The sequence below is a fragment of the Zalophus californianus genome, chromosome 1, assembly GCF_009762305.2.
Source record: "Zalophus californianus isolate mZalCal1 chromosome 1, mZalCal1.pri.v2, whole genome shotgun sequence".
Lineage (NCBI taxonomy): Eukaryota > Metazoa > Chordata > Mammalia > Carnivora > Otariidae > Zalophus > Zalophus californianus.
In genome coordinates, this window is record NC_045595.1 from 199,993,452 (window position 1) to 200,137,630 (window position 144,179).

Consider the following 144,179-nt stretch of genomic DNA (forward strand, 5'->3'; position numbering starts at 1 on the left):
AGCACTGATCATGACCAAGTAGTATGCATCCTAAGAATGCAAGAATGGTTCAACATTAGAAAATCTATTTATGTAATCCACCTCAAGGACAGAGGAAGGAAAAACAACTACTTGTCATTTAAATAGATGTAGAAAAAGCATTTGATAAAACTCATCATCCATTCAGGACTTTAAAATATAAGCAAAGAATAGAAAGATACTTCTTAATACAGAGTATTATGTACCCCACACCTATACATGTGTATCACATTTAGTACTTAAAACATTCCATCTTAAAGCTCAAGAAACAAGGAAGACTGTTTACTAAGAAGTCTTGCCAGACAGTAAGATGAGAAAAAAAGATGTGACATTCCATAGGCAATGTCCTCAGAACGACTGCCAAGCTGACCATGACAAATCTCCACATCATGTAGGCATGAGGAGGTATTGAATTAAGGAAAGTGCTTTCCCCAAAATGTAATTAATTGTAATTTTGTGAAAATTAACTACAAAACCGTTTCTAGTAAGACATGTCAAAATGTATATTCTTTTGTTGATAGAAAATGTAACCTTTTCATTTCCTAAAGGCTGTTGGTTTTGCTATTAGGGAAGCTCTGACAACAGGTATCTGTTTGATTTCTCTCTCTTTTCCAGCAATGCCTAGAATCCTAACCACAGAGCCTTTGGAAGATTGGACCCAAGCAGTAAAGCAGTTTCTTCAACATTTCTAGCACCATAACTTGACTAGCTCACCTAGAAGAGAGAGTGTGACATGCTATTCATGTCAGATTCTCTAGCACCAAATCTCAAGAAATATTTTTAAATCTCTATAAAACTATCAATAAAGATCTGTGTGGGTCTGGTATTAGAACCTGATAGCCCACCTTACACTTAGCATCTGCCAGAACAGTATCTTCAAACTTTATTGCTTGCATACCTCTAAATACATTTTGGGAAAATACGTACCACTTCACATTATTTTTAAATTGATAACTAACATTTACCATCATAAATTCAAATAAGTTTAAGATCATCTCCAGTCGCATATACTTACATTTTTAAAAACTGTTATATCATTCTTTTAAGTGTATCTAGTAGAATCTAAATACTATAGCAATTTGATTCTCACCATCATTGTATCGTCTGTGGTCTTAACCACCCTCAGCGTGACTGATCTTGTCGTGTACCATCATCAGTATAATAATACAAGAACAAACTTCAACAGACATTTAACATCATTCATTGGGTCAGTATTTTTATTCCACTTACCTCACAGAATTATAGCATATTTTAGTGCTTAAAATATTTTTATTTACCCCCATAATACTGTTCTGTAACAAAATATAAGTTGAAATTTTAAAAAATTAATTTCCTGTGACCAGGCTATAGGTATTAAAAATACATTTTTCTAAGTTATTAAATAACTACTTGAACACAAATGATAAGAACATAAAGAGAAGAAAGAATAAAACAACAACAACACAGAAAATCTAAGACACATATGGTTTATGGTGAAAATTGAGAACAGGAGAGAAGGAATGGAGCAAAAGTGCTATTTGTAGAGTTCATGCCTCAGAATTTTCCAAAAAATGACTAAAGACATCAAATCCCCAATTCAAGTAATTTTACAATCCCAAACAAACAACAAAAATCCACACCTAGAGACACCACAGTAAAACTGTTTAAAACCAAAAACAAAGAGAAAATCAAAGCAGCCGGGGGAGGGTGGGGTGAGGGATACATTCCTTACAAGGAGTAATAAAACGCCCCGATTCTTTGCAACAGACACAGTGGAATCCCAAAGATGCAAGACACTGTGCTGTGATGAAAGACAGGAACTGCCAAAGATGCAGGGAAGAGTGGTGATCAATACAAATCAATACAAAGAGGACATATGACAAATACAAACTAACATACAGGCTAATAAAGCAGTAATGTCTTGTGGGTTTTAAAATATAAAGAAATGCTTAAAAACAAAAGTACAAAAAAACAATAGTGTTGAAATTATTTTAAAGTCCTTGAATTGTCCTCCAGGAAGTGGTTAAAGTATTAATACATATGAGATATTAAGTCAAATGTGTATTGTTATAAACTCCAGGATAACCTTGAATAATAAACCATACACATTTATAATGTAAAGTTAAAGTAATAGAAGGATATAAGAATAAAAAATACTCATGAAGACTACGGGTGCCTGGAAAACAACCTCATGAGTCCAAAAGAAGAGAAAAAAGAACACAAAAGCAATGAGACAATTAGAAAACTATAAAACTTATCTATGATTATATTATGTAAATGAGCTAAATATTACTATTAAAAAACAAAGGTTGTTACACTGGATAGAGAACACTGACATTTTATTTTTTTATTTTTTTAATTTTTTTAAAGATTTATTTATTTGACAGAGAGAGACACAGCAAGAGGGGGAACACAAGCAGGGGGAGTGGGAGAGGGAGAAGCAGGCTTCCCACTGAGTGGGGAGCCCGATGCGGGGCTCGATCCCAGGACCCTGGGATCGTGACCTGCGCCGAAGGTAGACGCTTAACGACTGAGCCACCCAGGCGCCCCGAGAACACTGACATTTTAAAGGCATATGCAACTCTAGAAAATTATGGTCGTCCAGGTTTGCAAATATTGACTAATATTGGGAAAGACAAGAGCACTCACAAGTATCAAAACAGTTGTAAGAGACTCTGTTGGTTGTCCTTCCATATATCTGTTCTCCCCGCCTTCCTCAGGAACAGAACTCCTGACTTTGAGCTGGACATATGGCTATTAGGAATGAAGATATTCTCCAGCTGCTCTTGAAGCTCGAGATTGACAAGAGAAAAAATTCTTCCTGAAGGATGTGCGTGTTGTGTGTGACTTGTGAAGAGCATCCTCACAGCAAGCAAGCATGTTCCTCTTTCTTCCTTTGTGCTGACTGTAAAGTGCACAACAGCTGGGGCTTGCTTGAGCTGTCAGCTTGGGCGGTGAAGTGGAATCAAAATTTGAGAATAGTGAAGCAACAACTAAGAAACCTAGGTCCAGGTACATACGTAAGAAACCTCGGTCTGTCATGATTATGGAGTACAGCCCTCAACTGCTTACATCTGGACTTCATTTACAAAAGAGAAATTTCTTGTTTAAGAAATTTGCTTTGGATTGTTTGTCATTCAGAACCAAATCTAATTAATACTGAAGTCTCAAGAACTCCCCCTCAAATTAAAGAGCATTAACATGTAGATCTTGGGAGCACCTGGATGGCTCAGTCGGTTAAGCGGCTGCCTTCGGCTCAGGTCATGATCCCGAGGCCCTGGGATCGAGCCCCGCATCCGGCTTCCCTCTTCCACTCCCCCTGCTTGTGTTCCCTCTCTCGTTGTGTCTCTATCAAATAAATAAAATCTTTAAAAAAATAAATAAAAATAATCTTGGTCTAGTATCCAAAATATATATATTAATATATATTAATCAATATATACTATAATTATTTATATTAAATATATATATAGTAAAGTCTTACAACTCAACAACAAAAATTTTAAAATGAGCAGAGGATTTATATAGCTATTTCTCCAAAGAAGATACACAAAATGGTCAATGAACACATGAAAAGATGCACAACATCATTAATCATTAGAGAAATTCAAATCAAACCCACAATGAAATACCACTTCACATCCACTAGGATGGCTACAACTGGGGAAAAAACAAAATAATAAGTGTTGGCACGGATGGGAAGATTTTGGAGCCCTTGTACACTGCTGAGAATATAAATGTGGCAGCTACTATGGCAGTTTGGTGTTTCCTCAAAAAGTTAAAAATAGACCTACCAGCAATTCTGCTCCTATGTATATAACCCAAAGAATTGAAAACATGTACTCATAAAAATACTTGTACATGAATGTTCATAGACACATTGTCCACAGCAGCAAAAAAAAAAAAAAAAAAAAAAAAAACCATTCACATGTCCATCAAGAGATGAATGGATAAACAAACTGTGGTATACACATGCTGTGGAATATTATTCAGCCATAAAAAGGAATGACATACTGATACATGCCACCATGTGCATGAGCCTTGAAAACATGCCAAGTAAAAGAAAGCAGATACAAAAGGTCACATGTTGTATAGGTAAATCTACAGACCCAGAAAGTAGATTGGTGGTTACCAGGGGTAGGGTGGGAGATTAAGGAGTAACTGTTAAATTGTACTAAATGCCACTCAGCTGTCCGTTTAAAAATGGCTGTTATGTGAATTTCACTTCATTTTTTTAAAAAGTAAATCTAGCAAAAATTATGAACCAAGAAACCTATTAGGAATAAGTTTTATTATGAATAAAAGAGCCTAGGGAAAGTCCTAATAAAAGATTGTTCTATAGGCAGTAACAAGTAAATCTGAATCAGTTTTAAAACTTATTTGATCATCCAAACTTGCCTCAGTTTATCTTAAGTGATCAATGACAACTTGCCTCTGGAAGCCAATCATTCACTGACAGTCTCATACTTCAAAGGCCAACCAATCAACAATAAACTTATCAGTATAAATCTGCTCAAAGCCAGCTGGCCCCAGGTCTTGCCAGAATAACCATGTCTGTAAGACTGACTTCAATCCACTCGACCTCTGCAACCAACTGAACATCAAAACAATCCCTCTCAAAAACCTTATATAAAATTAGCAGTTGGGTTTATTCAAAATGATGGGCCTAACCAGCATAACTCCCTTTCCCAGCTCTTGTTTCAGTTATCAAGTGGTGATCTTCATCTCTTCCTTGGACAATTCCCACAAGAAGATTATTTAGAATACCTCACTTGATGGTATTCCAGTGGATCCTTGGACCAACAGGAAATATCAGTGCCTTCTTGAGCCCCACACTCCAGCAGGTCTCAGACCTGCTGCCAGGTGAGTTTCTCAAAAACAATCTGAACTTAGACCAGTTTCATTGAGTTCTTATTGCTGAATTTATTTTATCTAAGACTTCTAAACAAACAGATCTCCATATAAGTTTATTATACTTTGTCTTGTCTATATGATAACCCACTCTCTGATTTAGAGGTGAACCGTTTGGTAAATATTTTTGCCATTATCCTATTTTCCCACTGCTTCGTTTGTTTGTTCATCTATTTATACAAAATCTTGTTTTAAGTATTCCTGTTTTGTCCATTATTGTCTCGCGTATGTTGAATGTATAAGGAAGTACTTCATAGGGAAAAGAAGCAATAGGCTCCAAATCAGTATAAATTGGCCCTAAAGACTAATGGTCCATTAGACATACGACAATTGGCTGCTAGAATGATTGGTCAAATTTTGCTTTGGGTCCTCTATGAAATCTTCATGAGTATTCCTCAAGGCCTGGCAATTTGTAAAAGAAGTTCACTTTTAATGTTTAGTCTTTATTTCAGGATCATCAATGGCTGGGGTCATTGATCAGCAGCTCCTTCCACTCCTCTGCTTGGTTGGGGACCCTCATCTACTGCTAACAAATACACTTTGGACAAATGCACTGCCTTTTTCTTGTCATTGATTTGTCTATGTCAAAGGCACAACCTCCTCCCAACAGTTTTCACTACAATCCTAACCCTTGTGCTTAACTTGGTAAGTGGCAAAATTTTGCTAAAAAATGACTTAGAATTACGTATAGCCATTTTAAGGAACTTCTGATATGCCAAAATTAATACATTCAAAGGAGCTCTAGAAAAATCAGGGGGGGAAAAGCCTGAAGTATTCAATAGTCAACTTTTGATTGGTATGCTGAGATCTCAAACTGAAATACTGAAAACTCACTGCCATTCAAGCCTTCTGAAATCCACCTCCTCACACCTTTCCCTCTTGAGCTTTACCAAATTCCTTCTGTCTTTCTGCACCTTCTTTTACCTCGAGAAAAAAAAGTGATCTTTTGCTCAAAGTTTTTCTTAGGATAGAACAATTACATCATATCCTATCCCTTCAAAACTATTAGAGCAGAATGCAGATCTAAAGAAACTGATATTTTAATCTTGGTCTGGAGTCAAGTAGAGAGCTATAATCAAGGATTTTCTTAACCTTTGGAAAACAAATATGCTGTAGAATTCAGAATTTTGTTAGATATTTGTTGTCCTGGAATCTGTACCAACAAGTTCACTTAATTATTAGCCCCTCAGATGGGAACAAAATAGTTAAAAGCAGCAAAATCAATAACAACAAAGATCCAAAAACTAGGAGATGGTTTAAATAACCCAGTTTCCTCATAATTCAATGTATGACCCTGAAAGGGGAAGCAAATAGGAAATGTACTACATAAGGCCATTCCAGAAGCCTTTCCCTCAGATAGATTAGACAAAAATTCAAAAATTATAAACAAATAAGATGAGTAAGTAGCAGACTCTGAATTGTAGAGACCCTGACTCTAAATTGAAACAATATTCTGGGGTACCCTCAAGAGCTAATTTGGAAAGGCAGATGGGCTTGTCCTTTTTTTAAAAAAAATGAAAATAGGACTCAAAAATGCCAATTTAAGATGTCACTTAACATTTCAAAAAGCTAGAAATCAAAACAAATTTCTGACCCTCAAGATAAAACAACTGGTATCAAAAATAAGACTAAAAGGTTTTATGTTCTGTAAGAATTAGGCAGCTCTGGACAAGGATATCACAAGCAGAAGGGGCCTTAGGAAAACTCAATGCCCTATAATGGCTAAAAACAGGACAACTATCCAAAGTCTCTCTACTAATGCCACTCCAGGAGACATCAGTACTTAAAAATTCCCTGACCTTCTTCTCAACTAGGGAGACAGGTTTATAAAGAGAGATGGACAACAAAATATAGATATGGGTCACTTTATCCACTAATAATTCCACTACCACAGAATACCAGATCCCTCAGAGTACTAAAACCACTCAAATAGTGGAAATGTCTAAATCTTTAACTGTTATTCTGGGACCAATATCAGGATACAGTACTTTCTTTATGACACAACCATTTAATAAGGTTCTACTTAATATATGAAACTGCCAGGTAACACCGCAAGTTTTTTTTTTTTTAAAGCTCTGGAAAATTCTATGTATGATTAAAGCATAGCTGATTTGGACATATAACTACACTGTGTATGCAATTACAAAAATAATCAAGTGGTAAGCTATGATCCCAGAATTCTTTTTTTAAGATTTTACTTATTTGAGAAAGAGAGCACAGAAGGAGAGGGGGAGGGAGAAGCAGACTCCCCGCTGAGCAGAGAGCCCAATGCGAGGCTGCGAGGCTCGATCCCAGGACCCTAAGATCATGACCTGAGCTGAAGGCAGGTGCCTAACCAACTGAGCCTCCCAGGCACCCATAATCCCAGAATTCTTACAGGCAAAGACTCTCAAGACATAGGTGAAGTATTTGGAGCTGAATTTAACAACAGTCCAGACTGAATCTCCCTAGATTCTAATAAACCTTTCTTTCTGTCTGTACATGTAAAGTTAGGCCTGGACTGCAACTGTCCAATGCAACAGTCACTAGCCACAAGCGGCTAAATAGGCACTTGAAATATGCCAAGTGTGACTGAGGAACTAAATTTAAAATTTATTTAATTTTAATTAATTTAAATTCCAAAATGGACAGGAAAACTTTTAAGTATGTTTGGAAAAATTTAGGTATGTGAATTTACTTTCTTAACTGTAAATTTTCTGAAATCTAAATAAAGATCAAGTAATTCTGATGAAAATTTCCTATCTGAATTGAAATGTGTTGTAAATTTAAAATAACACACTGGATCTCAAAAATAATACAGAAAATGTAAAATATCTAATTTTTATATTGATTACCTATCAAAATAGTATTTTGGATACCAAGTTAAAATGTGTTATTAAAATTAATTTTACCTATTTATTCTTACATTTTTTAATGTGGCTACTTAGCAAAATTTAAAATAACATGTGGCTCACATTATATTTTTATTCAATAGGGCTTATTAGTCCTGCTCTAAGGCAATGGTTCTCTAGGGCCAATTTTACCGCCCAAGGGACATCTGGCAATGTCGGGAAATTGTTGGTTGTCACAAACGGGATGCTGCACTGGCATCTAGTAGATGGAGGCGAGGAATGCGCTAAACATCCTACAATACACAGGGCACTTCCCTAAACAAAGAATTATGCACCTTAAAATGCCAAAAGTACTGAGGTTGAGAAACTCTGCTCTAATAGTTTTTCTGCAGCATGGCATACATAAAAACTCCATTGTCTCTTACAAGCTTATCCTTTGATCCAATAGCTTATTTTCTCTTGCATCAGAGAAACTGCAGACTAGACTAATTATAATTAGTTGAAGCATCTTCACATTTGTACTAAGTTCACCTTTAAGTTTGATTACTATCAACCACGGCTAATATCACAACGCTGGAAGACTGAGAGTTTACTCCTTAAGATCAAGAACAAGACAAGCATATCTACTCTCAACACTTCTGTTCAACACTGGAGGTTCCAGCCAAGGCAATTAGGCAAGAAAAAGAAACAAAAGGAATCCAGACTGGAAAAGAAGTAAAACTCCTTATTTGCCATATCTTGTATATAATAGAAAATCCTAAGGAATTTACACACACACACCCCTATTAGAATAAATTAGTTCAGCAAGGTTGGAAGGTACAAGATCAATATGCAAATTAAATCTAATGGTACCACATAAAGTATATTATCACTTTCTCTTTCTCATTTTACCATCCACTGGTATAGCCTTCTCAAATCCATTAACTTTATTATCTTTTAGCTGATGAAGAATTCCATGATTATGGTTCTGCAGTTCAAGAAGTGTCTATGCCCAGAACAGACATTGTGAACACTGTACTACTAAATTCTTACAAATATTGTTTGTTAATGGGTTTCATATTAAAAAAATGAAAAGGAAGACTATTATCTGGATATACAATACACCAGAGTCTTTTAGAAAAATAGGCTCAAGTGGACAAACTTGTAGTCTTTTATAGGTTTCTTTTTAAGTCTTTTAAAGGACACATCACATTGCTAAACGGAGTAAACAGCCAGTACATTTTTGAAATAACATATCAATTTGGAATGCTACAGAAACAGAGGTTCCTTAACCTCCTAATAAAATCCGGATATGAAATATACAAGTTATTTGATGCTTTGGTGCCACCTAAAGAAGTTACTATCCTTAAAAAGAAATCCAGAGTACAAAAAAAAAAAAAGATATTATCAAAGTTGTTAGATTAGCAGACCCCCATGCTAAATACCTTGCAGAGCCCAAAGTCTTTTTGCAAGGAATTTTTATAAAACAAAAAGACAAAATCATGGAGACGTTCAAGCAATCCATCACAAATATACAAAATTTTTGTTTCCAATTTTGAAACAAACAGAATAACTGGACTGGAAGACCTTAAGCCAGAAGAGCCACCCAGTTGCACCAGATAAAACCTAACATGGGCATTTATCAAATTCTTTCCTAAAACAACGTAGTACAGTGAGGACAAACTAGCCATGATAATAAACAAGCAAGGGAAAGGGAATACTTGGATAGCAGAGGATCCGGCTATCCAAGGAAAGTCTTAGAACAACAAAAGTAGAGGACTACTTACCTCCTCTTCAAGATTAATTATAAAGCTATTTTTTAAATAAATAAAAAAATCTGTGAATTAACACAGATAAGTAGGCCAATGGAATAGAATACAGAGTCCAGAAACGAATTTGCACACGCAAGGAGATTTGGTAATATAAGAGAGGAGCCACTACAAAGTTTAATGGTGGAATGGGCGTATTATTTAATAAGAGATGTTATGAGAACTGGCTATCAATATATGGGGTAGGATTTCTACCTTACAACAATCACAAAATTTAATTTGAGGTGAATTAGGCATATTTTGAAATTTATAGCTTTTGAAGCAAAATAGAATTTTTCAGACTTCAGGGAAGGAATAAATTTTTAAAACCTAACACAAAAAGGGCTCAGTCAGGGCACCTGGGTGGCTCAGTTGGTTAAGCGACTGCCTTCGGCTCAGGTCATGATCCTGGAGTCCCGGGATCGAGTCCCGCATCGGGCTCCCTGCTCAGCGGGGAGTCTGCTTCTCCCTCTGACCCTCCCCCCTCTCATGTGCTCTCTCTCATTCTTTCTCTCAAATAAATAAAATCTTTAAAAAAAAAGGGCTCAGTCATAAAGGAAGATGATAAATTTGACTAAACTAATTAAGACGGCCACAGACCACCTTAAAGTCAACCCACACACTAAAGGCTGCCATGTAATAGGGAAAAGTAGGCATATAGATAATAAATTCACAATGACCAATAAGTATATGAAATGAAGCTAAGGTTCTTGGTGGCCAGGGAAATACGAATTAAAACAAAAAGCTACTATCTCACAGCTCTGACTAGAAAAATTTAAAAATCTGAGGCAAGAAAACCAGAATTCTCTTACCTTACTGTTGGCAGTGCAAACCTGCACACCACTTTGGAGAGCAACTTGACAAGATCTGAAGTCACAGAGTATACATATCACACAGTATACATATACATTTGGGGCATATGAGAGAATATCTAGGACATCTGTGTGAGAAAATGTTATCAAGGATGTACACCTGCAGAACTGTTCAAAATAGCAAAAAATAATAATTGAAATGACCATTATTGGGGGAATTGGCAAGTAAACTAATATACTATAAACAGCAGTTATGTTGAGTGAAAAAGCAAGTTACAAAAGATTACATACAATAGGCTATCTCAAATAAAAATATTTTTTAAACTGCTATATATTATTTATGGATACAAACACATGATAAAGTATAAAATCTTAAATAGGAAAGAATCACACCAACTTCAGAACAGTAGGTTAGCTCTAGGGAGAGAAAGAGGAGATGGCATCAGGGAGGAGTACAAAAGAGGAATATTTTATTTCTTTAAAAATCAGAAGCAAATATGGCAAAATAGTTTGTGAAGAGTACAAGGGCATTTATATTATTATTACTCTGTATATTTGAAATATTTTATAATTAAAAAGAATCTTAATGGGCACATATGGTATAACAATCAAATAAGAACATTAATCATTCATACCACCAAAACTTATCAAATAATAACATTAATTATTTAAGCCACAGAAACTTATGTACATACATTAGAGCATGTGATAAATAAGAGTTAAAAATAAATTCTAAAATTTGCAATTTACATTAGGGTTTTAAATTAATAATTTTGCTAATGGGCTTTGAATCTCATGCAATTTTTAATGTCCTTATGCTAGAATTTTAAGGGATGCTCTGCAGAGTTGTTAAAGCCATATAAATAAAACTTTAATCAATGATATTCTGAATTTCAGTCTTATTTTGGAAAGCTTTTTCTTTAGCATATAAACAGTAACAAGCTTTACATTTATATTTACAAGTCTCAAAGAAAAGTGTTAAGAGTCCTAAGTATGAAGAGTAGGTATTCCATTTAATTATAGTGTTTCACCAAGAACCTGATGCCCTAGATACTAACGTGGAAAAACAATGCTCCATTATTCCCTTTTCTGTTCTACTTGAGGTTTGGGTCAGAAGCCAAGAAGTACCAATATTGGAAAAGGTCTTATTATAAACAAGGTCTTATTATAAAACCATTTTTAAAGGAAAAGTGTGTAACTTTCACAGAGTAACACAATCCTTTGGGATTACTATGTCAGAGACAGACATAGAGAATATTTTAAGAAAGGGGTTAAGAAGAGGTAGAATTTTGCTATCTGTTCTTCATTGACTGACTCCTTGAGTCTCAAGGCTGTAAGATAATAAACACTAGGGAGAAAAATCCAAGAGACAGACAAAACTGGGTAGGATACTGCATCTACAAATTCAACTCAAGAGATCTGTAACTCATGCATAATACTTCACTCTTGACTACAATACTCTGACCACATTCATTCTGTTTCAATAATAACCATTTTACCCAGTTGATGGTAAGCAGTGATTTTATTTAACATGACTTGCTTTTGCCAATTAAACATTTGTAACAGAGATGATTAGCTGATCTTTCAAGTAAACTTGCTATTAGATATGCTAATATTTCCCATGTAATGGAAGACTGCAATAAAATTATTTCAAGTTCCAAACTTCCAAAATTTTATAACTTGGGCACAATTTTTTAAGGGTAACAGTGCTGTGGCAAATGGCAGGTATTACCTATTCCACTTCAGCCCATTATACTGAATTTTACTTAGTACTAAAATTATTAACTTGTACTTCTAAAGGCTGGAAAAAATAAGCTCCCCCAAATCTCTAATGAAGTGTAACTCTGGCCAGTAAGAATAGCAAAATTTGCTTACAAAATTGAAAGCCTCCTATGACATTTTAAAATTTTTGTTTTTTCCACCAATTTTAAGTTTCAGAAATATTTATTTCTTCCCTCTAAATAGAGGGATAACTACCACTCTGCTTCATGAATGAACTAATCTAATTGTTTTTCTCAAATTCATACCCTCTAGAGACTCACTCAAACTGAGTAGTAAGTTCACTGACAAGTCTGCAATTCAAATTTCACTAATACATGGAAATTCTTCCACAGCAAAAGGTCAGTGCCGTGAATTTAATTTTCTGAATTTCATAACCCTTGATTAATGGAGACACCTTGAAGTTCAGCTTACACTCTTTTATATAGGATTTCAGAGCATGCTTCAAATAGCTTATGATAAGCTATATTAATAGCTTAGCCTCATTTTTATCATTAAAATAATCTACAAATATCAGAATACTAATTAATTTTGTTGTCATAACTAATAAATAAGTCCTAAAATATCTGTAGATATAAATCAACTCTCAATTCATTTGCCTCACTTGGACTCTTCTAGAACATAGATCAACAAACTGAATGGGCTTTTTAGCATAATACAGTTGTACAGTGCTTTCACAAATTCCAATTCTGTAATTTAGAGTTTTTCCATATTTATTTTTAAATATACAAAAAGATTAAACTATTAATATAAATATTTTCTCTCAAATACGTAATATTCTTATGTAAAAGAAAAGGTTTCCAAACATTTACAAAGCAATCTAAAGATAAGTAAACCTGATTTTAGGATCATTACTTTAACCAAAATAATTTTCCAGAGAAGGTCCTATTTAAAGGAATGCTCACTGGCCTCCTCCCATCAACACTTTAAGATGGATCCAGATCCACAGTCTTTGCTTGATTTACTTCAGGAATCACTTCCAATGGAAGGAAAAAATTCAGAAAAAGGTCTCACGACAGAGTGGACAAGTGGATTTGTTGCTAGACGTAAACCATTTGTACTGAAAAAGAAAAGGTTTTAAATGTAAAGCTGTCATTTTACATATACACCCAAGGTAAGCTTAATAATGATTAAGTGGAAAAGGGAGAATACCAAAATTTTGCTTCCTCCATTCATCTCCAAAATGAACACAATTCACATTATTTCCAAAAGCTACAGTATGATTCTTTCTCCCTAGGTTCCCGCACCCAACCACTAAGACATGTCAGGAAGACCTCCCTATGAAGCAACTGTATCCTGGGTGGCTTTCTTTTCAGTATGATGTTTAAAAACAGTAAAGAGCTCTAACGCCAGATGGCCCCTGGTTCCAATTTTTTCAGTCTCCTTTATGGTCTAGATCTTACAGGACCATCTACTGTTTGAATGAGAGCTATAATAAAAACACTCATTTATTAAAGTGCTTTGATGCTACCAGTATCTGTGAATTACTAATTATCTTTTACGGATTTTGAAAAATCATTTTAATATGCCGCTCATTAACTACAATTAAGAGTTTAACATCATTTTCTAAAATTAGGTATCACACATATAAATATACATAAAATATAAGTAAGTTAATTTCTCTTTGGACTTACCAAGCAGGCTGAATGGAACTTTTTCTTGCATGTTCTACAGGCTTTTTTGGGAAGAGAATAGTTGAAACCATGAATGACTGAGAAACATATCATGCAATCTTCAACACCCTCAAAACGTTTGTCTACATTATTTTTCCATAAGGCTAGGCCTTCCATAATACTTCCATTCTGTTAACAAAAAGAAAAAAAATAGAGTAAATATACTCTGAAGACCACCGAAGTTATTTTTATTCAATTTCATAAATTTTAAAGTTGAACTTTAATTAGTTATTAATTTTTTTAAAAAATATTTTACTTATTTGAGAGGGAGGAGAATGAGCACGAGAAAGAGAGAGAGAGAGAGAGAGAGAGAGAGAGCACCAGTGGCAGGAGAGGTAGACTCCCCGCTGAGGAGGGAGCCTGAGATCACGAACTGAGCTGAAGGCAGACGCTTAACCGACTGAGCCACTCAGGCACCCCTGAATTTTAATTTAGAAAGAAAAGAATCTGCTTGGCTATATTCACATCTCCTAAGTTTTCTGAATGTTGGTTTTAAAATGACTTCGCAAGTTTTAGAAACCAGATATAATTTTTTCTCCATTAAAGACAGACCTGAAAGAGAGGTTTTGCATCAACACATCAAGTTTTATAGTCTCAATGTGCAAACAACTACAATTTGTTTAAAAGTCAAAGATCTTTGAGAGTACTAGGATTTCTCTAGTCACAGGAGAGTTGAAATGTTAGACTAAGAGTAGTTCCAAAGATATTCGTTGATCCGGTATCTTACAAAGATTCCCTCTCAAACAATTTCTTTAATACCATGTATTGTTCTGTGTCATCCACAATGTCAGTGGAGTAAAGTCAATTCCTCTCAAACACCAGAAAAAAAAAACTGCCGAACCTTAAAAAGGAAAACAGCTCAATAGGTAGGTTCAGGTCATTTAGGCATACATCTGTGTTGACCCAAGGAAACAGAGTACCTCTTTCAACCTCAAGCAGAAGTGATATATTTTAAGTCTTACTTACCTTTCAAAGAGGAGGTCAGTAGTACTATCTGGAAAGCTGAATATTCACAGAGAAACTTACCTGATGGGTGAGGTAAGTGCTTAACTGCAGCATCCAGTTCCGCCACTGCTGAACAGCCACACCTACTCTTTTCCCACTCTCCACGGTTATTGAACCCAGGGGGTAATTGGAAGGCAGCTGTATTATAAGTTCAATAACTATGTCCTCAATAGTGTAAGTAGCCATCACTTCTCGGGTAGTAGCTCGAGCTTTAACCTGCAACACAGGAAAGGTGATACCTTTTTGCAAATTTCTTTCTTTTCATTCAAAAAACATCTTGATAGGTTGACTATTGGCAGTCTTCATTCAAAGACAATACAGGTAAACATGTTGGTTTACTGGACAAGAGATATTTAATACATACATTTATATACCTGACGTATTTTATAGTGATTTTTATGAAATTCAAAGTTAGTTTCAAAAGAAATCTTTCTCATAAAAAAGTATGTTTTATGGTATTAGGGTTGCTGCATAAGTTTTGAACAGACCAGTGAGAGAATGAGTTCTTAATTATTGCTCTTCTTCCACACCCAGGGTATCAAATATCATTTATATTTAGAAGTCCCCTAAGTCTTTCTCTGACACAGAATTCTCTTTAGCTTTAAAGCCAACCATCAACCGTTAGAATTATTTCCACCTGGTTTTAGTTTTCATACTAGCATTGCAAACAACATAAAACACAAATTATCACGCTTGACCAATGTAGTCTTCTGACTGTCCGGTTTCCAAGCTAAAAACCATAGCATCATCTTAAATTTTTCCTTCTACCTCCTCCCAGATATTAACTAGCTACAAGTTTGGATAAATCACCACAAAATTTTTAACATTCCTCTCCTTTAATGGAACATTCCCACTGATACTGCCTCACTCAGGCCCTCCTTGTTATTCATAATGTTTACACCAGTGGGTCTCCGTGACTATGCTTCTGAACCCAAGCTCCATGCCAACAGCCTATACTATATATTGCAGTCAGAGCAATTTTACCGATTATAACACTGACGGTGTCACTTGCCTCAAAGGAAAATTTTCAGTGGCCAAATAGGACCAAATATTTTAAACTATCGTTTGAGGCCTTTCCCAGTATGGCTCTAATTCATCATGGAAGCAACTGGTTCTCTATTTACCTTCAGGAATCCTGCTCTGTATGAATGCTGGCTTGTTCATCATTTCTTAGGGCAATCACAGAAATTACATTCTCATCTCCAAGCTTTTTGCTTTTGCCATACTGCTTTCTCTATATTCAACACCTTTCTCCTCACTGCCCCTAAAACACAATCCTGCCCACTTCAAAGTCACCTTCCTCCATAAAGGTGCACCTAACCCCCTCAGTCAGATGAACCTTTCCCATGCTGATCACAGAGCACGCTTCCTCTTAATGTGCCACTTTCCAGTTTCCAACACAAAAAACATATCGGTATCACTCTTTTCCCTTCATTAGATTGTATGATATTACACAGTAGGAATCTGACCCTACTAAGCCGTTCATTTCCCAAGTGATTGACACAAAGTGCCTGGAATCTACAGGTGTTCCAATATATATTTTGAATGAACTAATGAATGTTCAAAAAACTCGGATGGGAGTAAATGAAATTATAACATTGTTTCAGTCTATACATTAATACTGAGACTTGATACCTAAGAATGAAGTAGAAAATATAGTAGACAATTTCTGTAAATTCTGAACCAATGGTTAATATTGTGATGATACTCACTACAAATGACAGACATAAACAATATTTAAACAACTTTTCTGGAAAAAATTCAAGATAATACTAACCGTCATGCCATTAAATAGTTGTGTACTTGTTTGCACAGAAGAAATTTCTTGAAAGGAAAGAACATTGCTGACATACTTGCTTGTAAATCTATCTACAATATTGAAAACACGCTTCTCACTACTATTCCACCACAGCCTAACCATGGCAGGCAAGTCTTTTAATGTCATATGATAGACTGAACAAGCCAAGTGTGGGATATGGTAGGGAAGAGTTGCTGTTTCTGAGGAAAAAACAAATTCTTAGTTAATAATATGTATTTCTTACATAGAATAACAGACTAGAAAATCATTTTCAATTCTTTAAAACTAGAGCTAGAGCTGAAAACACAAACATACTGAAGAAGCCAGAACTCTAGAGTATTAACTTTCTCTCACATTCAAAATGAATCACTGGAATGGCAAAAAGAAGTAAAAAGAAGAAAGATCCCAAATGACACTGAAAAATCTGCCTAGACATAGCATTCTGTATTTCACATGACAGATCACAAAAAAAGGGAACATACAAATTTTAAAAAGGACAACCCCAAGCCCCTACACTCAGGGAGTGGGGGAAAAAAAGTTAAATAAAAAGGAGGAAAAATTTAGGGGTGCCTAGCTGCTCGGTCGGTGGAGCACGATCTCCAGGTCATGAGTTTGAGCCCCACATTGGGTATAGAGATTATAAATAAATACACTCTTTAAAAAAAAGGAGGAAAAATTTAAAGATCGTCTTCTTATAAATTATGAAAAGGAGTCTGGTCCCTATACTTTCCCCAGAGCTCACTGTGAGATTATACAAAAATCCTAGAATATCCACCTCAGTACTCACAAGACATAGTACCCTCCTCACATCTCCAAGACATTTTAAGATGCACTTCAATCTTCTCATAGCCAGGACACACATTTGGGGTTATTATCCAAACTCTGAAGAGTACAGCATAATAAATACAACCTAATCTGGACCTAGTCTCCAAGAAAGAACACAAACACACATCTTACCTCTAATACTCAACTGGAGCTCTTCTGTAAAGAATGTTTTAGGGTCCTTATTTGAGAGCTCAATAGCTGTCTCTGCATAGGTCGGATTTTCTGGCATAAGTCTGAACAGGTGATAGAGCAATTTATTCAAACTTTTTGTTTTTCGAAGGTACATTGAGTACAGTGCCCGAAGCTGGTGGAGAGTAAAGAATTTTTGTTAGTAAACCCAATTAAACCAACTCAGTGAGAAGAACAAATCAAAGTAGAATAGACTGTACAAGAACACAATGAAAAAGGCATTAATTTGAAGACTTAGAATTACATGGAAGAGTCCTACAAAATACATGCCACATTCTTACTTTCCAAATGTGTCACTGATGGCACCCCTCCCTTTCTTCATAAACAAGCAGTTTTCACTATCCCCTCATTATTAGACAGATTCTAACATCTTTCTCAAACTATCTCGTTAATAAGTTCACCTCTGCTTTCTCTAAGAAAATCTACTCCTCACTCCCCAGATGATTTGCTCCCTCTCTTCCCAAGTCTTCCACATACCCCTTCCGCACCATAGTTCTTAATCGTACAAAAGTCCTACTTAAAACTAATCCCATTTTTATGGCTGACCTCACACCACAGCAAACACTCCAGCATCCCTTTAGAAAAAGAGAGCACAAACTAGTAGTCCAAAATGTCTTGGGGTCTTCTTGTTTTGTAAAGCAGGATTTCACTCAAAAATATGGATTTCTGGGGGCGCCTGGGCAGCTCAGTCGTGTAAGTGTCCGACTCTTGGTTCTGGCTCAGGTCATGATCTCATGGGTCAGGACTGAGCCCTGTGTCATGCTCCCACTCAGTGGGGAGTCTGTCTGAAGATTCTCTCCCTTTGCCCCTCTCCCCATTCCCATGAGCGTGCTCTCTCTCTCTCAAAATAAATAAATCTTCAAAAAATATATGGATTTCTGGTTCCTTTTTTAAAAATGGAAAATCTTGTAAAATAAGTCAGAGAAAGACAAATACCATATGATTTCACTCATATGTGGAATTTAAGAAACAAAACAAAGAAGAAAAAAACACAAACAACCAAAAAACAGACTCTTAACTATAGAGAACAAACTGATGGTTCCCAGAGGGGAGGTGGGTGGGGGGTGTGTGAAATAGGTGATGGGGATTAAGGAGGACACTTGTGATGAGCACTGGGTGATGTACAGAATTATATAATCGCTATATTGTACACCTGGAACTAATACAACACTGTATGTTAACTATACGGGGATTAAAATTTTAAGAAATAGGAAAATCTGGCCCCACTCAGTGCACTAAAGGCATCTGTGTGCTTCAGAACTCATTCCTCAATAACCCAGTTTTCGTATGTTCACATTTACTTTGCAACTCTTTGGTATATGTACCGGTTTTAAAATTATTCTTCCCACTAAAGCATATATCTCCTCTTGGTGCAAGACACCATTTTCTGAACATGTAGTTCATACAAGCATAAACTTGTTCATACAAGCTCACATACAAGTATCAAGCCATAGGATATGGAATTTTTTTTTAAATATGTTGATCAAAGTACCTAACAATGGAGAAATCTGGAGGACACTACCTTTCCAAGTAACCAAACTTAGTATCACCAATAAAGGACACATTGACATTCTGTGCTTCCTGAGGTGACACACTGAGGACACATCACCATGTCCAGTAAGTACTCTTGCTGAAAATTAACCAGAAACTCATCATGAGGAAACAATCAGACAAATTCAAATCCTAACAGAGTCTAAAAAATAACCAACCTGAATGACAATAAAGAAAAGACAGGTAGGGAAATTATGGGTTAAAGAAATATGACAAACACGATGCAAATATGATCCTTGATCAAATCCTCAAAGAGAAGGAATAAAACTATAAAGGACATTACAGGGACAACCAAAAATATTTGAATACAAATTAGATTATTGCATTAAAATTAAATCTGAGTATAATAACTATATCAATACATGTCCTTGTTCTTAGGAGATATATGTTTAAATACTTTTCGTAAAGCATCATGAATCTGCAACTTTCAAATAGACAAGCAGAGAAAAAGTAAATATAGAGAAAACACATACAAAGGTACCAACATTAGGGTGCCTGGGTTGCTCAGTTGGTTGGGCGTCCGACTTGGTTTTGGCTCAAGTCATGATCTCAGGGTCATGAGATTGAGTCCCACGTCAGGCTCCATGCTCAGTGGGGAGTCTGCATGAGATTCTCTCTTCCTCTCCCTCTCCCTGCTGTGCTCTCTCTCTCTCCAAAAAATAAATAAATCTTCAAAGGTAGCAACATTTAAAAATTTGTGACTCTAGGAAAAGGGTACATGACTTTTCATTGAATTACTCTTCTACCTCCTCTGTAAATCTGAATTTAAAAAAAAAAGTTGGAAGTAGAATTTTAAAAAGCTAATGATACATATCAATGGATTTTTTCTGATAAAGGTTAGTATCCAAAATATATAAAGAACTTATAAGAACACCCAAAAACCAAAAATAATCCAGTTAAAAAATAGAAGACATGAACAGACATTTTTCTAAAGACATTCAGATGGCCAACAGACACACAAAATGATTACCAACATCACTCATCATCAGGGAAATGCAAATCAAAACTGATGACATACCATCTCACACCTGTCAGAATGGCAAAAATCAAAAACATAAGAAACAAGTGTTGGCGAGGCTGTGCAAAAAAAGGAACGCTCTTGCACTGCTGGTGCGAATGCAACTGGTACAGCCACTCTGGAGAACAGTATGGAGGTTCCTCAAAAAAGTTAAATATAGAACTACCCTGGGATGACTGGCTGGCTCAGTCAGTAGAACCCACAATCCTTGATCTAAGGGTTGTGAGTTCAAGCCCCACATTGGGCATAGAGCCTACTAAAAAAAAATAACAACAACAAAAAATGTCAGGTAATCTTCACAGAAAAATAGATCTGGTGTGGGTGGCACAGATCAACTGATCTGTAGCACTGAAATAATTAAAGTACTGTTGCATTTCAATAAAAAAAAAAAAAGAACTACCCTACGATCCAGCACTACTGGTATTTACTCAAAAGATACAAAAATACACATTCGAAGGGGTATACACCATGATGCTTATAGCAGCATTATCAACAATAGCCAAATTATGGAAAAATCCCAAATGTCCATCGACTGATGAACGGATAAAGAAGACGTGGTATATATACAATGGAATATTACTCAGGCATCAAGAATGAAATCTTGCCATTTCCAACAACACAGATTAAGCTACAGAGTATAATGCTAAGCAAAATACATCAGAGAAAGACAAATACCATATGATCTCACTCAAATGTGGAATTTAAGAAAGAAAACTGATGAACATAGGGGAAAAAGAAAGAGAGGCAAACCATAAGAAACTTTTCTTAAATGGGAAACTGCAGAATTATTTTATTTTTTGTTGTTGTTTTTAAGATTTTTTATTTATTTATTTGAGACAGAACATGAGCAGGGCAGAGGGATATGGACGAGAAGACTCCCGGCTGAGCAGGGAGCTTGATGCAGGGCTCGATCCCAGGACTACATCCCAGGGGTTGATCCCAGACTCCAGGATCATGACCTGAGCAGAAGGCAGATGCTTAACTGACTGAGCCACCCAGGCACGCCAAAAAACTCTTAACTATAAAGTACAAACTGAGGGTTGTTAGAGGGGATGTGGGTAGGGTGATGGGCTAAATGGGTGATAAGTATTAAGGAGGGCACTTGTGATGAGCACTGGGTGTTGAACGTAAGTGATTAATCACTAAATTCTACTCCTGAAACTAATATTTAAATTCCAGTTAGTACGTTAACTAACTGGAATTTAAATAAAAACTTGAAAAAAAATCAATGGACTTTTAAAAACGCATGTATATTACCCAGAAATCCCACTCCTAGGTGTACAACACAAGAGAAATGAAAATATATGTCCACCCAAAAATTCATATACAATGTTCCCAGTAGCTTTACTCACAATAATCAAAAAGTGGAAACAACCTAAAAGTCCATCAATGGATAAATGAGTAAACAAATGTGGTATGCTCGTCACATGACGAAATATTATTCGGGCATAAAACGGAATGTAGTACAGATATATGGCATAACATGCATGAATTTGAAAACATTATGCTAAGTGAAATAAGCCAGACACAAAAGACTACATATGTGAAATGTCCAAGAAGAGGCAAATCCATAGAGTCAGAACACATAATAGTGGCTGCCGAGAGCTGGAGGGCTTGAGAGGAAATGGGAACTGACTGCAAATGGGTAAAGGTTTCCTTTTTCAGCTGTTGAAAATGCTCTAAAATTAGAAAGTGGTGATATTTACACAATTCTGTGAATACAGCAGAAACACCAAACTGTATACTTTAAGTAAATTTGATAGTATGTGAAAAACATATTAGTAAAGCTATGAAATACATAAGCTCATGGCTTTGTTCCAGTTCAATCTGATTCACTGGGAGTTGTTTTTCTTAAGAAAAAAGTTTTTTAAAAGATTTAGGATTTAGGACCAATTACAGTATTTTTTAAAAAAATTCTGTGCTTTAGGATTTATCTGATTAGGCTATTAACTGAGTTATTCTGGTTTAACTGTCACCATTCGGTTCAAGTTCCAGGCTCATTAATGCTGCTGTACAATTCTTTGTGCCCCTAACCCAATTCTGGTTTAATGAAAAAAAATGATGCATGGCCATTTTCAAAATTTCTGAATATAAGATGATAAGAACAAAACTCTTACACATGGAAGACTCACTTGCTGCAATTTTTTAAGAGATCAACAATATTTTAAGAAACAAATATAAAAACCCAACAAGGAGTTCTTGAAATACATCACCAGCAAATAAAACTAGCTCAAGTCACAAACACAAGTGGCCAGCCTACAGAAAAATAAAACAACTTAAACATCTAGATCATCGTTGCCTCTGTAATTTGATCTTCCCCTTAGATATACAAATGCAAAGATGCGTATGTTCATATATTTGTATCAAGGTATGAGTTATTAGCAACGACATAAATTATAACTTAGGAATTCGGAAAAATCACATTGGAAATGAATGCCATATTTAATCACACCTCAAATATGAGGTAAGAAATTAAGTGTTATTGTATTAACCTGTCAAAAAAGCCACTGTTTATATTTAAAAAGCCATCAGTTTATTAAACTGATTCAATCAACATTTAATTGGAACTTTTTAAGTGGGGATCAGCCTAAAGAATAAAAAGAAAAAGAAAGAAAAACTTGGAAATTTTTCCAGTTTTCTTCCTAGACAATGAGGTCTTTCTTCCTAAACATGAGACAACAGAGACATCTAGTGGCTGCTAGAATAATTTGGGCAAAATAATTATCTTAAGATATTTTTACCATTTTGAGATAACAGTTTGAATTACACAGTAACATTTCATAGATCTTGCTCTAAACACTGATTTTCAAATAAGGTAAATTCCCAATGATGTACTAATAAAATCTCCACAAGGGTCAGAAATTGACCAAAGGAAAAAAAAAAACAAAACAGCAAGATCTAAGTCCTTTGGAATTATTATTGTGGTAACACAAAATTAAATTATGTAAATCTTGTTTCCTGCAGTAAAAGGACTTCGTGGCTACATTCAGTAAGAAAAAAACTGATTCAAGCACATTCCAGAGATTACTTTTACAAAAAAAACAGTGTGCGTGTGGGGGGGGGGGGGGAAGGATAAGGAAGTTAAGGGACAGATATAAATTTAGCAGAATGTCTGAAGTTAGCCAGGAAAGATTAAAATGTGAGGCATTTCCCCTTTTTTCAAAAAGAGGGGAGGGGCGCCTGGGTGGCTCAGTTGGTTAAGCGACTGCCTTTGGCTCAGGTCATGATCCCGGAGTCCGGGGATCGAGTCCCGCATCGGGCTCCCGGCTCAGCGGGGAGCCTGCTTCTCCCTCTGACCTTCTCCCCTCTCATGCTGTTTCTCTCTCTCTCTCTCTCTCTCTCTCTCAAATAAATAAATAAAATCTTTAAAAAAAAAAAAAGAGGGGAAACAAAGGGTTTAGAACAGTAACAGAAACACACAGATGACAGAACTGTCAAAAGTTATCACCTATTTACCTGAGATGACGCAGCTTTGAAGAAAGTAAGTATTAATTTCCAGGTGAGGAGGTATCCCAGAACAAAGCAGAAGTCTTCACTCAGTGGCTTAATAGTTACTATCTGTCCAACAGGAATACACCCCAAAACATTTTCTAGCAAGTCCTCCTGAGTTCTAAGAAGAGACATCAATGCTGCTGGTGGTGACCTATGAATCAATGATTAAACACCACAATTTTCTTCATAACTTATCCCTTAAAAAATTGACAGCATGTATACACTTTAAGCATTTCAGAAAAATCTTTCTCTATTTTTCAAAAACCATTTTAAAAGTCCCCCTTTACAGATTCAGCTTTAACTGCTAATTTTAACTGCTAATTCTGTTAAATTAAATATATTTAATTACAAATACATTAACATATGTAAACATAAAACACATTTTATATTCATAAATATGTAAAATATTTTTCATATTTATATTACTTGAAATATTTATGAAAAATACTACAAAATATAAGCTCTAGTAGTTAGCGATACCAGGTCCTACCAGATCCTATAAAGGGTAAAAAACATAAGACTGTATGTCTTTTCAGGAAAGTAAATTCAATATTCACATTAATTTATGACAATGTAAATTAATTTTCTTCTTTACTGAACTACTACACTCATTAACACTTTCAGATGAACTTAGGAGATTCTCAAAAAGTGAAATACATGTGTATATCCTCTCAAACTCTCTCTGACATTGTAGCTCAGTTCTTTCCTTTCACCTGTGCAACATTTCTTTCCTTGTGGCTTCCTTTTCCCAGCCCATAAACACAGGTCTTCAAGCTTCTGCCCTTGGATTTTTACCTTCAGCACCACTATCCCATCTACCAACCCTTCTCTATTCCATACCAACAGTCACTGGATTTTACAAATACCAGCTCAGGTATCTCTCCATTTCCATGCTGCCCTCCATGCACTATTACTGTTTCTAGAATGGTCTCCATCTCTGTGTGCTTCTTTGTATAATTTATGATTCATGCTATAGCCAGAATCAGCTGGTACTTTTCCCATCTTCTATCAAATAATGCCCTAAATCCCAGAAAATGTAATTTTTAAGGCCCTTCATTATCTATACCTTCCCTACCTACTCTACATATATTCGTTCATTTATCATTTATCCTTTTATTAAAAATATAAGCAGGATTCATGAGTCTTGTGTTAGGCCAGGGACCATTCTGAATGCTATGAATATAGTTGGGAACAAGAGACAAAACTTCCTGACTTTACAGAGTTTCTATTCCAGTGGAGGAAGATACAGACAACAAAAAATAATGTTAAGTGGCAACTACTCAACACTCCCCAGCACATCCTGCACATTCATGCCTTTGCACATGGTATTCCCTTAATTGATATGGTCTTCCCTGCCCTGCTGAAGTGCTACCTAACTTGACAGATCCAGAATAAATGTCTCTTTCTCAAGAAAAAGTCTTCCCTTCTGGTGCAAGCAGCTGTGTTCCCCCAGCATGCTATCTGTCCTGCTCCACAGCACCTGCCACACACTGTCTTCTATTATAGAGTAGTATCGTCTATAGTGATTATAAGCTCCTTATGAATAAGAACAATTACTAAACACTATATTCTCCCCTAGACATTTATTACTTTGCACAAAGTGGGTGCTCAATAGATATTTAAATTGATACTCTTTCCACAGCTACCGTGTGGTCAAAGAAAGTTCTGCCAAATAGTAGCAAACTGAAAATATGATTTAGGAACAATTAAGGAGAGAAACTATCTTTTTTGGCTGGACTCTTTCATTTTTATCTTACAGATGATTTATAAAAGATCTATTGAATGAATATATACTCTAAATTTAGAGCTTTTGTGTTTATCCATCTTCTGAAGTTATTATAAGGGAAGTGGATTATGAGAATTAAATAATTATTAAAAAAACTTACAAGGCTGGTTCTTCTTCTTCATCTCCATATGACTTTAGATTATCCTGATCATATTGTGGTAATTCAGGCATCAATCTGCAAGTCAGAATATATATTATACTACATTAAACTGTTCATTGTTAAATCATGCTCAAGAGCAGAAAGACCAATACTTACTTTGTAATGAGTATATTTTTAAGTGATTGTTTTCTGAAATAATCACCTACGGCCAGGACTATCTAAATGTAAACTATGTATAGAGAACAGTGACCTGGTGATCCAAAATCTGGCATCCCTGTTATTAAAATGCATGGTTGAGTTTATTTCTTTTTTACTTTGACTTTTTTTTGATGACCAAGGGTTAAAACTAAATATATGTATAGATATCTATCTATCTATATATATATTTTTTTTGAACCACCACAACATTGATTCAATTGGAAGAATTCTTACTTGTATAGCATATGGTAAACAGCAATTTGCACAGGCCGAGCTCTGTAGAGGAGTAATGGGGCCAATGTATTTAACAAAGTCTGGAGATACTCTGGTAAGTTTGTTTTTTGGCCAGCAACCAATCTTGAAGGGAGTTTCTGACTCAACAGCTGGTCTTTCGGGATATACGTTAATGTTTCACACATGGGCTTCAGCATTGCATTCTGAAAGGATGTTTCAGATGTATCTTCACTTTCTTCTGATGACAAAAAGGAAAGAAACATGCACATCCCAAAATAAAGTGAGTAATAGAACTTGACTGATTCACGGTCAAACGTCATTTAAGAAAATGAAGTAAAAAATTGACAAAGTAGAGCAGTCCTCGCTAGAAACCGTTTAATGTAATCTTAAACAGTAATCATAACTTCTATTCTCTCATCCTTAAAAAAGAGAGAAGTTTGAGTTATAAATAATCTATTCAGGTTATCTGAATTACTATTATTTTAACTTGTAATAGTCTTTGGATACTTTGCCAGTTTTCAAATCTTGTCTATAAAGCAGAAGCATATGTGATGCTTCTGAGATGCCAAGTTTTCTCTCAGGTTCTTTTCTTCACTCTTCTGTACCGTTTGACTTAAGCAGCCAAAGTTTTTGTTTTGAATTTTTCAACTAGTCATGTGCAATGAATCCCACTATGATTCCCCTTTCACTTGCCTGTAACAGTCACCAAAAGAGGTAAAAGCAAACTGTGGATGCCTTGGGAAAAAAATTCTTTCCATTCACTGATTAGATTTACAGGGAGATTGCCAATGGTATCCAGAGTTGCAGAATCGAAAAAAGCACTGAGCTCACAGGCCAAACCACAGCTGACACAGGCAAACAGTTGTATAAGTGGAACAGAATACAATGCATGATTCTCACTTGTTGTCTGAAGAAACAAAAATGAAATAGGTTAGCAGACATCTACCAGAACACCACAAATCAAGGGATTAAAGAAAACTCTCTCAGTTCTCTAAATTTTAAAATAAAAAGCAGTTGAAGTGTAGTCTCAGAGACATTTATATATTTTACATCAAAATAACTTTTAAAAAAATTAAATACTAAGAATTAGAATCAATCCATTTATTCTGAAATGCTCTCTATTTCTAAAACTATAAAAGAAAATATCAATTACCATTTACCAAGTGAAATTATAAAAACATATTTATAATCTCCTCAGGAGCCCTACCAATTGGGCATTATTAAGTTATTTTTAAAAGAAGGACACTGGGGGCGCCGGGGTGGCTCAGTTGGTTGAATGTCCAACTCTTAACTTGGGCTCAGGTCAGGATCTCAGGGTCATGAGATTGAGCCCTGAGTCAGGCTCTGTGCTTAGCGGGGAGCCTGCCTGAGATTCTCACCCTCCTTCTCCCTTTGCCCCTCTCCCCAGCTCATAATCTCTCTAAAATAAATAAAATCTTTAAAAAATAAAAAAATAAAATAAGGACACCGAGGCTCAAGTAGGTCAAGTTTGAACACCCTAAGCCACACAGCTAACAGCAAACAAAGCAGAGATTCAGACCAATTCAACCCTAATGATTTGCTGCCATCAGAGCCCACAAATACTATACTTGCTTTGTGTCATAAAAAGAGCATGAATTCCCTCTGAATTTGCTTAATCTTTAACGTATTACTGACACAATACATTTTAATAATAATTTAATTAAGAGCCAAAAAGATGAAAAAACTGATCATGAAAGATAAAACCTCAAGGGCTGTGCTACAAATACTGTATGAAAATGAGCTAATGGAGAGAACACTTTAAGAGCAAGAGATTTGGTCACTGAATGATTCTGGCAGACATTAAACCTCTATCATTTCACTGTTCTATCAAACAGTAACTGGTGAGGAATACATCTATAAGGTGTTTAAATGTTTGCAAAAGAGCTAATTACAATCATTACTTAAAGAATAAGATTAGTAGATGGTTCTGGTATACAGATACGCATGAAGACTTAACAGTGGTGATGACACATCGGGTTAATTTACCTCCAACCAAGCCAACATGGAGCACATGATGAAGTCCCATTCACTCTCTGCCAAAGGAGATGAGCAGTATTTCAGAAACAGGGAAAGGAACCGGATTATTTCTATATTTACACCTAGTATCTCTGGACTTACTTCTGATAGATTACTGTGATAAAGATAAAAACAAAACAAAAAAACATGAAAGAATGATATGGACATTCAATTAAACTATTTTATTTTAAATCTGATATACTTATGAAAGGCTGACTTAAATGTTTACTATCCTATTACTGTACAAAATTGTGACTATAAGATACACAATCTGGATACACATTGTAATGGGGGAAGGAGACACAGTATAAAATATCACCTACCAACTGAAAAGAAAAATATCTTCATGATCTTTCTTCCAGGATATTAGAATTTTTAATATACCATGTAATAGCTCCCCATCATCTATGCTTCTGGTTTGCAGGCAAGAATTGAAAATGGCAAGATGTCCAAAACCTCCTAAAGTAAAATTCAAAATGAAAATTAAAATGCACACACATACACACCCACATCTATCCATATATACTGCCTTAAACCAAAGTCTTGTCTTACAGATGTAGAAATTATTGCTTTGTTTCTCTGAAAAAACTGGTTTTTGACAAAAAATAGGGATGATCATTCTCTTAGAACACGCTAATGTTAACACAGAAAAAGCATTCTTTTCTTTCTTCGGTATGAAACTTGAAATGAGGAAAAGCAATTCTAGTGCAAATCATGTAAGCACTATAATTACTATAAATGAGAAAATGCAAGGAAAATCAATCACTCTTTAGAATGGTAAACTACCAACTCATTCTTGTATCGTTAAATTGTGTGCAAGAGACCAAAAAAAAAAAAAAAGGAAGAAAGAAAGAAAATGAAAACTCAGAAAAAAAAACTGTATTGCTACTATAAAAAAAAAAAAAAGTCTATCTTGAGATAGGTCAAAAACCTTCTCCTAAATGTCCTGGTTAAGAATTCTAAAAAGGGCTTACATGAAAGAGTCAACAAATAAGTGTGTAAGCTCCACAGGGCAGGGACCCTTTCTCCATACCAAGCACCTAACACAGAACAGGGAGTGGGGATGGGGATGGAGGTACAGGTGGGGTGAGTAAATGATATTGTGCTGGGTTTTGTTTGTTTTTTATTCTGGGTTTCTTAAGTATAGGATTCACTCAGTATACCCACCTCTCAAATAAAAACAAACATACAAAAAACATAGTTAGAGTGTAAAGTTAAATAAAGATGGGAAACAGAAAACGTCGTTCCATAATTCATACATTCACTTCATAGGCATGTATTGTGGAATGTCTGGAAAGCGCTCACAGGCTCACCCCTCTTCAGAATCCCTGGTTCCTTCTTATCCTTCAACACTCAGCTTCAATATTGCCTCCACTCTGTGTAATTCCCACATATATGAAATACAGCCCTCTGCATTTCTCTGTTCTTAATTATCATGTGTTTGTTGCCTTTACAGCACTAAAGGTGCTGTTACTTTTTATTGTTATCTCCTCAACAGAAAGTAAGCTCCATGAAGGAACCTTGTCTGTTTTACTTATCACTGTATACTTCCTCCTAGGACAATGCCTGAGATACAGACATTTATTTTGACTGACTAAATGAAGATGAATAAATAATGAATATCAGGTGCCTTGTTAGATGCTGGGGAAAGATGAACAAAATCCAGTCCCTGAAGGGACTCATCCAGCAGTACTAGGAGACTTAAAAACAAATTACAATATAATGTGGACAAAGAATGGGAGCCTAGAAAAGGAAACAACTATCTCCATCTAGGTTGTGTCAGAAGAGGCTTCCCGGGGGCGCTTGGGTGGCTCAGTCGGTTGGGCATGTGACTCTTGGTTTTGGCTCAGGTCCTGAACTCATGGCTCATGGGATCAAGTCCTGAGTTGGGCTCCACCTTCAGCAGAAGTCTGCTTGGATATTCTCTCCCTCCGTCCCTTCCCCCACTCACTCACGCTCTGAAATAAATGAATCAATCGGAAGGAAGGAAGGGCTTCTTAAAGCTGGCATTTGAACCGGGATTTATCAAAAGATAAACAAGTCTGCAAGAGTAGCAAAGGGGCACTCTAGCTAAGGCACAAAGTGCTAAAAAAGTGTGGAATAGGAGAGACATCACCAAGACGGCGACATAGGTTGTTCTTAGCTTTGCTCCCTCTCACAAGAAAAACAACTAACAATTATTCAAGAACAAGACCTCACTGAGACTCCTACAGGGGTCAGGCTGAAACACCCCCTACATCACTGAGACCAAGACAGATGCATTAGGAAGGTAAGAAAAGCAGCTATCCACTGACTGCACTGTCCCTCCCCAGGACAGTGCAGCACCATGTGGAGAGGTCTCCCCGGAGACTCTGGTTCCTTCAGTAGGAAAAGAGAACCCAGGGGGGAAACCAGCACACACACACACCCATTATTGTGAGTCCCTTGGTGGGAGCTCCTACCCTGATCTCACAGCACTGGGATTGCTGGGAAATTTGCAGGGCTCAGCCACTGGGACTCTGACTTTGACAAAGAATGGATGAAGTGCTTGTAACAACCAGCACATGGATCTTGGCCGACCAAGTTCATACCTGCAGTGCCCAGCAGTAATCCCAACCAGTGGCTTTGCTTATCTGCAGAACCAAGCCAGGGGCACACTGACCAGTGAACATAGCAGGGTGCAGATCTGCCTGATTCTGATTCTTAAAGGAGTAGTTCTGACAGCCCTAAAGCCCAGTGGTATTACCCACTCCCAGGTTAAGGAGCTGAGCCACAGCCGCCCCCTCCCCACCCCTCCCCCAACACACACTGTGGAGCATCTTCCACCCCATCAGACCAGAAGGGCTGGAGACAATCCCTGAAAGCTGTGTGGCCCCATGGCACTCAAGCCAAGAGGTGGCTGAGTGGGACTGATCACCCCAGAGCAAAGCCATGCATTGGGGCTTCCCCTGCTCCACATGGGCAGAGTGATTAATTCACAGATAAAGCTGAGGGTCACTCCTGGCCCCTCCTCCTCCCACCCAGGCAAGGGAGCTGAGACATAGCCCCACACATTGTGGACAGTCTTCTAGCCCACCTGACCAAAAGGGCTAGCAAAAATTCCTGAAAGCTCTACAGCACAGTGGCACTAAAACCGAGGTGGGCAGGCAAAGCTGATAGTCTGCAGACAAAAACCAGTGGCCCTGTTCAGTCAAGGAACTTGGGATGCAGTTCTGCTTGAGTTTAGACAATATAGAGCTTCACTGGCTTTAGACCTCTTTCTGCCACTGTGCCCAGGCAGGGAATCTAATTTGTAGCCCCACTCATCATCGAATACAACCTTTTAGCTAGTCTGACCAGGGAACCTAAATAACCAGAGCACACAGGAAGCTCCACAGCCCATCCAAAAACCCTGTGTCCAGCGGCACTTGAATAGCGAGCACAACCCGTGGCTTCCCCCATCTGCAGAGAGAGCATCATCTGACAAGGGAATTCTGTGCACGCTCTTGCCAATTCAGGTCCCCAAACAATGAGCTGTATAGATTCTGGAATTTATCCTGTTGCCCTGGCAGGGCAGAGAAACTAATTCATAGCCCAAACCACTGATGAATATAGTACCCAGTTCCAACTACCTAGTGAGTCTGACCAGAGAATCCAGGCAACCGCAGCACCAAGCTAGCAGTCTTTTCCAAATGTTAGCCTCCCCCCGACCCCACCAGCCCTGCTTCCTCAGAGTTCAGCTTTGCCCAAAAACAGACTGTAATAGCAGGCCCTACTTGCACAAGGACATTACCAGCAGACACACCTAAAAACCCAAACTGAGCTGACTGGTAAAGAACTATTACTGCAAAACAAACCTATAAATTATTCATGTTTGGAAGAGGAGCACAATCGAATGTGCAGATACCAACGTAAGGAATAAAGGATCACAAATAATCAGATAAATATGACACCCAAAGGAAACTAGTAAAGCTCTAATAATTGATCCTAAAGACATGAAAATCTATAAACTGTCAAAGAATTCAGAATAATTCTCTTAAAGAAGTTTAGCAAACTCGAAGAAAAGAAGCTAAACAAAATTAGGAACAATGCATGAACAAAATGCAAAGTTTGATAAGAAAACTGCGACCATCAAAAAAAACAAACAGAAATTCTGGAGTTGTTAAAGTATTTAAGTACCAAGCTCTTTGTTATGCTATAACAACAAACTGACTTCTGGTTCCTCATATGGGTACAGCGAAATGCCTGTATTTGTAGTTCAGCCAGTGTTATTAGAACTACATGTCCCACCTAGCTTTTTTAAGTGCAAGAACTTTATACTTGTGTAAGCAGAACATGTTTCCCTTTGTTCATATTCTCTGAGAAATTGAAACTCTGGTTTCCCTTCCAAACAAAAGAAATTCTGGAGTTGAAAAATACAGTAACCGAACTGAATTCAACTGTTTCAAAAGTAGACTCAAAGACACAGAAGAATCAGAGACCTTGAGGATAGGACACTGGAGCAAAAAGAAAAAAGAAGAAAGCCTATGGGAATTATAAAAAAAAAATTCACATTATGGTAATTCCAGAAAGAGAAACGGACAGAAAGTATATTTAAAACAATAATGGCTGACAACTTCCCAAACCTGTAGAGAGAAATGGACATCCAGATCCATAAGGATAATTATTTGTGAATAAAGTGAATGTGAATAGGGCTACACTTGAGTCATAATTACATTGTCAAAAGTCAAAGACAAAGAAAGAATTTTAAGAGCAGTACAAGCAGTAAGTTACATCCATGGGAACCTCCATAAGAGTATCAGCGAATTTCTCAACAGAAACTTTTCAGGGCAGGAGAGAATGGGACAAAAACTTTCCTGGGCAAAACAAAAGCTAAGGGAGTTCATTACCACCAAATCCACCTTACAAAAAATGCTAAAGGGAGTTCTTTGAGTGGAAATAAAAGAATACTAGTTAGCTACATAAAAACATAAAAAGGTATTGTAAATCTCATTGGTAATGGTAAACATATAGTCATAGTTGGATTCTGGAATATGATAATAGTGGTACATAATTCACTTACAACTCTAGTTTAAAGTTTTTAAAAAATATAATAAAATTAGGGGCACCTGGGAGGCTCGGTCAGTTAAGCCTCTGACTCTTGATTTTGGCTCAGGTCATGACCTCAGGGTCATGAGATCAAGCCCCACATTGGGCTCTGTGCTGAGCATGGTGCCTCCTTTAAGATTCTCTCTCTCCCTTTCTCTCTGCCCCCTACCCTGCCGCTCATGGGCATGTGTGCATTCACTTTCTCTCTTTCCAAAAATAAATAAAAAATATATTTTCTTAATATAGTAAAAATACCGGGTGCCTGGGTGACTCAGTCGGTTTGGTGTCTGACTTTTGGTTTCAGCTTGAGTCATGGTCTCATGGGTAGTGGGACTGAGCCCTGCATCAAACTCTGAGCTCAGCAGGGAGTCTGCTTAGGATTCTCTCCCTCTGCCCCTCCCCCCATGTGTATGTTTACTCTAAAATTTAAAAATCTAAAAAAAAAAAATTAGTAAAAATAACCATAACTACAAAAATCTGCTATTGGTTATATAATGTTAAAAAAATGTAAACTGCAACAACCATGGTAAATGAGCAGTGACTCCAATTTAAAGTCACCGGCTGCATTAGCCCCTAACAAGAGAATCAGCTTGTTCTTTGAAGCCAGCCATTGACTTCTTCCTCTAGCTACAAATATCTTAAATGGCATCTTTCAGTAGAAGGCTGTTTCATCTACACTGAAAACTTGCCATTAGAGTAGCCACTTTAATTAATTACCTTAGCCAGATCTTCTGGATAACTTGCTATAGCTTCTGTGCAGCATTTACTGCTTCATCTTGCACTGTTACGTTATACAGAGGGCTTCTTTCCTTAAACCTCATGAGTCAACCTCTCCTAGCTTCAAATTTTTCCTCTGAAGCTTCTTTACCTCGTTTAGCCTTCTTAGAACTGAAGAAAGTTAGGACCTAAAGGGAATGTTGTAGCTGGTTTTATCTTCTATCCAAACCACTAAAACTTCTCCACATCAGCAGCACGGCTGTTTTTCTTTCTTATCATTTATGTGTTCAATGGAGAACACTTTTCATTTCCTCAAGAACTTTTCTTTTGCATTCACAACTTAGCTGTCTGGTGTGACAGGCCTAGCTTTCAAAACTATCTTCATTTTCAACATGACTTTCTCACTAAGCTTAATCATTTCTAGCCTTTGATTTAAAATGTGAGACATGTGACTCCTCCTTTCACTTGAAAACATAGAGGTCATTGTAGGATTATTAATTGGCCTGCACTAGGCAAGCCCAAGGAGAGGGAGACAGACAGGAGGATGGCCAGTTGGTAGAACAGTCAGAACACACCACAACTTATCATTTAAGTTAGCTATCTTACATGGGCATAGCCTATGGCACCCCAAAACAATTACAACAGCAATATCAAAGATCACTGCTCACACATCACCAGAAAAAAATAAAATAAAAATGAAAAAGTTTGCAAGAATTACCAAAATATAAAAACATGAAGTGCTGTTGGAAAAATGGCGCTGACAAACTTGCTTGATACAGAGTTGCCATAAATTTTCAATTTATTAAAAAGAAAAAAACACAGTATCTGCAAAATGCAACAAAGCAAAATGCAGTAAAACGAGGTGTGTCTTTACGTAGACAAAATAGACTTTAAAAATGGTAAAAAGAGACAAAGATGGTTATAATATAATGATAAAGGTTCAATATATCAAAAGATATTACAATTGTAAATATTTATACATCCAACATTGGAGCAAATATATATTTAAATATATATATATATATATATATATATATATATATAAAGCAAAAACTAACAGAGTTAAAAGAAGAAATAGTAATACAGTAATAGTTGGAGACTTTTAACTGCACTTTTAACAATGAAGATAGATTATTCAAAGAATCAATAAGTAACCAGTGGACTTAAACATACTATAGATCAAATGGACCTAACAGATATAAACAGAAGAAAACAGAACTAATATATATGTATTTACTTATAACAAAATTACATCTTATATTTCTATGTTGATAATATTTAGAACATTATGCTTCCATTCTATCCAACGACAGCATAATACACATTCTTTTCAAGCGCACAAAGACCACTTTCTAAGATAAACCATAGATTGGACCACAAAACAATCAGCAAATTCAAAAACACTGAAATTATATCAAATACTTTCTCTGACCACAATGGCATGAAACTGGAAATCAATAACAAGAGGAAAACTTAAAAATTCATATGGATATTAACACTCTCCTAAACAACCAATGGATCAAAGAAGAAATTAAAGGGGAACTAAAACTTTTTTGAGATAAACAAAAATGGAAACACAACACACCAGAACTTGTGGGATGCAGCAAATGTAGTTCTAACAGGGAAGTTCATAGCAATAAATGCCTAATTAAGAAGCAAAAAAAATCTCCAAATAAACTACCTACCTCTATGCCTTAAGGAACTAGCAAAAGAACAAAATTAGCCCAAAGTCAGAAGAAAGAAAAAAATAAAAGATTAGAGCAGAAATAAATGAAACAGTGAACAGAAAAATAATAAAAAAGATTAAACAAACTAAAAGCTGGTTTTTGAAGGAAAAAAACCAACAAACCCTTAGTTAGACTAACCAAAGGAATAAAATAAGAGAAAGGACTCATATCAACAAAATTGAAAATGAAAAAGGAGACATTACAACTGGTATCACAGTAATTCAAAGGATCATAAGAGGCTACTGTTGAAAAACTATATGCCAACAAACTGGACAACCTAAAAGAAGCAGAAAAACTCTTAGAAACATACAACTTACCAAGACTGAATCAGGAAGAAACAAAATCTGAATAGACCAATTACTAACAAGGAAACGGAATTACTAATGAAAAATCTCCTAATGAAAAAAAGCCCAGGGCCAGATGGCTTGACTGGTGAATTTCACCCAATATTTAAAGAAGAATCAACACTAATCTTTCTTAAACTCTTCCAAAAAATTGCAGAGGAGGAAACACTCCCGAACTGTTTTTACAAGGCCAGCATTATCCTGATACCAAAACCAGAAAAAGACAAAAAGACACTACTAGAAAAGAAAACTATAGGCAAATGGTCTGAAGAATATAGGTGAAAAATTCTCAATAAAATACTAGCAAACTGAATACAGCAGTACATTAAAAGGATCATTCACGATGACCAAGTGGGATTTATCCCTGGAATGCAAAGTGGCTCAAAAAACGCAAATCAATGTGATACATCACATTAATAAAATGAAAGAAAACAATCATATGATCATCTCAGTACACACAGAGAAAAGCATTTGACAAAATTCAACGTCCATTCATAATGAAAACTTTTAACAGATTAGGTGTAGAAATAACATACTGCACTATAATAAAGGCCATAAATGACAAACCCACAGCTAACATCATACTTAACGCGGAAAGGCTGAAAGCTTCTCCTCTAAGATTAGAACAAGACAACAATGGCTGCTCTCATCACTCCTGTTCAACACAGTACTAGAAGTCCTAGCTAAAACAACCAAGCAAGAAAAGAGAAATAAAAGGTACCAGAACTGGAAAGGAGGAAGTAAAATTGTCTCTTTACAGATGACATGATATAATATATAGAAAATCCTAAAGACTCAAACAAAAAAAGTATTAGATCAGTGAATTCAGTCGAGTTGCAGGATACAAAATTAACATACAAAATCAGTAACATTTCTATACAACAGCAACACATTTTCTGAAAAAAATTCCCTATCCCATTTACAATAGCATCAAAACCAAAATACTTAGGAATACACTTAAGAAAATGAAAGATCTTTACATTGAAAACTACAAGACATTAATGAAAGACATCAAAGACACAAATAAATAGAAAGGTATTCCATGTTCATGGACTGGAAGAATTAATATTGTTAAAATATCAATACTACCAAAAGCCATCCATAGATTCAATGCAATCCCTATTCAAGATTCCACTGGCATTTTTTAGAGAAGTAGAAAAAACACTCTTAAAACGTATACAGAACCACAAAAGACCCTGAGTAGCCAAAGAAATCCTGCGAAAGAAGAACAAAGCAGGAGGCATCACACTTCCTGATGTCATGCTATACAATAAAGCTATTATAGTCATCAAGATAGTATAATAGGTCATAAAAACAAACAGACCAATGAAACAGAATTGAGAGCCCAAAATATGATCAACTAATATTTGACAAGGTATTCAAGAATACTAAATCGAGAAAGACAGTCTCTTCAATAAATGGTGCTGGGATAATTGGTTATTCACGTGTAAAATAATAAAACTGGCCCCATATCTTACATCACTTGCAAAAATTAACTCAAAAGCAATTAAAGATTTAAATATATAAAACTATGAAATTCCTAGAGGAAAACATAGGAATGAAGCTCTTGACATACACCTTGGTAATTAATTTTTGGATATGACTCCTAAAGCACAAATAAAATAAAAAATAAACAAGTGGGACTGCATCAGACTAAAAAGTTTCTGCACAGCAAAATAAATCAACAAAGTGAAAAGACAACCTACAGAATGGGAAAAATATTTGCAAACCTTATATCCAATAAGGGATTAATATCCAAAATATATAAAGAACTCATACAACTTAATAGCAAAAAACCAAATAGCCCAATTTACAAAAAAGGGCCAAGGGCCTGAATACACATTTTTCCAAAGAAAATATTCCTAAGGCCAACAGATATATAAAATGATGCTCAACATCACTAGTCATTAGGGAAATGAAAATTAAAACTATAATGAGATATTATCTCACACTTAACAGAAGGGCCATCATAAAAAGATAAGAGATAACAAATTCTGGCATGGCTGTGAAGAAAATGGAACCCTAATGCCCTGTTGGTGGGGCTGTAAAATGGCACAGCCACTATGAGAAACAGTATGGATGCCCTCAAAAAATTAAAAATAGAACTACTGTATGATCCAGTAATTCCATTTCTGAGAATACAGTTAAACCTCAAATAATGTGGAGGTTAGGGGCACCAACCCCCGCAACCCATGCACTTGAAAATCTGCATATAACTTCTGACTTCCCAAAAACTTCACTACTAACAGCCTACTGTTGACTGGAAGCCTTACCAATTACACTGACAATTAACACATATGTATTAACTATATTCTTATAATAAAGTAAGCTAGAAAAAAGAAAATGTCAAGAAAATCATAAGGAAAATACATTTATAGTACTGTACTTATTGAAAAAAATCTGCATACAAGGGGACCCACACAATTCAAACCCATGTTGTTCAAAGGTCAATGTATATCCAAAGGAAACAAAAAGATTAACTCCAAAAGATATCTGCACCCCCATGTTCATAGCAATATTATTTATAATAGTCAAGACATGTAAACAACCCAAAGGTCCATTAATGAATGAAATGGAAAAGAAGTTGTGGTATATACATAGAATGGAATACTATTCACAGCCATAAAAGGATTTCCTACCATTTGTGACAACATGGATGGACATTGAAGATACTACGCTAAAGTGAAATAAGTCAAAGACAAATACTGTATAATCTCACTCATATGTGGAACCAAACCAAACCATACCAAATCAAACCCACACTCACAGAAAAAGAGATTAGACTGTGGTTACCAGAAGGGAGGATGGGGGAGGGCGGGGCTTGGAGGAAGGATTACAGTCACAAGCTTCCAGTTATAAGATAAATAAGTACTAGGGATGTAATGTACAACACGATGACTACGCTAACACTACTATATAATATATAGGAATGCTGGTAAAAGTTAATCCTGAGTTCTCATCAGGAGGAAATTTTTTTCCTTTTCCTTTTCTTGTTATCGCATCTACATGAGAATATGGATGTGAGCTGAACCTATAGTGGTAATCACCTCACAATATATATATAAATCAAACCATCGTGTTGTACACCTGAAACACAGTGATGTCAATAATTTTTCAATAAAACTGAAAAAAAAGTATATAATGTTCAAAAATCATGAAGATTTAGCATTGCCAGGTCCAGGATGGAAGCAAAAAGTAAAACTGGAGAGATCAGTTGCAATAAGATTGTAAAATGTCCAACAGGCCAAACTAAGGACTTGGGTTTTTATCCTTAGGTAAAAGGGAACTGAGGAATAAAGAAAAAAAATGTATAATGTATTTAACTGTCCTTTAAAGGCAGAGGAATAATTTTTTTTTAATCTTCCTGGCAAAATTGAATAGGCTGAGCTCAAGTGTAATCAGAAACAATAGATTTTCTAACAACTATATACTAAAAACTATTTGTTAGCTAATTCTATTTCATTACTTTGGTTGAAAGAGCAAAATTACTTGTCAAATCTCAAAAACATTCCTCCTCCTGTAGAGCCTCCACACAGCTAGGAACCCATGGTCTGTGTGACTGCACACAGCTGTGTGACACTGCAGCCTTGTCTCCTCCTGCCCCTTCTTTCCCTTGGCCATACTTCAGTTATAATGTTGCTTGGAGAAACCACCTGCACTCCCATTAGGTCCTCCTCTCCTCTATGCACAGCCAGTTCTACTGCATCCCCATTCCAGAACTGCAAATCCCTGCCTGATCCTACAATCTAACTCTGTCAGTGAACGAAACTATAAAGCTTAATGCCACAATAATTTATTTTTGACATCGGCTGGCTTTGGGTGCCATAGGGTAATTCTTCTTGACAAATGTTTGTTGATAGGTGTGTTCTTCTTCCACTACTTCAAACTTTCACTATCCTTCTTAAAATCTGCAATCCAGTTTCTACTCATTAAATGATCTGGCCCAAAGAGATGCAAAGCTTATTAGTAAGGAACACATCAAGTTCCCTACCCTCTTTGTTCACATCTGCATCCATCCTACATCTCTCCTAACTTCTCTCTGAAGAAAGTCACTCCACCTACATGAGGTTAGTATCTTCTAAGTAGATTCCATCCCTCTCATCACCTCAGTGGGAGCTATCATCAGTTTCTCTATCTCCTACTCCTCCTCCTCCTCCCCTGCAACACCAATTTTCCCTCTGACCTTAAATTCATCTCTGGCTTTCACCTTTCTACATCCCTTTTCACCGAACACTTAGAACAAATACCTGCCTCCATTTTCTCAACACTCTTCATTCCTGAATTTTATGTCAACTTCTGTGGTATTTAACACAGGGGTTGAATACTACCTAAAACTCCTCTGCTTTTATATTTAGTCCTTATTCTCAACTCTCCCCACCCACATACCCCTTGTATCTATGTATTGGCATTCCCTTGACGTTCTTCTCACTCTTCACTCTGCCTGGACAAGCTCATGCTCATTTACAGATTATACTACTACCTACATGACGCGGGCTTGGAAAGTAGTATTTCCATCCGATCGAGAGACAATCTCCATTTGAGTAATAACAATAGCCACCTTAATTTAACATTGGCTCCCTGTATACTCCTTGCCTACTTCCTCCTAACCTTCAAGTCTCCTTTAAAGGTTCTCTATAAGGCCTATTGGTATTTTCTTCTACCCAATTCAGAAATAGAATCACAGAGCCATACTAACTCTATTTCCATAATCTCTTTCATTTCCTACTTCTCTCTTCCGTCTATGCCTTGATTCAAGCTCTGTATATCTCTCATTAAGATTATTCCAGGGGCATTTGGGTGGCTCAGTCAATTAAGCATCCAACTCTTTGATTTCAGCTCAGGTCATGATCTCAGGGTTGGGAGACTGAGTACCGCCACCGGGCTCCATGTGGGGCATGGAGCCTGCTTAAGATTCTCTCTTCCTCTGACCCACCCCCTCAAAAATAAATAAAATAAAAATTTTAAAAAATAAAGACATTCCAATAGTTTCCTATCTGTCTTCTACCCCCAATCTCTCTTCCCTCATATCCATCCTTCACAGTTATCAAAATAATCTTTCTAATGAGACAGTCTTACAACTCTCCTACCTAATTTGAGCCAATAGCTCCTTACTGCCTAGCTCTTAAAGTCCAAATTCCTTAACCTACATAAGGCCTTTCCCCTACCCTTTCTCAAAATCCAGCTACTTGTGCATCTTACATCCTTTGTCCCCAACCTTCTACTTTAAATGCCAGCCAAACTGAACTCTCTACACTCTTTCATGTTGTCTGTCCCCAACTATATCCATATGCCCCTCCCCAACTATAGCCATATGGAAAAATATACTTCATCACCCCGTTAAATTTTTCTTTGTGAAATCACCACTGATGCCTCAAAGCAGAGTGGGGAAACTCCTTTTCTGCTGCTCTGACGCACAGGACATGTTTCTGATACATCGGTTATCACGATATAACTTTATGCCTGTCCTCTCTACCAAAGGAACTGCCAAAGAGCCAGGTTCAGTGTTTATTAAATTAATAAACAAATGAACTAATAAGAGTACAGAGTGTCCAAAAAGGTTTAAAATACAACAAAAATTATTCTGTTACCTCTAGATGTTCAGTCATTGGTTGACTAGGGAGAAATTAAGCATAGCTAAAAATGCTATGGATGGAAATAATGAAAGGACAGTTGAGGTTTTTATCTTCCCTTAAGGCTGTAGCATTTCTGTACTACAAAATGGTAACAGTCACTCTCCAATGACACTCATCCTATTGACTGCCAACTTGTTATGAAGCAAAAGTATAAACTAGGAATAAATCAGCTACAATTCAATTTATCTCTGCTAGATTTGGATTTAGATATTAAGAAACACTTCTTTTATCTCAAGCAATAATTAAAGTAAAGAAATATTTATTATCAAGCACTAACCATTAGTACTGCAAAGATCTTCCTTAGTCCAGGCCAAAAGGGGAGGTATACATTGAGCAATGAATTCTTTCTTGTCTTCTTTTGACAAAAACGGACAGAGACTTTGAATGGTATGCATATTACCTTCCGTTAGTGGGAAAAAACTGTTTAAAGAAAAGGAAAAGTATGAATTATATTTATCCTAAACATGCAGTGGTTTCAGAAAATTCCTTCAGAATATTCAAAAAGACTAATAATGCCACTACATAAAATAACTGTATAGAAAAAAAAGGAAACAATGAAAAGATTGAGAGTTGCTGGTTCTGGATGATGAAAGGCTTCTAGTTTTTAACATAAGTATATATAACTTCACCTCCATGTATAATTTTTAAAAATTATACAATATATGATTATGTTCTCTTTAAGAGTCAACTGATTCATTTAAACAGTACCAGTTGTGTCCCTTCTATGAATTGATATTCATAGATGTCATATATATACTTGAATTTTATGTTTATTTATGTTTTTATTTATTAATTAGTTTATGTGTTTATGTATTTACATAATGAGATCACTCTAAATATACTACTGTATTACTTGCCACTTACATTTTAGACCTTTCTATGTCAGAACATATAGATATAAATTACTTTCTATTTTAAAGCTCCATAACTAAATTAAGAACAAAAAGAAAAATATTCCATACTATCATAATTTAACTATTCCCCTATTAGTGGGCATTGAGGTTTTTTCCCAAATTTTGCTCTTACAAATAAAGTTGCAATAAATGTCTGTGAGCAAGGTATTATTCTGCGTATGTGCAAATATAATACTATTTAAGCTAGATTCCTAGAAGTAGAAATGCAAGAGCAAAGGATATGAATGTATTACATTTTGATAATTTCAAATTGCTTTCCTAAAAAGCACAATTTACACTTTCACCAAAAATGGACAAATATGACTGCACACTTGATGAATCTTAATTTCTAGAAAGATGGCAGATAAAATGTGCTTCTTTTAATTTGTATTTCTATCATTATTACTATGACAAATTCATTTTTCATTTTATAAATGAAATGACTACTGACCATTTCATCTATGAATTACCTGTTAAAGTCCTTGACAAATTTTTTAATTTGGATGGTTTTACTGATTAATAGAAGCCATTAGTATATTATGGATATTAAGTTTTTGTTAATTTGTAAAAGTTTTCTCCCATTTTGTCACTTGTCCTTTAACCATTATTTACTGCATTTTTGTCATACATAAGTTTTCTTTTTCTAAAAATTTTTAATTATGGGTAAAATACATATTAATTTAGCAAATTAAGTATTTTAAGTGTGCAGTTCAGTAGTGTTAAGTACATTCACACTGCTGTGTAAACCAATCTCTGGAAGTCTTTTCATTTCACAAAACTGGAACGCTATCCATTAAACAAGAATTCCCCATTTCCTCTCTCTTCGGGTCTTGGCAACCACCATTCCACCTTCTGTCTCTATGAATTTGACTACTCTAAGTATCTCATATAAGCGGAATCATATAATATTTGTCATTTATGCCTGGTTTATTCCACTTAGCATAATGTCCTCAAGGCTTATCCATGTATAACATGTGTCAGAATTTCCTTCCTTTTAAAGGCTGAATAATATTCCATTGTATGTGTGTACCACCATTTTTTGATTATCCATTCATTTATTGATGGGCACTTACATTGCTAGAAGTTTTCATTTTCACAAAATGAAATATCTATCATTTCTTTTACGGATTCTGAGTTTTTGTGCTTTGCTTAAGATCTTCCCCTAACAAGATTACATAGAGACTCTTATTTTCCCTTGATACTTTTATATAGATCTGTTTTACGTTTTACATTTACATTTAGCTTTCATCTGGACTTCATTCTGGTGTATAACGAAAGAGAGGGGCATCTTGCTATTTTTTTCAAACATATCTGGTTTTCCTAACATCATGTATTATTGACTCATGCCTCTAATTTGAAAGGCCACCTGCATCAAAAACTAAATCCTCAAATCTGTGTGGATTAGTTTCTGGATTCTATATCTTGATCCACTGATTTGTCTATTCACCAATTTAATACTCCTTAATTATTATATTGACAAGGCAAGTCCCTTTCACTTTTCTCTTTCAGAAATTTCCTACTGATTCTTTTTTTACCCCTACCAATTCTTGAGCATTTTTCCTTAAAAGGCAGTTTGTCAAGTTTTTCAAAAAACATTGCTGGAATTTTGAATGAGATTACACTGCAATTACAGATTGATACAACCATTTTTACAATTTATCTTCCCACCTTCTTTTGTAATCTTTACTAAAGTTTTATACTGTATTTTTTTTTTGTTAAATTTATTTCGAGGTATAGTTTTCTTGTCATTTTCCATAGAATCTCTTTTTTCCTATGCCATTTTTAATATTGTTTGTTTTTTTGTTTATTTGGCAGAGAGAGAGAGAAAGATAGCGAGAGCAGAAACACAAGCCGGGGGAGTGGGAAAGTGAGAAGCAGGCTTCTATTATTTATTTATTTGACAGAGAGAGACAGCGAGAGCAGGAACATAAGCAGGGGGAGTGGGAGAGGGAGAAGCAGGCTTCTATTATTTATTTATTTGACAGAGAGACAAGACAGCAAGAGCAGGAACACAAGCAGGGGGAGTGGGAGAGGGAGAGGGAGAAGCAGGCTTCCCGCCGAGCAGGAAGCCCAATGCGGGGCTCGATCTCAGGGATCATGACCTGAGTTGAAGGCAGACACCTAACGACTGAGCCACTCAGACGTCCTATGCCATTTTTAATTATTACCACTGAATAAAAAAGTTTTTGATTTTTCTGTCAAGTATAAATCCATCATTAGTAATTAGTTCTAATACTTCTCTAGTTAATTCCCTATTACTTTTATAATCAGAAAAAAATTAAACTATGCTAAATAAAAAAGCCAGTATCAAAAGATCATATGCTATATGATTTCATTTATATAACTTTCCTAAACGATAAAGAGAAGAACAGATTGCTTGTTGCTGGAGATGAAAATGGGAGGAAGAGAGGTGGCCCTGGTTATAAAAAGGTAACACAAGGGATCCTTACAATAAAGCTGTTCTGTCTCTTGGTCTGTGGTAGTGGTCAGACATGTGAATTACATAGAACACACACACAAACAAATGAGTACACGTAAACTTAGTCAATGGATGGTATCGATGCCATTTTCCTGGTTGTAAAATTGTATTAAAGTTATGCAAAATGGTACCACTGAGGGAAAATGAATGAAGGGTATATGGAATCTCCTTGTATCATTTCTTACAATTGCATGTAAATCTGTAACTATTTCAAAATAATAAATTTAAAACATTTCTAAATACGAAAAAATAGAAATTTAGTTTACAATTCTACTTACCAGAACATATGCATATCATTTCAGAATTCTTGGTAAATCAGAAAATTCAAAATGCCTCTTGGTAAATTTCAACTAAGTGTTTGAGTGTTCAGCTTCTCTAATATGACCAACTCTAGATCTCCAGTATGTCCAGCCCCATAATCTATTTCTTTGTCTTAAGAACACATTTATCACATTTCTATCGTATTTTTCAACAGGATGATCCTTATTAAAGAGAAGAGTAAGTAACTTTTCCTATCACTTCCAAATAACAAATAAAGTAATAGAAGAAGGATGTAAGGGAGGGGAAAAAGAAAGATTTCTACCAAAAAGATTTCTGGGGAAAAGAGAGCAGGTTAACAAAATGCTTTTTAAACCAAGTATAAAATTCCATAACAAAATATTATAAAGTTAAAAATACTTATAAAATAAGGTGTGTCCCAACCCTAAAACAACTGAAATTCTTTTAAAGTCTTTAATTCTCTCAGAGTGCCTCGGTGGCTCAGCTGTGGGGCGCCTGAGTGGCTCAGTTGGTTAAGCTTCTGCCTTCAGCTCAGGTCCTGGGATCAATCCCCATGTCAGGCCCCCTGCTCAGCAGGGAGTCTGCTTCTCCCTCTCCCTCTGTGTGTGCTCGCTCTCTCTCTCTCTCTCCCCCCTGCAAATAAATAAAATCTATAAAAAAAAGTCTTTAATTCTCATTTCCTTTAATTTCCTCATTTCTTAAACCTTGTTTCCTTGATTGATTAGATTATTCATTAGTTGGGGTTGCCAAAGTGACCAAATACAACAAATTACAAAGTACAAACATTTAAAATAAGAATACCCTTCTTTTCTCCTATAATGCCGTTTTACTTCATCAGATGAAACACTTCGGGAAAGGATCAACTTAGCAATAATGAGAGACCAAAGGGTGCCATTTTCCATGGATCTAAAAAAAGAAAAAGAAAAAAATCCATTTTCAAAATGTTTAAGATTTTTAAAGAGTGTTTGCCTGATTCCTTTTACAGAATTAAATAAATCACCTTGTGAGGGTATCAATTCACATAGGGCTTTTGCCCCCAAACAACTGCCATTACTGAATGGACTGGGAGGCTTAGGCTTCCAACACTCCTGGTACTGAGCTCTCATCCCCAAACCCTACAAATCCCAATAGGGGAGATTAGCCTTGAGGACCAGAGACTGCAGCTGGGAAAAGGACATATTCCACAGGACACCAAGGCTGGTTAATGCTGAAGAACCAAGGAGGTATTAATATCCGCCAGGGAAAGTTCTGAGTGTCGAGTATGTGGACTGAGATTGCAGAGAAAGATGTACTCAGCCTGGGGTTCCTGATACCACAGAGCATACTCAAAACACTATTGGCTAGTGAGAAAAAGAGAGAAGCAGTTTAACACAGTAATTTCAACAGGCTAAATACCTAACTGCTATAACCTGTGTGACTGTTGTCATACCTACTTTCCTCAACTAGGCGAGAGGGTTCTGTGGTTATAATCTTTTTTTAAAAAATATTTTATTTATTTATTTGAGAGAGACAGAGATAGTGAAAGCACGAGCAGGAAGGAGGGGGAGAAGCAGACTCCCCGCTGAGCAGGGAGCCTGATGTAGGGCTCCATCCCAGGACCCTGGGATCATGACCTGAGCTGAAGGCAGATGCTTAACCAACTAAGCCACCAAGGCGCCCCTGTGGTTATAATGTTAAGACACATCTGTAACAACATCCAAAGTAAAAGCTTAGATTTGAGAGTAGTGGAAGGATGGATCACAGATGACAAAACAACTTCTACAAGGTTTCTATTTCTTTCATTGTCATCTGTCCCATTCTTGAATGTATTTATGGATTTAAGAACGTAACCAAAGTTCAAATATCTCCCCAGATGAGTAAATCGAGTACTTAGAATCCACAAAGTATTTATCATTAAGAATTGGGTTTAATTTAGGGGCACCTAGGTGGCTCAGTTGGTGAAGCGCCTGTCTTCGTTGGGCTCTGGTCATGATCCTGGGATCCTGGGATCCATCCCGGAGTCCTGGGATCCATCCTGGAATCAGGCTTTCCGCTCAGTGGAGAGTCTGCTTCTCCCTCTCCCTCTGCCCCTCCCCCTGCTTGTGCTTTCTCACTCTGTCTCAAATAATACATATTAAAAAAAAAAGAAAAAGAATTGGGTTTAATTTAGACCAACCCTCTGACTGAAAGATTAGCACAACGTGAGCTTACATTTTACAGAAACAAAGCCAAAAATGAGTAAAACAATCATATAAAAATGGATGGTGAAAGGGATTCTTACCTGTTAAATAACAGCTGTAAAAGGCCAGAAGTATTACCAAGTCCACACAAGTTATCATATGTAATATTCATCTTTTGAAGCATTTCACAAAATCCAGTTAGGAAAATAGGTGGATTGTCTAATTCCTCATACCACTGCAGTGAATAGAGCAGTTCTGCAACTATAGAATGGACGACACATCATCAAGTGTATTCTGTGACGAGGCCTTTGATCACTTTCACTTCTCTGCCCCATTTTCTAATACTGCTACGCCCACCAGTCTCAAAATATCTATGAACTGATTTTCAAATCTGCTTTGAGATGTTCCATGATAATGAAACCTGAGAACATTTGATACAAAATGAGACTCTTCTCCCAAATCTTACTTGGTTCCTTTTCTGATTAGTGAAGAATGCGACTAGCCTAAGTTATCAGAAATACTGGAAGACTCTTCCTACTATTTTTGCCTCAAGTGGTAACAAGTTACTTACAGGACAAACAACTAATGGACCCAACACCTGAAATGAGAAGTTCAAGCCAATGTTAAGGAATGGGAAATACCATGATATAGTAAACAGGGCGTGGACCTCGGTGACAGACTGGTCTGGATTCAGATGAGCTGTACATATAGTTATCAATTAGAGTACAAAAATCTGCCTCAGGGAGAGCTGTGAGAATTCAAGGACCAGTACCTAGCACATCATAGTAGATTTTAATACATAATTAGTCACAACACTCTCTTAAAAAGCCATGTATGGATTTTGGAGTCAGAAGACATGAGACCTGGTTCAAAATCTAATCCTATCCCTTCCAAGCTAAGTAACTCTAATCAAGTCAAGATAAGAAAACAACAAGGTGAGGAAAACAATAATAATATCTGATAGGGTTGATAAAAAGATTAAAAACGTAATGTTGTCAGTTTGTAATTAGTAACACAATTAACAAAAACAAATATTACAAAGATCATTACTCCAATTTCCAGTTTTGTTTTTGGACAGATTTACTCTGTGGGCAATATAAACTGCAGACTAATCTCCTTGCCCTTAACTGCCTGTGGAGCTGCTAGTCAGAAGAGGTGTTCCAGCTTTCTTCCCCAGGGCATATGTTCCTTCTACTACAAACTATGCTACAGCTGAAGGCTTACAAACAAGACTGACAGAGAAATTATGCAAATCCTCTGTACCTTTAATACCATTTTATATAGGTCACACTGCTTCCTACAATTCTAGACCATTTCCTGGAATGGCGGATTTTTTTGTTTGAACCTCTACTTGCCAAGAAAAAAGTGTGTGTGTGTGTGTGTGTGTGTGTGTGTGTACATACATCCCTATGAACACAAAGGTATAGTGGTTCAAAAACTGAGAATTCAGAATCCTTGATGAAACGTTAGACTCACTTAACCATTTTCTTTAAGGATATATTCCATAGGATCTACCTGTATCAATGTCTTGCCAGCTTAAGTAACTGATCTTATACCAAATTCTGCTCTATTGCTAATAAGATTATAGCAAGTTTTCAGTATGTTTCCATCCAATGTGCAATTTACCATTCATCACTCAAGTAACCTCAAGTTTCTCATCACTAAAACAGCTAACAGGAATGGAAGATTCTTATCTAAATTGCAGGTTAATCAAAATTCTTTCAAAATTATAATTATTTCAAAACATTTCTATTATATCTGAATGCTCATATATACTTACTTATTTTCTCAAGCTCATTATTTTCTAGGACTATTTCCTTTTTCAGTGCAACTAATATCATTTTGCTCAATAAGGCTGAAGTACACAAATGGCTGGGAAGTTTCTTTGTATCTTGTTCTTTAAAATCTGTTTTGAAACACTCATAATTCAAACTCAATCTTCCTTCTAAAAGAGGTCTATGCAACCACTGTAAAAAGAATACATTAAATTATATACAAAATCATTAGATATTCTAAATTATTTACTACCTATGCAGTTAAGACAGGGAACAAAAATGAAATTATTAGAATATCTTCAAAATGTTATTAGAATAACTTCAAAAATGAAGTTATTACTAGTTTATTAGTAAAATCACAGAAGCCTAGAAGTTTGGGTTTTACTTCAAGAAATTACCAACATGTGTATTTAAGACTCCTTCAGGACAAAACTAGGTCTAATTCACCTTGTACCATGGCAACTGCCACTGTCTTACAAACAACAAACATACAATATATGAGCATTCAGAGACGTAAAGGCAAAGCAATATACTCATTTCAGAATACCCTTTTTTCTCCCCAGAAAAAAACAAAAGATAGTCATTTTGTTTACTTTTTCCTTCCCCAGAATAAAATAAAAATGTTTAAGCTTGCACGAAGTCCAAAGTTCAAAATAAGATAAGCACTATCCAATCTCAAACATACCTGCATAGGAAGAGACTGTCTCATCTTTTCCCATTCACTGTTGCTTGGCATTACACTTCCAATATACACTCCCAGAAGATTAGTATCATCACTTTCTAGAAGCGTATTTAGCAAGTCATCAACAGCAGACAAGAGGACTTGAAGACTGAAAATAATGCAAACCACATAAGTGTTATAGTTATGCTATGACTAACTTAACACCCTGGTACACATTAAATACCCTGTGGCAGGTTAACAGTTTACCTGAACAAAAAGACTAGTAAAAATGAAGCTAAGCAACTCCTCTACCCTATATCCAAAATACACACAGCCAAATTGTGGATTTAATCCAACATTTATGATCTGAAATTGAGTGCTGCTCAATTGAGTGCTGCTTCTATCTCAGAATGAATGCAACTTGACTTATTTCAGATCAGATATTTCTGAAATACAGCTACCTTACTGTATGAAAAAAACCATGACGTTCAGCAAAATATATGACCCAACCCTAACAGCCTCTGGATGCATTCTCTTGGTTTTCACTTTTACATATGGATTTAGGCATGAGGTGTGAAATATATTTGCAATTCAACACCTTTAAACAGTGGCTACCTGGTCCCCCAAAATAAACAATGAAGAACAGTCACTATGTGTGGTGGCCATGAGGGGTCATGGTTATAATCCACACCAGCCCACAAGACAGAGGATGGCACCACCATCACATCACTGAGCATAAATTAGGAGTCCAGCAGATATGCTAAGACAAATCACTCTTCATTTAATGGAATTTAAATGAATGATCATTAAAACAAATTCCTTCTGGAAAAATCTTTTTGTCTGGATCTTCTCTTAGAGTCCTATAGATTTCTTATATAACAAATCATTTTTCATAGTCATTCACACTAATCATGGGCTCTTATTTAAAGACAGTGATCAGGTATTAAAGAGAGAGCAAATGAGCATAAAAAACGTTACCTTTTGATATCCAAAGATGAAGACTGAACTTGGTTCTTCAGCCACAGGGCAGACAAACATAGGAAGGTACTCTGTTTATATGTATTGCCAGTTTGGTGGATCAATAAATTCACACCACAGAGCCAAGTATTTTTCAGTTTACAGATAAGAAAGTCTAAAATCAAGATGTCAACAGTAATTTGTAATCCCTATGAAGCAACTATAATCAGTACAAAATGTCTGAAATAATTCAATGTAGACTTGAGATTTTTAAGATACTGCTAAAAAAGGAGAACATAAAATTTTGCCGAAATAAAATAATCGTCATAAATGTGCAATAATACAAGCTAGCTCATGCCATGTAAATACAAACATGTTAAGATTTTTAAAGTTAGCTTTCTTCTGCTCTGAACTTATTTATAAGAGCACTGTCCTTTTGGGAGATGTGAAAAATATTATACCTTTTCCAAATAGAGAAGTTAGTATAAAAGAAAGGGTTTGGAAGGAAAGGTATCAATACTAGTATTTTTTAACATTCCTTTCATAATTAAGTCTCAATTAATACATAAGGCAATATAGTCTTTAAAAAGGCAATCTCAATTTCATTTTGATATATACCAACAATGAGGAAGAGAAGGAGATATTAATACCCCCTCTTAATGAATGTGGAGATTGAGGCATCAAGAAATTAAACAACTTGCCAAACCACAGCCACTGAGTGAAGGGGTTAAGATTCCAACTCATCTATCATGGCCCCTTCTAAAACTGTGTCTTTGGTATCAAGAAAGAATTTAGACATAATGTCTACAGACATCTTTAACCTGGTTTCTAAAGCTGAAAGTGTTTAAGATTTGTAGCCCTTTACTCAAAATGCCTTCAACTTTCAAGTACATTATGATTCAATTAATAAAGCCTGGGCATTTACACTATGAAGGTCAGAGCCGGAGATTCCCAACAAAACATTGAGCAGTAAGCTATTACCTGGCAAATGTGTTTTTTCTTTGCTCTGAGCACATAACTGAAAGAGAGTTAATAATAAGTCTTCAGATGATGGCATTAGCAAACATCCTTTTGCTGAGCTGAAATAGTTATAGGCCACATCACAGATAAAAGACACTGATGAGTCATTATTTTCAGCTTCTGACAATTCCTTTGCTTTGGATAAAGTTTCATGAAGTTTAACAATAATTCTTTCAACATATACTTCTCCAATCAAGTAATCTAGAGAAAAAAAGTTCACAGAGACAAAAAATTTTAAAAATATTAAGTGTGTTTTTTAATACCTTACTTTGGGTTAACAACCACTTAAATCTTTCTGTGTATTAAAAAAATGTAGACAAAAGAAAATTATATCAATAAATCAATCTGATCTCTCGCACATAAAAGCCCTAACGTAAAAAAACAATTTTAAAGGAAAAAAAGCAATGCTCTACAAAATTAGTGAAGAGCTTTGCTATTCAAAACCCTTTAGAATATAAAACTAAAAATATTACAATGTCTTCCAAGTTATGCTAAAAAGATTAATAGACATTTAGGGTGCTTATAAGATTAAAATATCTTAATGAAGTCTTGTTATTCTTAATCAATTACATGCAAACTTTGCAATATGGAATCTCCCCCAAAAGCGAAAGATTTATTCCCTACTAAAAAACAAAAGCCATATTTTTGCCTACCATTTTTAATGTGTTGGGATAATACCAAGCTTAGAAGAGCCCATCTTTCTGAGAAGTAAGATTCAGAAGATACTGAGGATTCCAAGTCCTTATTACAAAGATGATCTGCCAAGGTTACCAATTTCTCTCCAACGATTTCTCCTTTTAGCCAAGGAGTTACTAAAGCATGTTTATCTGAACTAGAACATGCCTAAAACCATAAAATCAAAGCAAAGATTAGAAGATGAAAAAGTTTATCTACCTAAAATATTACTTGTACCATATTACCTCCCTTCATCATCATGGCCCCAACACTACTCCCACGCCTCCTCAAGTTCTAAGAAGGCTGGTATTGTCCCTGTTCCCCACTAAGCCTTGCTTATGTACACTTTCATGCTTTACTCATGCTATCTTCCCAACCACAAATACTTCCCCTCTTCTTTACTTATCAAAATCCCATCCATTCTCTCAGAATTGTTACAAAGCCCACCTGCTTCACGAAATCTCCCCCATCCACTCCAGTCCATACTCATCACTGCTTTTCTCTGTATTTCTAAAGCACTTACTGGATTGTATTATTATTTATAATGTTTCATCTGTGTATGTCTTGTTTCCAATGGGATTGTAAGTTCCTTGAGAGTAGAGACTGTCTTAAACTTCTTTGATACCTGCTATCAACACTGCAGATATGTTCAATGAATAATGAATGGATGAACTTTGAAGACATTTTAAAATGCTCTATATTTTAAATTTTTGTTCATTAATTTTACTAAAATTAAGGAACAACCATTATTTAATAGTTGTAAGTTACTTCAATATGAACAATGGGCCTTATTATTTCCCCTAATTTTCTGCAATAGTAACTGAGGCCAGATATCTAACAGCAACTGGTTTATTTTCATGGAGTGGGGAAGCAAGGAAAAAAAAAAAACTGCAAATCCACCCCCAAAAGCATGCTGATCCATGTTTCCAGAGCTTCTTTTGCTTTAGGGCTGACAAGAAAGGAATTTGCAACTTGGTTCATTTCAAAGCAATCTGGAAAAAAAAAAAAAAATCCAAGTGCAGATTGGGTGGTGCCTAAAAAACTGTTTATCCTCTTATTTAAGAAACTGTAGGTAACCAGGACTTTTATTTTAGTCCAAGCTTTACCACTATTCTGGCTTTATGACCTTGGAGAAATCTCTTAACCGACCTGGGCCTCTTTCCTCATTTTAGAAATGAAGATTAACCTAGAAAATCTCAAAAGTCCTTTTCTGGTTACAAAATTCAGGTTTGTTTTTAAAGAAGCCGACTTTATAACTCTGATCATAAAGTATAAAGTTGCCTAAAAACAAGAAAAACTAGAGTCTATGTAGCTATATAATATTGACTTTCCTAATAGAGTTTACTAAATAAAACTGATCTATTTTAAAGAATCCAGGAAATAAACTTCTAAATGTCTCTCAAGTTAGCAAGACATGAAGTACAATACTTAATGTTTTAACCAATCTACAGAAAGAACCTGACCAGCTTTAAGGGGGGGTGAAGAGACCCGTTAGTCATGGAAGTATAGGAGGCAAACACTACCCATAACTTCTAAACTCTACCCAGGAAGAGGATAGTCTCCCAAATGGATATGAGTATTTGAGCTCCCTGGCAAGTACATTCCTAAGTTGAAAATGGGTATTAGTCTTCTCTTATCAAATTATTAACTCCTTTTGCTCTGATTCTAGACTTACCAAGTAGCTTTCTGATAATTTGGCTTTTCATGTACCCTGCCTATAGAAAGAGAAGGTAGTGGATAAACTAATGAAATGTTGATACATTATATTTCTCACTGAAAAACAGTAAATTAATATTCTGTATTTATTCTGTAAAAAGAAACTATTAGGGGACGTAGGGAGTTACTATTTAATGGGCATAGAGTTTCAGTTTTCCAAGATAAATTCTGGAGACTGGTTCACAATACTATGAATATCCTTAACAGTACTGAACTGTAAACTCAGAAATAGTTAAGACGGCAAATTTTGTTATGGGGTTTTTACCATAATTTAAAATAAAGGTACAAAAAAAACCTTATAAATTAAAAAGTTATCTGTGTAAAATTTAAAAATAATAAAAAATGCTAAAATAAAAAAAATTTTAGGTAACTAGTCTAAACATTTCTATGGTTGAAAAGTATTGCATCATTTACATCTTTATTAGGATAAAACACTTAAGCCATTTTTAAAACTTCTAAATTGCTTAGGTTCCTTGATTTCTTTTCATTATTTCTATCACAATTTTCTTATTTAGTCAAGTGGCAATCAGACAAAGCCTGGAAGATCTTAATTTGCCCGTACAGGATTCTGGAGTAGGACAAACTTAATTTCTTGAAGTGTTCTAGCCAAAGCTAAAACCACTCAATCCATTTCTATCGAAGGAAAGGTTACTAGGATAAGGGCAGAAACCTGTAGTCTTAATTTAAAGGTCATCAAATGTTTAACTCTCCTTTTGTTATCTGCCAGGGGAGAAACACTGTATTTTCCAGAGCCTAGTCCCTCCTTGCTGATATTCCTAACCAGAAAAATAATACTACAGAAAGGCAAACAACAAAAGCTTTCCCAATTATGGGAAGAAAGTTACGGTAAGAAGGAAGCTCTCTAACATAGACACCTGACCACATACCATCATGTGAATAGGATTGGTTTCAATTTTTCTATACCCATAAATATGAAAAAGAAAAAAAAATCCCTAAGATACCTTTTCAATGACCTGAAGAATAGAATTCCATTTCAGATCCCCCTGAAAGAGGAAAAAGAGTTAGAAATAATCTGCTAGAAGGAATGAAGTCACTATGTAATCACTACAAAACTAAAACTTTTTTAGCTACTCCAACTTTAAAAAGTATAGACTAAAAAACTTTGCGTTTTATTACCAAGCATTTGTCATCTTACCATACTTACTGAACACATACCCGTAAGTCTCATACACCTCCCCATCACAATCAATAATATATTGCTTGTGCTCGCTTTGACAGCACATATACTAAAACTGGAAAGAATATATTGCTCTTCTTTAAACAGATATTCACAGCCAAGAAACCACCCAAGAATAACCTCCATGCGGGTCTCATTCTACTTATCAATAATTAGTGTGGCAATGTAAACCATTATAGTTTAAAGAGATACACAACAATACCTCGATGAGATCATCCAAGACATATTTTCTTTCCATATTATTGTCACAGCAATGGAGGGCACTGTACAAAATGTCCACCAAGAAACCAGCTTCCTTCCTTGGATCTTCATTTAGCCAACCAATCAGTTTCTGGTATAAAAACCGCACTGCAGGATTTTTTTGTGCAAGTCTGGCTATTTCAAGAGGTTTAGCTTTGACAATACTCCATTTTTCATCACCTAACAGCATTTTAAATACCTGGGTTGAAGAGAAAGAGCTAAGCAGAGTAGAAAGGAACCTTAGATGTTGCTCCGACTTTTGCTCATTGACATAATTAAAACTCATCATTGCTAGTTTACAGACCAAGTCTTCCAAAGGTTTCTTCCTTAGCGGCGATATAAGGTCTGAACAATTATGAGTGAGAGAAGGTTCAGTCATTAATTCAGAGCCTTCACTGTTCTCGCCTTCTGAGGAGACACATTTTTCATTCTCTTTATTACTTTCTGGTAGCTCATCAGTAAATCTAACCTTACCAACTTTTTTTTTATTTGACTTCAGCGAGCTCTTTGGCTTCTGAAGGACCTGTAGCAGGTTAGATACACCTGACACGGATTTCACATCAGCTTCTGGCTCATTGATTTTCTCCACACAGATCTCTGAGAGTCTTTCCCAAAAATTCAGCAGCACTTTGTCCAAACTGTGAGCTGTTTTATCATCTTTCTCCACATTTGCTTTGGTTTCCCAGGAACTTAAAGTTTCTGCTAAATGGTTAAACAGCTGCCCATCTTGCAATCTTGGGTCTTTGAGAACTGCATCAATAAAAGGAATCAACTAAAAGAGAAGGTAGAAATAGAAAAGTTCAGTTTTCAGGAGCAATAAAATTTAAACAAGGTATTTGTAAAAAAAAAAAAATAAGTAAAATGAAATAAACAAGGGCGGGGCGGGGGGGGGGGGGGCGCCTGGGTGGCTCAGTCCTTAAGCAGTCCCTGACTCTTGATTTCGGCACAGGTCATGATCTCAAGGTCTTGAGATCAAGCCCTGAGTCAGGCTCCGAGCTGGGCATGGAGCCAGCTTAAGATTCTCTCTATACCTCTCCCTCTGCCCCTCTTCCCACTTGCTTGCTTGCTCTCTCTCAAAATTAAAAAAAAAAAAAGAAAGAAACAAGGTATTTGTAAAACATTATAAAATCCCATATTTAATAACTGAAAAACATTGATTTTTTTCCCCCTCAAAACTCTGAAGAGTTAACTTGAAGATCATTTTCATATCATACAAAGAGGTTAACGATTTTGCTGCATTCCCCCTCAATTACTTTTTATGATATAATTAATCAAGATTATTGGTCATTAACAAATAATATAGTTTTCTTTGCATTTTCTGAACTTACTCAAGGTTTTTACTTTTTTCTAAATCAATATGAAAGATATATGGACCCACAGAGTTCAGAACTTTTTCTTAAATTACAAAGAGAAGTTAACTGAGACATCAACCAGGATCTACACTTATATAATTTCTTTAATTTCCTAACATAAGGAACCATATTCCAGAACTTGCTCTCATCACTGGTTCTAAAAGCCAAGCACAATTGTTCACAAAAGGATAAATGTTGTTAAATATTTTAGAAGTAACAAATTATTGCATAATTTACACTTAATATAAAAGACCACAAATAGCAACTGTGAAATTATGTTTTGTGTTACAACTCTACAATAAACAGGGTTTGCACATCCAGAGACTAATTAGTACTCAAGAATTATGGTATTATTCCAGCAACAAACAATACAGAATTTTTATTTAGTTGGTCAGCAATACACATTACTCAATTTGTAAATAATAAAAAATGAAATCTATATGAAGGCTAATTAATAAAAATGTCAACAAGATGCAATGGGCTTGATTCTTTATAGTCAATGTGCAAAGGCACTGATGATTTTTACATTATAAGTACCTGGTCATTGACGAGCATCTCTTCAATTTCTTCCTCACCTAAGTTTTGTTGCATTATAAAACGTAAGCATTCAAAAAAAGCTGATATTACTGCTGAGCACTCTGAAAAGCTGGTTTTTATTCTTTCTGTTGATAGCCTAAGAAATAATAAATAACTATGGCTTACTCTTTCACAAAAAAGAAAATAAGCAACTCAGAAACACCTAAATAAAGACATGGGTAAGGCATCATACCAAAAGAAAAGAATTTTTTACAGTAAAATTCTTAAACTAAAAACTAAGAACAATAGGAACCTGAAGAAGTGTGAAAAAAGCATATTTTCAAATACGTCAACAAAAGAGAATACAAATCTATTTTCTATTCAGGAACAAATCCATCTGAAATTTTAAAGAGAGGACTTAAATAAAGATAATAATGTAGTAAAAAATAATTTTGTAATCATTAATAAAACAGTATCTTTTACTAAGTTCAACAATTACACTAAGAAATGATTTTTTTTAATTATGACTTTAAAAACAGCTATCATATTTAAGTTTATGGAACTTACAAACTCTTCAGTGGTTCATTTTTTCCATTTGGGCATTTGTATTTATCAGCATTCCAAAAAATAACATTTGAAAAATGGTCTATTTCCATCTAAGGCCTTACAATATTCATTGCACTTTCTATTGTGTATTACAACTGAAGCCTTGAAAGTACCCAAGAAAAGGATTCCAATTGTAATTCTCTGAAAACTTTAAAAGTGCTTAATGAACAGCAAAACAATTTGGAGAAATTTAAATAAGACAATAACGAGTATGTCATCCTACCCATATATGCAAACAAGAAAAATCTCTTGCGATCAAGAAATTTAAACTCCTTACCCTGCAACTACAGAGGTGAGGAAATTTTTGAAGAAATCCAACTTTGGATCTGTAATGGTCTGAGGGAGTTTGCTGATAAACGGCAAAAGATAAGGATATATGACAGTAGCCAGACCCCGACCACCTTCACGGATCACAGCTGACAGCTTCGGAAACACACTTTTTTTTGCATTTACATGAAGCCAACAGTCCTAACAAAGGAAAGATTATAGTAACAATTAGAGATCATAAAATACTTTTCCCAATTAAGAGACACATAAGCTCTCAAAAGTAGTAATCAGGCATTCTACCTAGAGAGGTTAAAATCTCTCATCACTAAAACTAAAACTAAATTTAAACTAAAACTCAGAGACTTTAATAAATTTATTACATATAGTAATCATACACCCCACGTGCTTCACACATAATTGATCAGAAATAATTAACTTAAAAGACTTCTATAAAAGCTGCTTTGTAAAACGGACAGCAATATTCAATCTTAAATAAAAGATTCAGATATACTGACTTCACTGGATCATATATGGTTTAAAGAATAATTGATACGGCTAAACTAAAAGTACAATAAAAACTCTATGCCATTTTATAGTCAGTTTAAGATTTATACCAAGTTTTGGATTAAGTATTTTATTTCTAAGAAAATATTTTTTTCCAGTAAGTTTTAGATAGTATAATCTGATAGGCTCTCTCTCACATCATATCTAAGGCTTCTAAAAAACAAACTAAGAAGACAAATATTCCCTGATGTACTGAATGTACCTCTCTTACACACCTCAATAGTTGTAAGTATATAAAGTACAGCTTCCCAGAGAGCTGGGCACACAATGGGGTCACTGTCATCAATGCTAAGTAGAACAGATGGGCTCACTTTGGATGCTTCCTCTTTCATCAACTGTGGAATACGCTCGCACAAAGCAGAAACTAACTCAAAATAAGCTGAGCGGATCTAAAACAAAAAAGGAAAAGCTGGATTAAATTAAAGCCTAGTAGAGCTACGATGAAATTTTTATTTAATAGCTTGATAGTTTATTCATACTCACCCTCCCATTAATAAAACTAAAAAGGCTAGAAAAAACATTTTAAAATCTTCCGTAGAGTATGTGGGCTGTAAGGACATTAGGAATTACCACATAAAAGTGAAGGCAGAAAGAATTCAACTTTCTATTTCTTTGGCTGAAGCCAGATCCTCTCTAATGGCTGAGGCCTTCAGCTGGGGCCTCAAATTATTCCTATTGATGCACTAGGCTACTAGGCTGCACAAAGTTAAATACAACCAAGCAAACAAAAACTAAGAAACCATCAGCCACGATCAACAGAAACAAAAGATGACACAGAGATCTGAGACTTTAAATCTTAGAATTATCAGTTACAAATTCCTTATCAACAATTCTTATTATATTTAAAGAAGCAAAGGTTTAAAGAAATCTGAAAGGAAAAGGATCTCAGAAAAAGCACAGCAGATGTGAAAAAGAGTAAAGCACAATTCCTAAACTAAAAATAAACAGTCAGAAAGACAGATACATGATAGATTAGAACTCAATTCACAGTTTAAGAACAGATCATGAGAAATAAAGAGTAAAAGAAATTATCCACCAAGTAGCATGGAAAGACAAAAAAGATGAAAAACACCAAGGACAACATAAAACACAGAGGATAAAGAAGGTTTAATATCTATTTAATCAGAATCCCAAAGGAAGAGGAAAGAATGAAGTAATGGAAATATCTGAAGAGGTTAATAGCTAAGCATTCTGTACAGCCAATGAAATACACCAATCTACAAACTCAAGAAATCCAACAAATCCCAAGCAGGATACATAAAAAGGAATCTACACCAACACACAAAACGGTGCAACTACAAAAAAAAACAAAAGCAAAAATAAACCAAAACAAAGAGTAAATCTTCAAAGTGGCCAGAGGAAAAAGACAAACTACCTTCAAAGGAAGGACAGTACGACTGACATCTAACTTCAATATCAACAATATAATCAACAAGAAAACAACTGCCAGTATTTAATCCTGTACCCAGTTAAAATCTATGTCAATGAGAATGAAGGGGTGCCTAGCTAGTTCAGTTGGTAGAGCATGAGACTCTTGATCTCGGGATTGTAGCTTTGAGCCCCACATTGGGTATAGAGATTACTTGAAAAAATAAAACCTTAAAAAAAAAAAAAAGAATCAAAGTGAAATAAAAACACCTTCTGATAGAGGAAAGAAAAAGACTTCATCTTTGGCAGACCAACACAAAAAGAAATCCAAAGGACATGTTCTACATACAAGGCAGATGATCTCAGATGGAAGGTAGATGAAAAAAGGAATAAAGAGCAAACAAAGCACCAAATGTGCAGGTAAATCTAAATGAAGATTCAAAGAGTATCACAGTAATATTTTCTGGGATAAAAAATACACATACACATATATTAAACTTCACAAAGTACTTTATTTCTGCATATTTTATATAAAATATTACCAAATCGATTTTAGCAGTGTATTTAAAAAGATAAATACACAGCATGACTAAGGTTATCTCTTAAATGCTAGGCTGGAAAATTATATGATCATTTAAACATATCAGAAAAAGCAATCAAGAAAATTTTATCATTAATTTATGACAAATACTCAGCAAATTAAGAATAAAAAGGAAACTTTAAACCTTATAAAATCTAGAGAAAGCATCATACTCAAAATATTTTTTTTAAATAAGGATTTTTTTTTTAAGATTTTATTTATTTGGCAGAGAGAGAGACAGCGAGAGAGGGAACACAAGCAGAGGGAGTGGGAGAGGGAGAAGCAGGCTTTCCACCGAGCAGGCAGCCCCATGTGGGGCTCGATCCCAGGACCCTGGGATCATCACCTGTGCCAAAGGCAGACGCTTAATGACTGAGCCACCGAGGCACCCCCATACTCAAAATATTAAGAGTCTAAAACTATTTCATTAAAGTCAGGAACAAGAAAAGGATGCCAGCTCTCACCACTTCACTCAACTGGAGGACCTAATTAATACTAAGAGACAAGGAAAAAAAAGAATTGGAAAGTAACCCAAGTAAGTAACTATCATCATAACAAAATAGCAGGCTATAAAAAATATTCAAAAAGATCTAAACACTCGCTATTAAAACTAACAAGAGTTTGAGAGAGTTGCTGAATATAAAATTAACATACAAAAGTATAGGATACCTATATCAGTACAAACAAAATAAAAAATGTAATAAAAAATGTAACAAAAAACAAAACCCATTTCACAACAGCACCAAAAATTATAAACATGTTCAGGATGAAACACACTATAAAATACTATTTTAGGATGAAAAGGGCCTAACATAGCCTAAAAATTTTTTAAAAAGAACAAAGCTGGAGGGTTTCCAAGTTTATTACAAAACAATAATAATCAAGGAGTGTGGTATTGGTGTAAGGATAAACATATAAATAAATGGAAAAGAATAATGAGTCTAAAATTAAAATCCAAGATATATGGTCAACTGAATTTTGACAAAGGTGCCAGAGTAAGGATAAGACAGTCTTTCAACTTTCAGGATACTTCTATGAAAAAAACTAATTTGGGGCACCTGGGTGGCTCAGTTGGCAACTCTGCCTTCGGCTCAGGTCATGATCCTGGGGTCATGGGATTGAGCCCTATGTCAGGCTCCCTACTCAGCAGGGAATTTGTTTCTCCCTCTCCCTCTCTTCCCCCACCCATGCTCTCTCTCTCTCTCAAATAAATAAAAAGAAATCTTTGCAGGGGCACCTCGGTGGCTCAGTCATTGAGCGTCTGTCTTCGGCTCGGATCATGATCCCAGCGTCCTGGGGTTGGGCCCCACATTGGGCTCCCTGCTCCACGAGAAGCCTGCTTCTCCCTCTCCCACTCCCCCTGCTTGTGTTTCCTCTCTCGCTGTGTCTCTCACTGTCAGATAAATAAATAAAATCTTAAAAAAAAAAAAAAAAAGAAATCCTTGCAGATTTGAAGGGATATGAATGAAGAGGTTCACTGCTGCCTGTTTGTGAAGGCAGGGAGTTGGAGGCAATCAGGGCGTCTACCACTAAGAGAATGCGGGGGGGGGGTGGTAAAATGGAAGGAATGCAATTCTGAGTACACACAGCAATTAGAAGGCACGGACCAAATATACATATAAGAACATGATAGATTTAAAGTATTTTAGTACTTTTGATTTCTTTCTTTTCAAAGAGAGAGAGAATCTTAAGCAGGCTCCATGCTTAGAGTGGAGCCCAATGAAGGCTCAATCTCACAACCCTGAGATCATGACCTGAGCCAAAATCAAGAGTTAAGACGCTTAACCAACTGAGCCACCCAGTACTTAAAAAGTCTAAGTAGGAAGAATGAAGGGGAGTAAGTCAGAGGGGGAGAGGAACCAGGAGAGATGATGGACTCTGAAAAACAAACTGAGGTTTCTAGAGGGGAGGAGGGTTGGGGGATGGGTTAGCCTGGTGATGGGTATTAAAGAGGGCACATTCTGCATGGAGCACTGGGTGTTATGAACAAACAATGAATCATGGAACACTACACCAAAACAAATGATGTAATATGTGGTGATTAACATAACAATAAAAAATTTAAAAAAAAGTCTAAGTAAAAAATAAATAGAACAAAATATAATACCATTTATGTGAATTAAAAATACATGCAAAAGGGCAATGATGTGCCTAACAGAGAAAATGCATATTAGATAAGCTTCATTCAGGCATGACTTCTAGTGTTATTGTCCAGGAGTTCAATGTTAATGAATCAGCAACATATATTAAGATGTCTTTAAACAAACATACATAAAACAAGGTTATATATTGACCAACTGAGAAAAATGTGACCAAAGACTCGCAGACACCCAATCTTGTATTTCCCCTAAGAGCAATGCTTCAGTATTCACTAATTCAATGTTTGCAGGTTTTTCATATAACCTAATTACCATGAATAACAAGCATCAACTTTACATACAAAACGACATACACTAAGCACATTTAGAATGGTTAGCTGGTAGAAGTGGAGGATGAAAAGGGAAGCAGAGACAAAAGAGAAAAAAATGCATTAAGTTAGAAGAGCCTCACACAAAGCAACAATTTTAAAGCACCATGAACAGAGGAGTGTGATAACGTAACTCTGAATTTGAGGTCTAAATAACTAAATAAAAAAGTGAAAATACAGTAACATTGCAGTAAAAGAGGAATTCAGCCCAACCACAAAGATGTGTTCACAAAGTTTTAAACATAAATAATAAGCATAAAGCAAAAATATAAAACTAACAATATCAGAGTGGAAAAAAGGAATCACAGAAATGTTTACAATAAAAGATTAAGATACCTGAGGTATACTGTGTTTTCCATACTTCCAAAACTTATTCTGTGATAAAAGAGACTTAAATTTCTCTTCCAGAGAATCAAGCTCATTATCAGGTAAGAGGCAAAGCAATTTTTTTAAGGCCAATAAGGAACAAGTTACAACCCGATAGAATTTAGCTTCTCTTTCTTCCTCTGCAACCGTTCTTGATGTGAAAAGAAAATAAATAATGTAAGGATTGAAAATAAGCCAAATTACATATTTGGCACTTCTATTTTAAATGTTTTATCATTAAGTATCTACTGAAGTTGCTTTATTTCTACAATCTACCTCCCTGTGCCAACCCTCCTCCCTTAAAATACAAACATACACAGAATTTTAATCACATATTTTTCAACTACTACAAGGTGAAAGTAGATGAAAAGCTGTGACTTGAAAAAAGTGTGCAAATATATTGCTCTCAGCAGCAAGATGATTCTAGGAAATGGGTATCAGTGCATCTAAGATTACTTTCCATTATGAACTTCTCATAGTTTTATTTGTACATAAAAGTAAATGGGACATTTTACTACTCTTTCAACAGAACTATTCATAGTTCTTCACTATTTCAACCAGACCTTAAAATGATTCTAGGACTATCAAAAGGTAAATGTGGGAAAAACATAAAAATATTTCTTTGTAAAAGAACAAAACACGTAACTCCCAGATAATTCAAATTAAATAGGACAACTTGCAAGTAAAAACACTTAAAACAGCACCTGGCATATAGCATTATATTAAGTATTTTCATTTCTACTTTTACAATCCCTTTTTAAAAAATGTAACCTTGAAGTGATTGTCTTATTACCTATGAGTGAAACAAATTCTTAACATGAGTTACATAGATAGAGCATCACTTACTGCGGGTCACTGAGTGTATCAGGTGTTTCTTTTATAAGATGATCCTGCAGCACCTATGGAGGGGGGGAATTCCATAACCTTGAGATTTTATTGGACTGTCAATGGTGAACAGTTAGAACATAAACCTTATCTGACCTAAAAGTTTTCACCCTTTCCCCAAAAAAGTAGCAAATTAAGCAGCAAAACTAAAAGGTCTGAATTTTACCTATTTTTCTTTCCCTATCAATCCCCAAGGTTGACTGCTTTTGGGGTAAAAAGGAGAGGGTACTTCTTCTGAACATCTCCAATACCTGTCAAGAGGAATTTTCCCTTAAATACTCCTGGTCTCTTGCTCCTCCATTCCTCTTGTACACAGCAGTGAAGTAGAATTCCCGATGAGTAAATTTGGAAGAGAAATTAGGTTGTTTTCCTCTCCCCTCTTTTTGAGCGCCTCCCAGCTCATAGAGGAGACCACACATTGTGCTCTGCTTCATCATGGAGAAATGTCTAAGGTTCCATTCAAAGTGGGTATGTCTGCCTACTTCCAGGGTGCAGACTAGGGAACCCACTGTTCTAGGACCCCTTTTATCAGCAATAGCAACAGGTAACATTTACTTAGCTTTTCCACATGCTAGGTATTGCTTTGAATACATTTCATCCATTAACTAAATTAATCCTCACAACTACTCAATAAAGTACAATTTCCACTTTAATAGATGAAGAAATGGATGCACAGAAACTTGCCCAAGGTCACATGCAAAACTAATGGCACAGTGGGACCAGAACCCACTGTGTGTATGACCTGGAGCCTATGTTCTTACAGACAGTATAATGTAATAACTATAAATCTGACATTTTGGTCTTCATTTGCCTAACTCCTCTCTACAAAATTGGTTTTGAACTTGGGAAAGTTCAAACTCAGTACCTGTAAGAACTGTGACATAACCAAGTAAAGGAAGAATAATGGAGGAAATAATCCACATATTCAATGATCAGTTATCCATCCATAACAAAGCCAAGAACAAAAAACCAACCAAATGAAAACCTGAATAGCCAAATTAGTTGTCTCAAAATCTATTTTCTAAAACTCCTAGTGTTCCAACTCATCACACTTCACACTTAATACTTGATATTTTAAATAAACCAATGATTCTTGGGTTAGACAACTCCCTTTGAGAATATGATTAAAGCTACAAACCCCATCCCTAGAAAAACAAACTTGGTAAACCTGAAAAATAAAGAATAGAAGAACCAAGAACTTAAATGGGGAACTAGAATGCATGTGTGTGTGTGTGTGTGTGTGTGTGTGTGTGTGTGTGTGTGTGTGTAGGAGAGGTGTTAGGTGGAAAGATCAGATAGGTAAGCCTATTTATATAGACTTCTGAAGGGCAATTTATCACCATCTACAAAAATTTTACAAATGTTCTTATCCTTTGACCCAACATATGGTTACTATAAATTCTACTATCACTCCACAGGGTATAAAGGGATCTATTCAAGAATGTTCACTGAAGCAGTGTTTGTTATAATAAAAAACTGAGGAAAAACCCCAAATGTTTATTAATATAAAAGGAGTTAAATAAACTGTTGTACATCCATATCAGAAAGTCAACAAAAAGAATGAAGTAGATCTGTATACATGTACTGATATGGAAATATGGGGAAAATAAACTTAAGATTTATTTTTTAGATGTATTCTTTCTTCAGATTTTGTAACATAAAGCATAAACCCAAATCTTTTAGGTACTATCACTAATATTTATAAATTAAAGATGAAAAATTTAAATAACTTAGATTCAATCCAAAATGTTATTTATGTTAAAAATCAAAAATGGTCAATTTTGTTAAACACCACTTTCTTATTCCTTCACAAGGCCAGGTAAAAGAGCTATCATTATAACATGCCTTATATCCCTTAAATACTTGAGGAAAAAAACAGAGAACAGTTCCAAGAACTTACACTTGTAATTTCATCCTTACAAAATGCTATGGCTTCAGGTTGCTTGCTTGGAGGGAAAGCTGCTTCAAAGGCATCTTTTGCTGCACATGCAGCTGGTGTGTAAGTATCACACTGAGCCATTAGCCAATAGCCCATTAAACTTTTTAAATAAGGAGCCAAGTGTTTCTTCACTTTAAGGATAAGTTTTTCAAAAGCCTGCTGTGTGGCTTCTCGAACCCGGCGATCATGATCCTAATAAAAATATAACATGGTTTAAAATAGCTCTAGCCCATAAAAATACAAATACAGACATTTCTGGATATGCTATGATGACCCATTAATAAGAATTCACCTATGGGCAGAGCTAAACTAAAATTATTAAATTTAAAAATTGTGAGAAATTTGATTAATTTTTCCTTTTCCCCTTCTTGCAATGAGATAAAAACTATTCAAGATAGACTCAAATTCACACTCACTCTTTTGCAGCAAACATGCAAAGAAATTAAACCGTCAAATTTTACTATGACTAGAAAGTATCTAGGTAATTCTCTAGTAATTACCTAATTTCTGAAAACAGACTCCCAATACACTTTATACAACTAACATGATCCAATCTGCATAATACTGACATAACATTTTATAATCCTCACCAAAAATGAATCATATAAATGTAACAGTCCCCATGACTTCAATCAAAAACTGTATAACAACAACAAAAAAAAACTAGTGTAAGTTTTTTAATACTTACAAGTGAAATTTTGCAGAAAATTCTTGGCCAGTATGGAAGGACTCCTTTTACAATTTCTGTGTCTCTCTCTGTACACATGGTTCCAAATTCCTGCATAGCCTAAAAATAAATTAGCAACATTACTAAGGATCAACAGCCACAATATTGTCTATTGATTATACTTATTCTGTTATAGAAGCTTGGTCTATTTAATATAACGGGAGAATACACTGCTTCTGTTTATGCCGTATGGGACTAATCTGAAGAGTTCCTTCACAACATACTATAATAGAAACTTTTCATTTTTTTTAATAAAATATATACAAACAAAAACTCCATTTAATGCTATAGGGTCAAAATCACATTCTCTAATGGGAAAAACCATACACCCAGAATTCCAAAGTGGTTCAAATAAGTGTAGAACAACAAACTAATTTATAGCCCAGAAAATAAAAGGTAAAAACTAAGCTTAAGTCTATGTGTCAGAAAAAAGTACAATTGTAAAAGAACTTATTAGTGATAAACGATTGCTCATTTTTCTTTACATAAAATATACCAATGACATTTTATTCTAACAAAAGGATTTTCTTGATCATTTTTATGAAAAACATAAAACTTGCTTTTAATTTTGTCGTGACATCTTTCTTAGAAAGTTTCCGCAGCACCATTCGGAAATCAGAATCTACAAGACTGTCAATCTCTTCAGCTCCTTGAATAGCAGGAACATAGCCTAGGTCACTCTGAGATGTTCCAAAACCAATAAATCCAGGCACCGTTCCCTGTTCTTTGGCAAGCAGTTCTGCAGCTCGGCCACTGTTTGAAGGCTGATAAGAAAGTTGAGAGAAAAAAAGTCAGAGTCCAGGAAGTGTTCAAAATTTAACTTTGAGTTCTTGTCCTTGACGATTCTCAGAGAGGAACAGGCTTTTTATTTGATAACTTTTTTTTTTAACGATTTTATTTATTTCAGAGAGTGAGACAGTGAGAGCACAAGCAGGAGGAGAGGCAGAAGGAGGGGGAGAAGCAGACTCCCCGCTGAGCAGGGAGCCTGACACAGGACTCGATCCCAGGACCCCGGGATCATGACCCCAGCCAAAGGCAAGATGCTTAACTGACTGAGGCACCCAGGCACCCTTATTTTAGAACTTTTTATTTCCTAGCCTAAGATTTCATCTCCTGTAATGTTCCCATCACCAAGAACCTATCAATAGTGATCCTAGTGCTATTTCCTGGTCTGCTAAACATCAGAACAATGTTGGTTAAATTGGATACAATCCATTAGTGGCTCATGATGATCAACTTAATGGGTAATGACAGCATTTCAAAAAATAGAATAAAACTTAAAACTCAGAATGCATCACATATGGTAAGAATAAGTACTATTTTATAAAAATTTTAATTTCCAAATTAGTATAAAGAGTATATATACACACATATGTGTACTATGTAATGATATAAAATTAATTCACACACGAGTTACATCTTTTCATTCATCCACTCAACAACCACCATGGGACAAGTCTAACGATGGCTCTTTCTAAGATTAGGAGTTCCTTGAGGGCAGACACACTCATTTCTACATACTCAAAGTTACCCTAACTTCTTTGAGCTATAATGGATACAAATTATATTACTATAGACATAAAATCAATACAATGGTCAGGATTTAAGATACACTCCTTTGAACCATAGTCAGTAGTTTGTTAAATGGATACTCAATATAGTAGCTACTTAATGCAAAAAGTTAAGGGGGCTGGTTGTGACCAAAAAAAAAAAAAATATATTTAAGCTGTTCAAAGAACGTAACGCATTCATTGTCATCTAATAGAAAAATACCTCTGGGATGCCTGGGTGGCTCAGTCCGTTAAGCCTCCGACTGTTGGTTTCGGCTCAGGTCATGATCTCAGGGTTGTGAAACGGGCCCTGTGCTGGACTCCATGCTCAGCGCTGAGTCGGCTTGAGATTCTCTTTCCCTCTCCCTCTATCCCTCCCCCTGCTCACGCGCACTCTATTTAAGATTTTAAGTAAATCTTAAAAAAAAGAAAGAAAGAAAATGCCTCAGTTCAATGTCCAGGATGACATTAGAATCCATTTAAATTCACCTGTTCCTTAAAAAATAAATAAACAAACAAACAAATAAATAAATAAATTCATCTGTTTCTGATTTCTTTCTAAGAATGGTTGAAAGAGCTACCCAAATGTATGATTTTATTTGCTCATACCTAGCAAAATTGTGTTTGGGAAACTCATTTGTCAAGAAATAATCTGGACTACTTTGTAAACTGAAATGAGTGACCAGAAATGAAAATGATAATGATAACCTGAATTACTTTTTGTTTCTCAAAACAGTAGCATTTAAGACTAATTTCAAAAATGGTTCTCTATTTTAGAACTTTCTTAAAATGAACTAACATTATTCAGTTCATCTTTCTCAATACTGGTACATGGATAAACAGCTACAATGGAAATTAGTGAATTATAATACAATTCTGAAAACTATGATAACATTAGGACATCAGAATTTTATCTATAACATCACTTATAAACAGTTTTATTATAAAATAGAATAATGAAATCGTATAAAAATTAATGCTAAAAGCTAAAGGAGTCAAGGGGTGCCTGGATGGCTCAGTAGGTCAAGCATCCCGCTCTTGATCTCAGCTCAGGTCTTGATCTCAGGGTTGTGAGTTCAAGCCCCACATTGTGCTCCATGCTGGGCGTGGAGTGTAATTTAAAAAAATAAAAGGGGGTGCCTGGGTGGCTCAGTCAGTTAAGCAACTGCCTTGGGCTCAGTCATGATCCCAGGGGCCTGGATGAAGCCTCGCATCAGGCTCCTTGCTCATCAGGGAGCCTGCTTCTCCCTCTACCTGGTACTCCACCTGCTTGTGGTCTCTCTGTCAAATAAATAAATAAAAACATCTTAAAAAAGCCAAAGCATTCAAGGCTGAATTCTGAACTGACCTGAAATATCCAAGCTGACAGTGATAACTACATACAGAATAAAAGATACCAGATTTCCAACTTCCAGTTTTAAAGTAACAAATTACTTCAAAAATATACTAATTGTATCTTTTATTCAATGTCTACCTTGAGTTTAAAATATAGTTACTTCTTCTTGTTACTTCCTCTACTGCATGTTAAATGCTTATACCCACAGTTCAAAAATAAGAACCTTGATTCTATTTCTGAAAGTTAATTTTCTTACACTACACCTACTTCATTCTTTTGTGCCTGTCTTCTAGAAGTAGTAGAGGTGGCAATCCTGAGTCTACAGTTTAAAGGCCAAACTCGGGAAGACTTACAAGGTCTTTCCCCATCTGGCCTTAGCTTTTCCCAGGCTTATCTCCTTACACTCTTTTCTTCCCCTGTCACAGTTCCTCCTCTCCTCTCCCAATTTTGCTACCACCACTTATGTTCCAGTCCCAAAGTGAATTCACAGTTCTCTGAATATGCTATGCCTTTCACAATCTGATCTTTGTGTAATCTTTTCTCTCCACCTGAAAACCTCTTCTTCCTTTTCATTGCCTGACAAACTCCTACTCATCCTTCAAAACACACTCTTGTTTTCAATGCTTGCCTCCCTCAGGTCAATTATCATTCTTTTTCTGTTCTCCCATTTTCTTTCTACTCATACCCATATCATAATTCTTTAATATATTATAATCATTTGCTTACTTATATGTTTATCATTAAATTAATAGTTCAAGAACAAGAAACATGTCTATGATCTTTGAGTACATGGCATTCAGTACTCAAAGTCTTCTGTTGGACGAAAGAATGCCATTCTTTTTTTTTTTTAATAGGGTTTTTTTTTAAGATTTTATTTATTTATTTGACAGAGACAGAGATAGGGAGAGCAGGAACACAAGCAAGGGGAGTGGGAGAGGGAGAAGCAGGCTTCCCACTGAGCAGGGAGCCCAATGTGGGACTTGATCCCAGGACCCTAAGATCATGACCTGAGCTGAAGGCAGATGCTTAACGACTGAGCCACCCAGGCACCCCTAGAATGCCATTCTTAAGTTCAAATCTCAACTATGCAACTTCCCCTTTCTCTAAGCCTCAGTACCACCATCTTTAAAATGAGAAAACAGTAAGTTACTAAGCCATTACTTGGGTTGTCAAAATTAAATGTAAATTTTAAACCATTTAAATTGATTCCAGCAAGATCATCAAAGGATGCTAAAATCATTAGGTGAAAGTTTGTGAGAAAACAGATTATTCCCAGTCTCAAAATACCACTCCCCATATTATTTGTTAATAGCCAACAGAAAGATACCTTTACAATGGACATCACCTTAACCAAGTGATTAAATAACACCAATAATGGGACAAACACGTACACTCTTGATGCACTGATGATGGTACATCATCTATGAAGCATTCCTATCAAAAACTGTTTAACCTGAATCTCACCATAAGGAACAGACAATTCTAAATTAAGCAAAACAACTGCCCTAGACTTTTCTAAATTGTCCCTGTTGTAAAAGAACTGCCCTCAAGAGAAAACGAAAAGAAAAAAACTCCAAAGGAAAACTACATAGAGCTAAAAGGTTAAATGAATGGAATCACTCCTTGATTGTATCTTAGATGTTTTTAAAAATGCTGTATCTAAAAACAAGTTATAGAGAACATTATTGAGATCTATACAGAAATCTGAATACAATGTTATCTATTATTAGATAGTAGTAGTATACTGAAGTTAAATTTTCTGCATGTTGTAGTTGTTCATGGTTATGAAGAAGAATGGCATTTGTTTCGAATATACATGCTGAAGTACTTAGGAGTTAAGTGTCATGATATGTGCAACTAGTTCTCATATGGTTCAGCAAAATACATATATTTAGAGAAAGAAAACAAATGTGACCAAATATTAACTGATGAATCTAGGTAAAAAACATATGGCTTGTCAGTCTAATATTTTTGCAACTTATCCTCATGTTTGGAATATTTTAAAAAATAAAAAAATTGTCCAAATAAAAAATTAAAATTAAATGAGAATGCAAATAAAGTGCTTAACACAGTACCAACACAAGGCAAGTTACTATTATTACAGTTGGTACTATCTGCCAAAAACAGATCAAGTGACAGATCTAAGAAAATGTACGGATATCACTAGAATTTGATCAGAAGCAGGAAAAATACACTCTCATAATATTGGACTGTGCCATAACAAGCCTAATACCATAAAAATATAATAACATCCCTAATAAGTTTAATTCACTTCTTTAAACAAGTATTTAGGGGCACCTGGGTGGCTCAGTCGTTAAGCATCTGCCTCCCGCTCAGGTCATGATCCCAGGGTCACGGATGGAGGCCCCAGTGGTGGGCTCCCTGCTCAGCGGGAGCCTGCCTCTCCCTCTCCCTCTGCTTGTGGCCTCTCTCTCTCTCGCAAATAAATAAAATCTTTAAAAAAAATATTTAGTGAGCTTCTACTATATGCTAGTCCTTGTTCTAGGCTCCTAGGACAACAGCCTTCATAAAAACACCTGCCTTCATAATACATCCCAATGAAGCAAGACAGTAAATGAAGAAAGTAAATCATATAGTATGTGAGAAGTCCTAAGTGCAGAGGAGTAAAATAAAGCAGGAAAGGAGCACACGGAGAGGGAGGCTACAATTTAAAATAGGGCGATCGTGACAGACCTCACTGGGGTGTCTCAACGAAATTTGTAGCCGCCTAAAAAAAAGAGCCTTAGGGAGCCTGCCAGGCAAGGTCAAGGTTCGGTGAGGAGGACAGTGTGGCTGGATGGAGCGAGAAAGGAGGAAGCTGAAGATGGTGCCAGAGAAAGAAAGGGGGCAGAGGCTGACCACACACCCTGTACACCATCGTAAGGAATTTGGCCTTTACCCCGAGGAATCTGGGGAGCCCCAGCAGGTTTTTGAGCAAAAGAACGACATGATCCGAGATGCCCTGCACACCAGGCTCACTTTAAATGCTTTCTACCCAATTCCCTTGTTCCTAGTGCCACCCGCCCCCACCCCCGCTAGCCCGTCCAGGTAACCTTCCAGTTGAAACGGATACTGAACCATTCCTTAATGGAAACTGTAGGATGTGTGCTCGGGTGGAGACAGCCCTGGCATGGAACATCTTTTCTCTCACAAATCCCCAATCTGCTCAGAGACAACCCACCCCGTTCGGGGGGACGCACACACATCAGAGAGGTCACACTCGACACGCAAACACACGCCTCCTTCCAGCCGCGCTCCACACGCCCTCCGGACGCGCGCGTGGTAGAACCAGCTGCTGCGAGATGAGGACTCCCCGGCCGGCCGAGTCCCTCCACACTCACCCTCAGGTTCCCCTTGGTCCGCTGCTTGTTCTTCCCGCCCATGGTCGCGGTCTCAGCCGCACTCTCAGCCAGCAGCCCCCTAGTTGACACGGCCAGGCCACAACTTCCGGCCCCTCACGCCGGAAAAGGGCGGACTAGAGCGACTTTCCCGGCCCTCCCCTTCCGCCACCCACCCCGCCCTCCTGCCCCCCCACTTCCGCTCCCGCCTCCCGCCGCGTCCTTCACCATCCGCCGCCGGAAACGTCACAACTAGAGCCACGCCTGTCTGAGTGACGTCATCCATGTCTCCTAAGAGGCCAAGCTTGAGCCCCGAGGCTTCAAATCTTGTCTTTTTTCCCGCTTTCTGGGAGCGGGATTTGTTCCCCTCTTAGCGGGTAGGCAATTGGGATGATCCGTAATAAGGGCATTTTCACATAAAGGTAGCAGAAGAATGACATGGTAGTGGCTGTGAAAACAGGGAAATGGTTGACCTAAAATGCAATCATTCACATCACCTGGGCGTTTATTAGAAATGCAGAGGGGCCCCTGGGTGGCGCAGTTGGTTAAGCCACCCGCTCTTGATTTCAGCTGGGGTCCTGATCTGGGCGTCATGGAATTGAGCCCCGCCTCTGGCTCTGTGCTCAGCTCGAGTGGACTTCATATTCTCTCACTCTCTCCCTCAACCCCTCCTGCTTGTGTCTCTCTCTCAAATAGATAAATAAATCTTTAAAAAAAAAAAATGCAGACTGTCGGGACCACCTTAGGACTATTGAATCAGATTCTGCATGTTTTAAAAAGTAGGCTCCATGCCCAGCGTGGAGCCCAAGGGGGAGGGGAGAGCAAGACCTGAGCTGAGATCAAGAGTCAAAAGCTTAACCAACTGAGCCACCCAGGCGCCCCCGATTCTGCATTTTTAACAAGATTCCTCGGTGTTGTTAAAATTTGAGAAGTAGTGCTCTAGGCAATAGTCTCTAAATCCCCCCTTTTTCGTATCAAAATTGTTAAGTGTGATTTTTAGAAAAGTCTAATAAAATTTGAAGTGTACAGATCTTGTACTAAGTGATTTTGATTCTCAGTGACACTAGGGAAACATAAGCACACATTGCTACTTACTGTCTCTCATGTCCACATACCACTTTATACTCAATTCCATGATACTGAGACTCTGCAGACTATTTCTCCTTTATTCAACAGCTCCGTGTTAGGTTCCATCCACAGTGGGGACTAGAATGAGAGTGAGACAAGAAGGAGAAGTGACTTGCTCCATTCCCTTAGCACCATCCCAGCAGTGGTGCTTTGCCCTGGCAGCATCAATTCGTTTAGGTGGCAGTCGGTTTCACTCTGCATCTTTTTTTCAACAATCAGTCACCCTTATTGTGCACCTCAGGGGTACCAGTAACTGAGCAGCCAGGCAGGAACATCCCCCTCGGAGGGCTGATTCCTAGCCCCATGGGACACTTCCTCTGAGCTCTAGACTTCTCTGAATATAGCTTATACTGGAGACTGGAATTCAGAATCAAGTAAATATTTCACATGATTTTAGCAATAAAAATAAATTCTCTCCCTAAAACTCTCCCTAAAAAAGAAAAGCAAAATGACATTGGGGAGGGTATGTGCTATGGTGAGCGCTGTGAATTGTGCAAGACTGTTGAATCACAGACCTGTACCTCTGAAACAAATAATACAATATATGTTAAAAAAAAAAAAAGCAGCAGCAGCAGCTAGCAGGAGGGGTAGAGTGAAAGGGGGGAATCGGAGGGGGAGACGAACCAGGAGAGACGATGGACTCTGAAAAACAAACTGAGGGTTCTGGAGGGGAGGGGGGTGGGAGGATGGGTTAGCCTGATGATGGGTATTAAAGAGGACACGTTCTGCGTGGAGCACTGGGTGTTATGCACAAACAATGAATCATGGAACACTACATCCAAAATGAATGATGTAATGTATGGTGATTAACATAACAATAAAAATTTTTTAAAAAAGAAAGAAAAGCAAAATGAACAAATACACCTATACATCAGTAAAGTTGATGGCTTTGTAACACAAAGAGGAATTATTTCAGTGAACTCTAGGGCACATTCATTTGGACTGTATATCTGTGTGGAATATACCTTACAAATGAACTGCAAAAAATTCTTAAGCTATTTTCAATAATTATAATAGCATAATAATACCAGTACTATTATTCTGAAATCAAATCAAATATGTAATTATTATAAAGGTACACAGAATTTGGGGGGGGTGATGAAAATATTCTGTATCTTGATTGAGGTAATGGTTACAACTATAAGCATTTGTCAAAACTCATAGAAGTCTACATGAAAAAAGATGAGTTTTTACCTAAATTCATATTTGATTTGAAAAGCAAATATGTAATTATGTTAATGCCATTAAAGACTAAGAAAAGAGATATAAAATCAAAAAGGTTTAAGATAGGGGTGCCTGGCTTGCTCAGTTGGTAGAGCATGACACTCTTGATCTTAGGGTTGTGAGCTCAAGCCCCATGTTAGGTGTAGAGCTTACTTTAAGAAAAAAGGTTTAAAATAAAATTTATAAATTTGAAATAAAAAAATAGTATGAACTCATATATGCATGTGTATACATATGTTTTTTAATAGTATTTTCCATCTTTGTCTCCTGAAAAGGTCTAGAAACAATGGCAAACCTAGTAGTAATGAGTTCTATTAAAGAACAGTGACAATCAACAAAATCTAGAATTTGGGAAAGTCTACAAGACAAGCAATCAGTTTTATAAATATGTTGAAGGACAAGCAGGAGGAGAGGGAAGAGAAGGAAGAGAAAGGGGACTGATTGAAAGAGACTAAAGAGACATATCAACCAAATGCAAGTGTGGCTCTTGCTTTTATCATGATTCAAACAAACTGTTAAAAAAAATTCTGAGATAATTGGGGAAATGTGACATTAAAGAATGGTTGTTAATACTTTTGGGGGTGTGACAAAGGTATTTTGGCTATGTTAAAAAAAGAGTCTTTTGTCTTTTAAAGATACACATTGAACCTTGTACACAAAAAGATAACAATGTCTGAGATTTGCTTCAAAAAATCCAGTGGAGTAAGGGGTAGGGGCAGAAATTTGAATGTACCTATAAAATACTCTCTACGCTACTCTGATACCATACTTTCAGACTGTTCCTCCTAATTTTCCTTTCTTTGGTTTTCTTTGGTGACTCATTTGCTTCTCTGGAGTTTTCAAATATTGAATATTGGAGTCCATTATTCGGCAGGATTCGAAGTTCAGGCCATTTGATCTCTTCATCCATAGTTTCTGCCTATGCAATTTCATTCATATTCATAGCTTTTTGCCTAAATTTATATGCAGTCCACACCTTTTTACAATAAAGACCTATGTAGACAATTTCTATTAGAAAGTTAATTTGAATGTATTTTGGGCACTCAAATTCAAATTCATCAAAATGGAATTATTTTATCCCCAAACTTGGTTGTCTTATGTTGTCTATCTTGGTAAAATACACCACAATAAATTCACCTCCACAAGCCACACTTCTGAGACAAAACCTTCCTATCACTCTCTCCTTTGTACCTCTATTCAATAAATTCTCAAATCCTAACAACTTAACCTCCTAAATATCTTCCAAATGTATCCACATTTCTTTCTTAAAAAAAGATTTATTTATTCATTTCTGAGAGAGAGAGAGAGTAGGGGAAGGGCAGAAGGAGAGAATCCTCAGGCAGACTCCCCACTGAGCACAGAACCCGATGCCCAGAGATCATGAGATCCATGAGATCACGACCCATGAGATCATGACCTGAGTAGAAACCAAAAGTGGGACACCCAATCAACTGAGCCACCCAGGCACCACCAAATGTATCCACATTTCAATCTCTGTCTCCATCTCCATCTCCACCGTCTAAGCCAAGAATCATTCCTTGGCAATAACCTCCTCACTGATTTGCAAATAGGCATTCCAGCTTCAATCTAGGATACATGCTGCAGCCAGAGGAGTATTTAATTTAAAAATGGCCTATAAGGTCATATATTACATGGCCCCAGTCCACCCCTCCAAGTTGTCACGCCATTCTGTTCATTACTTGCCAAACATGAGCCACTTTTAAAAAAAAAAGATTTCTATTTATTTATTTATTTATATATTTATTTATTTATTTATTTATTTGAAAGAGAGACAGAGAGCATAAGCAGGGGCAACAGCAGAGGGAGAGGGAGAAGCAGGCTCCCCACTGAGCAGGGAGCCCGATGCAGGGCTCAATGTGGGGCTCGATCCCAGGATCCTGGGATCATGACCTGAGCTGAATGCGGATGTTTAACCACTGACTGAGCCACCCAGGCACCCCAAATGTGTCACAGGCTCTCCAGCTTCAGGATCTGCACTAAGGCTATTCTTTTGGGGTGAAAATTTCTTTGCCACTCCCTCTCTCCAAACCCCCTGCTCTTCCCAAGTTCAGCTGGGTCAGATTCTGCTGTATGCATTCTCATAGATTGTTCTACTTACAAAAATTGAAAATAAATAGCAGTCTCAATGGTTGTCAAATGTCTTTCTTTCCAACCAGAATCAAAATTTGATGAGGACTGCATCCACTTTTATCCATTCCAGAGTGGGTAAACAGTTATTGAATAAATAATAAGTATTAGCAATAAATTTAGGGGAAAAAACAGCATTCACTTACCGGCATTCTTGATCTTGTTCTGTAGTTCCAACTACTACAAAAATATATCAAAAACAAATAAGTAATGCAAATATTGGAAAGTAGGCCACTGGAGTATTATTGGCATACTGTGATTGTCTACTTGAAAAACACAAGAGTATTAATAAAAGAAATATTTAAAAGAGTAAAATACTTCACAAAGGTAGTCAGATATTAAATAAATATCAAATATAAAGGTATTGATTTGACTAACAATAACAGAAAATATAATGAAAAAAGATGATATTCTAAGTAGCAATAAAATATATATCAACAAGAATAAAATAATAAAATTTATATCCTATATGAAAAAAACAAAAAAATGTACTGAGGAGCATAAGAGATATATGGAAAGATATCTTTTGTTTCTGGACAGAAAAGTGAAATAATGGGAAAATGACAAGGGACTATATGTTAGCTGTTCAGAAGACACGTTCTGGGTTCATGCTGACTTTCTAGTCTAGCTCCTCTACTTACTAACTGCAAATTTGTAAATTTTACTTAACCACTCTGATCCTCAGTTTTATTGTGTGTAAAGTATATTTATCAAAAGGATTGCTGTAAAGAGATTGTCCTTGGAAAGGATTTTGCACAAAGCCTGATAAGCATTTAATACATATTAGCTATTAGTATTATGTCCATTCTAATCAAAATACATATAATTTTAATGCAACCAAAAGTCTTAATGAACTTCAAAAATATGATTTAAAAGTATGTCTGAGAGAGTAAAGGAAGAATCAAACGATGTTTTTAGTAAATAATGCTGAGAGGAATTTGTTCAATCAGGCAGTAATATCAATTTTGAAGTTATAAGAAATGAGTTCTAAAATAAAAGACCTAACTGAAGATAATTATTAAATCCAAAATACTTTAGGGGCGCCTGGGTGGCTCAGTTGTTAAACGTCTGCCTTCGGCTCAGGTCATGATCCCAGGCTCCTGGGATCGAGCCCCGTATCGGGCTCCCTGCTCAGTGGGAAGCCTGCTTCTCCCTCTCCCACTCCCCCTGCTTTGTGTTCCCTCTCTTGCTGTGTCTCTCTCTGTCAAATAAATAAATAAAATATTTAAAAAAATGAAAAATAAATAAATAAATCCAAAATACTTTAAAAATTTAAGAATAGTATATAAGAGCAGTACCAAGAGGAAAAAGGCTACAAAAATTTAATCAGAGTCATAAATAGATGATAAAAAAATCACAAAAGTTAAAAGGTGTCAACCTCAAAAACTATGCATGTAAATCTAATGTATTCCCAATCAAATTCCTGGTAAGATTTTTTTTAAAGATTTTATTTATTTGAGAAAGAATGAGAGAGCATGAGTGGGGAGGGGCAGAGGGAGAGGGAGAAGCAGGCTGGCTCCAAACGCAGGGCTTGGTCCCAGGACTCCAGGACCATGCCCTGAGCCAAAGGCAGAGGCTTAACTGACTGAGCCACCCAGGTGCCCCAAGATTTTGTTTTTAAGTATCACAAAACTATCTCAAAAGCTCATTTGAAAGGATACACATGAAGAATACCTACAAATATTTTGAAAAGCAAACAGAAAAAAATGATTCATCTAACAAACTTTAAAATGTGAGATATTGCCATAACAATCCAAACAGCGTTGTTTAGGAATAAATAGTGAAATAGAAAGGCACATCCAGAAGCCCACCTTCAGGCTCTGATAAGAGTAGCATCTCAAACGTCTGAAGAACATGGATTGTCCAACAAATATCATTGGAACAACTGGTTACTTTTTGAGAAAATAATTTAAATGCCTATTTCATGCAGCACTCAAATGAATTGCTGATGACTGAACATTAAAAATGAAGCCATAAGATGTTGCATAGAGATAGACACATAAAAGTACAAAGAAATTTATAGGAATGATAAATACTTTCAGGGTAGGGGTTAATCTGCCAAGGATTGTTGTAATAAACAAAAGTACTCAAGCAGAGTTCAACTATACTGGTAAAGTTTTATTTCTCTAACAGAGTTGCAAGATTATGACTGTTAATTGTTTTATTCTTTTTACCTTTTTGTACAAGGTAAATATTCATAGATAAATAGGATGAATGTTGCATATCATTTTCACAAGATTTTTTAAAAGTAATCTCTACACCCAACATGCGGCTTGAACTCACAACCCCAAGATCAACCCGGATGTTCTACTGACTGAGCCAGCCAGGCACTCCTTTCACAAGATTTTTAAGACAAATGAAATTACAAGGTTATATAAATAAATATATTTTACAATTATCCTGGAGTTCGGAAAGTGTTGGGGAAGGTCATGGAAAAGAACTGCTGGTCGACCCATGAGCTGGACCCAGGTAGTGGGGGGGCTCCTCACCACCCCTCTGCCCCCCTCCCTTGAAATGTGGGTTCCATTTGCCTTTCTTGCTCCCAGAGACTGATTCAGCCTTGAGGTAATGATGTGGTGTTAAGAACACCTGAACAGTATATGTGACTGAACCTAGTTAAAACCTCTTTATATAAACTTTTAAGATTTGGTGGGCCGGTGTGGGGATTCATTCATCTTGCTGCCACCCAAGAAAGCCTCCTATGTAAGTTCCCTTTGTTTATTAAAAGTGCCACCTACCAGGGGTCAACATCTCAAGCTATAAGGTAATTAGTATGTCACAATACCTGGTATGGAAGTAAGATAGGGCTAATAGGAGAAAGCTGCATGTCTTCTAAGACTGTTTATAATACTAAAAGGCCTAACACTGGATGAATATTTGAAAAAAATTGCTAAAATCTAGAAAGAAGATAAAACCCTGGGTGTATTTCTACTAAGCCTAAGTAAATGCATTAAAAAGTTAAGAATATGATATTTTGGTATTGTATATCCCAATTATTTGTTTATCTAGGTCAGATTTATTAAACATTCTGATCATACAATTAATGAATTTTAGATAGTAGACTTTCTTGATTATTGGTCTTTGATCTTACGTTTTGTAACACTGAAATAGTGGATTTATTCTGCTTGCATTATCTTCATGGTCAACACACACAGAATAAAAATCATACTAAATCAATTTTAAAAAATGTTTATTTATTTGACAGAGAGAGAGAGAGAGAGAGAGCACAATCAGGGGGAGTGGCAGCCAGAGGGAGAGGGAGAAGCAGGTTCCCCGCTGAGCAAGGAGCCTGATTCAGGGCTCGACCCCAGGACCCTGAGATCATGACTCAAGCTGAAGGCAGATGCCTAACCGACTGAGCCACCCAGGTGCCCCAGCATCTTCTTTTTGTACTCACTTGATTGTTCCTTTAAAAAATAAAGCTTATTTTTTCTGTTATTCTGCTTAAAATATATTATCATTCTTTAATAGAAAGTTGTTGAAAATGTATTCCAAATTACCATAATATAGTTTAAAAAGGCAACAAAGAAATATGACTACCTCCTTGAAGCAACAAAAATTCAAGTTTTGAGATCAAAAGGCAAATAGTCAAAAAGATTAGCGTATTCTTAAGTTTCACAATAAACAAATTTCCACCAAAGATGACTCCCTCTAGTTTTGCCACTCAATGGGCAAATTTTGTTCAGGTATACACCTATACTCATGATTCTAGAAGAGAGAAACTCATTTTTAGTTTCAGGACAAAGTATCCAATCAGTCCAAAACACAGAAGTTGGAAGTCAACTTGGTCCATGGATGGGTAAGTGACCTAGGTTGGCAAATTGGACTGAACAGAAGGACCTTTATAAGATTTTAGGAGGAAAGGATTTCTTCTTTTCTTACTTCAGAACAACAGACTCCTGGCATATTTCAACTGTAAGGGGAAACAGCTTAAGGCTAAGGCTAAAAACACCTTGTTTCAAAATCATCTTTATTTTCCCCTATGAGTCTCCTGTAAAAGAAAACGAAAGAAAACAAACAAAAACCACATGCCACCTAGTACTCCGGAGTGGCATGCCTCTTCCTTCCCTCCTTGCCCTCCCAGTAGAGGGGGGAGGTGTGGCCTCTCAGATTATACCTGGGAAGCTTCCAAGGTTTTGAACCAACAGAAAGCCTTCCCAGTTGATACTCCAAAAAAAAAAAAAAAAAAGAAAGAAAACTATTGATGGATTTAAATACATTAAATTAAAATGTTTTTTTTCCCTATGTCAGAAAAAACAAATAGACAAACAGGAAAATCTGCAGCATTACCTAGGGGTTAATGTGCTTGTTGTTAAAAAAATGCTTACAAATAAATATTTTAAGGCTGCCCATTTAAGTAAAAATAAGTAAAGCATAAATAGGCATTTACCACAAAGGAAATATAATTGACCCACTCTAAAAGTCAAATGAAGATAACATAAAATGTAGATTTTTCATCTAAAAAAAAGACAAAATAATAATAATGATTAAAATCCAGAGAAAAGGAATTTTCAGAATTGTAATATTCATTTCTTAACCCTTCATAAGTGCAATTTGACAAGAGAAATCCAGGGGTCAAGAGTGACTTTCCACTTTTGGAAATCTAACATGAGGACATAATGGATGCTCATAGTAGCTTTGATGATTGGAAAACAAAACCGAAAACAGAACAGAACAAAAACCAAAAAAGGTTACGATCTCTTTGATTAGGGAGCAAAAGGCAAGTTGAGGGCAAAGCATAAGACTGCAGCACAAAAATTGCAACCCCCCCTCCCCCCACCCCGGGGCATATGTGTGACATTCCTCAGGCACTACTGGCTGCCTAAGAACAAAGGAAAGGAAAAAACAAGTGGTTAACTGATAGAGATCACAGTCATGTAGGACATGAGTCTCCATTAGTTTGCAACTGTCTTAATGATTTACAAGAAGAAAAGCAATCTCCAGGAACCTATAGACCCAATTGCCTGGAGCCCTAACATCACCCTCACCCTCCATAGGATAGAAAATCTTATATAATCCGTCACCCCTCACAACTCCAGGCAGCAGCTCTTTCTGCCCACGGGTCCTGTCCCTGTGCTTTAAGCCACCATTTTGCACCAAAGGTGTCTCAAGAATTCTTTCTTGACCGTGGGCTCTGAACCCCACCACTCCGAACCACATCATTTTGGTGCCTAGTGTGGGGCTGAATCTTCTCATCTAGACTCTGAACTGCAGTGCAAACTTGGTTTCAGCCATCATTTCAACCTGTCTTTTCATCTGTCCAAGTGGATGAGCTTTAAGACCAAGAGACCTCTTTCTTTGCCCTCTGGACTCTCATCTGCCTCCAGCCTTCCTGGTAGCACCTCACCTCTTCTGCCTTCCCCTCCCCCTCCTCCTGTTTCTGCACCACCTTCGATGCAGCCTGCATCACTGTCTCCTATACCATCCTCGGTGCCTCTGGCACCATTGACTCCTCCTATCCTCGCTGTCAAGGAGCAAAGAGCACCCTGTTAGACCTAACCCTGCCCACTTCAGATTTCCACACTGGTGCCCCAGATAAAAATTAACGATGGGAAACAAATTGATTGACTCTTAAGTGGACCCACATGGAACATAAATTGGTATTTAAACTAATTTAAGTTTGTTGGTTTAATTAAGATAGACATGTGAGTTCTCAGCATTAAATATGAAACTTTTTATTCTACCAAGGTTTACTCAAGGTCAAATAAGCTTGTGTTATCTCTGTTGCAATTTGTCAGCAAAAAGATGACTTAAAATAATGGTTAATTTTGTTCGTCTCAAGGTTTTCATGGGTAATTGCTAAGATAGTCTTTGGTAGCCTAAAACTTTAAAATTTTGCTTGGATGATGTTTGGGATTGAACTCATTGGGTATCTAGGTCTTTTCTAAATAGAAAGGAGTGCTAAAGCATTGATTAGTGAATGTAGGTTTGTTGGCTTCTTATTGCAGAGAAATTGAGGATATTTGAGTTTGTTGGTAAGCATGCTTTGTGCTTAATTGATTCATAAATTTGCCATTGAAAGAATTCTGGTGTAACGGTTCACAATTGGTTACTACTTAGTTTTCATTGGAGGCTTAGTTTTCTAAGAGTTAAAATTCTGCTAAATGTAATTAAAACTGATGAAAATAAGGGAAGCAACTCTACGTGTGGGAAGTAGGAGATATATAAGAAAGATATAAGGGGGTGCCTGGGTGGCTCGGTCAATCAAGTGTCTGCTTTCAGCTTAGGTCATGATCTCAGGGTCTTGGGATTGAACTCCACATCAGGCTCCCTGATCAGCGGGGAGTCTGCTTCTCCCTATCCCTCTACCTCTCTCCCCACTCATGCTCTCTCTTTCTCTCTCTCTCTCTCTAGTAAATAAATAAATAAAATCAATCTTAATAAAAGATATAATGAATGGAAATACATTTTTGTTGAAGGTAAAAGAAAGAAATTTTGTCTTAAAATGATACCAGTTGTTTGGTGAAAAGTGGCTTGAGACAAAATCTGAATGCAAAAGAAAGTTGTAGAAGGTTTGTGAAAGGAAATCTTTGTAAAGGAATTTTATATGCCATCAGGGTGGACTAAAGCTGAAATGAATGGATTTTATGTATGTATGTATGTATTATGTATTTATTTATTTAAAAGATTTTATTTATTTATTTGACACAGAGAGAAAGAGAGAGAGAGAGCACAAGCAGGGGGAGTGGCAGGCAGGCAGAGGGAAAGGGAGAAGCAGGCTCTCTGCTGAGCAAGGGGCCAGATGCAGGGCTCGATTCCAGGACCCTGGGATCACGACCTGAGCCGAAGGCAGTCGCTTAACCAACTGAGCCACCCAGGTGCCCCCAAATGAGTGGATTTTAGAAGTACACTTGTATAAGATTGAAATCGTGCTTTCTTTCTCTTAAAAACACTAAATTTTCTTAGATTGTTGGTCTGCTCTTGGTAAGAAAAATGTAAACAAAGGGTTTTTTTCTTTTGTCTGCCTGTAAAACCAGTGTCTATGTTTTGTCTTTATCAGGTCTTTAACGATCTATAATCCTATTTAGGCCAGTGCTTTAAAACTTTCTAAGGTTTTAACAAACTTCACCAAGATTTAAATCATAAATGAAGTCTCTTTGACCAATTAGGCATGTTTATTTGGTATGTTACCTTCTGGTATAAGGTCATCACTCAATATTCTGATTATTGAGGTGTTGTGTGTCAGAGAAATAACCAGATTTCCTTGTCAGCTACATTATAATGAACTCTCATCAGATCTTTAATCATGTCATGTCTATTTTTGAGTCTTTTGTCATTTATAGTTTTGTTCCTCTTGTGAACAGTGTTTAATCTTCAAGGAGATTCATAAAAAGGACTCTTAGGACAAATACAGGTACTTGATATCTTTAATAACAAAACTGAAATGAGTAAGAATTTCCAGAACTAACTATAATGCTGCATTCGTTCAACTGAATATCACATATCACTTAATATCACATATACCCATAAGTAAAAATAATATACTAGAAAATAAAACGTAAAACCAAAATTTAATATTATCTTCTTAGGGGTGGATTTGTGGGTGGGTTTTAAATCCAGTTAGTTCTACATTTCCTATAATAATCATCTTTTCTAATAAAAATGTATTACATACATATGGGGGTGGGTGGAGAAAGAAGAGATTCACAAAATCCAAAACGCCAAATGCCCCGGGAAGGAAAAAATAAGCCTCCATTTAGATAACTCCCTGGTTAAAATCTGGAGACACGCGGTCCTGGACTGCACCCCCAGAACTTCAGGGAGCAGAATTCCACCAATTCTCCCGCTATAGCAGCATCTGGGAAATCCCAGAAGAATGCACATCGAGGCCTTTTCCCCAGAAGATAATGAGCGGTTAAAAAAAAAAAAAAAAAAAGAAAAAGGCCATCCGGCAGCACAGCCACACCCGTCCAGCTGAGAGATCCCTGCTTGAAGGGCAAGTCCGCAGTCTAGGGCTAGAGCCCCGGGTCAAAAGCCTCTGCCCACCTGCTCCCATATTCACAACGCCCCCAACCCGGGCTAGTAGTTCCAGGGCTAGTCGGTGGCTACCTGCGCTAAGCCTCGTTAGGTCCCTCGCAGCTGCGCCCGGTGGGAGCCCTAGCGTGCGCTCAAGCTGCGGGGGCTGGGGAAGGCCAAAGCGTCAGTCAAAGCTCCGGAGCACTTGAAAGCTTCTGGGGAGCTGGTGTCAGCAGGTAGCCGGTCACTCCCCTTTCATGCTGAGCCGAAATCTTCCCTATCGCTGCTCTGCTCCTTGAAGGGTTCTGCCTTTGATTGGGGGGGAGGGGGGATGGCAAAAGATATTAAGGCCTACATCCCTCCCCCGTCCTGATGGGAGCAGATTGCTAAATTGTGCTTAACCAGAAGGCTCACAGTGCCCCTTTGCGGAATTTTTATGGGCTCAGATGGTTCTAAATAGTTGTAATCGTGGCAGGGGGTAGGGAAGTACCAAGAGCATCAGTCCTTAAATGCCATAAACTCGTAGCTGCCTTGCAGTCTTTATGGAGGTCCACAAACGATATATTCTGTTGGGTTTCTCTAATATCTTATTATATAGCTTTCTAAAAAAAAACAACAACCACCTGTGTAACAGTTTTTATATTAGTGCTCAAAGTGATCATCAGTTCTGAACAGCAGATGCAATTTTGTTTTAAAATTCAGTTTATCAAATTAATGTGCAAATGACAACAGTGGCTTTTGACTTTGTTAGTCCAAGTTCAACTAGTTTGGATTTATGGGATTAATTTTACAATTTACAATATATACATATTTAAAGATTTTATTTATTTGACACAGAGAGACACAGCAAGAGGGAACACAGACAGGGAGAGTGGAGGAGAGAGAAGCAGGCCTCCCGCTGAGCAGGGAGCCCAATGCGGGGCTCGATCCCAGGACCCCGGATCATGACCTGAGCCGAAGGCAGACGCCCAACGACTGAGCCACCCAGGCGCCCCCAATTTACAATATTTTTAAAAATTTTACTTAAGATGTGTTTGGGGCACCTGGGTGGCTCAGTTGGTTAAGCATCTGCCTTTGACTCCGGTCATGATCCTGGAGTCCCACATTGGGCTCCCTGCTCAGCAGGGAGTCGGCCTCTCCCTCTGCCCCTCCCCCCTGCTGGTGCACGCGCGCGCGCGCGCGCGCTCTCTCTCTCTCTCTCAAATAAATAAAATCTTTAAAAAAAAGTTTATACAGGAATTACTTTTACAAATAAAAGTGGACAGATGGCCACTGTTTCCTGCCCATACTTTTGTTTTCTAATAATCCTTTTAATTTTTAACCATAGTTTGATTTGGGACTAATAGTTTCTTTTCAGAATTTATTATTATTTCTTTGTAGATGATTACAGTTCAAGATATATATCAAATTAATACATTGACAGATTGTCATTGTGGAATAAATGTATGTGCAATCATACTGGTCAATTTTACCTAACAGGGATGTTTATATATCAAATATGTAATCATTGGTAATAATCTAAGAAACCTATGTTTCCTTTTTTTTTTAAAGGTTTTATTTATTTATTTGAGAGAGAGAGAGAGAGAGAAACAGCATGAGAGGGGAGAAGGTCAGAGGGAGAAGCAGACTCGCTGCTGAGCAGGGAGCCCGATGCGGGACTCGATCCCGGGACTCCGGGATCATGACCTGAGCCGAAGGCAGTTGCCTAACCAACTGAGCCACCCAGGCGCCCGAAAGCTATGTTTCCTAACATTCAACTAGTTTCTTTTCCTTTTTTTAAACATTTTATTTATTTGAGAGTGAGCAAGAGAGAACACAAGCTGGGGGGGTGTGGGCAGAGGGAGATGTGGGGCTTGATACCAGGACCTTGGGATCATGACCTGAGCTGAAGGCAGATGCTTAACAGACTGAGCCACCCAGGGGGCCCTTAACTACAGTTTCTTATAGTTTTTTTTTTTAGATTTATTTATTTGAGAGAGAGAGGAGGGACAGATGGAGAGGGAGAGAGGGAATCCCAAGCAGACTCGTTGCCAAGCTCAGAGCGCGCTGAGACGGGATCCCACCACTGTGAGACTATGACCTGAGCCACAATCAAGAGTTGGATGCTTAACAGACTGAGCCACTCAGGCTCCCCTCTTATAGCTTTTTTTTTTTTTTTTAAGATTTTATTTATTTGACAGAGACATAGTGAGAGAGGGAACACAAGCAGGGGGAGTGGGAGAGGGAGAAGCAGGCTTCCCAAAGAGCAGAGAGCCTGATGCGGGGCTCGATCCCAGGACCCTGGGATCATGACCTGAGCCAAAGGCAGATGCTTAATGACTGAGCCACCCAGGCACCCCTCCCCTCTTATAGCTTTTATTGTGTCTTTTACAGTATACAGTGCAGGCAGGACCATCTGACTTCTTCTTCTCTCTTTTGATATCTTAAATACATTTTTATTTTTTAAATTTATTTATTTTTAAAAGATTTTATTTATTCATTTGAGAGGGAGAGATTGAAAGAGAGCACGAGTCGGGGGAGGGACAGAGAGAGCAGAAGCCTGACAGCAGTGCGCCATCCCAGGACCCGGAGATTATGACCTGAGCCAAAGTCAGATGCTTAACCGACTAAGCCACCCAGGCAGGCACCCCAAATTACTTCATCTTTCAAGAAAGATTGGGGGAAAAATCAAAAGGCCAACAGTGACAAAACTCTTTCAATACTCCTTTGCCCAGTCACTGTCCTTCCACACCAAAGAACATCTGGAAAACATCCGCACATCCTTTGGCATTTAAAAACTGATACAGCTGACCAAAGTCCATATGGTTTCCTCTGGCTCCATTAACATTGAACACTTTTTCTTCAAAACCTGAAAATTTTCTTTGTCTTTCTATTTTGTCATTTGTACCATCAAAAGGAATGTCTTCTCGATGGCGAATTAAAATTCTCTTCCAGTTTAATTTTCTGAGTCTGAAAAGAAATTTTCAAAGTAGACATTTTGAAAATGTGTTTTGTCTTCTAGAGCATTGAAAATAGAAGTTATAAAACAGACTTTTCAATGCCTTTTCCCAGAAGTAAAGAAATTTACTTTTATCTCACAGGGATTTATTTTAATTCAATATGATGCTGGTCATGATCCTATCTCCAAACTCATTTATTGCTACTGCCTCATATCAACATTTTAGAAATGTGGAAATTACTGTATCTCAAACTCCCAAAGGGACTTCTTAGAAACTTATTCAGGATGTCAGTACAGAAATGAGAAGATTAGAAACCCGTTTGTTTCACAGGGTACGCACAGCTTATCACATCACTAAGAAGAATCCGATCCATGGAAATGGAGGGGATCATAACATCTTGGACAGGGCTCAATTAAACAGCTATATACAGAACATCTATGTGCACCATGTCAGGGAAGGGGGTGACGCTGATCATATGTGAGTTCTGTTTTATCCACTGACTTGAGGATCCCCTAAGGTACAACTCCAGGGACATACTAATTTCCACATCTCTAGTATCTTGTTTACTACTAAAATTATTGACACAGCATACAACATTTGTGAAAGCAAACCTTGACCAGAATTCTTCACAGGCACTTTGTGGGCCTTCCACACAAACAACACCAGGTTTCCCTGGCATGCTAAATCCAGATAGGGAAAGCTCCTTTGCCCACTCTAGAATATTCTTTCTTTTACACTTGCTGTAGATGTGATGGCTGTAGATCCACAGTCTTGTGAGAATGAGATCAACTGGCTGGAATGTACTTCCTGGAGCAGGGGAAGGTGTGGTGTCTCTGCTGATATAGCCAGAAGCATGTTCTCTAACCCATTCTGTGGCATTCAATATACAGACATCTCCGAGACAATTCTTTTGCAGGTATTCGGTCAGATCTGTGTTTAGCTGAGTCTGCTGGGATCTACTAAGTGATACTGATCTGATGGAAAAGATATGGAATATAAAAATTAAATCAATTTTTTAGAATAGAAAACTTAAGCATTGCTTTTATTCTCAGGTTAATTTTAACCTTTGATGTTGGCCAATTCCTGTAACATACCTGACAGTAATTTCAGGCAGAACTTCAGGGTATTTAAAGGGAAGAATACAAGCCAGAGAAAACATCACCTGATTAAAAAAATAGAAGAAGAAAATGCCCTAAGTGGTGTTTTAATTCTTGACAAGCTTTCAGTTCTTCAAAAAGCAAACTGAATTACCATTGCTTCCTCAGATACATCCAGGTTCACATTGACAGTAAAGTAAACTTTCGAAGATCGTCCCTCCATCGTCCTCTTTTCAATACAATCTTTCAGTTCTGCTAAAGCCAGCTGGTCATTCACAATGAGCTCGTTCTCACCAGGGAACATACTGGCTAGCAGGTCTAACTCAGAGAGCTGGGCCTCTGCCTGTTCAATCTCAATCATTTTTGGATATCTGTAAATTTCTAAGGAGGTAAGGATAAGAGAAATAATTTACAAATGCAATTTTGGGAGAATTCAATAGATCAATATAGGTCCTTATTGAAAGTGTGTTTGATTTCTTCATAAAATGTGAAATTTAAACAGATGTAATATACTAAGGATCCGAACTATGGGCCAACCCAGTGAAAGCCATAAAACTCTAATAATAACCAGGCATCAAATTCCTCTGTGTCTGGATAGTTGACCTGGAATCTTGAGCTACCACAGTGAACAATTTCACTTAAGTAAACTAATTACATAGTCAAAAGCCCTATCAATGATATAGCCAGGAGAGAGGCTATATGACTGGTTACTTTGGAAACCTAGAATGAACAGAATAAGTAACAGAGTTAGTTTTGTGGATGGTTAATATTTTTCTCTTAATATTAGTGTTTATTAGTTTTTAAAAAGCAGAAGAATGTGAAGAAGAGAAAATAAGCTAACAACGTCACAGCTCAAGTACCCTCTGTTAACATTAAAAAAAAAAAAGTACTAGGTTATAAAATTCAAGTGGTAGAAGGTTAAAAAATGAAGATATAGCTTCAGCTGGTGATTTCTTCCCCTACCTGCCTAAATCTCCCATCCAAGGTGAAGAGTTTTGGTGTTACAGAAACAGAAAATATTTTAGGAATTAGAGACATACATAAATGGAAAATATATGGTGGTATAATGTTTAAGTATATGTAAAGAGTGAGATACATAATCAAAATGTATCCATGGCATCATATAAACATATCTTTTTTCTCCACTTCTTCCCCTCCAAATATATGTCAAAGACATATTCACTGTCAGTACATAGTGATCTATCTCATTCTTTCTAGTGGTTGACTGTCATACTGAATCTTGTTGATATGTCATAATTTATTGCATTCTTTGCCTATTGATGGGCACTTGGGTTGTTTCCATACTTTTGCTATTATGAACATTTCTTTAATAGAAGTTCTTTTTATAGATACAGTTTGGCAAACTGTTAATACTGTATTCTCAAGGATAAGTTTGTAGAGGTGGCTTGTTGGGTCAATAAGTATAACATTTTAGATTTTGGTAGATATTGCCAGGTTGCCTTCCAAAAGTTGCCATACTGAAATGTAAGTTTTTACATAGTCCCCTCACCTTTTATTTTTATTAATTTTTCAAAAGATTTTATTTATATATTTATTTATTTATTTGAGAGAGAGGGAGGGCACATGAGTCGGATGGGGGAGGGGGGAGAGGGAGAGGGAGAGGGAGAAGCAGACTCCCCACTGAGCAGGGAGCCCAACTCGGAGCTTGATCCCAGGACCCTGAGACCATGACCTGAGCTGAAGGCAGATACCCAATGGACTGAGCCACCCAGGTTCCCTGCCCCCTGCAAACTCTTTAAAAAAATTCTTAATACATAGTCTTTTTATGGTGTTTTTTTGTCTGTGTGTACCATTCATGAGTTTTTAAGTAGGCATATTCATCAATTTCTGCTTTCAAAGCTTCTGGACTTTGAATCTTTGCTAGAAAAGTCTTCACCATTCCAGGGTTATAAAGTTCACCAAGATGCTAATCAAATAGGATTTTTTTTAAAATTAATTTCATTTGCAAGAAAAAGTGTAGGGACTTCTGATAAAACATGGAGGCTGAGCACTTGTATAAATATTTCCCTTTCTCTGTGACCCCACTAAAATGAGAATAAAAGGATAAATTCTCAAAGACAAAGGGAAAGGAAATAACAAAAGCTATCAACAAAAGTTTGGAAGGTGAAAAGGGGTAAATGAATTATAACTAACTTATATTTCAGCTTCCTTCCCTCTATTAACTGCTTGGTCAGGTGGGTAGGGGAGCTGCAGAACTTCGGGAAGGCTCAGGAAATAGCACCAGGTACCCTAGAAAGCAGCAGTGTAGTGTGCAGTAGAAAACATGAATTTGTTTAAAGTCTAGAGTCTAGACTTAACTAGACTCCAGTTTAGGATTTCTCAATCTTGGCACTATTGATATTTCAGAACAGGTAATTCTGTGTTTGTGTATGTAGGGGGGCAATCTCTGTCTTTTAATTACTGTATTTAGAAAACTTACATTTAACACGATTATTGATATGTTTGGTCTTAAGTACCTATTTCATTTTGTTTTTTTCTATGTTTTCCATTTCTTTGTTTTCTTTTCCCTGCCTTTTGCAGGTAGAAAATATTTTGGAATTCCACATTTTGGTTAATCTGTAACGTTTCTGCATGTATTTCTTTTTATAGCTCTTTTAGTGGTTACTCTACACACATGTATATAAAACATCACAGTCTCCCAGTGTCTTATTTAAACAGTTTGAGTGACATATAGAAACTTTATGTACCTTTACCTTCCTGCATTTGTAATAGAGTGATCTTAAAATTTTCTTCTATATATATTTAGAACCACAAGAGTGTTATAATTTTTGCTTCAGCCATCAAATATAATTAAGAAGACAGAAGAGAAGGGAAGTCCATTTTATTTGCCCATACCTTTGCTTTCTCTGTATTTCTTCCATGATAATTTCTTTATTGTTTCTTTTCCATTTTAAGAACTTCCTTGAGCCATTTTTTTTTTTTAGGGTAGGTCTGCTGGTGACAAATTCTCTTAATCTTCCTTCATGTTAGAATTTCTTGGGGCACCTGGGTGGCTCAGTCAGTTAAGCGTCTGCCTTTGGATAAGGTCATGATCCCAAGGTCCTGGACTGGGTATTGCATTGGGCTTCTGCTCAGTGGGGAGTCTGCTTTTCCCTCTGCCCCTCCCCTGCTTGTGCTTGCTCTGTCTCTCAAAAATAAATAAATAAATAAAATAAAAAAAGTTTAGAAAGTCTTGATTTCCCCTTCATTCCTAACGATATTTTCACTGGATATGACATTCTGGGTTGTTAATTCTTTATTTTCAGCACTTGAAAAATATCATTCCTCTTCATTTTGGCCCCATAGTTTCTGATGAGAAATACTCTCTTATTTGAACCTTATAGCAAAGGTTCATTTCTTGATTGCCTTCAAGATCTTTTCTTTCTCTGTAGTTTTCATAGGGTTAACTATGATGTGTCTCTATATGAATTTCTTTGAGTTTTTTTGTGCTTGACATTCATTTAATTTCTTGAATCTGTTTATGCCTTTTGACAAATTTGGGAAAATTTCAACCATCATTTCTTCAAGTACTTTTTTCAGCTCTGCCCTCCCCCCTCTTTCTCCTTCTGGAATGACATGTTAGATCTTTTGTTATAGTCCCATACGTTCTTAAAACTCTGTTCATTTATTTTTGCTCTATTTCTCTCCACTGTTCAGACTGGATAATTTCTATTGTATCTTCCAGTTAACCGATCCTTTCCTCTGTCCCCTTTCTTCTGTTGTTGAGTCTATCTTCTGTGTTTTTAATTTTGGTTATTGCATTTTCAGTTCTATCATTTCCATTTGATTCTTCTTCACATCCTCTATTTCTTTACTGGGACCCGTTTTTTTTATTTGCTTGAAGTATGTTTATAATTGCTCACTGAAAATTTTTTAAGATAGGTATTTTTTTATAAGTTTTATTTATTTAAGTAATCTCTACACCCAATGTGTAAGCAAGAATCACATGCTCCTCTGACTGAGCCAGACAGGTGCCTCTACGATATGTGTTTTAAAATCTTTGTCAGGGGCACCTGGCTGGCTCAGTAGGAAGCAGGCAACTCCTGATCTCAGGGTCATGAGTTCAAGGCCCACACTGGGTGTAGTGATTACTTAAAAATAAAATTAAAAAATAAAATCTTTGTCAGATAACACTACCATCTCTGTCATCCTGGAATCGGCATCTATTTTATCATCTTTTTCATGTAGTTTGAGATTTTCCTTGTTTTTGGTATGATTGATTTTTTTTATTGAAATCTGGACATTTTAGGTATTCTAAGACTCTGAATATTACTCAAATCTTCCATTTTAGCATACTTTTTCTGATACTTTTTTTGACATCCTGCTTCAGAAGGGAGAAAAAAGGGGGGCTTATGCCCAGGAGGGGTGGGAAAGCCTCCTTACTGTTACCCATGTGGCCTCCACTAACACCATGTTGACGGGCCACTTTGCTAACGCTAGGTGTTGGTGAAAGTTGGACTCCCCACCAGACTTCTTGGACATCATTCCAGCAGGGTGAAGGAGGGATGCCTTGTTATTGCTGCCTCAGAGTGGAAGTACAGGCTCCCCATGTGGTCTGACATGGGTCTGACACTAAACTCTGGTAAGGTCCTCATTATCACCAGGCAGAGAGGAAAGTCCTAGATCCCTAATCAGATTTTTTTGATACATCCTGACAAGGAGTGGGCATTGAAGTACTTATTACAGCTCAGTGAAGTTGGAATCTAGGCTCCCTTTGCTGGTGTGGTAGGGGAGAGGCCACAGTATTTTCTTTAGTATTTGCCTGGTATAGAGCATTTATTATCTAAATGTTTTCCATCTTGCTCAGCTGCACATTTCTTGGTACTTTAGCTAGAGAGCAGGGTTTTTTGAGGTTTTACAACTTGTTTGGTCTGTACCCTTGGTTTTTCTGGGTTGCTGCTTCTTTAATCAAGTCTCAGATATTTGCGGCAAAAAAGAATAACCAAGAAAGTCACCACTGTGTCCTTTCTTGGGTCCCAAGGTCCCTAGTTGGTCTGCATTCCCCTTCACTTTTCAGAGTCTTTTGTGTTTGTTTTATAAATAGTGTCCGGGATCCTTAGTTGTACTTAGCTGGACAAATTAGGAAAGACACATCTACTCTGTTGTTCCAAAAGTGGAAGTCCCCCCTACACAATATTTTTAACTTATTGAATTAGTATGCATGTGCAAACACACACACACACACACACACACACACACACACACAAAGATGGTTAACATCTGGTAATTGTTATAGAAGAAAAAGTTAGTATAAGGAAAGCTGATTTAATTCTATGAAGCTGATCTAAGGAAAAAATCAGACAGTATATAAAAAAGGTGTTTATAAGGATGTTCACTGCTTATTATCTATAATAAAAAAATCAGACATGACCTAAATGTTCAACAATAGATTAGTTAATATATATCTAAACAGAATATTATGAGACCATCAAAATATATATATTAACACTGATATTCATAATACAATTACCTAAAAAAAGGAGATTGTAGAAGAATATAAATAGGTATGATATTATCCATTGTTATATCATTACACATACATGAAAAAAGTCAGAAAGAGAATTCACCAAATTAGTTTGTTAAATGTGGGTAGAAGGAAGAAGGGAAGGACTAATTTGTATGCTTCTATATTGTTTGAAGTTTTAGAATTAGTATGTAGTGCTTCTGAATTCAGAAAAAAAGGAGTTACACATCTGAAAAGAAAAACAGAACTCAGTCCCATTGTTCCAAAGGAAATATGGCTTACCTTCTCAAAGAGAATTTACTCTGTGAAATCAAACACCATTATCTTGGTTAATGGCGTCTTCATGGAAGTCCTTCTCAACTTTGGGTAAATGTTTATTTAATAAATACTATATTTAGAGCTTCATCCTTCATTCCTTTCTGGAGCTTTCTATTTAGTTTGAGGATCAGTACATATTATCTAGTAAGATATAGAACAATGCAGACAAAAAAGGCTAAGTGTTAAATGACTAGTATAGGCATTATTGTGGGGTTTAAGAGGAGTACATGATCAATGAAATGGGCTATCAGGAAAGATTTAAGGAAGGAGACAGGATCTGAGTCGAACCTTTTCTCCAATTTTTTTTTAAGTTTTATTTACTTAAGTAATCTCTACACCCAATGTGGAGCTTGAACTCACGACCCTGAGATCAAGAGTTCCATGCTTTTCCAACTGAGCCAGTCAGGTGACCCTGACTTGAGCCTTAAAGATAGGCTAAGACTTAGACAAGTGGAGAAGGGAGCATAGTGGGGAGAGAAGAAAGGTCTGTAAAGCAGGAAAGCAAAAGAAAAACAGTATAGACCTGAGCCTGTCCCTTCCTCACAACCTTGACTACAAAGGCCTAATTCAGGGGCTCATTATTTGGACCATTTTCTGCTAGTTACTTCTTGTTTGTCCCCTAAACACATTCTTGGTCCTTCTTTTCCCTGCTCTAGGCTGAAAAACTGACCTCCGCAGCCTATACCACCCCACTCTTCTTTCTTGTGGTTAGTTTCAGCTAATGCTCTGGCAGGAAGGGGGAGGATGGGAGGAGAAAGAAGCCAGGGTGTTTCTTCACCACACTTTTCTTGTTTTGGTGGCATTCTGACAATGGCCATGACGCCCTAAGACCACAGCTTTTGTGGTGGAAGGAAGAAGGGCAGCCCTTCTTCCTCAGCTCCAGGAAATCGTCCGGGCCTAGGGGCAGTAATGCCTGGCCACACCTCTGTAAACAGTCCCTTCATTAAGCAGTCTCTTTAAAATTTCAAAGTTGAGTGTATATCTATGTTTTCTTTACTAACCAGTCACTTCATATAATTTTATATCCTACTTTCATTTGACATCCTAACTGATGCATTTACTGTTATTAAACAAAATATTCATGTAAGTATTCAAAATCCCTGAACTCATTGGAATTCCATTAATATCTTTTCTAGTATTTTTTTAAAGTTGAGGTTAGATAGTTATTAGATATTATTAGATGGTTATTAGAGGAAGTGAATTTATTTTGTATTTTCATCATAGTGGTTTAAATATGTGCTCTGCTACTTAGACTGCCAACATGCACTTAAAAACTGTGTGACCTTAGGCAGGTGGCTTACTTTCTCTGTGCCTCAGTCTCCCCATCTCCAAAATGGGAATGATAAGGTTGCTGTGAGGATTAAATGATGTGTGGAAGGTATTTCAAACAGTGCCTGGCAACAGAGTAAATACTATAAAAGTGGTTGCTGTTGTTATTCATCATTCATCCACAAATGTGTCTTGAGCACCTATTGTGTGTCAAGTACTGTCCTTGGCACTAAGACTATAACAATGAAAAAAATCACCAAAAAATCTCAAAAATCACAACAAAAAATGTGTTTTCTAGGCAAGAGGAACACAGCAAGTTCAAAGGCCTGTGGAAGGGAAGTGCTAGACTAGGTACTGGAGCTGACTAAGCCTGGAGCAAGATTTTTGGAGACAAGATTAGAGAGGAAATGTGGGGCAGTTTATATTAGGACTCAGAGGGCATGGCCAGGACTTCAGATTTTATTCTGTCTGATATGGAAGGCCATTGCAGGGGTCTGACTTACTTATGGGGAGGCCCATATCTGATGCTGTGAAATGTGCAGGGGAATGAGGATGAAACGTGAAAGACCAGGGAGGTACTACAATGACTCGGGGAGAGATGACAGTGGCTTGGATTAGGATGTGGAAGTCCAGGTGGTGCGCAACTTTCGAGTTCTGGACATATAGAGAGTAGAACCAACAGGATTTACTGACAAATTATATGTGATATGTAAGAGGAATCCAAGGCATTAAGAGACTGGAAGGATGGATTTGGCATTTAGGTAGGGAAGATGGTGGACACTGGAAGCCTAGTTTTAGAAATACTATGTAATGAAGTGCCTATTAAGACACCTACTCAATAGAGATGTTTAGGAGACAGCTGGATGTACAATTATGCAGTTTATGAGGTATCCGGCTGGAGATGTATTTTGGGAGTAACCAACATATATTTAAAGGCATGTTTGTTTTGTCACTTACTGAGTGAGTGAAATTGGGAGAAAGTCCTACTGAGTTCGGAGGTCTGGAAGATGAAATGGAGCCAGCAAAGAAGTTTGGGGCCAAGCCACCCTTGTGCGAACAACTATGGGAGTGATGCTACAGGTATATTATTTACTTGTCCAATTATTTTCGTAGATAAGATTTCAATGCAAAGAAACCAAACCCTTGAAAAGAATTTTTGGACTCAAGATTTCAGTGAATTCTGTACGAACGTAGAATGAAAACCGAGTTTCCTAAGTGGAACCATTTTTTTTTTCCTCGCAGATTTTTATTTTACAGAGGAGAGCGGGTCCAGGAGGCACAAGCCCTGACCCCCGGCAAGTTGCAGAAGGCCACTACCGAAACCTCGTGCGCAGGCGCCATCGCCCCTAACAACTGCCTGGGCCTAGGGATGGTGGTGAGCGTGGGAAGGGAGGGTCCCGACTGCGGGCGGGGTCAGGAACAGCCGGCTCTAACCAATGAGCAGTGTGTAGCGCGCGGGGAGGCGGGGCCGCGACGTCGCCAAGTTCCCGGAGTCGGAAACGGGCCTCTGGAAATTCCCGTTTCATTTGGGCAGGAAATTCCCGTTTCACTTGGGCAGCAGTAGACCGAAGACTCACCTGGAGCCACGGACCCCCTCGGTGCTGAAACCCTGGATTTTATGGCTGCGCGGATAGCTCAGGTCTCATCCGGAGGGAGCCTCAGAGGTCCAGTGCTAGGCAATCCGAAGCCTACAAACCACTCCAGCGAGGAGGCGGCATAGGGAAGTGAGACAACGCCCTCTCCGTTTGGCGCATGCGCGCGCTCAGGGCCAGAGGTCCCGGAAGCCCGTTGGTCCTGGCTGTTTGGTCCTGGCAGGTGCTCAACGGCTGGAATTCTTGGCAATGCTATGGGCTTCTCAGCCGCAAAGTTCAAATTCCACCCTATTGGCATTTCCCAGCTGCTGCCAGGGTTACGGAGAAGTATTAGACGGCACTGTTTCCTGGGCCAAGGAATGGTCCATTAAAGTAACGCTCCTCAAATTCAAACATGCGTAGGAATCGTTCGGTTGTGTGTAGCTTGGGATTCAATAGGTAGGAGTGGGGTTCCCTATTCTGGGTTTCTGATATCTTCCCACACAAGAGGGATGCTTCTGGCCCCTAAATAGCAAGGCATTAGGGAGAGGTGAGCCTGGATGGTGGTCGTGGCGACTTTAGGAAATACTGTGTTATTTAATAGAAATCTGTCACTGATAATAAAAGGACAGTTTGAAGGCGACTCCACCATGAGAGTAATTTAGATTTTTCCTTCACAATCTAAATATAGGTAATGCACTTTTTTCTTTATGTTACATATTCATTTTAGAAATCTCAAGATTTTTTGTGAACATATTCATTGGTATAATTTATCAATAACTTGAACTTTTTTTAATGAAAATAAGTTTAGTACATACGTTTTCATAGCTGCATCTTTGACTTGATGCTTTGTGGGCATTTTTCAATGTTTTTAATCTATGTTTTTCTCCAACTTTTTTCTAAGTATTTATTTATTTGAGAGAGAAAGAGAGCACAAGCTGGGGAAGCGGCAGGCAGAGGGAGAAGCAGGCTCCCTGCTGAGCAGGGAACCCGATGTGGAGCTGGAGCCCACGACCCTGGGATCATGACCTTAACTGAAGGCAGACACTTAACCAACTGAACCACCCAGGTGCCCCCTTTTTCCAATTTTTATGAGAGATTTCAAGCATGCAGTAAAGTTGAGAGAATTTTACAGTGAAATAGTGGAATGACCCTCAGGGAAGAAAAAAAGGGGGCGATTTTGCTCCTCAGGGGACATTTGGTAATATCTGAAGACATTTTGAGTTGTCACAACTGGAAGGGTGCTTCTGGCATCTAATGGATAGGGTCTAGGGATGCTGCTCAACTTTCTACAATGCTGAAGACATCCATCTACAACAAAGAATTTGCTGGTTTAAACTGTCCATAGTGCTGAGGTTAAGAAACTGGTGCTATCATGATTCTAGACACTATCGTAACATTTTATTCTACCAACTTTGTCATATGTCTAATCTATTCATCAATCCATCTGTTTTGATGCATTTCAAAGCAATTGCAGACATTAGCATACTTCTCCCTAAGTACTTCAGCATGCATAACATTAAGATTAAATGTTTGATTTTTTATTTTGAGGTAAAAATGAAATGCACATCTTAAATGTACATTTGCTGAGTTTTGATAAATGCATACACCTGTGTAGCTCAAATCCTATTAAGATTAGAACATTATTAGCATCCTAGAAAGTTCCTTCATGCTCCTTCCCAGTTAGTCCCCACCTGAACCCCCAAGAGGCAACCACTGTTCTGATTTTTTCCTGCCATAATTAGTTTTGCCTGTTCATATGCATGGAATTATATAGTAGGTACTTTTGTATAAGTCTTCTTTCACTATAATATTTTAAGATTGATCCATGTGCTTGTGCCTTACAGTTTCTTTTTATTGCTTAGAATCCCATTTTATGACTATACCACAGTTTTCCTATTCTTTTGTTCAAAATGTGGGTTGTTTCTAGTTTCTGGCTAAAATGAGTAAGGCTACTATGAACATTCTTGCAAAATTTTTCATTTCTAATGATTATCCTTCAATAAGTATTTATTGAGCATTTACTATGTTCCAGACACTTCTGGATGCTAGAGATAGCCACGACCAAGACAAAGATATCCCATCTCTCTAAGAGCTTACATTTGCATGTTTCTGTGTATGTATGGGGGCTGGGGGGGGGGGAAGAAATATATAGGTAAATATAAGGGGAAAATATTAGTGATAATTTGCTGCGTAGTGACAAAAAATAAAGTGACGTGAATGATCAGGTGGCTATGTAACCTAGATTGCCCAATTTCTCTGTGAGAAAGTAACTTTTAAGGTGTGAACAGAATTACAATAAAATAGCAACCACAGAAGATCATGGGGAGCAGCATTCTAGGCAGAGGAAGCAAGTGGTACAATGTCCCTAAGGCTGCGTTTTAGAATAGAAAAAAAAATGCGTGTGTGCTGAGTGAAGAAAGCTTAAAAAATTCTATCAGCAGTAAAGAGCAAAAGAGTTAAATGTAACCCTTGCTACTCTGGCCAGTTTGAACGGTTAGGATGCCACTTAATCTACCTTTATCTGATTACTAATGAACATTTCTTCCTATCTCTTATGACCAATTGTCTTTTTATTGTGAATTACCTGTTCATATTCCTTGCCTATGTTTCTACTGGCGCTTGCATCTTTTTTTTTCCAAGCTATTATTGTGTCTTCTGTAGAAGACTAAACCCTAGGGTAGCGAGCCTATGTTCATTTAATTCACTTCACAGGGGACTGGGCCCTTACATATTTTTAACGGACACACAGTAAATGTTTGAAAATTTTACCTTCCGTGGGCAAGGTTAGTTCAAGACAATTTACGTACTCAACATTTAGAAGGCTATTGGGCAGAATTAGAACTGCGTGAAATGTAAATTTTACCCTCCTAGCCAGCCTTTAGATGTAATGTGAGTAAGGTAACCCATCCAGGAGATTCCAATACTCTGACCACCACCAGGTACTCATGCTTCCGAAACATTTAAACAACCCCATAATTACACCAGAGTGGGGAAAACTGACAGCCAATTTCTTCCAGGCGGCTGGATCTGAACTTCCGGAGGGAACCGCGCACAAGCGCCAATGAAATAGCGTCAGCGCCGCAGGCCCCTGGGGCTAAGCCACCTCCCATAATGCCGAGTACCGGAAATTGTTGCTTTCTAGGGGTCAGTCTGGCTTCGGCTCTGTCGCTCTCTATCCGTCACCGGGAGGGAGACGGAGCTGGCTGCCCAGCCCACAGGCTCATTAGGGGATGCAGTTATGGGCGCTGTCGCCGTGGGTGAGTTCTGTTCCCACTGACTCGCAGTCACCGCTCGCATGACTTCCTGCGTTTCGAGAGCCCGAATTTCCTGCCTTGACCTGGTTCTCTTCTCGAAGGCTCCTCTTCCTTAAGCACGTTACCCGGCCTCGGCCCGGTACCGCGTTCTCATTGGCTTCATGTCCTGTCAGTACCAGGAGCTGGCCAATGAGTTGTCGGTGCTGGCGCCCTGATCGACCCTGGACCCGAAGGTTCCCCCTTGGGTTCAGAGCAGTTGGAAGGGGAGGTGTGGCGGGCGCCGCGCGGCCGGGAGCACCCTACAGGTTGGGGTTGGGTTTGCTGCCGCGTCCATGTGGTGGTTAGTAGGAAAAGCAAGATCTGTCATCTCACCGATTCAGTGAACCTAGGGTAGGTCAGATCTACGCCGAACTTGAAAGCCATATTTAGGATCTGCTGACAAAGTTTTCCAAACGCTTCCATTTTTAATGGAATCGAGCAGGCATGGGAAGACTGGGAAGGAAAGGGAACTGGATTAGTATGCGAACCGGCAAGACCCAGCCTTGATTTAAATTTTGTGTGGAGTCCTGCAAAGAGTAGTTTGGCTGAGAAGCTGACTCTCATCTCAAGACTCACCTGAAAAGCTTAATAGATTTATTGAGGTTTTTTAGCGAGAGTACTCGCCACTCTTTTCTCTAGACTTATTTCATGCCCTTTATAGCTGCTAAAGATTTTTTGCAGCGCTTCCACAGCTTTGAAGTGAACCCTACTGTCCTCTCCCTGAAGTAGTTACAATTAGTCTTTCAAGTTTTTCTTTGGAGTCCGGGCTGCTGCAGTCCTCAAACCAGATTTGCTATGCTGTCTTCATTACAGGATACTTCTTCATTCTTTACCTTTTTGTTTTTCAGCGGAACTTTTTTGCTTCATTCTTAGGTGTACCTACCTTTGTACCTTATATCAATCTTTTATGTCTCAGGTACTATGCTCTTTTTCTGTTTCAAAGCAAGCACTATTTCTTGAGAAGTATTTCTATATGTACTGACACTGTATTAGATGCTTTAGGCAATTCAGAGGTGATGCCCAAAACCATTTCTTTCTCCTAGAACTTTAGATTCCATATAGATAAATAACACGTGTCCAGGTCAAAGATTTAAGAAGCAGCCCGTTGGATTCGGGGACAAAACGAACAGTGCACATTATTAAGGTTGGGGAAGTTCACTTGGGAGGTTTATTTAGAGTAGAATGGTTGCCTAAGTCTTCATTGCAATGGACATCTTGGAGGACTGGTAAGATTTGGATAGGTGGAGAGAACGTCCCAGCTAGAGACCAAAGTCATAGAGGTGGGGCCACAGTGTTTTGGAGAGACTGGCTTGATTGAAATGCAAAGAGTGGTGGTTTTGGAACTGAAAGATCCGTGTTTTAATTCCATCTCTGCCACCCTATGATCTTCCATCATTTTGTTTCTGAGTTTCTTCCTTTAGCAAAATGCTCCATTTAAAGGGTTGTTGTGAAAATCAAATAAGATAATGTTTATGAAATGGCTTTGAAGATCAAACGCACTGTATAATTAAACTTCAGTGGTTCTTTGCTGAGAAGTAATGAGAATCAGGATTACCAGAGCCTTGAGGACAATTTGTAAGGGACTGTGAGTGCACAGCTCAGGATCCTGGATATGATGAAAATGGTATTACTAGAAGAAGATCTATCTGGTACTGGAATGCAGCACAGATTAGAGGTAGTTGGATTGGAGGCAAGAACTTGGGTACTGGGTACTATTTGTTTTCCCTTAAAATCTATAATTATAGAGGAGGTAAATTATGTAATATGTTACTTTAGGGTGACAAAATGTACATAAAAAGTACCCTAGGTTTATATATACCCCTATACTTTGTATTCTTTTGTTTGTTGTTAATTCATTTATTTTGTAAACATGGAGGCTTCTTACATTTTAGATGATCCTTGGAAAGTTTAACAATTACTTGATGTGGCACTTCATATAAACCTTTTTGAATTAACTTTATTTACACTAACCAAGTAAGAGCTGAAAGAGGAATACTTCTAAGACCTTAGGATAGGATGACACCAAGTATCAGAATTATTGGGAAGTGTTTTCAAAACCTGTCTCCCAGGTCCTACTTTCCACTTATGTAATCAGAATTTTAATAAGAATCCCAGATAAAATAATTATTATAGTCATTTCGGTGATTTTGACACTAAGTTATTTGATGTGAAGTATAAGTTTTCAAAATCATTATTATTTAAAGTTAGGTAGATCTATATGTACTTGCAGCACTTTTCATGTATTCTAATTTTGAATTGTTGACTAAGGAGGTGAAGATGTGATGTGCAGCTAGATTTGGCATAGTCTTCCAAACTGATTTTGGCAGTAATATAATAACGTAAACAGTTGAGAATGCAGTTGTAATAAATTCTCAGTTAGCTAATACCCAGAGGGAATCCTGGTATGGAAAATGTGGAACAGTGGATCACTTTTTATATTTGGCTTTGAAATTTATAAATTTTCTAACTCCCTTTAGTAGATTATCTTCAGAATTATTTCAGATTTTTCTTGGAGAAATTATCAGTTTAATTTGCATAGATTGCAGAGCTAAGAAAGGTAGCTTAGAAGGAAGGGACATTATTCTGTTTCAAAAATGCCACCACCACTTCACATTTATTTAGTGAGAAGTTAAATTCCTAATAGTGTAAAGTGCTGAGACTTTTTAGGATCTGTGTAAGAAGACACAGGTTCTTTCCTGACTCTTACATTCATTGCAAAACTTTTTTTTTTTTTTTAAGATTTTATTTATTTATTTGACAGAGAGAGACACAGCAAGAGGGGGAACACAAGCAGGGGGAGTGGGAGAGGGAGAAGCAGGCGTCCCATGGAGCAGGGAGCCCGATGCGGGGCTCAATCCCAGGACACTGGGATCATGACCTGAGCCGAAGGCAGACCTCAATGACTGAGCCACCCAGGCGCCCCTCATTGTAAAACTCTTAATCTTACTAAGAATCAGTTTTCTAAGCTATGAAAAACAGGGGTAATACTATCCTATCTACTTCAGAGTTCTTACTGAAAACTGGATGATACATGTGAATGGTCTCTGTAAATTATAAAGTGTGATAGACATGTAAAATATGTGGCTTAGTTACTATTGCCTAGAGAAATATAAAACATACTCTTTTTTTTTTTTTGTCAAGCTAACTTTATCTTGTTTTCTAGATTGTTATTTTGTGTCAGTAAGTAATCCATAAAGTGCCAACATGGGAAAGAAACGGACAAAGGGAAAAACTGTTCCAATTGATGATTCTTCTGAATCTTTAGGTATATTTCACCAATTGAATCTTAAAGTTATGTTTATATCCCTAAATGGACATATATTTTAATATGTACAAATGGGATCAAAGTGTACAGTATTGTTCTGTAATTTGCATTTTAACTTAATGTTTATATCTACATGTCATTTAATAGTCTTAATATTCTTAATGGCATGATACTCCATTGATGTAAACGACCATGGGTGCATATTTCATAATTTACTTAGGTAATTCCCCACTGTTAAAAATTTAGGTAATTTTTAACTTCTCAGTGATATTGAATGGAGTAATAGTAAACATTTTTGTAGCTAAATCTCTTTGCACATCCAGCTGTCTTTTTAGTACAGATTTTAAAAGTAGAATTGCTGAATTAAATGGCATAAATATTTTCAAGACTCTCTTGGTTCCATAGCTAAATGCTCTTCAAAATTTTTTTACTAACTTATAGGCCCCCTAGCAGTGAAATAAAGTGCCCATTCCCCTTAATGATATCAACACTTGCCAGTATCATTTATAAACATCTGCTGATTGTCTAGTTGAAAAAGAGTATTTTCTTTTTTTAGTTTGTGTTTCTTTGACCACCTACTGGGATTTAGTAGTTTTTTGTATGATCTCATTTGTATTTATTTTCTCTGGGTGCAAGTTCATTGTACATAAGCTAAATGTGCCACTTGACTGGTTTCTGAACCTCTTGGGTCCCTGAGACAACTGAAGCATTTTAGAGTGACTTGCAAAACCCTTTACTGATCTGGTCCCGACAGGGTTTTCAGTTTCCGGTCTAGCTGCTTGTTTTTACACATGTGTGAGGACACAGTTTGAGGAGATAGTATGAACTTTGACATTTTGTACCTACATACCTTTGTTCTTGGGATATGGCCTTTTCATTTGTTCTATAGTCCCTGAGTTTATAGTTTAAAGTGTGAGCTTTGAGGTCAGAAAGACCTAAGTCCAAATTCTGGCATAGCCACTCTGTAGTTATGTGATCTTGGGCACTAAATCTTAGTTTCCTCATCTGTCATTGGGGATAGTAGTGTCTTTCTGATGAGATCATGTATGCAAAAACATTTAGCACAGTGTCAGGCTCATAGTAAGTGCTTAATACCAGAAAACTTTCTTACTGTTAATAAGACTGTACAGATGTTACCTACCTTTGGTAACCTTCATTGATTTTAGCCCTTTGTGTACTGCTGTAGCACATTTTGGAGATAATTTTTTTGTTTGTTTGTTTTAACATTTTGGAGATTCTTACACATTTATTTATCTGCTTCTGCCAGAATACTACTCAAAGAGAAGAGCTGTGGCTTGGTCTTTTTTAGGTTCCCTGGCCCCTACCATAGTGCTGGGCCTGCAATAGTTGTAATGTTGACTTGACGAAGGACCTTCTTCATGAACCTTTTAGGATAAAGAGAATAATTAATATGATAAAGGCCTTAATTTAAAGGAAATAGATAAATTGAAGTGAATTTGGGGTGGTGATGTTTATACCTAGGACTTCAAGAAGCCAAAATTTCAAATTTGTATAAAATCTCTTCCATCATCATAATATTCAAATGTGAAAGAGAAATTTAAGCTTTCAGATTATCTAACAGTTTGTTTATAAATTCATTTTTGAAGTTCAAATGAGGGGTAAGTTTTGAGTTTAACTGCAGAAAGCCATTTTTACCTCATATACTCCTTTATTATTTGTTTTAATAGAACCTATGTGCAGACACATTAGAAAAGGATTGGAACAAGGTAATTTGAAAAGGGCTTTATTGAATGTGGAATGGAATATTTGCCAAGATTGTAAGACGGACAATAAAGTAAAAGATAAATCTGAAGAAGAAACGGAAGAAAACCCTTCAGTTTGGCTATGTCTTAAATGTGGCCATCAGGTATGCTTAGGTTTTGATCAATATGGGATTTTGTAAAACTCTTTGAATTTATTTTAGAAGGTATTACGTAAAACCACAGTTTGGGTGAGTAGGCTGCCAGGGGGCTTAGGCTCTATTCCCTGGGGAACAGATTTGGGGACTGAGGTTTGGGTATAGGTGGTTTACTGGGGAGTGCTCTCAGGTACCACAATCAGGAAGAGAGTTAGGGAGGCAAGATTAAGCAGAGGGAGAAGCTGAAGCAAGAGGCAGTGCTACGGGGCCTCAGCTGATCCCACAATGAATTCTGGCCTTCAGAGATGTCCTGAACTGAGACAAGGGGCCAGGCCTTTTTACTTGTGCATAGACTAACATTGGATGTGGGATGCTGCTGGGGAGGGGGACTAACCTTGGGCAAGGCAGCTCCATTACACTGAGGATAATTCCCAGGGGTGGATAGACTGAGCTGTGAGCTGTCAGTAGGCCACATTCGTGACAGCTGTGGGAATGAGTACCTGGGTTTTGGGGCATGGATGGTATCTGGGGGCAGAACAGCTCACAGGTATTGCCATGATAATAACGGTCAGGGTCTCTTTCTCTGTTATTGGTGGCAAGTTAAGTTTATATGTTAGGCAACTGGGCTGCTAGGCATTCCTGTCATGAAGCTTCAAGATGAGGCAGAGGACTTTTTTTTTCTTTTAAATTGAAATTTTTATTGAGATAATTATAGATTTATATGCAGTATAAGAAATAATTCAGAGATATCCCTATATACATTGCCCCATTTCCCCCAGTGGAACTTTTTTTTTTTTTTGAAGATTTTATTTATTTGAGAGAGAGCAAGTGAGAGAGAAAGAGCACAAGCTGATGGGGGTGGGGAGGAGCAGTGGAGAGGGAGAGACAGACTCTCCTGAGCAGGGCGCCCGATGGGGGGCTGAATCCCAGGACCTTGGGATCATGCCCTGAGCCGAAGGCAGATGCTTAACCGACTGAGCCACCCAGGTGCCCCCCCCCCCCCCAGTGGAACATTTTATGAAACTATAGTATAATATCACAACCAGGATATTAATACTGATCCAATCCATCAATTTTATTTATTTATTTATTTTTTAAGATTTTATTTATTTGACAGAGAGAGACCCAGCGAGAGAGGGAACACAAGCAGAGGGGGAGTGGGAGAGGGAGAAGCAGGCTTCCCGCTGAGCAGGGAGCCCGACACGGGGCTTGATCCCAGGACCCTGAGATCATGACCTGAGCCGACGGCAGACACTTCACAGACTGAGCCACCCAGGCGCCCCCAATCCATCACTTTTAATCAGTTCTTCCTAGTTTTACTTCTCTTCATTTGTATGTTATGTTGTGCATGTGTGATTGTGTATATTAAGTTCTGTGTAGTTTTGTCACCTGTCTAGATTCATGTATCCACTACCACAGTCAAGATACTGAGTACTTTCAAATTACACAGATCTCTTGTGTTGCCCATCCCCCTGCCCCCCTTTTTTAAGTAGGCTAATGCGAGGCTTGAACCCATGACCCTGAGACCAAGACCTGAGCTGAGATGAAGAGTTGGATGCTCAACCAACTGAGCCACCCAGGTGCCCCACATATTGCCCTTTTTAAATTATACCCACATCCCTACTGCCATCTCTCGCCCAAGCCCCTGGCAACCACTAATCTGTTCCCTATTTCTCAGATTTTGTCATTTCAAAAATTTTATATAAATGGAATCATACAGTATACAACATTTTTGGATTGGCTTTTTTCACTTAGCATAATTGCCTGAAGAGTCATCTAAATTGTGTATATCAATAGCTCTTTTTTATTACTGAGTAGTATTCCGTGCTGTAGATGTACCACAGTTTGTTTATTCTGTTGAAGGATGTCTGGGCTGTCCCAGTCCACATTTGGTGATTACAAATCAAGCTGCTGTGAACATTTATATACAAGTTTTTTATGACTTCATTTTTCTGGAAAAATGTCCAAGAGTGCAATTACTATATCATATATTAGTTGAATGTTTAGTTTTTAAGAAACTGCCAAACTGGGGGTACCTGGGTGACTCAGTCATTAGGCGTCTGCCTTCGGCTCAGGTCATGATCCCAGGGTCCTGGGATCGAGCCCCGCATTGGGCTCCTTTCTCCATGGGAAGCCTGCTTCTCCCTCTCCCACTCCCCCTGCTTGTGTTCCCTCTTTTCTCTGTGTCTCTCTCTGTCAAATAAATAAATAAAATCTTAAAAAAAAAAAAAAAGAAACTGCCAAACTGTTTTCCAGAGTGTGCATAATGTTTTATATTCCTACCTGCAGTGTATGAGTGATCAGCTTTCTCTGCATTCTTGCTAGCATTTAGTATTGTCACAGTTTATTATTTTAACCATTCTGATAGGTGAATAGTGCTATCTCATTGCAGTCAGACAGTTTAAAAGTATTTGAATGTTGGGGCTCCTGGGTGGCTCAGTTGGTTAAGCATCCAACTCTTGATCTCAGCTCAGGTCTTAATCTCAGGGTCATGAGTTCAAGACCCACATTGGGCTCCACACTAGGCACGGAGCCTACTTAAAAAAAAAAATTGAATGGCTGCAAAGAACATATTTATTATTTGTATTCGAAAGGTTTTCACTGAAGCTCTTAAATATATATGGTGAGAATGAATATATTGTTACTTCAAATTTTCCAGAATACATTTCCTATTATAAATTTTATTTTGCTACCTATTTAGTTCCTAAGGGTAAGACAGTATCACTTTTTATTGTTAACTTTTGTCCTATAGTTACCTTTTGCACTGTTAGAAAGTGATTCTCAACTGCTGTCTTAAGACAAGTCATCTCATTCTTATGTTTCAAATGATCTCAAATGGTGTTAAAAACTTATTTTCAAAATTAATGCTCATTTATTTTAGAATTGAATGTTGAATGGGATAAATTAAATCAGTAGTGTTGATATCATAATTAAAAGATTAGAAGCCATTGTTAAACAGTTCCCCTTCGAGGTGTATTTTTGGCTTTAGAGAAACAGGACCTCTTCTGTATGCAATCCAAGGGAGTGGGTGGCTTGGTTTCAGATGGATACACAGTGAAGATACATTTCATAGCAGTGATTTAACCAGCGAAAGGCAGAAAATCTGGCCATGTTCTTTTTTTTTTTTTTTAAATATTTTATTTATTTATTTGACAGAGAGAGACATAGCAAGAGCAGGAACACAAGCAGGGGGAGCGGGAGAGGGAGAAGCAGGCTTCCCGCAGAGCAGGGAGCCCGATGTGGGACTCGATCCCAGGACCCTGGGATCATGACCTGAGCCGAAGGCAGATGCTTAACGACTGAGCCACCCAGGCGCCCTGGCCATGTTCTTTTATGAATAAGTCTATACATCTTGTAGGTGAAAATCTCCCATTTGCTTGTTCAATTAATGCTTATTGACCTTCCATTTGCTAAATGTTTTTTTTGGTAATAGATGATTCGTTCTGTTTTTGTATCCACAGGATTTATAATCCAGGGGAGGAAGGATATAAACATTAACAACTTTAATATGAAGTAGAAAATAAGGAATGCCACTAGGAATTTATACCATGTTTTGTAGGAGTTTGTTTACAGCAAGAATACAATGTTTTCTTATCTGGAAGGATAATCATAGGCTTCTGAGAGGAGGTGGCCTTTGAGCTAGACCTTGAAGACTGAGTGGGATTTGATATAGGACAATATGAGAGCTAACCCTGGAAAGTAGGGTGAGGTCAGATGGTATCGGGTTTGTTAATTAGAAGTTTGAAAGCAATTCATAATTTTTGAATTGAGTATATGAACAGAAATTTTTTTAGATACCATTAAACTGAAAAAATACGTATGTGAAGAAAGAAGTCGAAGTCAGGAAAGTACTTAGGAAGCCGTTAAGTGGCTCACACTAGACCTAGTGAATGGCTCATCAGCATGGTTTAGTTGGGACTGGAAAGCACAAGTTGGAGAGGAAGACTACTTTGAATGCACGGTTCCTAAATACCTTCTTGTTGAGATCAGTTGCCTATTCGTATTTAGGTTTTCACAAAATCGGGACTCTCTCTAGAGTCTAATCTGTTATTTTCAGAATTGTAAGAATGACAGAATTTCTCAGGCCACTTTCTTGTGCATTATGGATTATGAATTCTCTTTTTGTGAACTTTCGTGGCTTTGAGGCTTATGATTATGATTCTCTAGGGCTGTGGCAGAGATTCTCAGGAGCAACATGCCTTGAAGCACTATATGACACCAAGATCTGAACCTCATTGTCTGGTTCTCAGTTTGGACAACTGGAGTGTATGGTAAGTTTCAACTCTTGTGCCTGTCAGTTGACTGGTAACTTTTGAAATATTGGAGAACGGAGGTGTTTAAGGAGCAAGAAAGTTTAAATTTTTGTAGGACTTGTTTAAATACCATAACTTTCAGAAGGCTTGAGGATGTGATATTTGAGAACCTTTTGCTTAGTATTGTATGCACATAGAAATTGTAGCATGTAGAAGACATATGAATCTTTACCCTTTTGTTTTTCTTGTGATATTATAAATGGCATGTAGTGGGTTATTTAAAATTTGGGACACAGAACAAATTTCAGATGAACTGAGAATATAGTAAAATTTTGGCAATGAATTTGTATGAAAATAAATGTCAAGCTGGTATGTATATTTCTTGTAACATCATCAAAACAAATTTTCACATCTTTAAAAAACATTTACACAGTAGTGTTCACTGCACATCATCTGTCAGTTGTAAAACTTGTTAATTTTGATGACGTAGGTCTGTATTTTGAAATATGTGTAGAAAAAACTTTTGACTTTAATATTGTAAATAGCCATTTCAATAAAATGATTGGAGTTTTTCCACAGGATTTATATGTAGCCACAGTTCTGGCTAGCCTTACTAAGTAAACCAGAGGTAACATGGATAGTCTTCTTCACGAAAACACAAAGTTTTTATTTTCATTTTCTTTAATAGAATAATTTGGTGGTTACACATTTTGGTTTCCAGGAATTCTAATTCATCCCCTTTTTTGGTTGTGTTTGTCACTTTTCTTCTCTGTGGTCTTTTGGGACACAGGTGTTACCTATGTGATGATGAAGTCCAGTATTGTAGTTCAAACAGATTGGGTCAGGTGGTTGATTTTGTTAGAAAACAAGCTGATATTACAACTCCAAAATCAGGTAAAATAATTTCTTACTTAATGTATACTGTAATGTTGGGCGCCTGGGTGGCTCAGTTGGTTAAGCGACTGCCTTCGGATCAGGTCATGATCCTGGAGTCCTGGGATCGAGTCCCGCATCGGGCTCCCTGCTGAGCAGGGAGTCTGCTTCTCCCTCTGACCCTCTTCCCTCTCGTGCTCTCTCTCTCTCATTCTCTCTCTCTCAAATAAGTAAATAAAATCTTTAAAAAAAATGTATACTGTAATGTTAACTTAATGTATCTAGTTAATGTGAACTTAATGTATCTATGTAACTTAATGTATCTAATGTACACTAATGTTAACTAACGTATCTTAGTGTATCTATTAATGTATCTCACTTAATGTATCTGTACTGCTCAGCATTACATATACCTGAGTAAAATGAATTATGGTTGATTTCAAACAGTGAAACTATTTTTGGTTAAGAATATAAAACAGCGGGAATAGAGATTATTATAATGTGTTAGAAGGGAATCTGAGGAACAGTCTAGTCAGATGTGATAAAGAGTCTGTGATGAGTCTGAAGTAATGAGCAGTGATGCCCTTTCTGTAGCGGGCTTGAGAGAGACCTGCCTCATACTGAATTTATTTTGTTATATTTGTGTTTGGTTGATATACAAGTGAAAGTCAGATTTTTCAGCTTTTTTTCATACATAATTGAGTTAATTGGGTTGGCATACATCATCTGCTTTAAACTTGTTTTGATTTTTACGGTCACAGAGTATCTTTGCACAGCCAGAATTGTTTGTTCTTAGCTTCAGGATTCATTTTTGACCCATTCATTTAAAAATTTATTTCATGTCCACATTCTTTACTTGATTGCTTTATACTCTATTTTCATAAGGTAGGATGTGCTCATTTGGAAAAAAAACAAAACAAAAAACTGTGCAGTAAAAAGGGGAAGGTTTATGCCAAACATACACTGTTTGGTTTCATTTGTCAAACTAATGCTTCCATCACTTTTGAATATTTTTTATTGGTTTTTCTCTGGTGATGGTAATTTACTTATATTTATTAGAAAACATTTAAAATCAAACAGCTGGGAATAATGTTTGGTAAAAATTCACAAATTCTAGTACTCTGTCCCAGCTATAACTTTGCATTTGGTATAGTTGTATTACACATTTTGCTGGATCTTTTTTCTTTTTTTTTTTCTTAAAGCAGCAAAAGATGGTAACATTGAACTTGAAAATAAAAAATTAGAAAAGGAGAGTAAAAATGAACAAGAGCGAGATAAAAAGGAAAACATGGCTAAAGAAAATCCTTCCACGAATTCTGCTTCCCAAATAACTGTGAAAGGACTCAGTAATTTGGGAAATACATGTTTCTTCAATGCAGTTATGCAGGTGCCAATGTTAATTTTTTTCCCTCTTTAAAACTCTTTTCCCTCACATTATAGGATGTTTTTGCATACTTGTTACTTATAGTATTGAGTTTTTTCCCCAAGTAATTTATTTCTGAGTTTTCGAAGAATATTTAAGGAAATGTTGACTATGCATGACAGTAAAACACTGTGCTAAGCCCTGGGGTGCGTTAGAGTTCAAAACAAACATGGCCCCTGGCTTCAAGGACTTTGTACTGGGGGGGGCGGGGATGTACGGGATAACCTGTTATGGAAACAAATACCTAGTCACCAGTGGTGGTGGTGGTAAGGTAGCTACTTCATGTTGGGTAGTAGGCAGTGCCCTTTTGAGGTGATGAGTAAGCTCTGAACTGAAGAACTTAGGAGCCAAATAAGGTGGGAGAGGAGCATGCTGTTCCTTCTTGTTTCCTAAGATAGGTACAATGAAGACGGCCGTTTTGATCGGGATGTTCTGTTTTGATAGAATAGACACTGAAGAAATACTTGAGTTATTTAAATATTTGAGTGATGACATAAATATTTGATTTGCTTTTAAATAATTTTCCTTTTCTTTTCCATCCTTTACTCCAGAATTTGTCACAAACACCGGTGCTGAGAGAACTACTAAAAGAAGTAAAAATGTCCGGAACAATTGTAAAAATTGAACCACCCGATTTGGCACTAACTGTATGTACTTTAAGATTTTCTTTTACAGTCAGTAATTTTCCTCTCTGAATATCCGCATTCAAAATTATTTTAAAGAATCAATGCTCATTTTCACCTTTTTTACTTGTTTTGTTTGCTTTTATTTTAGGCTACTGAGTTAAACATTTTCAGGCTAATAGATTAAGCCTTTAGATTTATTTGCTATGTGTATGCCATGTTCTGCTGTGCTCTGGTGTTTGGTGTCTTTGGGAAAGCTGTTGATAGGCATGAAGCCCTAGGCACGCATTATTATTTTCAACAGCTTTGCAGGTGGCTTAAATTGTGTGTAGCAAAATGAATTTTATCCTATCCATTTTTATTATTCACATTTTTCTCTGGCTCTTTCAGTTCTTAGGTGGTCTGCTCTTGATATTCTAAAACTAAAACAGTAGACCTGAATTCTTCATAGTCAATGAACAGAAACTTTCTACATCTTTTGATGTACTTTTTTTTAAATGTGTTTTATTTTTTATTTTTTTTTTATATTTTATCTATTTATTTGACAGAGAGAGAGAGACATCGAGAGAGGGAACACAAGCAGGGGCAGAGAAAGAGGGAGAAGTAGGCTTCCTGCTGAGCAGGGAGCCCGATGCGGGGCTCGATCCCAGGATCCTGGGATCGTGACCTGAGCTGAAGGCAGACGCTTAACGACTGAGCCACCCAGGCGCCCCTACATTTTTTTTTTAAAGATTTTATTTATTTATTTGAGAGAGAGAGAATGAGAGATAGAGAGCACGAGAGGAAAGAGGGTCAGAGGGAGAAGCAGACTCCCTGCTGAGCAGGGAGCCCGATGTGGGACTCGATCCCGGGACTCCAGGATCATGACCTGAGCCGAAGGCAGTCACTTAACCAACTGAGCCACCCAGGCACCCTTTTGATGTACATTTTGAAGTTTTAAATGGGACAGCTCTATCAGGAACATTGGCATTAACAAGTTGACTAGCTACGATTTGGTAACATAAATGATTCCATACTTTGACTGAAGAAAGTAATTTTTATTCCCATATTCAGGAACCCTTAGAAATAAACCTTGAGCCTCCAGGCCCTCTTACTTTAGCCATGAGCCAGTTTCTTAATGAGATGCAAGAGACCAAAAAGGGAATCGTGACACCTAAAGAACTCTTTTCTCAGGTCTGTAAAAAGTGAGTATCTGCTTTGATTTTGTTTTCAGTGCATCAGTAAGATGCTGAGATATAATATGAAAAACTTGTTAGAGTCAGCCCAGTATATATGTTACAGCATGGTTTATTTCATTTGGATTAAAAAACATGAACTTAATGTGAAAATTAAATCTGCTAAGGGTGTTGTCGAACTAAGTGGAAATTTTGAGAAACTAGAACCCTCTGAGATTTGGGATATGATCCTAAGATTTTGTAAAAATCTTTTACAAAAAGATTTTTTTAGTAGACTCATCATTGTTTTTCTTTGTGTCTTGTCTTCTTTTTTTCTGTAGAGCAGTACGGTTTAAAGGCTATCAGCAGCAAGACAGCCAGGAGCTGCTTCGCTATTTATTGGATGGAATGAGAGCAGAAGAACAACAAGTTAGCATATTTTGACCAGTATAATTTATAATCCCATCGTCATTAACTTCTCTGACATTTGACATCTTAAAGGGTTATTAAAGCTATGAAACTAGTTATTGAGGCCATTGTATTTAAAATTTTTTTTCTACACCAGTGTTTTCAACTGGTATATTTTAATCAGTAGAATGAATGAAGAGAATTAGAAATGATTCTCCTTTTCATGATGCTATGTTTTCCTTGCTGGTTAGGGCATTATTGGTCTTTAGTTCTATTCTATTATACTAGCCTATGCCAGGAGAGCTCCAGAGTATTGGAAAATGTTTCCCCCAAAACAGTTCCCAGTTGCAGTGCATTCTTATTCTTACTCCTAGTGTGATTTAACACAGCTTTTTGAATCTAGGAAGTATGTTCATTTTTAAGAGTCAGGGAATGTAATTATGTTTTTAATTGTTTGTAAATTACCAGATGAAAAGTAATGTATTTGGGGATGTTGAATATAATTAATAATAGTAATATGAGTGATAACAAGTGATAACTAGTGATAATATTTATTTTGCTCTTATTTTATGTCAAGCACTGTTTTCAGAATCTTATGTGAATTACCTTACTTGGTCCTCACAAACTTTCTCTGAGGTAGATGCTGTTAATCATTTTCTCATTCTATAGACTGTGAAGCCAGGGTGTAAATAAGGTTCAGGACCTGGTTCAAGGTCACCCAGTAATGGTGGCTCTCAGCTTTGAACGCTGGAGTCCCCTATAGCTCTCATTTAAACAGTCTTCTCTTGGACATGATATTTCAGTGGTCTTTCCAAAGGAGGTGGGCATGTGTGAAAAGCTTTGGTTTGAATAGATTAAAATTTTGAAGTAAGACAGTGCCTTTGTTCAGGGGTTAGTGATTGTTTTGTAATTTTTTTTTAGCTCCTTGAATTAATTTTGAAAATGTGACTTTAGAAATACTAATTTTTATTCAGTAAGTTGGGGGAGCTAATTCTTGATCACTTTCTTGACTTGATTACATATTTTCTAAGGACAATAACTATAAAACTTTAAAAATTTAATAGTGTATATATATCCATTTTATTACTTTTAGAGAGTGAGTAAAGGAATTCTTAAAGCATTTGGTAATTCTACTGAAAAATTGGATGAAGAACTAAAAAATAAAGTTAAAGGTAATGTCTGACTTTTTGAACTAACACACTATAGTTGAATTCTTCTGTAACTTAGGACAAGATTGCTGGCACTTGTATTTCAAATTCACAGTTAATAACATAATTTTTCTTTATCACCATTGATTTAAAAAAATTATTCAGTACTCCAAAGGTGAATATTTTTGAAAAATTTAACTTTGGTGTATTTTTATGCTGTATTACAGTGAAATTTATAAAGATAGAGCTAAAATGAGATTACATTTTTATTTTTGAAAAGCTTACACAGTTGACACTTGAACAATGCAGAGGTTAAGGGCACAAGTCTCTTCCTGCCTCATTCCCGCGTAGTCGAAAATCTACTTCTGAGTTCTGACTCTCTAAAAACTTAACTACTAGTAGCTTACTGTTGACCAGGAGCCTTACTGATAACCTAAACAGTAAAGTAACATGTATTTTTTTTTTTTTTGTAATATGTATTATGTGCAATATTCTTACGTAAAGTAAATTAGAGGAAAGAAAATGTTACTAAGAAAATCATAAGGAAGTGAAAATACATTTTCAGTTCTGTGCTGTATTTATTGAAAAGAATCACATATAAGTGGACCCACACAGTTCAAACCCGTGTTGTTCAAAGGTCAGCTGTATTTCTAATGAGCAGCAACATGTGAGTTACACTTGTCTGTGTGAGTTGTCAGTAAGCTGGTTTGTTAATCATGGTGCCAACTTCATTATTATTGTTGTGTGGCATTTAAAGATTTAGGATGGATCAGTCCAACAGAACTTTCTGTGGTAATGGAACTCTTCCATATTTATGCTGTCTGATACAGTAGCCACTAGCCACATGTGGCCATTCAGCCCTTGAAATGTGACTGGGGCAATTGAGGGGCTAAATTTTTACCTTTATTTAATTTTAATTTAAATCATCAGAAGTGACTAGCGGCTATTATACTGTAAAGCCCTGTGGTTTTTTTTGTTTGTTTTTGTGGGGCTTGAACTCATGACCCTAAGATCAAGAGTCAGATGCTCTATTGACTGACCCAACCAGGCACCCCTGTGAAGCACAGTTTAGAATCAACACATAGCACCTGTTTGCCTCTTTGGTGTCCTTTAGGGCCAGGCCAGTAGCAGAGAGAATCTTGCTCTGCTGGTGCTATCTGTCATCAAGTGTGTTTCTGTATAAATGGACACACTTATCATTGGAATAAGGCTTATACATTTCATGTATTTAGAAAATTGGGTGACCAGGTGGTAAAATTGTCTTATATTAAACTTACCAAGATTGTTTCTGGGAACATAGAAAAAGTAAAAGGAAGATTTTGTCTGAAACATTTTCCTGATTTATTTTTTTGTTTTTTGTTTTGATTTTGAGTGGAGTTCAGTCTTAGAGTTTAAAAACAAGTTATGTGCATTCTCTCCTAAGTTTGCTGCTGAATATTATTAGAGTGGTAGAGCTAGAAGTGATCTAGAGTATCATCCAGCTTGGCCCCATCTGTTCATTTTACTAGTGGGGATAGAAGGTCTCACTGACTTCCACGGTTTATTTTCCACTGATTAGATCTAGGATAAGAACTTTTTCTTTTTCATGAGACATGATTGTGTTAAATTGTGTTGTGCTCAAAAGTGGAGTGTTTGCTGCTGACTATAGCATAAAATAAAATTATGGTAATTATGAACAGAGAAAACCTGTGGGATAGGAAATTAAAAATAAAATTTTAGGGTTAGATAGGTAAGTAAATAGTTCTAACTTAATTAATTATATAAGGATAATTGATAAACTTTTTTTCCCCTTCTAGATTATGAAAAGAAAAAATCTGTACCAAGTTTTGTGGACCGCATCTTTGGTGGTGAACTAACTAGTACAATCATGTGTGATGAATGTAGAACTGTAAGTTGTAGTGTGAACTGGATTTATTCATTAATATTAATAGAGTATAGTTCATCAGTTGTGTCTTTCAAAAACAGAAGTATCTAGTTTCATAAAGTTTTCTTTGTTGGGCTTCCCAAATCTTCATAGTTCTTTCCTGGGACTGTGAACACTTCTTATGTCTGAAAGAAGTTAGTTTAACATTTTAATTTATTTCTCCTAACCCAAAGACCTCAACACTGTGTAATTTTTCATTTTCTTAAGAATTTTAAAAATGTCATCCCCCCACCGTAATCTTACTATGTAATGTCTAAAATGAATTTTTTCCTTCCTTTTTACATCTATCTTTTTTGGTTGATTAAGGTCTCCTTGGTTCATGAATCTTTCCTTGATTTGTCTCTACCAGTTTTAGATGATCAGGTAAGACATACTGAGTTTATTTAAGTAGATTTTCCCCCCATGTTAGATTTTATGAGGGAAGCCTTGCCACTCTTTTCCAAGTTTGTACATTAGCCCTTGGAGGAATTTTTTTAAATGTATTTGAGATAGAATTTTAAAGATTTGAATAGAAATTGGAGTAAATGCTTTTTTATTTTAAAAGAGGATAGATGGTGTGTCTAGAATTCTTTATAGATAATTAGCTTGATTGGTAGACATGTAGGGGAAGTATTTTCTTTATATTAAAAATTACTTTTTTTTTCATTATTTAAGACTAAACGTAAATCCCGTACAGTCTTCAGTTCATACATGTTAGTAGAGAGTATCTCAGTTTTAAGCCGTATTAATTCGGTTCCGTCAGCTAGTGGTTGGAGAAAAGAAAGCCTGTTTTATGAATATTGGATAAATCGTTATTCAACTTCATATGAATTCAGGGTCCCTTTAATCAGTGTTACTTAGTGATTAAAGTCTTAACCAAATTCACTTTATTTTCTCTTTTTCTAAAACTCTCATTTACACAGAAAGAAGGAAAAGGATAAAAAGGAATGCCTGTAGTGGGACAAGTAATTCACTGATAAACAGGGAGCTCAGTTAGAAAGGGGCATAATTACTGTGGGATGCAGCACGTATCTAATAAAATGCATGATATTCCTTTCTATTTTACTGGCATGTGAAGTTGCCTTTTTTACTGTTGTGTTTGTTGGCTTGTTTTCTCGGTATATAAGATTGCTTTCTAGTGTTTGAGATGAATGAATTTTGTCCTGGATATATTTTCAAACATAGAAAGTAAATCCAGTGTGACATAGGAATTGAAAAATATTTAGGTTAACATGCAATCTCTTCACCAGTTGTTGTAAAATTTTATTTTTGGCCCATATTTTAAGAGTGGTAAGAAAAGTATAAATGATAAAAATTTGAAAAAGACGATGGAGGATGAAGATAAAGAGAGCGAGGAGGAGAAAGATAATGACAGTTACATGAAAGAGAGGAATGACATTCCTTCGGGAACAAGTAAGCACTTACAGAAGAAAGCAAAGAAGCAAGCCAAAAAGCAAGCCAAGGTAGGTAACTAGGAAGAAAACTGTGCTTTTCTAATTTTATATTTGCAGCTATTGAGTCTGAAGTCTGAATGACTGAAAGAAAAGGTTGTGCTTTTGTTTTTTGTAACCTTGCATTACTTGCGAGAACTTCCTTTTTTTCAGAGGAGGAGAATGGGAGCAGGGGCAGGATGGGGGGAAAGGCAGAGGTGGGGGGGAGAGAGAGAGAGGGAGAGAGAGAATCCCAAGCAGGCTCCATGCCGGCCCAGGACGGAGCCCATATGGGGCTCAATCCCATGACGCCGAGATCATGACCCGAACCGAAATCAGGAGTTAGGTATCCAACTGACTGAGCCACCTGGGCACCCCTGCTTGTGAGAACTTTTAAGAGTTTTAGTTCATTTTTAACAATTTTTTGAGTTCTTAATACATTGACTTTCAAAAATTTAAAAATATATAAAGATGCACAGTGAAAGTACCCCTTTCACTGTGTTTTTTCCTCCTAATTTTTAAAAAAATTATACACACTGTTCTGGACCCTGTGTTTTGTTTCTGCTTAATTGGGTTCTTGGAGATTTTTCCATTTCAGGACACAAGGATTCCGTTGTTTTGAACAGCTGTATGGTATTCTGCTTTATGGATGTACTGTTGTTCATTTCACTGTTTCTCTATCGATTTGGGCTGTTTGTAGTCTTTTGCTATATAATAGCCAGTGCTGCAGTGAATAATCCTATATTCCTGTCATCAGTACGGCACATTTTGAGAAGAGGGATGGCATTTGTAGTTTTGATAAGTGTTACCTAATTGCCCTCCACAAAGGCTGTCCCAATTTATATTCCCACCAGCAACAATGAGACTTGCTGTTTCTCCTTATCCTCGACAGAAGTGTGTTATCAAACTTCTGGATTTCTGCCAGTTTCATGGTTGGAAAATATTTTCTCAATGCAGTTTTATTTTCCATTTATTTTAATATAAGTAAAGTATGGTTTTATGTTTGAGCCATTTTGTTCCCTTTTCTTTCCAGTATTTGCTTATATCCTTCCTCCATTTTTCTTTCATGTTGTAACTGTAGCTGAAGCACACTGGAAAATGTTTGTGTCCTGCGTGTGTCTCAGCCTTCTGGTATTACAGATTAGCCTCATGGGGACTGTCATTTTACTCTGAGTCTGTAGGCATTCTAGTGACAGGAATGTTGATGAAATGCCTTTCTCCCTACTCTGCTTGGAAATAGGCTGCAAATATGGCAAATAAAAGTGATTTTAGGAGGGAAGTCCTTTATTGTCCTCTGTTCATGAGGCTTCCTTGCTTCCTCCCTAATTTGGGGCCGTTTATTTCCTGAGATGTTTTCCTCCGTCCTGCCCAAAGCAGTCCTGTACTAGTGCATCCTTGAGTTTTCATTTTGTTTTTTTCTTCCCTCAGTGCAACCTTGATCTGATAATCATTAACTCACATGGATACATCCCTTTCTGCTCTCTGTGTAGTCAGACTCCCAACATGGTTTCATACTTGGCTGCTTGGATTTGGCAATTTCTTTCTAGTCTGCTATCCTGTCTAGGTCACTTCCCTTAGAACACAGACTATGTCTTGCATGTTTTTATTTGCCCCACGTCACAATATTTTGATGATTGGTGATGGTTTATTCCTTTCAGTGAAAGAACTTTCTTCATAATTTATTTGGTCCCTGATAGTAAAAGGAGCTCTGAGGATCAGAATTCTGGGAGTGCACTCTTCCTTATAAACTTTTTGATTGATAAGCAAGAAAACCTGATGTGGTACATGTATGCTCTTTCTCTTCCTATTTTTTTTTCTTCGTCCTTTTTTTATTTTTATTTTCTAATGTTTTATGCTTTTTGCACAGAACCAACGAAGACAACAAAAAATTCAAGGAAAAGTTCTTCATTTAAATGATATCTGTACCATTGACCATCCTGAAGATAATGAATGTGAGGTTGGAATGTCACTTCAGGGAGAAGTGGATGTTAAATCCAACCATATTTCAGAAGAGGAAGTTATACATAAAGAATATTGTATTAATCAGAAAGATTTGAATGGCCAAGAAAAAATGGTAGAAAGTGAAACTGACAATCAAAAATCCACAGAAGAAATAGATATGAACAATGTCAACATGGATAATGATCTGGAGGTTTTGGCATCTTCTCCCGCTGACTGTTCTAGGAATTTAAATGGTGCCTATCTAACAGAAGGGAGTGGTGAAGTGGACATTTCCAGTGGTTTCAAAAACCTTAACTTGAATGCTGCTCTTCAACCTGACGAAATAAATATAGAGATTCTGAATGAGAGTCATTCTCCTGGGACCAAGGTATATGAAGTTGTAAACGAAGATCCAGAAACTGCTTTCTGTACTCTTGCGAACAGGGAAGCTTTCCATACTGATGAGTGCTCAATCCAACATTGTTTATATCAGTTCACCCGAAACGAGAAACTTCGAGAGGCAAATAAACTGCTTTGCGAAGTATGCACCCGGAGACAGTTTAGTGGACCAAAGGCAAACATAAAAGGTAATTTAGATTCTCTCGCTGAAAGTGAAATTAATGTTCGGGGGCATATTTTGCACAGAGTAGGTAGAATCCTGCTATCTTAATTGTATCAGAATTTGCATGGCATCAGTAAGTTCCTCCCCTGTGTAAATATTTTAACAGAAGGTTGAATAAACAGATTGAAGTGGCTAAAACTCTGTGGCAGCTGAACGGCAGATAGAGTGGGACTGTTTGCTCTCCAACACCTCTGTCTATGGGTAAATCATCCCACTGGGTTGTTACTGCAGCAGGGTCCTTACAGATAGTGGCTCTTTCTTCGTATGCTCGGTTTCCTGTCAGCATTTGCGCTGGCCCTCTCCCTTGTATGCAGGAAGCTACACTTCATCTCATCCGTGTACTTCTGTGATATGCCCAGTGCAAGGTACTGGGAGGACAGTGCTTTCTTCTAGTCTCCCTCAAATATAGAACAGAAAAATTGTGATAATTCCCTTTCTCTTCCACCCCCCTTTTTTTGAGCTTGGGTAAGTGGGATAAGGAGGGATTGTGGATTCCTAAGGACTCTTACTAGAATTATTGAAACTTTTAAAAAGTCTAGCTTGCATGTCAATATAAAAAGTAAATTGTGTTGATTTTATAGCGTTTCTGTTTGCTTTAGAGCAAACAGTGGCCAACTATTGTCCACAGTTAGGTTTTTGTATGGTGTCTATGTCTTTTATTGATGAACATTTGAAAATGATTCAGTGGTAGGAAATACTGACTTTGAGCCCCAATTAATTAAATGGTATCTCTCCAAAAATAATTCCGTTCTTGGTAGACTGCAGTCATACTCAGTTATTGCTATACTTTGAATTACATCAGTAAAAATTTGTGGGAATTTGTGGAAATTATTGCTGATACCTACAAAATGTCCTTAATTTTGCCTCTTGGTCCACAGAGCCCAAAATATTTATTATCTGGTCCTTTCCAGAAAGTTTAAAGATAAGTCGATTGTGTTAGATGTTTAAAATGATTTTATAGCAAATGTGAATGCTTTAGAAGTCCAAAATGATTTTCACGCTGCTAAAATTTCTTTCTTTAGGTGAAAGGAAACATGTTTATACCAATGCCAAAAAGCAGATGCTGATTTCTCTTGCTCCTCCTGTTCTCACTCTTCATTTAAAGAGATTTCAGCAGGTACACCTTTGTTAGCTCAAATTTGTTTTAAATATGTAACATTTGCTTTATTTGTTATTGTTTCACCATATTACTGTGTTTCTTTGGTTTTCTGTTATTTCCTAGTTCTAATTTTAAAAAAATAGGGAAGTAAGAAATATACCTGGGCATGACAAAAACTTAGATGAAGACGCCTGTCAAGGTGGAGGAGACATGTAGGCACAGTCCTTCCTCAGTTTTACCAGAACTCATGTTGTCCTTTTCAGTAAAATTAGCATCTTACTCTTAACTTTTTTTCAGGTTAAAAAAAAAAGTCCAGTTTACTAGCTGTATCTCACACTTAAGAAAAGTAGTGATATTTTTTCTGTTTTGGGTGTGGTACCTTATTTTTACTGACCCTTCATAAAAAAACATTGATACCTTGGATTTTCATCATTTTGTTGACCCTGTCTTTTCTGGAAGACTTTGGTTGTAAGCACTATAAGTTTTAAATTAAGTTCCAAATTCCCAAAGTACCTTTAGAACATTTTCCCTCCCTCAAACCCTGTATGGGTTTGACTAACTGGGTGGGTCTCCATGAACCAAGCACTAAGCTTGGTTTTAGAAAGGAGGCAGAGAGTATGTGCTCCACAGAAGATATTCTGCTCTTGCTGAGTTTTAAACACTCAAAACCTCTGATCTAATCTGGCTTTTCTGGATGGCCAGAGCAGAAACACTGAGAATTTTCTCAGGGGAGCAGCTTTTTTTTTCTTTTCTTTCTTTCTTTCTTTTTTTTTTTTTTAAGTAGACTCCATTCCCAGTGTGGAGCCTAACATGGGGCTTGAACTCACACCCCTGAGATCAGGACCTGAGCTGAGATTAAGTCTGTGGCCATACCACCCTGAACGTGCCTGATCACATCTGACCTGAGATCAAGAGTCAGACACTTAACCAGCTGAACCACCAGGCGCCCCTGGGAGCAGATTTCTTAATGCGTTGGGGGGTGTGTGTGTGTGGTGTGCACCTAGCAAAAATCATTTAGTGGTCAGAAAGAAAAGAGTCTCCTGAGAAGATTGAACCTAGGTTTGGATGTTGGTGTTTTGTGCATCAGAGTAGGACTACAGTTTACTTAATGTGTACAGCTTTTCCAAGAGAAGAACTCAATCTATTATCTCTCTTTTTTTAGGCTGGTTTTAACCTACGCAAAGTTAACAAACACATAAAATTTCCGGAAATCTTAGATTTGGCTCCTTTTTGTACCCTCAAGTGTAAGGTAAGCGAAAGTGGTCTTTTTGGGAAAATCCTTTAAAGGGCAATAGCTTATTTACCAGATACTCTAATGGTAACTCACTTAAGTATGAAGTTGATAAGAATGACTGAGTAGAATGGGTCTTTGATCTTTGTACCATTATAATTTCACGATCTTTGATGAATCATTTTGAATATTAGGTTGTTAAATTCAGTTCATTTTTTGAATTTCTATTGTGGCAGACATTGTCTTGGGAGCTGAGGGCACAAAACTAAAGATCAGCAGGTAATTTCAGTTTAATATGGTTGAGTTTTAAGATTGGTATACACAGAGCAGGGTGGTTATGCACTTAGCCCAATATGTTGGTGGTTCGGGGAAGGCTCTGTGAAGTAGACCACACCTCAACCACTACTTAAAGAAGGAGTAAGAGTTAGTGTGATGAATCAAGAGGAAACAAGTTTTTTCTAGGCAGAGAGAACAGAGCAGCTGGAGCAAAGATGTGTACAGTGATGTGGCGGGGACTAGTGACTAGCAGTAGAAGCAGTTGTAGAACTTACAGTACAAAGCCTAGAGAACACTGGGAGGTGAAGCCAGAGAATTGAAATGGGAATGAGGTTTGGAGAATTATCGTGGTGGGGAACTTGGGCTTTATTAGGTATGTGGTAGGATGCCACTGAAGAGTTTAAAGCAATGGGGTGACGTAGCCAGATGTGTGTATTACACAGGTTACTTGCTGAAGCATGGAGGAGGTTGGATTTTAGGAGGAAAAGACTAGAGAGGCAGGGGCTCTCTAGTTAGGAGGCTGTTGAATTAATTTAGTCAATGGTGAGGACTTCAAGTAGGGTAAGAGAAGGCAAGATTGCAAGAATATTTTAGGAGGTAAAATTCACCAGACTCGTGATTGGATTGGCTCTGGAAGATGAGGAAGAGGCCTTGAAATGGATGGTAAGGTTAATACAACAGGACGTGTTGAGCCTGATTCCGGAGGCCTGGCTTGAGTGACTAGGCAGCTGGGCAGGTGGCAGTACCATTAGCTGAGGTAGGAAGTACAGGAAGAAGAGAGGTTGGGAGGCGGAGAACGAATAATGAGTTTGGTTTTGGATACACTGAGTTTCAGCTGTTTTTGAAATATCTATGGGGCTTTGTTTAGAAAACATGTGGATGTACATGTCTGAGGCTCAGGGCAGGGAGGTTAGGTTTGGAGATAAAGATTTGGAAATCAATACATAGGTGGTGGTTTAGACGGTGAGGTTAGGACCCCCTGAGCAGAGCATGGTGAAAGAGAAGAGATGGTTAATGACAACTCTGGTGAGCCGCTGAGTGTAAGAGGCATGTGTGGAAGAGGAGCACACTACCAACAATCTCAACAAATCCCCATGTTGAAGAATTTGGACAGAGAAGCTATAGTATTATATTCAGATTTCAAATGCTTCAGTATCAACATTAATAAAGTTTATGTGCAAAATTTGAAATGATAGAAATTCTCCTGTCCTGCCTCCCAATTTAAAAATTTAAAATTTTTCAAGAAAGGTATTTCAGAGCTGGTGGGTAGAGTGAATTGTAATTTCTATATTATCACTGTGGGGCAGGGCCACTTTTGCCGATAAACAGAAATACCTGTAGTTGGATTAGTTCAAACACAAGGTCATTAGGAATCCATTGTTTGCCTAAAATGTCATTGCCCTGTGTTCAAGTTTCAGGGAAAGGACTAGGTGGCCTGAGTGTCAGAATATCAGAGAAAAAGAATTAGAAAGTATTTGTGGATTAGACAGTATAGAGGTCATGGTAAATTTTTTAAGAAGTGTTGGTGACTTCAGTGGATTGAGAATTGAATGAGAATATTGGAAATAAAGCATGCAGATACACCAGAGGCTTTATTGAAAAGGAAAAGTGGTGGATCAATGATTTTTTAAGTCTGGGAGACTTAAGTAGGTTGGTAGGCCAACAGGAAAATCTACAAGTTGAAGATACAGAAAAGAGAGATAATTGATTGAGCAAGACCCTGGAGGAGGCCGAGGCCAGAAGAGCTTAGCAACACTAAGTTGGGGTATTGTCTCTGAACAAAAGGGAGAGATACTTCATCTTCCCGAGAATAGGCAACTTAGAGTTGGGTAGGTTGTATCTCCGTTTTCCTGAAGTGGGAGGTGAGGTCAACAGCAGAGATTAGTAAAGGTTTGGGGGATAAGGGGAGGCTAAAGGAATGGTTAAAGTGTGGGTCAGTTGCTGTGAAGGAAATCCATGGAACTAGGGAGCTAAGGAACAAGTTACAAGATCATAGATAGTCACATGCAAGATCCTGATGAGTCCTCAGTGAGTTTATCAATCTGCAGGGTATGTAATTTTGCTGCCTAGGAATAGCAGCTGTCTGGGTGTGGGGTTGGGAAGGGTTTGTTGTAGGATTCAGAGTAGGATTTTCTGATCAGTCAATGTGCTGGCAAGGCTTGTGGTCGGTGTAAGAGAGATTATTTTTAAGACTGATGCACGTGGTCTAAGTTCTCCAGCTTTAATGTACGTATGTCACTTGGGCATCAGTAGGTCTTAGGTGGGGGTCTGTGCGGACACTGCTGTGCTGTTGCCATTGTGAGTAGAGAAGACACAGACTTGATCGGGGAATGAGGCCAGGAGAGGCTTCATCAGCCAGGAGAAAATGAGGACTGGAGCGTCCAGTTAGGTTGGAGAGAGAGGAGACAGGTGAGGTGAGAAAGGAATAGAATTGCGGGCTGAGACTAGAAAAATGGGAAGCCTTGAACAGTTCCAAGTGAGGACCCGTTGCAGAATTTAGTCCTGGGTGTGGCAGTGAAAACAGGATGGCTGCAGAAACCCTGGGAAGCACACAACCCTTGAACTCCCCGAGGAAGCAGACAGGATTTGGGGTGAAGTATGAAGTTTTCCAGTGAATAGGGGGTTGTAGATTTAAAGAGATGACAGTTCTGTGGAAGGACAGTGATGCCCATTCAGGACTTTTTACTAGAGAACCTAAGTTGGAAGTTGTCTGAGAGTGGCCCCCCGCTTGGATGCCTTTCCTTGTTACCAGTCTGCCCTACAGCATACGGGATTTTAGAATAAGCAGGCTCCAAGGTCTAGATGGTGAAAGTGAGAAGTTGAATCTTTAGGGGACATGTGTAAACGTAAGGGGGAGTTTTGGCACAACTTAAACGCTATCCTCTTGATCTTAAAAAAGGCTTAGTCTGGGGAGGAACTGGACTGGTAGCGCTATTGAGGTATTTTGCAATTACCAGAGCCCAGGACTCGTATAGAAACTGGCAAGTTCAGTTATTTTAAGTATCTGGGCCAGGAAACTGCAATTGCAGCAAGTGGCCTCTGGTTTATGATTCTAGCAGAGAAACAGCAATGGTGATTTTCTAATAAAAGCAATAAAAACATCCAGCCATGGTGTGACACTACTCAGTAGGCTGGGTAAAGGTAGGGAAGAAGTAGTCAAGGTCAAATGTGATTTCTACATTCTCAAAGTAGAGGTTAGCAACCCTTTGCATAAATTGATCTTGCCACTGGCATCTATAAATGGGACTAGAACTAATTTTTGAATTCTGTTCATTTTGAAAGAATGTCGCTGAAGAAAATACAAGGGTACTGTATTCCTTATATGGAGTCGTTGAACACAGTGGTACCATGAGGTCAGGGCATTATACTGCCTATGCCAAGACCAGAGCTGCGAATAGTCATCTCTCTAATCTCGTTCTCCATGGTGACATTCCACAAGGTAAAAGGTCTTGGAAAATTCTGGTATTCCGATTATGGCAAAACCAAAAAATAATGAACTTGAATCTTCCCATTTACATGTAACTTTCTCTCTACAGATTTTGAAATGCAGTCAACCAAAGGGCAGTGGTTTCACATCAGTGATACACATGTGCAAGCTGTGCCTACAGCGAAAGTACTGAACTCACAAGCGTACCTCCTGTTTTATGAGAGAGTGTTGTAATAGTTTCAGAGTGCTTTCTCCAGAAACAAGCTTATGGCTTTTAAAATGGCTGTAATTAATAACAATAATAATAAAGAAGTAAAGACTAACTGTAAAATCATGTTCACTTAAAATTAAACACATGCCAGAAGAAATCATGTTTATTAAAATATTGAAGGGAAAATACCTAAAAATTTACAATGGTTTTGTATTGTCATAGTGGTTTTTATTCTTGCTTCCAGTTTCTGGAAAGGATTCTGAATTCCTTAAGTCCTCTGTGATTAAATATGTCTGGGTGGTGGGTTGTAACATCAATAAACTGACTTATCCCCCAAAGCTTGTTTTATTACTTGGAGGATTTTAAGTTGTGTTCTTACCCTAGCAGGTAACATTTAAAAAAATGTTTCAGACTGGCTAATAAAACTTCAGGTGTATTTTTAAAAAGTGCTGATTATATAAGCGTAGACATTTGATATTGGCAATAATATATACTTGAAAGAAATATACTCGTTATTTACAATTCTGATGGCAGACAGTGTACGTAAGCTGCAGTGTGGGCCTAACTGCACTTGTTCTGTGCAGTTGTTAACGGACCCAAGGTAGACACTCCCAAGACTCTCAAGTAATTTGATACCAGGTCCCCCTTAATGCTAGCATGCCAGAGAAAATGTCTTTACCCAAGCCAGCCAGCACTGCCAAGTTGCTTATAATCCTAAGAGCCTTAATAGATACCAAGTTTGTTTAAACTTCCATTACTCTTAACACTTGTTGACTTTATCTAAGTCCCAGTCAGTCGTACTGCTCCCAAAATTCTTTCCAAATACCAAAAATATAAATTTTAATTTTTAAATATAAAACTTCAGTGTTACTCATAGACCTTACATAACCAACACATACAGTAGCCTGTGTCCCATAAAATCAGTTAACCTTTCATGTTTTTTCAAAACTCCTTACTGATCTTAATATATTAAGATCTACTTTATAAAAACTGACTTGCTTAATTTATCTCTAGTACCAGATCGATTTTCAGTTGTATTACAAATATCTTTACATTCTACTACTGGACTGTATTTTAAGTTAGCTATTTAACAGATCACTCACTGGTACTACAACAGGCCCTCTCAAGTCTTAGAATTCCCAGAGCAGAGCTGTGAAAAAACTGAAATCCAATCTGGGAGACGGACTTCCTGTAAAGGGAGACAGTAAATATTTTAGGCTTTGTAGGCCACTTAGTCTCTATCACTACTCCTTTACCCTGCCATTTCCTTATAGAAAGCAGCCATAGACCGTATGTAAATACACGAGCATGGCTGTGTTCCAAACGGGCAGCAGGCCAGCTATATATTGGAACTGGCCTCTTATTAAGTGGCTTGCCTGAGGTCCCACAGCTAATTTCATTACCAAGGTTGAGACAAACAGGTCATTCACATCCAAGAACACTGCTCATCAGACAATGAGGCTTTGATACCAACAACATGTTTATTGTATCATCCAGCTGAGGATATAAACACAAAACACTTCTTAATTTAAGGAAAATATGAAAACATCAGGCAATTCCTAGACTACTACTACAAATGTAGTCTTCACCTATAGTAAAATCTAAGCCAGTCAATCATTTTGGTCATCATCCCAGTCTTTCTTCCCACTTGGAGGTTTGGGCCCACCGGCTGGTTTTGCCATGATGATCTGGAAAAGCAAAAACAAGTATATACTTATAAACTTTACCTTTAAAATGAAGAGAAAGAATATTTTTCTACTAGACTGATTCAAGATGAAGCAATCCTCTCAATATAAGCAATCTGTTATGTACTGCATATGAGACACTATCACAAAGTTGTTAGCTTCCAGCAATGTTTTGACGGCTCTTGTGGACATTAACAGCAGCAAAATCCAAACACGTTAGTGAAGGGCATTCTAAGACATGCACTTCAGTAACTCAATAACCCTAGCCAAATGTGAAAAATACCTGCATGCATTACTAATATAAATCAGTTTGGCACCTGATTTGCTATTTATATATGAAGTTCGTCTTGCCAATCATCTTTATCCCAATTTCCTTGTGGTTTAGGAGCTTTAGGTCCACCTGCCAGTTTTGCCATTATAATCTAAAGTGGTTGGTACATAAATTAAATATATATATGAAAGTTCAACCCTGAAATTTCCTAGTACCTGTAAATGAAACCATTCAAGTGGCAGGAAGTGCGTATTCATAAACAATTATCCAAATATGTAGAGTTTCCTGGTAACTTAAAAGAACATGCCAAGAAGCCCCTAATTTTTCTAGAATGCACTAATCACCAAGTATGTTCCAAGTATAACCATCTATCATTTTTAAAGGATTTATTTGGGAGAAAAAAGAGGGGTAGTGGCAGCTTTGGGCTCAAATTTGGAAGAATCTAAATTAAATTAGCTGGCTTTCCTCAAAGTAGAACTCTCAAACTCTAATGTACATTCTGAATCTCTAACCTGAAAATAGTATTCATTGCTTCCCAAATTTATAGGACTAAGATCCTTCTGTAGAACATCAAGGGGTCTTGCTTGTGTCCCAAGCAACACAAACCGTAAAACATGTTCACTACCACTTCCACCAATAGATTGAACACCCCTTTTTTCAGAAGCTTCTGCAGGAAATCTAAACTTGAAATTCTTCATATAACATTTCATTAATTGAGGTTAAATTCAGGCTGAATTAAAGGTATTAGGTACAGTTTTAGAACCTGAGTGTAGCTTGATAAAACCAAACATTCTCAGAACAGTTCTCAGACTAGTAGGCATCAATCACCAGAAAGCTTATTTAAAATAGACTGCTGGGCCTCCTCCCAGAGTTTCTGATTCAGTGGGCCTGTTAGGGGCCCTGAGAATTTATTTATATTTTTAGCAAATTCTTAGGTGATTTTTTTTTTTTTTAAGATTTTATTTACTTATTTGACAAGAGACAGCGAGAGCAGGAACACAAGCAGGGGGAGTGGGAGTGGGAGAGGGAGAAGCAGGCTTCCCACTGAGCAGGGAGCCCGATGTGGGACTCGATCCCAGGACCCTGGGATCATGACCTGAGCCGAAGGCAGACGCTTAACGACTGAGCCACCCAGGCGCCCTTCTTAGGTGATCTTGATGCTGTTGGTTTGAGAACTGTAATTTCAGAACGAGTGAAATAAACATCTGAACAAAGATGAATCCAGCCCTAAGTTATTCAATACTTAAAACTTGATTCGTAAGTCCCTCTCCCAAATGTATACTATACAAAATAACAATCTTAAAAGAGTACAAGTTCATTATAGTAACAAACGGGTTACTGATAGTGGATGGGTTCTTCAGATATTTGAAAAAGTCCAGAGACACACAACAATCAACATCCTGCTCTACCATAAAACAAAACAGGCATCCCAGTTTAAAACCAAAATTGAGAACTGCCTCTGTGATCAAGGCACTTGTGTTATTACAATTACTGTCTCAGTTGGATGACTGACATTCAAAAAGTTCCTCAGTTAAGGAACTCCCACTATTAGAATTCCAGTTTACCTCATGCTTCAATGTACTTAGCTTCTCCTGTCCCCTTCTATTTTTAGTATAACTTTTAGAAAAACCATTTTCTTCGGCCTGCACTATCACTATTTGAGAACTCCAAAACCACATTCTACTGGAAACTACCTGATACACTGATATAAACACACCCTATTAATAAATCTAGGACATGAACATCTAATTTGTTTATTTCCAGTGAGTTGAAACTGGATATCGTTCCATTTTTTGTCATTTCAAGGACCAAAAGTAGGAAAAAAGTTATTTCTATTGAGATAGAATGTTTTACTATAATTATCAACAATAACCAGTCCTTGTTATGCTTAGAATAAGTCTCATCTCCTCTCCATTATTTTCTTATAACTTGTTTCTCCGAATATTAATTTGGCATGATTTTCACCTAATGGATTTATAACCATGCCCCTCACAATTACCACTTTCTACTAAGTACTTAAAAATAACTCACTGCTTAACAATCAGTTCTAGAATTCTGAAGGAAAATGGATTTCAAAAAACACCTTTTGAAAAATCCCCTTTGAATTGAGGCTCATTATCTGAACCTAGAAGAGTCCTGACCATTTTCCTCCTTGCCACAGTATCCTTCCTGCCACCCCCTACAAAAAAATTGCGAGAAAATATTATGATTTTTGACACTTTTTAGTTCCTCAAAACATAGTTTGTCATAGCAGAAAGAATCCTATGCACCTAGGTCCTAGCAACTCCATGGACGACTAGAGGCTCCATTTTCCTTAAAGCTGGTGGCACGCCCGTGCTTCAGGGATTCATGGGCCTTCCACGTGACACAGTGAACTCCGAGTCTGCATGTTATTTGTAGAAAGGGGTTCCCAGGCTAAGAAACGCCTGAAAACTGTGAACTTGTTTTATCCATTCCAGTTTAAAAACAGCAAAGGCTTCTTTCACTGAAAAGATACTCATTTATTTTAGCTGAAATATACTAAACACAACTTAAAACTGTAACAGAAAAAAAACCCAAACTTTTTTGGGGGCACTTTAGCATCTCTAAGATGAAAAATAAAGGAAAACGCCTTTGGCTAGAATAACCAGCTCAATGAAAATACACTATTGATCCATATGAAAATCAGTACTTTTAAAGATCAAAATCTCTCGTCACTCACCTGATCCACTCTGAGCACAGTGACGGCAGCATTCGTAGCCAGTTTGATAGCCCAGTATTTTCCCAAGTAAGTGTCTAGAATACCAGCTTCCAACATGTCCTTTACAGCAGGAACTTCAGCCTGTCAGCACAAAAACAATTTTCATTCTTTCACTTTAAATTGTTGAATGTGAAAATGTTTAGCTCAGTAATAAAAACACACGGCTTATGTAGAAAGTTGCCAGATGAAAGTACTCTCTTACGCACACTATAAAACAAAGGTTATTTAAAGGGAAACGATGTCAGACAAACTCTATCAAAGCTTTTGTTATGAAAATCATTTGCTTACAGATCAGAACATTTTCTGACTTTCCCCTTTTTTAAACTTACTCTTTCATTTTTATGTTTTATATTCACAAAATAAGTTCATAGTGTTTGTTTTTTCAAATACCTCAATATCTAATCCAACATTCTTATTTCCTTCTTGATGTACTGCATAAAGTTTGGAGATGACTTCATTGGCCTTAACTCCAGAATTTTCTGCCAGTGCCCGGGGAATAGCTTCAAATGCCTCAGCAAACTTCTTAATGGCATACTGTTCAAGTCCAGGACATGTCTAAAACAAAAATGTGTTTAGCACTGTATTTTATTTTATTTATTCAAGGAACACGACAAGAGTCAATTTATACAGAGAAAGCTATACCTCTCCATATGATGTGATCTGCTTGGCTAACTCAATTTCTGTTGCTCCACCTCCAGGAACAAGGCGTTTATCCTAGAATATGTAGTAAAAAAAAATTTACTAAGAAGCAGTTTATAGTTTTCTAATCTTCTCAGATTCCAGTACTCCACCACACTAGAGCTTTTAATCAGGCATTGTTACACAAATTCTAATTACAAATTTTATAATAATGGAGTGACTTGGGCAAATTACTTTATAGTACCTAGGGTCTGGTATATAAAAAGGGAGAACCAAAGTTAAGAATGGGAACAGCACACAATACCTTACCTGCATTTCCACAGACAAAGCACTAAGAATAATACTTAAGAAACTAAAGGTACATTTAAAATAAAAAACCATGAACTAACTTTTTCCAGCAGTTAAAGTCAAAAGCCTTGCTTTGCGGTTTTTATTTTTTTTGCATAATCATTTCAGAAAACTATCATACTCATCAGCAACGGACACTTTGGCTTTAAGTAAAAAAGGTACTTTGCTTTTATATAAGCCGTTCATTTTGAAGTTCTCTGCCAACTATGTTTGAAACCTTACAAATTACTAAATTAAAAGTACTGCTAATACTGACCCTTGTGAGAACTTTGAAAGTATTAACACCATCATCTACTGCCCTTTCTATATCATCCATCAGATTGTCTGTAGAGCCTCGAAGCACTATGGTAGAAATGGCACCATCTTCCTTTTCTGTCAAGAAATTTAAATATATGAATACAAGCAAATGAACAGCCCATACTTACATAAACATACTTGACCATTTCTACATACCATGCTTAAAAACCACCACCTGTGTGTCTCCAACTTCTGAGAGGTAAACACTGTCACAATGTCCCATTTCTTCAAGAACAGGAGGAGTCTAAGAGAAAGTGACTGTTATAATAAAAATAATTCAAATAGGTTCAATTACATTTTAATGTTGTCCAAAATACATACCAATCTAGGAAGAGCTGTAGCACCGACTGTTTTACATAGCCTTCTGAGATCCCATTTTGAATTCAACCTTTAAAAAAACCCAAAGACCTTACTTAAATTCCATCAGATACCATAACAAAATGCAGAGATGAAACAGGCAACTGTACGTTGGTCCCCAAATCACATTCTTGATTCTGAATTTAAGCTCAATAGGTCTGGACTGCACATGTAATCCAGACATAGGTCTACGTAGATGGCATTATTCTAGAATTGGGAGAGTTCGAGTCTCACTAGAATGTCACGAATTATAGTTCTAAAACACTAAGGCAGGCCTGGTATATAGGAACCTTCTGCTTCACTCTGGGTAATCGCGTAAGCCCCAAGGAAGAGAAGAGATTTACACTGCGTATTTGGTCAGGTGCTAGGAGGGGTGGGAATGGGTAGGTAAGCTGTCTCCTGTGCCCCATAAACGGGTTTATGGATTAGAAGTTACGTTCCAGATCCCATACCCTGACCATGTGCACCAAGCTTGAGTTTGGTCTCTCAAGCTGCAGCTTTTGCCTGGAATGCTTTTTCCCCCCCTCCCTCTTCAAATAACGTATGTTGATTGGTCCTTCAGCTCTCAGTATAAATGTAAGTTTTCTTACAGGTGTTTCCTGTCCCTCTAGATCAAGTTAAGTCCTGCTATTATTTGATCCAATATCTTCTACTTGCCCTTTTTTAAGTCATGAATTCATGGGGTGTTGAAGGTGTTTGGTGTTTCACCACCAAAAGGCTATTTACAATACAGGTTAATAGAATGCAGCTCTCACCTCACCAACATGATATTGTACTTGTTTGCATAATGAAGAGCCATGTCTGCCACTTTGCCACCTGTTACAATTACATTCGCACCGGTATCAGCTATTGCTTTGACTTGTGCATCCATGAGATTTTCTTCTCCCTTACTAAAATTCATCAATTCTTCAGCAGTCTTTATCAATACTGTTCCCTAGCAAAACAAGCAAGCATGCTCTTTAGAACCATTTTACCACTTTGGTGTTCGATGTCATAGAGTGATATTTTACTGAATAAAGATTTGGCGAAAAAAATAGGAAAATAATTATACACGCATTGTGAAACAATACAAAATGTGTATGAAACTCATAAAAACTCAGCTTACTGCTAGAGCCCCCCAACTCCTAAAACTGATGCATTTTGCTCTGACAGGCACTTTGTAGAAAAGTGGGAGAAACACTGTTATTTTAGATATATTGGGCAGGTGGTCTTGGCATTTCTTTTCACAAACGTCAATTGGTGTACCAAAATCACCACGTTGTGATTCTCGAAGTTTTTCTAAACTTTCCTAAAATGATTCCCCCTGGCCCATCTACAAACTGTGAAACTTTTAAAACCATCAACTCAGATTTTAAGAATTCCAGGGACAAAGACAGAAGTGACCTATAAACAAGAACTTCAAACTTCCTAACAATGTATTTTTAAAAACAAACCTATTATTTTCAAATTATATTAGCATGTTTGTTTCAGAATGCTATAGGATCTCAAGTTCTAAATATACTAATGAAGAGCACATAGTACTCCTATTCCGTGAGCATTTTACTTGCTGAGCAAGTACTTACAGGAGTCAAGAGGTGTATATTAGAACATAAACTATACTGCTACCATTTCATGTTTCAAATTTAGTATATGAATTAGGTATCCAAAAAAGAACAGGAATCTGATTTTAAGAAATACAATCCTGCAATCTTCAATAATTATGCAGTAGAGCAATCTCTACCTAAAAACTTAAGAATCATAAAACATTAATCTGAAAAGGCAGTGTCAAAAAATTTACCTTTAATTTTAAGGTTTTGAAGTCTACATACCTTAGTTTCAGTTATCATGCCATCGAAAGGACAAGAGTACACTGCTATTTTCGCATTTTTGACAGATGTTACATCACCTTCGGTTTCCTTCTTAAAAACCATGCCATGTAATACCGAGGAAGAATAGATGCCAGAGCCCTAAGATTGAATACGAAAGTCATCCGTGATCTCCTCAAAGTAACATCAGGGCTCAGTTGTTTATTTTGCATGTACCAAAAAGACCTGTTTCTAAATAAATATACCATGGAATTGACTCCTGGTAATAAGGAGTGGGGTGGTGGGCGGAAAGCACGAGTCTGCTTGAGGTAGAAATCACTCTGAGAATGAGCCACTGTTAAGAAGGCGGCGGGGGGCCTTCAGGGCACTGGGAGCAAGCAAAGACCGAGAACAACTGCTCTGAGCCATTCATTCTCTCACTCACCAAATACTTGGTGCCAATGTAGCAGGCACAGCTGTTAGTACTGGGGATAGAAGAGGGAACAAAGCAAAGTTTCTGATCGTACAAGCTTATAATTTAATGGGGGAGGAGGAGGTAGTGCATGGAGTCAGAAAATGCACAGCATCTATATAAATAACACAGCAGGTATATTTATATAAGCAAACAACTGAAATTATAAATTTTACTATAGGAAACACAAAATTAAAAAAAAAAACCTCATTTCAATACTAACATTAAGATGTGAATTCTATTATTGTAGAGCAACAGAACTTCATCTCATTTGAAACTGGCTTCTAAGTTTATTGTTTTAATTCAACACATATGAAAAATGTAAGACATGTGATACTTTGTTTATACGCCATTCTCAACCTTCAAGTTGTCATGGAGAGATGAGGACTTTACAAGGAGATAATATATCAACCACCTTTAAAATTTAACCTACTATCAGAAGTCACAAATGATACCTCAAAAGGCACAAAGTCCTAAATGTTCAAAACCTGGGGTAAAATTTAGGTTTGGATGAACGCATTTTTCCTTTCTGCAAAATATAATTGACCTATGTAGACAACACTGATGCATTTTCTAAACTTACCAGAATCTTACAAACTCTGATGTTATCAACATTGAAATGGCCGGAATCAGGAAAAATAGACACTGTTAAGAAAATGAGACATTATCAAAAGATACATCGGAACAACAGAGAAAATATCTTAGTCTCATTAAGACATTTTAATTTTGGAGCTTTTCATTTACTGATATACTCACCACATGCCTGAGCAATAAGCTTGGCCAGAAACACTTCATTACCATATTGTTTACTCATTATGGAGGTATGAAGCAGAGATGACACTTCATCAACATCTCGAAGATTTTTTGCAGAACAACACACTAAATCAGGAAGAATCTCATGGGCTTTTCTGCAGGCTATTTCGTAACCTTCTATGACCTTAAAAATAAAGAGCAAAAACATTTCTTCAAAAGACTTAATTTTGACAAGACTTAAAAAATAGCTTATTTTGGTAACCCAAGGAATACGGGTATTTGTTTTCCAAATATAATGACAAAGTATACTTTCAGAATAGCATCAATGGCATAGCCTACTAACCAAGAGTTCAAGCTTTTGTGATGGCCCGAATTTGAATGCTAACTGCCACTTATAGATTTTTCTAAATTTCCCTTTCCTCATCTAAAATAAAATAAGAATTTTAATAGGCCATACTCATAGAGTTCTTGTAAGAATAGGATAAGATACTGCACGTAAGGCACATGTGCTCCAAGAAGTGGCACAAGTAAACCGCTCAATATTAACTATTATTACAATGATGATTCTTACGGTATGTATATATATATATAGGCACAAATTAAATAGGAGTACATTATAAAATGAACACTTGCCTCTGAAACTGACAGGCCAATTCTCAGAAGCTCCTCAGCTAGTTCCAGAAGGGCTCCAGCAAATACCAGAACAAAGTTCGTGCCATCTCCAACCTCTTGCTCTTGCATGTGAGAGGCCATTACAATCATTTTTGCAGCAGGATGCTGTACCTGGTAGAAGGGTTTTGAATTTAAATATCAAAAACATTTGATCCTTAAAGCAACACTAAGTTTTTCATTTCCATTCCTTCTTAAATTAACAGACTCCAATCTCCCCGTGGGCTAGGTAACTCCATTCAGTCATACTGCTATATATTATAGCGTGGTCCCAAGAAGACAATCCAAATCCCTCTGAGACTATCAGCACAAATGCATTACTACAAATGAAAACAACTTCTTAAAACTGCATCTTCTTTCGATGGTCAGTTATCCAGTACATACAACTTCACACATAAGGTTAAGAAAATTATTACATGCATAAATTAAAGATTTATTTCAGAGAGAGAGAGCAGGAGCGTGTGTGCATGCACAATGGGGGGCGGGCAGAGGGAAAGAACCCCAAGCAGAATCCCTGCTAAACTGAGAGCCCAATGCAGGGCTCAATCCCTGGACCCTGAGATCAAGACCTGAGCTGAAATCAAGACTTGGATGCTTAACCGACTGAGCCACCCAGCTGCCCCGTTGCTATGGTTTTATTAAGGCAATATTCACACCATCCCTGAATAATTTCTGAGTCCATTTTAGTGCCCAACATTAACACTTACAATGACTAGTCTTTCCATAAACATCTTGTGCAATTAAATTTGTTTTGTTCACCATATTATTTTAAAAATAAACTGTTATTTAAGCAAGTAGAGAAATGTTAACATACCTACAGTTTCATTCAAAAAGATTAAGCTCTGATGCTTTAAGAGCTAAGTTCAGGAAAATTCCTTGAAGTTGAAAATATCTTTCAGCTACAAAGCAGCTAGATGAGGAATGGCTCTCTGATGTTCAGGTGCCAGACCTTTCTCACAACCTTGCCGGCAGTTATCTATTCTACAGACTCTGTAACATCAAAACTGTAGGTGAACAAAGCTAAATGCCACCAACTGTTTTATTTTCACAAAGCCAAAAAAATAGTTTTTTTTTTTAAAACCACTGTTTTATGTATCAGCTATTTCTGCATTATGAAATAATTCACTTCAGTGTCCTACTCTAAAAATGAGACAAATACTCAACTTGATATGATTATTAGCAAATATGCTTTTATCACATCCAATCCTCCATAAATTAATAACTTGTGAGGTTTTTAAATTTAAGTGGTAAGATGTTAAAACTAAAGAGGACACCATAATTAGGAAAACTGATATAATAAACTTTGAAGCTGGGGGAGGGGGGAGTCCCTTATTGTCCTAAGACGTTTTTTCTATGTCAATATATACTTAATTTTTGACATCACCAAAACATTCCTTGATTTCAAAGAAATAACTTACTTCTAGCTCTCTTAAAATAGTGGCTGCATCATTTGTCACAAACAACTTCTCCAGGTGGTTGATAACCATTTTGTTCATTCCTGAAAAAAAAAGAAAAGTTAGAAAAAGAAATCCATTATCGTTCAAATCTTTCTCCAAATACCCAAGAAAACCTAGTCAAGAAATATAAGCTTGTATCTATTTTTTAAAATAACTATAAAAATTCGACACATATTATTTACTCTTTAAAACTCTATTAGCCTAAATGCACCCCCATATTATTCCTGTCCTTTCTAACCTCCTAATGTTTATTAGGGAGGACGTCTATCTTCTCATATTTTTGTTCAATAAATGTAAATTACGTTAACATAAAGACCAAAAAATCTACTTAAAAGTATAGTTTTATTGTTTTCCATACATGTGTACCAATTACATTCAGTTGATGGTAGGAGGCAAAAGAGAACTTTCTTCCTTACATTAGGTATCATCTCAATAGTGAAAGCACCATAATTTTTCTATCCTTTCAATTATGATAAAAAATAACATTTTGAATCCTATTTTTCTAAAGAGACCTGAGTTGCTGGTTAAAAACTGAAAACACTACACTGGTGGCAATAAACTATGAAATTACTTCTGTATGGTGGCTAATACTCTCATTTTATGTATAATATTCTCAGAGTAAGTGTGAAGAAGCTAGTACACAAAATTCTATCACTGTATCTTTTAAAAACATGAACCTGGAAATTACCATTTGGTCCATATGCTGTACGAGTTGTTTGGGCAAGCTCCTTGCAAGCCTGTATGTTCCTGTACACAGCCTCTTCTAATCCGGAAAAATGCTGTAAAAAAAAACAAAAACAAATCCCGCTTCTGATTAGACAGAACAGTGAAACACAAGGATTTTCTTCATCTTAAAATGGGTATAATAATAATAGTACCTACCTACAGGACTGCTGAAATAATAATCAAGCAAGGCTTACGTGAGGAAAGCATGGTGCTTGCTATTCATAAATGATCCATAAATTTGCTCACTGGCTGAATAAAGTGACATTTTTAGGGACCACAGGTACCTGCTTACACATCAAAACATAAAGCCTATAATTTTTTTTTTCAAATGTAGTCAAAGTGCAGGGAAGAATGCTGTGATTGATCAGTGAATGCAGATGAGGTATTTCAGGTAAAAATACCTTTTCAGTTTATCATTACTTTTTGACTCAATTTGAAAATATGGTATGAATACTTTTATTATGTTAGGAACCTAAGCATTATAAAGCCAGCAGTCTTCTGTTTGTTGGGAATTTCCACTTAACATACCTGCCCCCAAATGTTTAGTATACAGACTTCTGAATGCTTTTGTGAATCGGAACACAATCCTAATGCATCCATACTGAAAAACTGCTGAATTCCTCACAATATGAAAATTCTCAAACTTTATACCTGACTTCTTTTAGAATTGGGATTTACCTGTGGCCTCAGATGGGTTTCATGAGCCTCCTGTTTGTTCATGCGAACATTTTTCTAGAGTTGCTATGCCTAACATAGTAGTCATTAACCACATGTGGTTATTTAAATAATTAAAATTAAAAATTCAGTTTCTCGGGATGCCTGGGTGGCTTAGTCGGTTAAGCATCTGCCTTTGGCTCAGGTCATGATCCCAGGGTCCCGCTTCTCCCTCTGCCTGCAGCTCCCCCTGCTTATGCTCACACTTGCACTCTCTTTGACAAATAAAATCTTAAAAAAAAAATTCAGCATCTCAATTGCACTAGCCACAGTTCAAGTGTGGCTTGAAAAAAAATTCAGTATCTCAACTGCACAAGCCACATGTGGCTAGTGGATACTGTACTAGACAGAACTGATATAGAACATGTCCATCATCATGGGTAGTTAGTTCTATGAGATGGCTGTATTCTAGAGCATAAGGTGTGGCTTTTATAATATTCATAAAAGGAACTGATCTGCATCATGTTAATAACCATTACTTTAGAAGCAATGTCTTCAGAGTTGAGAGCTGAACTCTTACAATAGCACTTAGTCTGATCTTGCTTACACGCTGGCTTTTTCCCTCACCCATTCTCTGAGGAACAGCCATGTGATCATAAATTGGATCCCATCAATGGTTTCCCATCACTCTTACGATAAAATGTAAAACCCTCCTCAGGTCTACAAGGTCCTACATGTTCTAGTCCTTACCTACAGCTTCTCTAAATTCATCTCTCACCATTCTTGCTTTCCCTTAATGAGGTTCAACCCCATCACCTTTCTGTTTTAACAGGTCAAACTCATTTCATCCTTAGGGCCTTTGTACCTACTAGTTTCTCAGCCTGGAACACTGCCCTGTTTAATCTTGGCTGTTTCCTTTCATCACTCAGTACTGAGCTAAGAGTTCTTCCTTGAACATCTTACTTAATTGTTCTATCTACCCATGACCCTTCATTTTTTTCAGGGGGAGGCAGACTTTCGTACTTCCTGTCATTCTCTACTACAGTACTTTCTATCGAATCTTTTTTTTTTTTACAATACTCTTTATTTCTTTCATCAGTATTTGAAATTATCCTTACTTGTCTCAAAAGAATAAAAACTACGAAAAATTCAGTCTCACTTTTTAGAAGAGTCAATGTCATTACCAGCAAAGCTATTTTACTAGTATTTACATTAAACCCTGATATTTGATACACTCGTGTTATCCCAAGTGTATTCTGCCAACAAGAACCTAGTTCCCTAACACTGTTACTGTAAACTGAACCACAATGATCTATATTTCTTGAATTAAGTATTGGAAATTTGGGGGACAAATAAAGGAACACTTTGAACACAGAGACAAACTTATCAGTAGTATACTGAGATATTTTAAAGAACTTATGTTCTTGAAATGACGTTCACGGTCTGACCACAAAACAAAAAGTTTTAATTAGTCCAGGGTGTCCCGTATACTTAACACGGTAAGCCAAAGAGTTACACCTCAAAGCTACCATCTTTTGCTTCATTTAAAGAGCAAAGCAAGACCTGAGGGTTGGTTTTACATCAAACTAGCTAATCTAAGTTGGGACCAGAACCCATTTGAATTCAGAGTAACGTTTTTCCTACCATAACGAACTACTACGAAAGAACCGGGCAGCCCTCCCCCTATCCCTCATCTGAAGGAAAGCTGTCAACAACTGGCCCTTGTCCCTCTCCTCGGATTACCCACACCTTGAACTGTGTCAATCGGCTTCGCCGTTCCCAAAGCAATTTCACCTACGTTATTCGACTTCACCCTCAAAACACCCTTTACAGGTGGAGAGCCAAATCAAACCCCGTTTTCGGGATGGAGGAAAATGCACTAGCTACTTTCCGCTTGCCCGGCTAGGAAGCATAGTACGCGAATTCTGTGGCCTTACCCCTCTCTCGCCGCCTCTGCCCCTTCGACCATTCCCAACGTCGGGGAAGAACGGAAACGCCCGCGGGCCTCGGTGGCCGAGACTCCCCACGCCTCCCAGAACACCTCCCTTTCTGGAATCTTCTTTTCCTCCGACCGCTGTGCCCGGGGAGCACACCCGGCCCGTTAGCAGGCCCCTCTCCTTCGCTCCAGCCGCCGCAGCCCTACGGTAACTCTCCTACCTCACTCCCTCTTCCTCCATGCCTTACCTTCGCTCCTTCCTTGAGCATCTGGGCAAAGCCCGGGGCCTTGGGGACGTGAAGCGCCATGGCCTCCGCAGGTAGCCGTTCACGCGCTCGCTCAGAGAATCCGGGAGGAAGCGAGGGGCACGCAAAGCCTCCTGGGGACGCAGCGTGCGGCAACCTCACGCTCCTCCTTTCTCTCCAGCTGGGCC

At 37.1% G+C, this 144,179-nt stretch overlaps 4 protein-coding genes across 16 annotated transcripts; 1 reads left to right on the forward strand and 3 right to left on the reverse strand.

Annotated features, from left to right (window-relative positions):
• Positions 1 to 10,012: 10,012 nt before the first annotated feature.
• On the reverse strand, positions 10,013 to 73,566 carry LTN1 (listerin E3 ubiquitin protein ligase 1). 5 transcript variants are annotated; one of them, XM_027585212.2, is made up of 30 exons: positions 73,407 to 73,566; positions 67,740 to 67,943; positions 67,141 to 67,239; positions 66,414 to 66,644; positions 64,475 to 64,527; positions 63,599 to 63,779; positions 59,159 to 59,236; positions 58,294 to 58,484; positions 57,432 to 57,567; positions 55,505 to 56,314; positions 55,067 to 55,108; positions 52,367 to 52,556; positions 51,675 to 51,914; positions 50,715 to 50,868; positions 49,761 to 49,905; positions 49,081 to 49,267; positions 47,402 to 47,561; positions 45,943 to 46,047; positions 41,768 to 41,910; positions 28,347 to 28,482; positions 27,994 to 28,138; positions 26,680 to 26,893; positions 25,987 to 26,224; positions 25,555 to 25,629; positions 23,633 to 23,819; positions 17,551 to 17,722; positions 16,573 to 16,793; positions 14,817 to 15,011; positions 13,752 to 13,919; positions 10,013 to 13,177 (listed from the first exon to the last, which is right to left on the reverse strand). In XM_027585212.2, the coding sequence occupies exons 1-30, from the start codon at positions 73,446 to 73,448 to the stop codon at positions 13,115 to 13,117; spliced, it is 5,205 nt and encodes a 1,734-aa protein (XP_027441013.1). In that variant the 5' UTR covers positions 73,449 to 73,566; the 3' UTR covers positions 10,013 to 13,114. The 5 variants fall into 5 exon arrangements, with proteins under 5 accessions (XP_027441013.1, XP_027441012.1, XP_027441011.1 ...); XM_027585211.2 differs by having other exon boundaries at positions 25,987 to 26,221; positions 59,063 to 59,236; XM_027585210.2 differs by having other exon boundaries at positions 59,063 to 59,236.
• Positions 73,567 to 88,109: 14,543 nt separating this feature from the next.
• RWDD2B (RWD domain containing 2B) lies at positions 88,110 to 98,667 on the reverse strand. 2 transcript variants are annotated; one of them, XM_027584709.1, is made up of 6 exons: positions 98,524 to 98,667; positions 95,642 to 95,818; positions 90,050 to 90,276; positions 89,893 to 89,960; positions 89,410 to 89,772; positions 88,110 to 88,808 (listed from the first exon to the last, which is right to left on the reverse strand). In XM_027584709.1, the coding sequence occupies exons 3-6, from the start codon at positions 90,254 to 90,256 to the stop codon at positions 88,574 to 88,576; spliced, it is 873 nt and encodes a 290-aa protein (XP_027440510.1). In that variant the 5' UTR covers positions 90,257 to 90,276; positions 95,642 to 95,818; positions 98,524 to 98,667; the 3' UTR covers positions 88,110 to 88,573. The 2 variants fall into 2 exon arrangements, with proteins under 2 accessions (XP_027440510.1, XP_027440511.1); XM_027584710.1 differs by lacking the exon at positions 95,642 to 95,818.
• A 40-nt stretch (positions 98,668 to 98,707) lies between these two features.
• On the forward strand, positions 98,708 to 129,311 carry USP16 (ubiquitin specific peptidase 16). 8 transcript variants are annotated; one of them, XM_027584703.2, is made up of 18 exons: positions 98,708 to 98,976; positions 104,977 to 105,078; positions 106,767 to 106,945; positions 111,104 to 111,207; positions 111,980 to 112,083; positions 113,265 to 113,449; positions 114,037 to 114,132; positions 115,162 to 115,292; positions 115,604 to 115,691; positions 116,764 to 116,842; positions 118,615 to 118,706; positions 119,049 to 119,105; positions 120,008 to 120,184; positions 122,019 to 122,679; positions 123,737 to 123,831; positions 124,976 to 125,062; positions 128,603 to 128,759; positions 128,857 to 129,311. In XM_027584703.2, exons 2-18 carry the CDS (start codon positions 105,018 to 105,020, stop codon positions 128,979 to 128,981), a joined length of 2,478 nt encoding a protein of 825 aa, XP_027440504.1. In that variant the 5' UTR covers positions 98,708 to 98,976; positions 104,977 to 105,017; the 3' UTR covers positions 128,982 to 129,311. The 8 variants fall into 8 exon arrangements, with proteins under 8 accessions (XP_027440504.1, XP_027440506.1, XP_027440507.1 ...); XM_027584701.2 differs by lacking the exon at positions 98,708 to 98,976 and adding an exon at positions 101,644 to 101,777; XM_027584704.2 differs by lacking the exon at positions 98,708 to 98,976 and adding an exon at positions 101,644 to 101,777 and having other exon boundaries at positions 113,268 to 113,449.
• A 1,108-nt stretch (positions 129,312 to 130,419) lies between these two features.
• Positions 130,420 to 144,156, reverse strand: CCT8 (chaperonin containing TCP1 subunit 8). The gene is made up of 15 exons (XM_027586827.1): positions 143,995 to 144,156; positions 141,119 to 141,209; positions 140,392 to 140,471; positions 138,938 to 139,087; positions 138,308 to 138,488; positions 138,135 to 138,196; positions 137,104 to 137,241; positions 136,051 to 136,229; positions 135,260 to 135,326; positions 135,095 to 135,182; positions 134,898 to 135,013; positions 134,297 to 134,368; positions 134,045 to 134,209; positions 133,616 to 133,735; positions 130,420 to 130,646 (listed from the first exon to the last, which is right to left on the reverse strand). Exons 1-15 carry the CDS (start codon positions 144,052 to 144,054, stop codon positions 130,569 to 130,571), a joined length of 1,647 nt encoding a protein of 548 aa, XP_027442628.1. The 5' UTR covers positions 144,055 to 144,156; the 3' UTR covers positions 130,420 to 130,568.
• Between the last annotated feature and the right edge of the window lie 23 nt (positions 144,157 to 144,179).

Excerpts from the sequence above, each read along its gene's own strand:
- RWDD2B (XM_027584710.1), bottom strand. The coding sequence starts at position 90,256 with ATGATTGAGATTGAACAGGCAGAGGCCCAGCTCTCTGAGTTAGACCTG. Across the intron at positions 89,773-89,892 it reads CTGCCTGAAATTACTGTCAG|ATCAGTATCACTTAGTAGAT; the intron begins GTATGTTACAGG and ends CTTTTCCATCAG. Across the intron at positions 88,809-89,409 it reads TGTGAAGAATTCTGGTCAAG|ACTCAGAAAATTAAACTGGA; the intron begins GTTTGCTTTCAC and ends ATTTCTTTTCAG.
- USP16 (XM_027584703.2), top strand. The coding sequence starts at position 105,018 with ATGGGAAAGAAACGGACAAAGGGAAAAACTGTTCCAATTGATGATTCT. Across the intron at positions 112,084-113,264 it reads TATTACAACTCCAAAATCAG|CAGCAAAAGATGGTAACATT; the intron begins GTAAAATAATTT and ends TTTTTCTTAAAG. Across the intron at positions 120,185-122,018 it reads AAGCCAAAAAGCAAGCCAAG|AACCAACGAAGACAACAAAA; the intron begins GTAGGTAACTAG and ends CTTTTTGCACAG.
- LTN1 (XM_027585210.2), bottom strand. The coding sequence starts at position 73,448 with ATGGGCGGGAAGAACAAGCAGCGGACCAAGGGGAACCTGAGG. Across the intron at positions 26,225-26,679 it reads TCTTTTGGTGACTGTTACAG|AAGAAAGTGAAGATACATCT; the intron begins GCAAGTGAAAGG and ends TTTTGTCATCAG. Across the intron at positions 17,723-23,632 it reads TCAAAGCTGCGTCATCTCAG|CTTCGGGCACTGTACTCAAT; the intron begins GTAAATAGGTGA and ends ACTCTCCACCAG.
- CCT8 (XM_027586827.1), bottom strand. The coding sequence starts at position 144,054 with ATGGCGCTTCACGTCCCCAAGGCCCCGGGCTTTGCCCAGATGCTCAAG. Across the intron at positions 134,369-134,897 it reads CTTTCAAAGTTCTCACAAGG|GATAAACGCCTTGTTCCTGG; the intron begins GTCAGTATTAGC and ends TACATATTCTAG. Across the intron at positions 133,736-134,044 it reads ATGTTGGATTAGATATTGAG|GCTGAAGTTCCTGCTGTAAA; the intron begins GTATTTGAAAAA and ends TTGTGCTGACAG.